Below are 144179 nucleotides of genomic sequence, written 5' to 3'. Positions count from 1 at the left end.
TGTGGGAGAATATTGATTCAGTGGTTTCTAGCCTGCCTGATTTCCTGAAGCTCTTTCGGAATATCTTTAAGGAACTAGGTCAGGATTCTTCAGCGGCCAGTGCCCTTTTACATCTTTGCCAAGAATCTTTTTCTGTGGGACAGTATGCTCTTCAGTTTTGTATACTAACAGCTGAGTTGAGCTGGAAGAATGAGGCCTTAGTTGCAACCTTTGAACATGGTCTCTCTGACCGAGCAAAGGACGAATTAGGGGGAAGAACCATCCCCGGCGGTCTCGACAATGTCATCTCCTTGTGTAACCAGATCGATATTCGCTTTCATGAGAGGTCCTTAGAAAAAATACGCCAGCACTCCCTGGTCCCTAGTCAGCCTGAGCTCCCCTTCCTTCATCCTGTGGAGCATCTTCTGCCACCTGAGGAACCTATACAGCTGGGCCGAACCAGGCTAACCTCCAAGGAACGTACTAGGTGCAGAACTCTGGGCCTGTGTCTTTATTGTGGGGGTAAGGGTAATTTTCGTGACTCCTGCTCGCTTCGTCCAGGAAACGCTCGGGTCTAATACATTTGGAAGGTGGAGTATTGGACCCAAAATATCACCTTCTTGTCTTCTTCTTTCTGTGTTCCTTCATGTAGGAGCCTCCTCTCAATCGGTCTTGGCATATCTGGATTCCAGGGCTGCTGGCAATTTTATGGCCTGGAGAACTGTATCTTCCATGAAGCTTACCCTTTCGCCCTTCACCACGCCACTGGTGGTCTTGGAAATTAATGGTGCTGTTCTTCCAGGGGGCCCTATCCGCTTCCAGACCCTGCCTGTTAAGATGCCGGTAGGGATAATCCACCAGAAGTGGATATCCTTCCTTATCCTACCTAAGATCTCAACCCCCATCGTATTGGGCCTTTCTTGACTACAGCTCCACTCTCCACGCGTGAACTGGACGTATTGGCAGATCCTGGCTTGGGGTTTCTCCCGTTTCTCGTCCTGCCTACTCAAAGTTGTCCCAAAGGTTGCAACCACATCTGTATCTTCTGCTCTTCCTGCTGCATATAGCGTTTTCCGTGATGTGTTCTTCAAAAAATCAGCTGAGGTGCTTCCTCCTCACAGGCCCTTTGACTGTGCTATTGACCTTATTCCCAGAGCAACTCTGCCCAGGGGCTGTACCTACCCTCTGTCCATCCCAGAGACCCAGGCCATATCAAAGTATGTTGCTGAGAATCTAGAGAGAGGGTTTCCTTGTCAAAAAAGCTTAAGACCCTGCATTGACTATAGAGGCTTAAATGTGATGACAATCAAAAATCGTTACGTACTTGGTATGTGCTTGCTATGTGTCCCAAGACACATTGGGTAGTCATTTTTGCTATGTACATGCTATGTTTGGAAATATATTATAAATGGACAACTTTGTGTAAATAAAATGCATTTCCATTTTTATTTCCACATTATAATAGGTAGTCAACAAGTTAGATGTGTAATGTATGCTCCTAGAGCACCTGATGGTGTTCCTGAAGGCTGTGAAAAAGTCCCACACATACTCAGAAGGAGTAGCAGAATGTACTTTGGGGTGTCATGTGTGGTATGCACATGCCATGTGCGAGAAATAGCCTATTACAATAACAATTTTGTGAGAAAAAAATCGTAATTTTGACAAATTCAAAAAACTCACCATGCCTCTTACTAAATACAAAAAACAAATGTCACTGCCTCTACCTATGACTGGTCTATACAGTAAGGAGCACTGGAAAAGGCGCGTATACATACAAGGCAGGTGACTGGAGGTAGCCCAGTCCTCCTTAAAGGGGCAGGAGCACACTAAACACCCAGCACATAGAAGCAAAGGTGCGACCACAATGACATCAATACAAAAAACAAATGTCACTGCCCCTACATATGACTGGTCTGTACAGTAAGGAGCAATGGATAACATACAAAAACAACATAGAATATCCAAGCTCAAACGTACCGACCAATCAGCAACGAACCAAATTCACCTGTTTAACAGTATGCGTTAAAAACAGAGGTTTAATTGCACACATTTGCAAATGCAAATGCCTCTTACTAAATACATTGGAATGTGTACTTTCCAAAAATAGGTCATTTGGGGGATATTTGTACTTTTCTGGCTTGTTAGGGTCTCAGGAGAGGAGATGGCTGCCAGTACATCAGGTGTGATACATTTTTTATGATTTGCACCATAGCTTGTAGACTCTATGGCCCGGATTCACAAAGCACTTGCGCCGACGTATCTCGAGATACGACGCATAAGTGCAAATATGCGCCGTCGTATCTGTGCGCCGTGCCCACAAAACTAGATACGCCTGAAAATAGGCTTAATCCGACCGACGTAACTTGCCTACGCCGGCGTATCGTTGTCAGGGAAGCATGAATCAGACGTACAACAACAGATAAATGAAATAGGAAGGCTTTATTAAAAACCAAACAGCAAGGTTAAAGTCCAAACGGATGATCAAACAGTCAGCAGAGTCTTCCACCGGAGCCAGGGTCGATAGCCAGGAATGGGAGTCAGTCAAGCCAGAGTCCGTAGTCAGAGAGAGGTGGTGAAACGAAGCCGGGGATCAGGAGCCAGAAGGATAGTCCGAACGAAGCCGGGGATCAGGAGCCAGAAGGATAGTCCGTGGAAGCCGGGTTGGTAACCAAGAGCAAGCAGCACAATCACAGGAGAGTGTAGACGAGAGGCCCAAGCAAGGGAATGCTGCAGCAGCCCTCATATATATATGCTGAGCATCCAGCTCCTCCCAGTGGGAAGGAGGAGCCGCAGGGTGTGGTAAGTTATAAGAACCCCAAGAAGCAAGATGGCTGCCAGCACATGTCAGTGATAAGAAGCCTGCAAGGAGGTAAGACCATGACAGTACCTCCCCCTCAAGGGCCCCTCCTCCGCGGCGCAAAAAACGGTTTCTGGGGGAAGCGCGCGTGGAGGGCTCGGAGCAAGACAGGAGCATGGACATCTGCGGAGGGAACCCAGGAACGCTCCTCTGGACCATAACCACGCCAGTGGACCAAAAACTGCACCCGACCGCGGACCAAGCGTGAGTCCAGGATATCGCTCACCTCATATTCTTCATGATCGCCCACCTGGACCGGACGAAGCCGAGGAACCGAGGAGGTGAAGCGATTGCACACCAGTGGTTTCAACAGGGAAACGTGAAACACATTGGAGACCCGCATGCCAGGTGGGAGCGCAAGGGCATAGGCAACCGGGTTTACCCTGCGGAGCACTCGGAAGGGACCAACAAAGCGAGGAGCCAGCTTAGGAGTGGGCACTCGAAGGTTGAGGTTGCGAGTGGACAACCATACACGGTCTCCGACCTGGTAGGAAGGAGCAGGCGCCCGTCTGCAATCAGCCTGGAGTTTCTGGCGCTGCGCAGAGACCTCGAGGGACCTCTGGATCTGTACCTAAGAAGCACGTAGAGCGGAAAGGTGATCCTCCACAGCCGGAATATCTTGGGGAGAGAATGACTCCGGTAACACGGCAGGTTGGAACCCATAATTGGCCATGAAGGGAGACGTCCCAGAGGAAGAGTTAACCGCCGTGTTCCTGGCAAACTCAGCCCATGGCAGAAGGTCGACCCAATTGTCCTGATGATCGGAGACATAGCAACAAAGAAACTGCTCCAGGGCCTGATTGGATCGTTCTGCGGCCCCATTGGACTGAGGGTGGTAAGCCGAGGAGAAGGAGAGTTGAATCCCCAACTGGGAGCAAAAGGCGCGCCAGAACCTGGACACAAACTGACTTCTCGATCTGACACTATCTCTTTGGGCAAACCGTGCAACCGGAAAACCTCCCTGGCAAAAACCGTGGCCAACTCTTGTGCAGAAGGTAATTTTTTGAGTGGAACACAGTGGCACATTTTGGAAAACCGATCCACAATCATGAGAATGACCGTATGGCCTCGGGACGCAGGAAGGTCCACAATGAAGTCCATCCCAAGGTGTGACCATGGGCGCTCCCCAGTGGTAATGGGTTGTAGAAGGTCCATCGGAAGGTGCCGAGGGGACTTATTCTGGGCACAAACAGAGCATGCCGCTACATATGCGGCAATGTCAGAACGTAGAGAAGGCCACCAGTACAAACGTGAAACAGCCCAGGATAGCTGGTTTTTTCCAGGATGCCCCGCGGTTTTGGAGTTATGGTAGGTTCGCAACAACTGAGTGCGCAACTCCTCAGGCACGAAACATCTGCCGTTAGGTCTCCCAGAGGGAGCGCCAGATTGGGCCGCCAAAATCTGCTCTCCAAGGGGAGAGGTCAGGCTGGTGCGAATGGCGGCCAGGATCTGATTTGGAGGTATGACCGAAGTCGGTAACGATTCCTCCCTGGACAGCTCGGAGTATTGACGTGATAAGACATCCGCCCTGTAGTTCTTGGAACCGGGTTAATAGGAGACCACATAATTAAAACGTGACAGGAACAGAGCCCATCTGGCCTGACAGGGTGTCAATCTCTTAGCCTCCGAAAGGTAAGTCAGATTCTTGTGGTCCGTCAGGATGAGAACCGGAACCACCGAACCCTCGAGCAAGTGCCTCCACTCTTTGAGAGCCTGCACGATGGCCAACAACTCTCTGTCACCAATCTGGTAGTTGCACTCCGCGGAAGACAGTTTCCTGGAGTAAAACCCACAGGGAAGCAGAGGACCCTCTGGTGTCCGACGCTGAGACAGAAGGGCGCCTACTCCCGTCTCAGACGCGTCCACCTCGAGAACAAACTGGCATCACTGCATTTCCTCGCCAGTGGATCTTTCCAACGTACAAGTGGAGTCGTGTCTGGGATGTCACAATCCACCATGAGCAGATGCGTGCACCAGGTTGTCCCCGCAATCCCCACACGCATGTCCCACCACATCATTAAACCCACCCATGAGCATCTGCGACAGAAGGCAATGCAGGATTTCTACAGAATTGCCGTATTCCCACGCACTGTGGGGGCCATTGATTGCACACATGTGGCACTATGGCTCCCCCGTGCCACAGAGCACATATACCGCAATCGTAAGCAGTGGCATTCCATCAACGTACAGGTGATAGTCGATGCCCAATGCCTCATATGGCACGTCCGTGCCAAACACCCAGGGGCCAGCCACGACAGCTACATATACCGTCAAAAAGCACCATCCCAACAGAATTCGAACAAAACGTGTACAGGGACAGCTGGCTGGTTGGTGAGTGACATGGGTGTCAGGCATGACTGTCCGACCCCATGATGCAGACATCACGAGGGGCACATGCACGACTTACATCCTCCTGTCTTTTCCCTTACAGGTGACTCTGCATATGCACTTGGGCCCCATCTCATGACTCCATACCGGAATCCCCAAACCGGAGGGGGAAAGATACAATGCTGCACACATACGCACCCGTGCAGTGGTGGAGCGCACATTTGGCATGTCCCGTTTCCGATGCCTGGTGTCTGGGGGGACCCTGTTGTATTCCCCAAACTTTGTGTGCCAGATCATTGGTGCATGTTGCGTGCTGCACAACTACGCCATGAGAAAGGGCCTGTAGATTGACATATGTGATGACATGACCCCCGAACCAGACAGTCCCCCCCTAACCGAGGCTACCCCATCTGCTGAAGGAACAGCAGTCAGGAGTTGCCTCGTGGAACACATCTTTGCACGTTAAACACACACATTCATCATGGCACACGGACAATGCACGCATGCACACCACTGTGGTCCCTAGCTCACACACACCACATCCACCTCACATTGGTTTAGCCCAAGTCCACCATGCAGGACTTGGGAGCAGCAACGCCAAGGCCCCTAATGGTGTTGCTGTCCATTCATACCACATTCACACGGTCGTGGGGATAACCTCTCCCACTGTAGCCTGCACTACTGACCGTGTGCAGTGACTACAAAAAAAAAGAAGGGATCATGCCATTGGCCGACATGGCATGCCCTTATAGGAGGACGGCACATCCTTCTGTGCACGTCTCTCCAAAAAAAAAAAAAGCTCATAGTCTGAGCAAACAAAAAAAAAAGAGCACTCATTTGCCCTGTTGTGGGCCAGGCCTGGTGCCACGGCTCCGGTTCCTTAGTTGTCTGGGGGGAGCCTTGGGTGGGGGGGTGGGGCATCAGGAGGAGGATCATCCCCTGGTCTGTCACTCCTGGTAGATGCTGGCTGCGTGCCCTCCAACGCAAGGGCAATGCGGGTGAGGACCGAGTTGGCCTTTGCCTGCATCCGCAGCTGGCGGGTGGTGGTCTGCCGCTGGTGGCGCCTGGTCTGCCTTCCCTCCACCTCGATGGCAGCAGTGTTGGCCTGTATAACCACTCCCAGGCTCTTGACCTCTGCCACGAGGCCTGCTGCTGTGGCCTGCAGCTCCCCAATGGCCAGGGTATGTCGCTCCAGGCTGGCCTGCACATTAGAGCCCAGGTCACCAGATGGTGAGGGACCCCCTGCCACTATGTGCTGCCGCATGGCCTCCAGGGTCTGGGCTTGGTCACCCATGCAGGTCACCATGGCAGCGCAATTTGCGCTCACATCCTGAAGGCTGTCAGAGATGGAACTGCTCTGCTCAGCCTGCTGCATGAGGCACTGTTGCACAGCCAATGTGCATTCAGCCTGGGTCTTGGCTGAGGAGGCCAGGCTGTCTGCCACACGGCGCAGGTCACTGGCTACAGCACCCATGTGGCGTGTCTGCCGGGCCTGCTCCCTCTGCAGCCCTTCTTGGAGGGCTCCGGGTACACCCCTGGTCTTCCGTATAGCCTTCCTGGGGGATGGAGATGCTTGTGCCCGTCCGGACGGGGTAGACCTGGAGGGGGTAGCCCGGGAGGGGGTAGACCTGGAGGGGGTAGCCCGGGAGGGGGTAGACCTGGAGGTGGTAGCCCGGGAGGGGGTTCCCCTGGATGGGGTAGCCCTGGAGGGGGTTCCCCTGGATGGGGTGGAGGTCTGTGAGGGTCCGGGGAAGGTGGAAGCCTCCTCATAATAGAGGCATTCCTCTTGGTGGATATCCACCGGCTCCTCCACAACAACCTCTAGAGGAGAGGTGTGGGCACTCCCCTCCACCAATATTACTGGGCTTCCCAGGGGGTCAGGCTGAGGCACAGGATGTTCCCGGGGATGGCGTGGGTCGGACACCGGCAGCAGACGGCCCAGCTCCCTCCAGCACATCTGTGGATGACACAAAACATTCACATGTTGGTGGACCCACACACTTGTCACATGTCCCCCTCCACCCCCTCACATGCTACACACCGGATGGGGGATAAAACACACTTACCTGTCCTCAAGCCCTGGTCACTGGAGTCAAAACCCTCCATGCCCTCCACCTGCTCCCGCTCCAAACAGCTGGCGATGACCTCCTCCTCATCAGTCAACCTCAGAGATGAGGCTGTTCCTCCTCCCGTGCCCCTGACGTGCCTCCTCATACTGGCCAGCTTATCCCGGACCCGACGTCTCATATCATTTATCTTCTTATTGATATTGTCGGGGGTCCTGGTCTCGTGCCCAAGGGCATTGACATCCAGGATGATCTTCTCCAGGATCTCCCTCTTGCGTGCCCTGCTGGACCTGGCACTGTGGGCATCATGGAGGTACACATCATTTTTGGCTATTGCAGATATCAGTATAGCCCTCTCCTCCATAGAGAAATTTCTCTTCCTCCTCTCCTTAGCAGCTGCCATGGCTCAACAAAAGTACTTTGCTCCAGGGGGAAACAAGCAAAGGGATGTACTTTTGCGCTGGACGGGCGCATGGCTGGGTGTATTTATGCGCTCGGCATAAGCCGGTGAGCCGGCGTATCCCAGGGAGTTGCGGCAGCGTAGTTGTGAGCATGCGCACAGTGGTGCGGTCATACGCCAGCGTCACTGCGCATGCGCCGTTCATGATACGCCGGGCGTAAAACACTGCTCCACGCTCGGATCATCATTTGCATGGGGTCACACCCACTTCCACCTACGCCGGCTTACGCCTTCGAAATCTAACCCACGCCGACGCAGCTTGGGGAGCACTGGCTTCCTGAATTCCATGCTTGCCTCTATGCGCTGCGTCAGCGTAGCGCAAAGGAGATACGCTGCGGCAGCATAAATATTTGCAACATTTTATCACAGGAACCAAGAATCTTTTTTTAAATTTTCAATATTTTTACATTTATAGCACAAAAAATAAAAAACCCAGAGGTGATTAAATACCACCAAAAGAAAGTTTTATATTTGTATGAAACAAAATGACAAAAAAATTATTTGGGTACAGTGTTGCATGACAGTGATTGTCATTCAAAATGTGAGAGCACTGAAAGCTGAAAACTGGTCTGGGCTAGAGAGGGGTTTACTGTAAGTGCCCAGTAAGCAAGCGGTTAAAAGGCACATTTCACGCAGAGAAACATTGTGGATTTTTTTACCTCAAAACATTTTGTTCCCGGGTGCCAAATTTCAATTGAGACATTGATAGTTTCATTAATAATAGCTAAGATCTTTACATATTTTTTGGTGAATAAACAATAATTTTTTTACTATTGTAATAGTTTGTAATAATGTGTTTTGGGTCATCAATTTATTTATTTTTCAAATTCTATGGACAGTTATGGCTTTGGAGAGTCGAAGGCCGCGTACAGACGAGCATACATGTACGATGAAACCGGTCCGCCGGACCGTTTTCACCGTACATGTCTGCCCGGGGATTTCTGTATGGTGGCTGTACTCACCATCATACAGAAATCCGCGCGTAAACAATACGCGGGGCGTGTCCGCGCCGTCGCCGCGACAATGACGCGGCGACGTGGGCGGCCCTGCCAGTTCAATGCTTCCACGCATTCGTCAAAGTCATTCCAAGCATGCGAGGGATGGCGGGCGCTCGGACATGTACGGTAGGTCCGGCGGGCAAATGTATGCTGGAATCCTGTCCGCTCGGGCCTACACACGACTGAACATGTCTGCTGAAACTGGTCCGCGGACCAGTTTCAGCAGACATGTTCGGTCGTGTGTACGGCCCATAATAGGGAACTCCATTTGTTTTTCAATTTTTTTTTTAATTTATCTTTTATTATTAGCACATACAGTATGTTTTGTATTGATTATGTTTTATTCAATTTGTGCTGGAGGTGAATGTCATTCTCTCATGGAACCACTGGAGGGAGCTGAAGGTGCCTTGGAACTAATAATCTTTTATATAGCTGCGGTGTTGGTTTCAGTTTTGTTATGCATTTTTTTTATTTTAATTTTTTTGTTTCATATGCAATATTTACAATTTGGTGGCACCAATAAGCAGATAATGTGGCAAGTATTCAGGACGAGATTGCTGAGATCTAAAGGTGTCTCCTGGTGTCAGGTACAGGTGTGATCAGAAATGTGTGGACTACCACAGAGAATACCAGACACAAGTAAAATGTAAAATAATATAATTTATTTAAAACTAAGTAAATCACATGTACCGTATTTATCGCGGTATAACGCGCTCCCGCGTATACCGCGCACCCCTAAAGTGGCCCCCAATCCTGTGGAAAAAAAGTTTTTTTGTTTTTTTGTACTTACAGTTTTGGTGTCTTGCGCGGCGTCCATCGGCGGCCTCGTCGGGTCCGGCATCCTTCTGCGGCTTCGGGTCTCCTCTTCAGCGGGTCCGGCGTCCTTCTGCGGCGGGTCCGGTGTCCTCTTCGGCGGGTCCGGTGTCCTCTTCGGCGGGTCCGGCGTCCTTCTGCGGCATCTTCGCGGCGTCCTCGCGTCCTTCCCGCCACGAGTTTGAATACTGCGCCGGCATATACCGAGCGCAGTACACTCGTGAATCTTCGGGCAGGCTCGGCAACTGTCGCGCTGACGTCCTGTACGCACAGGACGTCAGTGCGAGAGGCGCCGAGACTGCTAGAAGATTCACGAGTGTACTGCGCTCGGTATATGCCGGCGCAGTATTCAAACTTGTGGCGGGAAAGCGGGTATCGGCGTATATCGCGCACCCACGATTTTGCCCGCTAAGGCCCCTTTCTCACTGGTGGCGATGGGTACGTCGGTGGTAAAGCGCCGTTATTCTTAGCGGCACTTCAGTGTCAATTTTGCGGTGCTATTCGCCCGCTAGCATGATGCTTTTACCCTTCGCTATCGGCCGAGAAAGGGTTAAAACCGGCCGGACATGTACGGTAGGTCTGTACAGACGACCGTACATGTCGGGGGGACAGGTTTCCTGGACTGTATTAAAGCAAGTCCAGGAAACAGTTGTCCGCTGGAAACCTGTCCGATCCGCCCGAAAATGGTCCGCTCGGGCCTACACACGGCCAAACATGTCTGCTGAAACTGGTCCTCGGACCAGTTTCAGCAGACATGTTTGGTCGTGAGTACGGGGCCTTAGGCGGACCGTTTTCATCGGACATGTCCGCTGGGATCATTTGGTCTGATGGCTGTACACACCATCAGACCAAATTCCCCGCGGACAGGATACGCGGTGATGTGGCGGCGACGTTGCAGCGACGTGGCGACGATGACACGGCGACGTACGCGACCCCGGAAGTTCAATGCTTCCACACATGCGTCGAATCACTTTGCGAGGGATTTCGGCCGAGCGGACATGTCCGATGAGTCGTGCTAACCATCGGACATGTCCGACGGACATGGTTCCAGCAGACATGTTTCTTAGCATGCTAAGAAACATTTGTCCGCTGGAAACCTGTCCACTAGGCCGGGAATCCGGTCCGGTCGGCCCTACACACGACCGGTTTCAGCAGACATGTTCGGTCGTGTGTACGAGGCCTCAATCATATTTAATTTCTCCTATCTCCTGTTTCTACTTTATCTTTGAACTTATATTATTTTAACTCTATCCTTAGTTATATTCTTGTGATTTAGCTATCCTTCTAACCCTTCCACTACGTACTTCCCTCCCCCCAATAAAGAAAAAAACCGAGAGTATCGGTTTAATCTTTAGATTAGCAAACATAAAAAAAAGAGAGAGAAAAAAAAAGCAAAAACAATTCCCCCACCCCTCCCCCTCTCTCTCCGTCTCCCTTTCTTAGCTCTTCCCTTCCTGTTGGTCTCTCCCTCCACCCTCTCTCCTCTCCTCACCCCGCCTGCTCCCTGTATGCGACATATGGAGCCCATATCTGCCGATGCTTGTCCTCCTACTCTTTCATACTCATAGTAAGGTTTTCCATTAGTTGTACTTACGCTATTTTTGCCATCCATTGTGCTTTGCTTGGAGAAACATTACTTTTCCAGAGAGCTGGAATGCATGCTTTTGCCGTTGATAACAAATGTCTCAGCAATTAATTTTTATATTTTTCCGCTGATAGAGGGATATCAAAGAGCAGGAAGGCAGCTGGATTATCTCCAAGTGACACATCTATCATTTCTTCTATTGTTTCTAACACCATTTGCCAGAAATTCCTTACTTTTGAACATTCCCCAAAAATATGTATCATTGTGACCACAGTCTCTTGACACCGCCAACAGAGATTCGAGGTCTGTGGATATATCCGCTTCAGTACTTCTGGAGTTCTGTACCACCTGCTCAGAATTTTATAGATTCCTTTGTGGTACCTCATTGCTATTGACACCTTATGTGTATACCTAAATATCTTGGGGCAGATCCACAAAGAAAGTACGCCGGCGTATCTATTGATACGACGGCGTACTTTCAAAATTTCTGCGTCGTATCTTTGTTTTGAATCCTCAAAACAAGATACGACGGCATCTGGGTTAGATCCGACGGGCGTACGTCTTCGTAATCTTTCAGGATTCAAACCAAAGCCAGGTAAGTTACAGCGGCGTAGCATATCTCAGATACGCTGCGAGGGTGCAGATCTTTGTGGATCTGCCCCCTTATTTTTTTGTGCTTCTGAACAAGTGACCCCCCCATCTTTCTTTCACATGCCTGTATAAAACCAAGGTTCTGTGGGGCCTTCAACTCGATCACCATAGTATATAATGTCGATATTGCATGTCTCACTGACTCTCCTTTCAAACATAGGTTTTCAAACTTAGATGGTGTGGTTATTTCTCTAGTTCGCATAGAGATTAATCTGAGAAATGCATTTAACTGCATTCTCCTGAAAAAGTCTAAACTTTCTCCAAACTCACAGTCCAACTCTTCTTTAGACATTACTTGATTGTCTACCGTGAAATGTATAAGGCTGCATTCACACCTGAGCGTAGCGTTTTGCAGCGTTTTTTACCGCGATTTGCAGGGACAAAACGCAGCGTTTTTTTCAGCGATTTACCGCGACAAAACGCAGCGTTTTTTACCACAATTTTGTACAGGTCTAGGGTCACCAATGTAAAACGCCCAAATACGCTCAATTCGAGCGACAAAAAAGGGTCCAGAACTGGTTTGGGCTTCAGGCGTTCGGCGTTTTGTAGTGGAGATGTGAACCATCTCCATAGAGAATAATGTATTTTTTCCCCTCTAGCGTTTTGGGGCGTCACGCTTCGATTTAGAGTCATAAAACTTGTATCCTTTAGGCCCATTTCAAACTCTGGATTACCCAGGATAGGAGTCATCGGGTTCAACAGGTTAGATGTCTAAAATTTTTTAAAGCGGAGCTCCGCTGAAAAAAAAAATATTAAAAGCCAGCAGCTACAAATACTGCAGCTGCTAGCTGACTTTTAATATCGACACACTTACCTGTCCTGGAGTCCAGCGCCGTCCGCAGCAGAGGACGAGCGATCGCTCATCACTCTGCTGCCCCCCCCGCCATCCTCGGTGAGGGAACCAGGAAGTGAAGCGCTCCGGCTTCACTGCCCGGTTCCCTACGGCGCATGCGCGAGTCGCGCTACGCCTGCCGTTTGGCTCCCGCTGTGTACTGAGAGCCGAGTGTTCCCAGAACACAACGGGGACGACGACGGGAGGTGATGTCATGACCGCAGTCTGCCTGAGACTGTGTGGCCGGAAGTGGATGCAAATACTTGTCTTTAGACAGGTAACTGCACCCCCCTCCCCCTGAAACGTGTCAAATGTGACACCGGAGGGGGGGAGGGTTCCGATCAGCGGGAGTTCCACTTTAGGGTGGAGCTCCGCTTTAAGTATCCTTTTAACTACACTGAGTGTCGCTCCTACTGTCGAATGTTGCTTTGCTGCTTGCGGTATTATCGTGTTTTTTAGCCAAATTAATCCCTCCAGGGGTACCTCCACTATTGCTTGTTCCCTGTGTACCCATAGTTTTTCTTTTTGACGTGCACACCAGTCCAACACTCTTGCTAGATGTATTGCCTCATAATACCCTCTCTGGGTCCAGAAGCCCTACTCTGCCTTTTTCTTTTGGTAAGGTCAAAATATCTCTGCGTATTCTAGCGGGTTTTCCGGCCCATACAAACCTTGCCAATCTTACTCTCAACTCTCTCAAGTATCCCACCGGGATCTTAATAGGCAAGGTCTGCAATAGGTATAGCAATCTTGGCATTACATTAATTTTGATTATGTTGATTCTACCAAACCACGTAAACACCTCCTTATCCCATTTCTGTAGATCTAATTTAATCTGTCGGACCAGGGGCACAGAATTCAATTCAAATATCCTATTTAAAGCAACACTAAAGGCAATTTTTTTTTTAACCACTTAAGACCCGGACCTTTAGGCAGCTAAAGGACCCGGCCAGTTTTCACGATTCGGCACGGCGTCGCTTTAACTGACAATTGTGCGGTCGTGCGATGCGGCTCCCAAACAAAATTGGCGTCCTTTTTTTGCTACAAATAGAGCTTTCTTTTGGTGGTATTTGATCACCTCTGCGGTTTTTATTTTTTTGCGCTCTAAACAAAAATATATAAAAAAATATATTTTTCCTCAGTTTAGGCCGATACGTATTCTTCTACCTATTTTTGGTAAAAAAAAATCGCAATAAGCGTTTATCGGTTGGTTTGCGCAAAATGTATAGCATTTACAAAATAGGGGATAGTTATATTGCATTTTTATTATTTTTTTTTTTTTACTACTAATGGCGGCGATCAGCGATTTTTTTCGTGAATGCGACATTATGGCGGACACTTCGGACAATTTTGACACATTTTTGGGACCATTGTCATTTTCACAGCAAAAAATGCATTAAAAATGCATTGTTTACTGTGAAAATGACAATTGCAGTTTGGGAGTTAACCACAAGGGGGCGCTGAAGGGGCTATGTGTGACCTCATGTCTGTTTCTAACTGTAGGGGGGTGTGGCTGTAGGTGTGACGTCATCGATTGTGTTTCCCTATAAAAGGGAACACACGATCGATCACGGCGCCACAGTGAAGAATGGGGAAGCTGTGTTTACACACAGCTCTCCCCGTTCTTCAGCTCCGGGGACCGATCGGGTCCGCTGGTCCCGCGGTCACGGAGCTTTGGACCGGGTCGCGGGTGCGCGCCTACGGCTGGGTACTTAAAGAGGACGTACCTGTACGTGCTTGTGCCCAGCCGTGCCATTCTGCCAACGTAAATGTGCAGGAGGCGGTCCTAAAGTGGTTAAATAACAAACATGTTATACTTACCTCCACTGTGCAGCTCGTTTTGCACAGAGTGTCCCCAAATCTGGTCTTCTGGGGTCCCTCGGCAGCTGTCTCGGCTCCTCCTCGCAAAAGCTTTCAACCTTCATGCGAGCGAGCTTGCATGGTGGAAAGCTTTTGCGAGTGCGCTTCTGTGATACAGCGGTGGGCATAGCCGCCGACTGTATCACTCGGCCCCGCCCCCCGGTGCGCCGTGTCTTTCCGCTGTGATTGACAGCAGCGCCAGCCAATGGCTGCGCTGCTATGAATTCGTCCAGCCTAGCCAATCAACGGCCAGGCTGGGAACCGAAGAGGATCACGTAGACACGCGCGGAACTTTCGAGGGGTGAGGTAAGTAAAACGAGGGTTCGGGGGGGCGGTACCATCGGATGTTTTTTCACCTTAATGCATAGGATGCATTAAGGTGAAAAAAACATTTACCTTTACAACCCCTTTAATCTATTGGGTATTTTTGTCCCGAGGTAACTTATATGAGAGTGTTTCCATCTAAAAGCAAAAAAATGTGATAGCTGTTGTTGTAATACTGTACTCGTCTCGATGCCCATTGCTTCCGATATGTTTATGTTAACCTTAAAATTAGACAATCTTCCATACTGATCCATTTCAGCCATTAATGGCGGCAAAGATAGAGCTGGGCGGGTTATAAAAACAACAGGTCATCCGCAAATGCGGCCACTTTATGTTCCCTTCCCTTCACTCTGATGCCTCCAATGTCTGAATTGGCCCTTATTGTTCTGAGAAATGGCTCCAGTGTCAAAATAAAGATAATCGGAGACAATGGGCATCCCTGACGTGTTCCATTCTTAATAGGAAAGGGCTCTGAGAGTATTTCATTTATCTTAATTCTAGCTTTGGGAGAAGAGTATAGACTCATAACCCAGTTCTGCATCCCCCCTTTTCAGCCCTATATGTTGGAAGGACCAGTCAACTCTGTCGAATGCTTTTTCTGCATCTGTGGATACTAATACTAGTGTTTTTTGATGATATTGGGCGTAATATATGGCACTTATAACTCTTTGCGTATTCTCCCTACCTTCCCTTTCTGGCGTGAATCCTACCTGATCAGAATGTATTAAAGTAGGTATATATGGTAATAATCTGGTTGAGAGTATTTTTGCAAGGATTTTAAGTCCACATTTAGCAGTGAGATTGGACGGTAACTTGAACATCTTTCCCCTCTTTGTGTATCACTGTTATATGGGCCATCAACGTTTCTACTGGTATTATTTGCCCTTCTCGTATCGAGTTAAAAGCCTCAACAAACCTTGGTGCCAGTTTATCGGCAAAAGTTTTATAGTATAGCAGGGTGAATCCATCCGGGCCCGGGGCTTTACCAGATTTTAATGTTTTCAAGGCCTCCAGAAATTCCTCAATGGTTATTGGGCCGTCAATGTCTTCTGCTTCTTTGTCTGTCAATCTAGGCATCTCCGAGGCTTCTTTACATACCCTGCCTCCCTGATCTCGCGCATCCAATTGATATAGGCCAACATAATAATCTCGGAACGCCTTCGCAATTGCCTGAGATGAATTTACCAATGCACCTCCCTGCGTTTTTAATACGTTCTATATAATTTCGTGTCCTTGTCGCTTTTAATGCATTAGCCATCATCCTGCTAGGCTTATTCCCGAATTCATAAAAAGATCGTCTACCCCGGGTCATTGCTGCTTTTGCTTTATCTGTTAACAGCGCATTCAATTCCTCTCGCAAACTGGTTAGTTCCTTCTCTCTCTGGAGTGTCTGCGATTTCTTATGCAGAGTCTCTAACCTCTTAATATCTCCGAGCAAAGATTCTAAGTGGACCTCCTGTTGTCGTTTTCTACGTGCTCCTGCTGATATAAGTATACCTCTTATATAGCATTTATGTGTTTCCCATATACAGAAAGGTGACACTTCCCCTGATTTGTTTGTTAAAAAAAAAACAATTCTAATTCCTGTACTAGCTGTGTCTCCCATTCTGGTTCTTTCAGGAGGGTTTCGTTGATCTTCCACTGCCATTCTCGGGTAACGGGTAAATGAACCTATGGAGGTCTCCCTAATACATTGCAGCGCACTTTGAGATACAAAGACATAATCTATCCTTGAATACGTTTTGTGTTTTGCTGAGAAAAAAGTATAATCTCTATCGTGCACATGTAAAGTTCTCCAGCTGTCACTTACCTGCAACTCCTGAAGCATTCTTTTTGCTTTTCGTAGTTTTATATACGACAAGTGGGAAGTTCCCCTTGAGGCATCTACAGTTGGATCTAGTGCCATATTTAAATCTGCTCCCATCAACAAGATTCCCTCCTTATTTTGGTGTATTACATTCATATACCTCTCCAAAGCTGCTACTTGACCCTCATTGGGCAAGTAAATATTCACCAGGGTAACCTTTTGATCGTATTTTAAACCCTTTACATTCAATAACCACCCCTCCTCATCTGTAATTATCTTTATTTATTTCCATGCTAGCTGGCTTGATATCATAATTGCTACTCCTTTTGCGCTTGAGGTCTGTGATGCGCTATGATACACAATGGGATATCTATAATTTCCCAACTTTGGGAGTGCAGGGGTGGGGATAGACTTCCCCCTCTTTTCCCTCCCCCTCCCTTTCCCCCCCCCTTTCCTTCCGTTTTCCGGTTCCTACCTGTGATCACGGAAGGTATCAAAACTATATCCGTGCGTATACGTGAGATCCCTCCACTCGTGGGTCTACCCACGCAAAAAAAAAATATATAAATAAATAAAAATCAGGAAATACGCCTCCGACTTCCCTCCCTTTGGAGGAAAGGCGTATCAAATGGGGGAGTAGGTTATGCGCACATGGAGGTAGCGGTCCCGTTCTCCATACTCTTATTTCTCGCTCATGTCTCCCTTCCCCCTTGAAACCCCCCTCGAAGCACCAATTTGCTAACTCAAGTCCTAGGCTCTAATTTTACATTTAGTCTACACATTTATAACCAGATATCATTTATCACACTTAAATTGTTTAAGCATTCTCAAAAAAAAAAACATAAAGAAGAAGAAAAAATAAATAAAAAAACATCATAATATGTACGCTCCTCCTATAACGGCTTTTATATACATACTCCGTACTCTAATCCAGACATAATAATAATAATAGTATCTCATACTCCTTATATTTCTTATCCTATCATCCTTCTCCCTACTTCTGTTGGGTTCAACTTCATCTTTGGATGGGGTCTCATTACCTACTTCTTCCATGGGCTCAGGTGGGACAACTCCACTCCCCCCAAAACCATCCCTCCTCCCCCCTCTACTCCCCACCACTACCCAGATTTGCCCCCGGATACTCTGGGGTCTTCCTCTGACTGTCCTCCTGAGTCGGGTTGTTATATGGGCGTGTGGTATATTCCATCCGTTAGGTACTTTGAGGCCCCCCCCCAGAAATTTAAAGAATTCAGGAAGCTGCTCCGGTTCCCGTAGATTAAAACTTGGTCCTTCCTTTTTCACCAGCACCGCCAATCGATGTCTCCATCTATATGTACCGCCATTCACTAATATATAATCCAAGATCGGTTTCAGCATGCGTCTCCTCAATTTTGTTTGTCTACACAGATCCGGAAAATGTTTTATCCGCCCCCTCTCATATTCCAATGTTCCCACCTGCCAAGCTGATCTAAGAATGTCTTCTTTTACCCCAAAAAAATGTATCCTACAGAAAACATCTCGTGGATTACTCTGGGTCCGATTCACTGTTGTGGGTACTTTATGTACTCGGTCTATCTCAATATGAGTCTCTGGGGGATTTTTTAATAATTGATTCAAAATATCTATCACCACAGATTCTTACTTCTGGACCATCTAGATTCTCTGGAACCCCTTTAAGGCGCATATTATTTCTCCTACTCCTATTTTCACTTTCTTCTGCTTGGAGCTGTAGCGTAAGCATAATTAACTGCTGTGTTTGTCCCTGTCAGGACCATTAAGGTAAGTACTCACCGAGGCCGAGATGCTGAGGGCGGCTCACCTTTGCGACCCTGTGCAGACCACTCCCTGGAGTTAGAACAGAGGAGGGATGGCACAAGGAGGCACCGGTGCCGGGAACTGGTAGGCAGACTTGGTGCAGCTGACGAAAACAGGGCAGGTGCAGAGGACTGGAGACAGTCGTTGATCAGGCAGGAACAGGCAGGTAAGTCCAGAAGGGACCAACAGGAAACAAGGCAAATCCGGGTCACAGGCCGTGGGTCAGGAGTTGGAGAGATCAGAGGAAGTCCGTGAGAGCAAGCCAAGGTCAAGGGGCAGGAGACAACAGCAAATCCGATAAGCAGGCAGGGGTCAAGTGTAGGAGACGGCAGAGAATAGTCAAGGTCCAATCTGGGTCAAACAGGTCAGGGTATTCAGGTTTCAAGGTTCTCTCACAGGGTAAAGCTGACAACGAACCAGCAATTAGCAAAGGGGAAGGGGCTGGCTTAAATAGGCCGCACTGGCCACTGATTGGTCCACAGAAGTACAGGTTCAGAACCAGGCTCCAACGGACAGCACACAGAATAGAACTGACCAGTGGCTCAGAGACAAAGAGCCGGACCTGAAAATGGAGAGGTCCCAGGTTCGATTCTACCCAGAACCAACTGGGGAATGTGACCGTGAAAGGTCTGTGCCCTGACAGTCCCCCTGCCTGACCCCCTTTTTAATTGTCAGCTGCAGCTTTTCTGACTGCGACACTGGTGTTCCCCCTTTTTTATAGTTTTTACATTTCTGTCAGCGACAGTCAAGTGCACCAATCATCACCACTTTTCATTCAATAAAGTGCATCCAATCACACATTTCCCAGCCCCCATCATATTCGGGAGTCCAACAAGGAGAGGCAGATGTTCCCATGCCACTGTGAGGGTCTGTGTCCACAGGCAAAGGTGGACATGGTTTGTCCTCAGGCAGGGCACATTTGTCTCTGTTTAGTGATGTTGCCCGTGATATCCAGCCCAGCAGGTGGTGGACTGGCTTACTAAATCATCCTCATCCACCATCCTCTATGACCCAAGCTGACTCTAGTATCCACCACAGCTTCCAGAATGGCTTTTTCTTCCTCAAGAAGATTACTGGGTGAGGGCACCACCAACACCCAAAGACCAATTTTTCCACAACTGTGTGACAGGGGCATCAAATTTCAATTCTTTACAGCAAGGGTGCTCAACCTGCAGCTTGAAGGCCACATTTGTTTTTTGGAGCCCTTTGATGTGGCCCTTAACCCCAAACCAGGGAAGCGCACTTCTATTTTATCTTGCGGTCTTGGTGTGCTTTCTGAAAGTGCATCACACCCAGAAGATATAATAAGAGTCTATGGCAAAGCACAGCTAACTTGCAGGCATGTGTAAACTGCAACACATCAGTGTGAGAGCAGCCTTATTAGGGGCTCAGGACAGTAAGGGCTTGTTTACACTCTTGGATCGGGGGGAGATAAAACCCCATTGTTAAGACGTGTTTTTACCACACCCTCCCAACCACTGGTGTAGTGTGAGGGGTTGCATTGGTGATCCCACCACATGCTCCAGGGGGCCTATGCAGCCTCCCCGTCACACGCTGTTTTACACCTAGACAGAAGGGGACGCGTGGGCATACACAGGAACTCGCAGTCCTCTCCATTTGCATAAAGACCAGAGCACTTTTTGCGATTTGGCACTGCGTTGTTTAACTGACAATTGCGCGGTCGTGCGACCAAACAAAATTGACATCCTTTTTTTCCTTTTTTCCCCACAAATAGAGCCTTCTTTTGGTGAAATTTGATCACTTCTGCTGTTTCTATTTTTTGCGCTATAAACAAAAATAGAGCAACAATTTTGAAAAAAAAAGCAATATTTTGTACTTTTTGCTATAATAAATATCCCTGATTTTTTTAAAAAAAAAAAGCTAATTTTTGATTTAATCAGTTTAGGCCAATATGTATTATGCTACATATTTTTGGTTAAAAAAAAATCGCAATAAGCGTATCTTGATTGATTTGCCCAAAAAGGATTAAAAAAAACAAAAACATTATTATGGAGATCTTGCTTTAAAAACAAATATGAATATTCATGAGATCACAAGAAAAAATGAAGAAATCAGTTTGTCAGAACTCTGTATAAATATCAGCAGCAAAACAACTTCTTTATTCTAGCATTAGAAAGAAGAAAACAATGCGCTGCATTAACCACTATACTACCAGACGCCGTCAATTGTCGGCAGCAAGGTAGCTCAGTTATTCTGACAGGACGTCATATGACTTCCTCGTCTTTTAAAGCCGATAGGGCGCGCATGTGCGCCGCCAGCGGCGTGCGCGCGCACCCATTGCGTTACTGGGTTTCCCCTGGGCGATCAAATACCACCAAAAGAAAGCTCTATTTGTGGGAAAAAATGAAGTCTAATGCCGCGTACACACAATCATTTTTCGGGTTATAAAAAACTACGTTTTTCAGGCTCTAGAATTTTTTATTTTTTTTTTCAACTTCATCATTAAAACGGCCTTGCCTACACACGATCGTTAAAAAAAATGCTCTAGCATAGTGCGGTGACGTACAACACGTACAACTGCACTATAAAGGGGAAGTTCCATTTAGGTGACGCCACCCTTTGGGCTGCTTTAGCTGATTTCGTGTTAGTAAAAGACGATTTGCGCTTTTCTGTCTGTTACAGCCTGATGAATGTGCTTACTCCATTACGAACGGTAGTTTAACCAGAACGAGCGCTCCCGTCTCATAACTTGCTTCTGAGCATGCGCGGGTTTTTCACGTCGTTAAAACCCACACATGATCATTTTTTACAACCCGAAAAATGACATTGTTTAAAACGTTGTGAAAAAATAGAGCATGTTTGAAAAAAAATTGTCCATTTTTCAGAACCCGAAAAATGCTCTGAAGCCCACACACGATCATTTTAAATTACATTTTAAAAAAACTTTGTTTTTTACAACCCGAAAATTAACGTGTGTATGCGGCATTAGGCTTTAGGTTCAATACGTTTTTATTGTCAGTTTTTAGACAGACATAACAGTATCAACCGGGTCAAGGACCCAACAGAGGGCGACCCGATCGATAAAAGTAGAAACACAAAAATAAAGTTACAAATAAAACAGTAAACAGTTACATTGCCATGCCAAATGAGTAAAAAGGTACAAATAGATGTTGAGTAAGCACATTGGTGGTACAAACATGTATAGACAATGCAGCCCAGCATCGGGTAAAGACCGCCCGTGGCCTGGCCGCCCCTCTGGGAGCCTGCTGCGGCCAGGAACCAGGGCAGTAGCATCTATGACCTTAGTAAAGTCAGGGCTGGGATGCAGGGAGCCACTAAACAGCGTGAGGAATGCACCGTAACCCGAGGGTTCGGTAAGTGCTTCGAACCGGCAGGAAGCTGATGAAAGCACGGTATGGTCCGTTTAAATGGCCCTGGGGGAGGGCCGGGTGACAAAGGGGAAAAGGAAATAGAGATAGTTAGAGGAGTTAAGTTGAGAAAGAAGCAAAGAAGGTACAAAGGGAAAGGTAGGGGGAGGGGGGGAGTGGCGTGCTCCATTCCGAGACGGTCCTCCATAATCTAGAAGGTGGGGTGGGCCGGAATGTAATAGCGAACAGGGAATTAGGCTGGGTTCAGCCTGGATTTAAGCTTGTTCGAAGTGGAGTAATGCCTCCAAACACTCCAGGTGAAAGAGAATTTAGCATGGGTGTCAAGGGACTTGGCCTGCAGTTCCTCCATAAGCATGATGTTGTTCATCTCACATACCCATTCAGCTGGGGTCGGGGGGGTAGGGGATTTCCAATGCCTGGAGATCAGTTGTCTGCCAGCGCTCAAACAGAATTTCAAGAGGGTGTGTTTTTGAAATTTAAGGGAGCCTGGGAGAATGGAAAGGAGGGCTATGAAGGGGGAGGGAGCAAGTGGTTTGTCATAGAGGTCTGCATACATCTGAAAAATTGATTCCCAGAAAGGGCGAATTAAATCAAACTCCCACCATATATGACAGTACGTACCTGTGGCAAGGTCGCATCTCCAGCAAGAGTCAGGAGCGGATGGGAACATGACCCTGAGGGTGACTGGAACACGATACCACCTAGACAATACTTTATAATTATTTTCTTGAGCATAGCTCGAGATAGAGGACTTGTGTGTGTAAAAAAAAGGCTTTGCACCAATCCGCCTCGCTGATATCTCTACCAAGGTCCTCCGACCAAGCTGCAGTAAACCTGGGCAGGGAGTCGTGGGTGTGTTCCAAGATCAGTTTGTAAATCTGGGAGAGAGTGTGTCGCGGGGTATCCGGGAGCGAGCAGAGTTGCTCGAAGTCAGTCAGGGGTCTATGGACCTGGCCAGTGTCACGGAGTGATTTGCAGTAGGCTGACAGATGTAGCCGGGTGAGCCACGTTACCCGAGAGGTTGTGGAGGGCATGGGTGTGGCGAAGGTCCCGGAGGAAGCATGAACAAAACGGTGGGCGGTAGACCAAGAAGCTCTGTCATAATCATCTATGGTTTGGGTCAATCTACTCTCTGGGAGGGCAGGGTTGTCGAACAACAGGGTTAAAGGCCCCGGATCAGTGGAGAGAGCGCATACCTCCCTCTTTCGGTACCAAATGGTCAGAGCATCCTTAGTTAGGGGGGACAACCCCGAAAGGGACCGGTATGTCTTGGCGTATCCCCATGGGAGAGCCCGGACGCCTACAGGGGACAAATCCTGCTCTACCATGGTGGAGACTTTACGCAGTGGGCGAGGGAACCACTCCAGGATTTGAGAGAGTACCGCTGAAGTGTGATATAGCTCAAAATCAGGAAGGCCCGTTCCCCCCACTAGTGACGGGAGAGCATAGGAGTTTGTGTTTTAATCTTGGGCGGTTTCCCCGCCAGACAAACCAGATAGCCATCGAGCGAAGCAAGCTAAAAAAAGCAGATGGAAGAGCTATCGGGAGTGCCTGGAATAGATATAATGCCTTGGGTAGGATATCCATTTTCAACACGTGCATGCGCCCGAACCAAGAGATAGGAAGGTCCATACGGTCCTCCGTAAGGCGTCTGAGCTTGGTTAGTAGTGGGCCATAATTCAGCGGGTAAACCTCTGACGGCTGTGTAGGGATGGCGGTTCCCAGGTAGGAGATAGACTTCTCCCGCCATTGGAACGAAAAGTTAGATTTAAGGGTGTTAAGGGTCGGTTGCGGTAAGGATACGTTCAGGGCTTCTGTTTTAGATAAGTTTAGCTTATAATTACTGAGTCTGCCGAACCTAGCGAGTTCTAGCAGGATGGACGGGATGCTAATGTGGGGTTGGGTAACATAAAGAAGCAGGTCATCTGCATACAAGGAAAGTTTGCAGTGGGAGGAGGGTGTTTGTATTCCTCGTATGCTAGGGTTTGCTCTGAGTGCCTGGGCTAAGTGTTCTATGACAAGTGCAAAAAGGAGAGGAGATAAGGGGCAGCCCTGCCTGGTGCCGTTCTTAATCGACACCGTGCCTGACTGAACACCATTCACCAATACGGTGGCAGAGGGGGAGGTATATAAGGACATGATGCGGGAGAGCATCTTCGGTCCCAGCCCAATCTGGGTGAGGGTGGCGTGCAAAAATGGCCAACTGACCCGATCGAAGGCCTTCTCCGCGTCGCAGGAGAGAAAACAGGTCGGTATACGGTGTTTATGGGCGTAAGCTATCAGGTAGAGAGTCTTTGTGGTGTTATCCCGGGCCTCACGGCCAGGGACGAACCCCACCTGGTCCCCGTGTACAACGTTCGACAGGAGCGGGGCTAGGCGTTCTGAGAGAATTTTTGCAAATAGTTTCAGGTCGACATTCAAAAGAGATATTGGCCTGAAATTGGAACACTGGGAGTGATCCTTGCCGGGTTTGGGGATGACCACTATCTGGGCCAGCAGAAGGGAGGGGGACGGGGAGCATTGTTCATTGATGGCATTGAAAGCCTTCGCTAGAAGAGGGGCCAGTTGTGTGCCGAACGTCTTGTAGAAACGGGGGGTGAAGCCATCCGGGCCAGGGCTCTTGCCTTTTTTAAGTTTCTTAATGGCCGATAGAAAATCAAGGTCGGTCAGGGGTTCTTCTAGTTCGTCCGAGTCAGCGGTTGCAATAGATGGGAGAGCGGTTTCGGTGATATAAGAAGACACGTCGGATGGCGGGCTGTTCGGGCCAGGCGGGGATGGAGGGGTCTGGGGTGGGAGATTGTAAAGGTCCGAGTAATACTGACGGAACTCCTCTGCAATGGCAGAGTTGACCAGCAATTTACCCTTACCGGGGGAAGAGATGAAAGGGATGTGTTTCTTGGTCTGGCGCGGGTTGAGTGTGTTTGCCAATAGCCTGCCGCACTTGTTGGCCTGGGAATAGTGCGTAAACCGCCCCTTGTCCCTAGCCACCAGAGATCGTCTGTGAAAATCTGCAGGAGGTCCCGTCGGGCATTGGCCAGATCCACCATTTTAGATGCATCGGGGGAACGCTTGTGGGAATCCTCCAGGGCCGTAATAGTTGCCAAGAGGCGGTTGATGTCCACCGAGCAGGCTTTTTTGAGTCTAGAGCCGTGTTGTATGAATGTGCCTCTTAGGACACATTTGAGGGCTTCCCATTTCGTGAGGGGGTTGGTGTCGTCGTGTGCATGGTCTGTAATGAAGTTTGTGATGGCCTGAGTGACGTCGGCAGAACAAGCCAGGTCTGACAGCAGGTTGTCGTTAAGCCTCCACAAGGCTCTGGGTTTGTAGGAGGGGGCTTTTCCCAGGCACGCATGGACGGGTGCATGATCTGACCACAATGTGAGGCCAATCGAGGCACTGGGAGAGAGGTCCAGCAGTGACTGGGAAATGAGTATGTAGTCCAATCTGCTATAAGAAGAGTGTGCAGGGGAGAAATATGTGTAGTCCCTGGCAGAGGGATGGAGAACTCTCCACACGTCCACCAGGGAAAGGTCGGCAAAAAGGGTACGCAGCCTGGTCGTAGTAGCCAGAGAGAGCGAGGACTTACCAGTTGACGTGTCTAAGCGGGGTATCAGAGCAGCATTGAAGTCACCTCCGAGGATCATATTGGTCACGCTGAACTTCCTCAGGCGGGAGAGCATGGAAGTGACAAATTGCAGCTGGTCCTGGTTGGGAGAATACACGTTAATCACAGTGTAGATCACCTTCCTATATGACAGTTTTAGAAAAATAAACCTCCCAGCTGCATCTATATAAGAGTCTAATACATCGGGCGCGAACGAAGCATGGAAAGCAATGGAGACCCCCTTGGACTTTGATAAGGGATTGGTGCTATGAAACCAGGTGGGGTATTGCTTATGGAGGAGCTTGGGGACTGAAACAGATCGAAAGTGGGTCTCTTGGAGGAGAAGGATTTGGGTGCGTAGCTTATGGAAGTGGTACAAAATCTGTCTCCTCTTCTCGGGAACATTAAGGCCCCTGCAGGTCAGAGAGGATACAGTTAGGTAAGCAGGGGTAGCCATGAGAGTAGCTCAGCAGAGAGCAGATACTTACTTATCGGAAGGGAGCACGCCGACTCCGGGGGGAGGAGGGGAGGGGGAAGAGGAAAGAGTCGGGCAAGGGGCCCAGAAGGAAGGAAGAGGAGGAACAAGAAGCAGTAAAAGAAAAAGTTAGGCCGAAACGGCCACTCTAACATAGCAACATTTCAGCTATCACCCTAAGGGATCTGAGAGTCCTAAGTGGGGTGCCGCGGTCGTCGCACGGGGAGGGGGCCCGCACACACCGCAGTAACATAAAAGGAAAAAAAAACATTGCATGCAAACATAAAATAATGGTTATAGGCACAGTTTGAAACCCAGGGGAGCCATGTGGGGGGGATTTTTACAAAAAAAATATCTAAGGGGGTCCCACCACCAGGAGGGGGCGAGACCCTAGCTTTATTCTAGATCCCCATCGCTCCACGGGGTCGTATGGTAAATTACTGACACGCCTAGTCAGTGGGGGAGTGTTCCTAGGGAACCGGAGGGGGATTGCTAGGGGAGACCGCTCACGGCCAACAGGGAGATATAGTGGGTAAAACAGGGAGACCAACTAGCCCGGGACCACTGCTCTAAGGCGGGCAAGGAACGATGGATAAAGCTACCTTAACATGCAGGGAGAGCAACACCCCTCATAAAAAAGAGAAGGAGGAATAAGGAGGCACACACCACCCCACCATGTCCCATCAAGTAAAAGCCGTCTGCAGAGCGTCCCGTTCCAAGTGAAAACAAAACAAAAACAATTCAAATACGAGAGTCACGGGCTAGGGTAGAAACAATGAGGCAGAGCCTACAAAAGAAGACAGGATGCGATGCGGCAAAAAAGATAAGCCAAAAGTGGTAATTGTCCGGTCACCCTACGGAGGACTTGGATGTCTCCGCTCGGGAGCGGCGTGGCTTCTTAGCTTGTGTCTTCCAACCAGAAGGGAGCCGAAATCCAGGGGTTGCGGCCCGCAGGGGCCAGTCCGGTATGGAGATCTGTGGCAGCTCGAAGGTCCCCAGGAACTTGGGGAGGTCGCCCAAAGTGCGGAAGTTTGCCGACTTGCCCTCGTGGGAGGCAGATAATTGAAACGGGAACCCCCAGCGATACTTGATGTGTTTAGCGTAGAGAGCCTCTGTAAGGGGCTTCAAGGCCCGGCGTAGGTCTAAAGTCAGCTTTGAGACGTCGGGTAGGAGGTATATACGGGTCTCATTAAATTGGATGGATTCCTGGTTGCGTGCTGCTTGCATAATGTCGTTTTTGACGGCGTAGAAATGGACCCTGCAGATCACGTCCCTGGGGTGGTCCGGGTTCGGGTTTTTGGGACCTAGCGCCCTGTGGACTCGATCCAGTTCTATGGGAGCCTCTTTGTCTTTCTGGAGCAGATAATTAAAGATAGCAGTGATCACTGGGGCCAGGTCTTTGGTTTCAATCAACTCAGGGAGTCGACGCACGCGAATATTATTGCGTCTGGCCCTATTCTCCTGGTCATCCTGGGCTAGCATGAGCTGCTGGATCTGGATAGTGTGGTCATTCAGTATGGCTTCATGGGCCTGCAAGGTGGTCACAGTCTCTTCCACACTCTGTTCTACTTCTTCCAGCCTGTTAGTAACATCTCTGCGGAGTTCAGAGATCTCCTGCTTGTATGAGGGCTCCATTCGTTGAACACAGGCCTCAAAATCATGTCTGGTCGGCAGGGCCTTAATGTAGGCCTCTAAGTCCCAGTCAGCATGCGAGCGGTGGGGGTCTGGGGAGTGACAGGCGGAGCGGGTAGAGCCGGCATCCAAGTCAGGGGGAGAGCTGGCCCTCTGCCTGGTCTTCATACCTGATGCTGAGCGCTGCAAGGAGGATCCATGTGAGGCCTCGTGGGGACCTATGGAGCGGGCCGCGGCCATCTTGGACGAGAGGGTGCCGCGCTGCTCCGGCCTCAATCGCGGAACAAAACGGTTGATTTCACCGTCCCTGCTTGCATCAGCGGGGTGGTGAGCGTCTCCCCCTCCCTTCCGTCCCATTACCGGGGTGTATGGCGTGTCAGGGTCGTGGTATTAGCCGTTAGCAGACGGTGTGTGCGGGAGCTCCAGGAACAAGCGTCCTAGCTCTCCATGCGCCAAGCCACGCCCCCGGCATTAGGCTTTAGACCCCTTTCACACTGGGTCCTTTTGCAGGTGCTATTGCGCTAAAAATTGCGCCTGCAAACCGACTCTAAACAGTCGCTGCTGTCTCTCCAGTGTGAAATCCCCGAGGGCTTTCACACTGGAGCGGTGCGCTAACAGGATGGAAAAAAAAGTCCTGCTAGCCGCATCTTTGGAGCTGTGTGTATACCGCTCCTCCACCCCTCCTGCCCATTGAAATCAATGAGACACCACGGCTATACCGCCGGCAATGCAGGTCTGCAGAGGTGCTTTGCGGTGGTTTTTAACCCTTTCTTGGCCGCTAACAGTGGTAAAACCGCCATGCTAGCGGCCGAATAGCACTGTGAAATTGTCTGTAAAGCGCCGTTGAAAGCTGCTTTACCGCCACCCCTGCCCCTGTGTGAAAGGGGCCTTACATCATTATCACGGCCCTGAGGAATTCCACATCCAGCTTAAAAGTGCAACCCATAGCACCCAACCCTCTGATTTCTTGAATGTTGACCATTGCACAACTGTCTGTCACCAGGCTCATTAACAACTGTGTCATCACCATATAGGCTGTTATACAACCCTGCAGTAACACGCTCTCCATATTTGAAATAATTCCTGGTTACCCTACCATTCATCACATCCTACACACTCCTTCTTGCCAATATTGGATGATTTACTGCAGATTTCTGCCACACCTGTACACCCCAGTACAACCAGCTGGCCCCTCCCCCCATGGTCATACACAGGATGTCCTTATTTAATGTGAATTCCCACCTACACATACATACCTAGGCAACTATTTTGCTTGACATCCTGTATTTGTATTGCTACATGACATCCAGATGTTTCCTTGTCCTTGTGTGTTGATGTTGTCATGTTTTTTACTTATGTACCTGTAAGCAGCTGTCAGTGATAGGGCAGTCTAGTGCTGCAAGAGCAAGTGGTAAAGTAATCATATGTGTTCATATACTGCAGTCAAATTGTTATGTTTTTGTATGTATTTATGTTTAACACTTCTGCCTCTAGAGTGTCTCCAACACCATTTTGGAGGAGCCCTGTGTTCTGATAGGCCGCACGAGATCTCGAGAGTTTTGGGCGACCATCTTTGGGTGGTTTATTTTTATAGTAAAGGTCAGGCAAGTTTTTAGGCAGAACATGTGTGGATGTAGATAGGGACAGAGACCCTGCTTGTGAGGGAGAGAGAGGAGAAGTCAGGGAGAGTGTTCAGGCCTGTGAGGGATAGTTCAGGGGTCCTACGGAGTCCTGCAGTGGTAACCATGGTCGGATGAAAGACTCCCAGCTGCTACGGGTAACGTGTTTTCAGCCTCTTCCAATACGCATTGGCCCAGATTCAGGTAGATTTGCCCATTACTTACACCTGTTCAGCTCAGCTGAATTTCTCTGCGCCGGGGCAATTTGTCAAGATTGCCACCTGATTCAGGATTCCTTTTGTGTGTTAATTTGCTCCTGTGTAAGGCTAAATTGAGGGCGCAGGCCAGCGCAGGTGAAAGTGGGTGTGCCCCTATGCAAATGATGGTCTGTCTGCTCAGCAGTGGCTTGCGCCCGGCGCACGCATGCGCAGTTCGACCGCTCCCGTCTGCGCATGCGTGCAACTGCGCCTGTCCTACTTTCAGGGCAAATCCTGCCCACCTGCTTGCACTGAGCAAATAAATAGGGGCAGACCTGCGCAGGTCCTGTGCAAAATTATATCCTGCTTTTTCCTGCTAATTTTATCTCCGCTGAGATGGACATAATGCTGGCGGCACTCACGCGCCATACTGCTGTGCTCTATGGTGCAGAGCGGAAAAACACCACCGTAGCCCAAAGGAGGGCAATATATGATGCCATTACTATGGACATAAATGCCCTTGGCAATGAGGAGAGGACCTGGGAGGACATACAAAAAAAGCTTAATGATATGCGGCGAAGGGTCCGGGATAAGCTGGTGCTTATCCGGAAGCATACTAGTGGCACGGGAGGAGGACCAGCCTGTAAAATCCGTTTAAATCCAGAGGAGGAGGTGATTGCCCAAAGTTTAGCGCTGGAGCAGGTGGAGGGACTCCCAGGCTATGACTCCACTGTTGGGGACTTGGGGACTGATACGTTTTTTTTTCTCATATTTGCTGTGTATCATGGGAGGGGGTAGAAGGGAACATGTGAGTGGGTAGAAGGGAACATGTAACAAGTGTATTTTTTCTCATATTTGCTGTGTATCATGGGAGGGGGTAGAAGGGAACATGTGAGGGGGTAGAAGGGAACATGTAACAAGTGTATTTTTTCTCATATTTGCTGTGTATCATGGGAGGGGGTAGAAGGGAACATGTGAGGGGGTAGAAGGGAACATGTAACAAGTGTATTTTTTCTCATATTTGCTGTGTATCATGGGAGGGGGTAGAAGAGAACATGTGACAAGTGTGTTGCTCCAGCAACATGTGTTTTTTTGTGTCATCCACAGATGTTGATGATGAAGCTGGGCCATCGTCGGCTGCGGGGCGACCCACGCCATCCCCCCATCAGCATGGGGTCCAGTCAGGCCCCATGGAGATACTGGGCATGTTGGTGGAGGAGGAAGTGGAGGAGGAGTCCTTTATCCTCAACCTGGAGGACTCTGTCTTCCTCCAGGAGGATCCCACCATCCCTGACCTCCCCACCACCCCCCCGACCATCACGTCATCCCCCTCCAGTGTCCCTCCCTCCAGTGTCCCTCCCTCCAGTGACCCCCCCTCCAGTGTGGCCCCCTCACCTTCTTCTCCCTCAGGACATGCCCCAGCCTCTCCTCCCAGGAAGGCTCTTTACAAAACACCCTCCCTCCTCCGTGAAGGTCTGCAGGAGGAACAGGGCCGGCAGACCCGCCATCTAGGGGCCATGGTGGGAGATTTGAGGCGGGTGGCGGACAGCCTGGCATCCTCCTCCTCCTCTGTGCAGCAGGCCCTCACCCTGCATGCTGACCGGGGGAAACGAGATACCGAGAGCCTGGAGGAAGTGAGTGCAAACTGTGGTGCCATGGTCACCTGCATGGTTGAGCAGCAGGGCGCCACCACTTTGCTCACAGCGGAGGTGAGCAGGTTGGCAGGTGCGGTGGAGGCCAACACTGCTGCTGTGCGGGAGGAGGGGAGATTAACCCGGCGGCAGCAGAGGAACACTACCACCCGGCAGATGTGGATGTTGGCACAAACCAACAGCATGCTCACCCGCCTGGCCAATGCCATGGAGGGCATGCAGGCACCACCTGCCAGGAGTGAGAAAGTAGGGGTTGATGCTCCTCCCCCCCCTCCATCCCCACCCCATGCTCCATCCCTACCACAGGCTCCATCCTCAGCCCAGGCTCCATCCCCACCACAGGCTCAACCACGCCGACTGAGGAGCCAGAGCCGGGGCACCCTTGGCACAAGGATGTCCAAAAAAAAAAAATATATATTTTCCTTTTATTTTTTGTATTTTTTACATATCCCTTGGTGCTCATATAAGGAGCTTTTTGTATTTATTTTGATTATGCTTATTTTTTTGGGGGGGGATATTTTTTTTTTGCTCAGATTATGAGCTTTTCTATATTTATTTTATGCTCAAAGTTTGAGTTTTTATTTTATTTTGTAGTCCCTACACACGGTGAGGAGTGTATACTACAGTGTGACTGGTTGGTGATTGGGGGGGTGTCACTCCTGCTGGAAAAGGGGTGTCACCCTCTGCCATGTGAAAGGTGTATGAATGGACAGCAACATAATTGGAGCCTTGACGCGGCGTTGCTGCTCCCTAATACCATGGGGTATCCTTGAGTCTAATCCAATTTTGGGTGCATGTGGGGTGTGTGTGCTAGGGAACACAGTGGTGTGCACGCGTGCATTCTACTTGTGACATGATTAATGTGTGTGTTTAACGTGAAAAGATACGTTCCACGAGACCACTCCTGATTGCTCTTCCCTCAGTAGACCCGGTAGAGTTTCTTGGGGGGGGATTGTGTGGTTGGGGGGTCAGGTCATCACGTATGTCAATCTGCAGGCCCCTTCTCTCAGCAAAGTTGTGCAGAATACAACATGCACCGATGATCTGGCACACAAAGTTTGGGGAATACAACAGGGTCCCCCCGGATTTATCCAGGCATCTGAAACGGGACTTAAGGATGCCAAATGTGCGCTCCACCACTGCACAGGTACGTGCGTGTGCTTCGTTATATCTTTCCTCTCCTGGGGTTTGGGGGTTCCGGAATGGAGTCATCATATGGGGTCCCAGTGCATATGCAGAGTCACCTGGAAGGGAAAAGACAGAAGGATGTTAGTCATGCATGTGCCACTCGTGATGTCTGCATCATGGGGGGGGACAGTCATACCTGACACCCATGTCACTCACCAATCAGCCAGCTGTCCCCATACATGTTCTGCTCAAATTCGGTGGGGATGCTGCTCTGACGGTAGATGAAACTGTCATGGCTGGATCCTGGGTGTTTGGCACAGACATGCCATATGAGGCCATGGGCATCCACTATGACCTGGACATTGATGGAATGCCAGTGCTTCCTATTACAGTATATATGCTCTAGCTCACGGGGGGGGCCGTAGTGCCACATGGGTACAATCAATGGCCCCCACAGTGCGTGGGAATCTGGAAATTTGGTAGAAATCTGTGATTGCCTTCTGCCGCAGGTCCTCCTGGGTTGGTTTGATGAACTGGTGGGACATGCGTCTCAGGATTGCAGGGACAACCTGGTGCACACACCTGCTCATGGAGGATTGGGACATCCCAGCCACAATTCCACCTGTGCGTTGAAAAGATCCACTTGCCAGGAAATGCAGGGTTGCCACTACCTTGACCAGTGGCTCCACTGCATGTCCACGATGTGTCTGGCTGGTGATGTCATCATGCAGGATTGTGGCTAATTCCAGGATGACTTCAGGGCTGAATCTAAACATGCGATACACCTCCATATCACTCATGTCAAAGATGTTCCTGCGCACTCGGTATATCCTCTCCCGTGCCCTCCTACGAGTCGGTTCACTCTCTAGTATTGCTAGAACCATAGCTGCCCCTGGCATGTTGGCACACAGATGTGAGGTCCAGAAAGTGTGGGTGCTCTGCTTGTTCAGCTCGTCCGTAACGGTGCTGCTGTAGTTGCTCTCCAGCTGACCTGTGGCCATCTGTTGCTAACTTGCCCCTGCTTTTATAATGTGCAAGTTTGCCCGGGGCAAACAGCTTGCGCGCTTGGTGTGCAAACTGCGCCTCACCCGCGCAGGTTTTTGAATCAGCGTTGGTTCCTCATTTGCATATTTGCTGAGGGAAATCACTGAGAGCGCGAGTTGCACCCTGCGCAAAAATGCACATTAATTGCGCCGGGGCAGAGAAACTGCGTGCGCTGAAAAATGCCTGATTTCAGGCTTAGCTTGTTTTCTGGGTCATCCGCATATTTGCCTGGGCGCAAATCCGTACTTGCGCGGCGCATATCGCGATTGCGCCCGTGCAAGTCGTACCTGAATATGGGCCATTGTGTGCTGGGGTATATAATGTACCATTAAGTGGGAAGTGCCTGTGATACTCAGAAATCCACATCGCTTAGAACAACAGTATCTGTACTGCACATCTGTGCCTCCATGCCTGGAGAGGAACCATTTGCCGTTTGATTGTAAAGACTGTTGCTACTACCGCCTCTCGGTAATAAACATTACCTTGTTCAAAGAACTTTACGTGTGTCTCCCTCAGTGAATCGCCGCACCCCTCATCCCGCTTACATTTTGGCGTAGTCGGCAGGATGTCAGTTCCATCGTCCTCAAGCGGGGGAGCGGCTAGAGGGTCCTTCATGGCACCGTACGGAGCGGCCTTAGCACTGATTCCAAAATTCTATGGTGCAAATATTCCCCTGACAGATTGGGTGGAGAGACTGGACAGCTCGGTCCGATTGTTCGAAATACCTGCAGCACACTTTGCAGATTTGGCGGTTAATGCGCTAGAAGGAGAAGCCCGCCGGGCTGTGATGGTTCTGCCCGAGAAGGAGAGAGATAACAGAGCCGCCATTGTGGCCCGCTTTAAAAAGTTTGTATGGTGAGAATACCTCCATAGCCGAACTCCGTAAGAATTTCTACAGTCGGGAGCAGTATGATCGAGAGACTATTCCTCAATTTGCAGTGGCATTGCAGGAGATCTGGTGCCGGTTGGAGGAGAAAATGGCCCCCACAGGAACTGGAGTTGCTAACCCGATCAGCTAATACGTGACCAGTTCCTCGCTGGTGTGTGGTCCCCTTCATTAAAAAGAGCCTTGAAGGATCGAGTGAGGGCTGATGGTACAGTGAAGTTTGCAGTGATCCTACAAGAGGCCATCGAGAGGGAACAGGAAGAGTCGGACCATGAACGGGCTGGTGCCAGAAGCCAGGTTACCCGCACTCAGGGAGCTGGGTGGCCGGTGGGGCGGGATGAAGCGACTGCCCCATGCCCTGCCACAGTCTCGACGGTGGAAACGCCCTCGATGGAGAAGGTCGTACGAGACTTAGCTGAGATGGTCGCCTCCCTCAGCCAAGAGGTGGCAGCCTTGCGGAGAGGGTCAGAACAACCCGGAGCGGGGACCAACCCACTCCGGAGGGACCCAGATACTGACCGAAAATGCTGGCAGTGCGGACGGTTAGGCCACATCGCAAGGGACTGTATGAAACGGGGAGCCCAGAATGTACAAAGGCATCCTTTAAACTAGTGATTCCTGTGGTAGAGGGGCGACCCGCAGGAAATGTTCAGTCACCGCCTCAACGTGATCCTACAATGATTTCTGGTTGCCCCGTGGTGACAGTGATGTTCAACGGACAGCCGGCCAGATGTCTGGTGGACACTGGATCAGAAGTCACTACCATGGCCTATTCGTTCTATCAGCGACATTTTGGGCCGACCCCAACGCTAGACCCCTCCTGGGTGAGACTGAAAGCTGCCAACAACCTTCCTATTCCAGTAGTAGGGGTCACTTGGATGTCCATGAATGTATATGAGCAGACCCTCCCTAGGGTTGGAATCGTGGTGACTCAGAATGCCTCTTTCCCAGAGATCCCAGTAGTGTTGGGCATGAACGCCCTAAAGGACCTGGACTTAACACGCCTCCTTCGGGAGGCTTCAACACAAGCATCTAGGCAATCGGAACCACAGCTGCAGAATCTGATCAAAGCTTGTCGGGCAGTTCAGAGGCAGAGCCATAAACATACTGAGAAAGTGGGGCTCATCCACCTCCCTGCCCGACATCGGGTTATTATACCCCCATGCCAGGAGTTGGTGTGCCCCCTTCCCGTTGCGGCTAGAAGACCCGTCAGAGGGGCCACTGTGATGGTAGAACCACAACGCAATCTGGAAACCAAAGGTGAATGGCTGGTAGCCAGAACTTTGTCTGTTGTCCGTCAGGGACAGGTGTTGGTGCAACTGGTTAACTTGGGGTCCACCCCTATTCAAGTGCCCACGGACGTGACCATTGCCGAGTTATATACAGTACCCAAAAGCTGCATTACTGACCCTTGCCCTGAGGTGGAGACCGCCTGTGCTTCTCTGCAAACGGCTCTACCTGATTCAGCAGAAGCCCATCTTCCGAAATTGTTAGTACAACTGGCACTTCCGATGCCGGGAATGATTCTTGACCAACGTAACAAGCTCCAGCAATTAGTTCACAGACATATGATGGCATTCTCTCAAGGCCCTGAGGACTACGGTTGTACTAATGCTTTGGATCATTCCATCCACACCGGAGACACAGCTCCTGTTCGGGAAAGATATCGCAATATACCCCCCGCTCTTTGTCAAGAGGTCAAAGACTTGTTACACGGTATGCTGAAAGGGGGGGTGATTCGAGAGAGTTGTAGCCCCTGGGCTGCGCCCATAGTCCTGGTGCAAAAAAAAGATGGCAGCTTACGTTTTTGTGTGGACTATCGCAGATTGAATGCCTGTACCCATTGGGATGCTTACCCACTACCCCGGGTCGAAGAATCCCTAATAGCCTTGGGGCAGGCACAGTACTTCTCCATGCTCGACTTGGCCAGCAGATATTGGCAGGTCCCTGTAAAAGAGAAAGATCGTGAAAAAACTGCCTTTATCACCCCTCTGGGACTATTTGAGTTTAATCGAATGCCCTTTGGCCTGACCAATGCCCCCAGTACGTTTCAACGGTTGATGGAACGTTGCTTGGGAGACTTGAACTTTGAATCTGTCCTGATTTATTTAGATGATATTATCATCTTCTCCAGAACGTTCGAGGACCATTTGCTACATCTGGATCAAGTCCTCCAGCGGTTGACCCAGTATGGCCTTCAGCTCAAACCAGAAAAATGTCATCTCATGAGAACCAAAATCCAGTATTTGGGGCATGTGGTCGAGGCAAAAGGGGTGTCCAAAGGAAGCAACTACAATGAAGGAAAGACATAAAGTAGCCAATACAAACCCCACAGGGCCACCAACGTGTCTGACGCGTTCGTACAGGGATCACTAGACCCGGCCATGAACTCTGACACCTTGTGGTCAAGATGAGCGGCCAGGAGATCCATGCCCTGTGAGTCTCACTTCCTGCAAGGGAGCTGAAACACCTCCAAGTACAGAGACCAGTCACCTTGGTCCAGCATCTGGTGACTCCGGTAGTCTGCCTGACAGTGTACCTGATGGTAGACCGAAGCCATGACCGTGGTGTTGTCCGGCTGAATCCAGATCGGGTGACCCTTCAACCACGAGGAGAGGCATAGCCTGATCACCCAAAGTACTAGGACATTGATCGGTAGACAGGAGTCCACTAGAGCCCAGTGACCCTGGGCCGACTGGACCTGCCAGGTGCCCCCCTCAACCCATGAGGCTGGCGACCGTCGTAATCACTGTGCACTGAACGGGAAGAAACGACTTCCCGGACCGAAGAGTCAGGATCCCAGCCACCAATTCAGAGAGACTGAGTAAGTGGCTCACCAGATCTGATGATCCAGAGACAAAAGAGATTTGTACCACTTGGATAGCATCTCCCAATAGAAAACACAAGTGTGGAACTGGGCATACGGTACCGCCTCGAAGGAGGCTACCAACAGGCCTAGGACTGGCATGCAAAACGGAGAAATGACCGATTGCATGAAGCCAACACCCTCACCCCACCCGCTGCCCGCCCTCAGTACACAGCGTGTGTGAGAGGAGGAAAAACCGTGAGGTAAACTGTGAGGTAAATTGTGAGGTAAACTGTGAGGTAGACCTGTGCTGCGTGCTGTAGGGACCAGCACAAGAAGGCCGACCGCAATAGTAACCTGCGCCATAGCGCGGCTACAACAAAATGGCCACCAATGGGATTTTCAATAGTAACTGAAAATCACCCAAAAAATGGCGACAGAGCTGCAAAAATTGCGCAAAACGCAGCATTTTGAACAGTGAAAGCCCAAAGAGGCTAAACAGTGTCTAAACTCCTCTTTTAAAAAGACCCCAGCAGTAAAAAGTAATACACCGCAGTCCCCTCAGTAAGGTGCCCCCCTCAGTAATGTAATGCAGCAGAGGGAAAAGGAGCAGGGAAGGGAGGATAGGAGGACCCCCGAACCCCAGGAATGCCCAGCCATTACCAACCCACCGAAGCGGGAGGGACTGTACTTACCCATCCAAGCGAGGACTCACTGACGCATTCCTAACATGCCTACAACCGCAATGGAGGTAGCTGTCGGCCCGGTCCACTGTGAGTGAGACAACACCACAGCCCAGTCATGTGTGGACCTCAGAGCAAAGCTCACCGGCCACCCCAGAAGTCATGGGGTATGTGGTGGCAGACCCAGCCTCTTTGCAAAGGTGTGCTCATGCTCGCTGGCCGGACTGAGTAGACTACAAGGATCTAAATATCCAGCCTGTCTCTCAGCCAACAGTTGATAGAAGATTCTTTCAAGAAAAAAATTATTAAAATAAAATAAAATTTTCCTCAGATCGATGGGCCCAAAGGGAGCCATACGTCCTTCTCCTTTGCTAGGCATAACGAAACTGAGGCTGTATACTGCAGGGAGGAGGGTTATGTCTGGAAGGGACCGCCCCCTGGGCGGGGCTGTTCAACTCTGTTAAAGTAACATGTATTTAATTATCTAACATGTTTCTGCCTAGTCCTCTCCTGTAAACAGGGAACATAACCCACTTGTCAAGATTTAAGTAGCTGTGTCCGTCCATGGACGTCAGAGAAAAGGATTTTACGGTGAGTACAAAAAATCCTATTTTTTTTTTTCAATGGAGGTCATAAACACCTTGTTATACATACCTCTTTCTCTTTTGTGCTGCAGTCTGGGTTAGACTGGTTCTTACTCCACTTTTGTGGGAACTAAGTATCCCCACTATGCTATCGAGAATACTCCACAATGTGAGTGTTAAAATAGATAATTAAAAGACCTTCGGGTCGAGGCACATGAGCGAAGCTGACTGAGCAGGACATGTCTGCTTAGCGCTCCGCACCGACCGGGCCCCGACGGCCAGATATTAACACATTTTATCAGTCCTCAACTACCCCACAGTGCCTGTCACATACCTGTGACTCCCGGGCACATTCTGACAGGATGTACAGTGTGAGAAAAGCGAAACTGAAACCAAAGAAGGCTCAGGGAGCGCTGACTAAAACTGCAGCTAAAATGGCAGCCTCAGCATCCCCTCATACAGCATGCTTACATTCACAGCTGCAGCTCCGGTCTCCTTCTTCCCTGTCAAAAGGTGAGCCCCAGCCCTCTCTGACAGATATACAGAATGCTATAAATAGCTCTGACTTTTGTTGTTTAATCTCTTCTTTATTAAAAAAAAATCTTTACATATAACATTTAACATGTCTTGACACTTAAAAGGCAGCTCGATACTACCTTCCTTTGCTATATGGTGGTTTCCAGTCGTCCCCCCCCCCCCCAAAAAAAAAGGGGGAAAGGGAGAACGTAAGAGAGCGTTTGTGACTATAAAGCATGTATTAATATATATGTATTCCTAGTGTTATATACTTGTGATATTTATTATGGTTCCTCTGTGCCTTCTTATATTTATTTATCTGTGATTCAGGTTTACCTCCCTTATTGAGGGGTAAACACCCAAAAAAAAAAGTATTGTTTAAGATGTTATATTTATATGTGTATTCTTATTTATAATTGTAGTGTTCCCTTCTAAATTATATGTGTTTTTGGATCCCAACCCTACCCCCCCCCCCCCCCGAGAGAGAGAGAGAGAGACCCCCTAGGAGGATCGTTGGAAACCTTCCCATGTTCTTCTAGTGTCACATTCTCTGCTTAGACATACAGTATTAACAAGACATGCAGTACATAAAAACATACACTTTAAAAATAAAAGCTGTGGATGGGGAACCCATCTTTCTTTTTTTATAGTTCCGATCTCCTTTTATTTATTTATTTTTTCCGAGCTTCATAAGGCTTTTGATTTTATCCATCTATTTCTTGGTTATGATTTTCCCAGATTCTTTTAAATTTCTCCTGTTTATGCCTGATGTCATGTATCCATTTTTCTGCTTCCAATTTTTATAACTACTTCTCGTTTCCATTCTTGAAGGGTGGGGCATGTTGCTTGTTTCCAATACCTTGGAATTAATCTTTTGGCCGCATTTAATAAGTGCAGTACAATGCTATTTTTATACTTTTTATGGTTCTTGTGGTTCCATGGAACAGGAATTGTAACGGTGTAAACTCCATTGTTTCCTCAGACATTTTCCTGATCCATGGCGCCACTTCCTCCCAAAAGATTCTTGGGCCAGATCCTCAAAAGAGATACTCCGACTTAACTGCTGTTCAGTCTGTGTGTAACTTTGGAAACGATCCTCAAAAGGCTTTTTCCAAAGTTAGACAGAAGATCCGGCATGTGTAATTGAATTACACTGCCTAATTTTAGGATGCAGTACCGCATCCGCCGCTGGGGGCATTTCGAGTCGAAATGCCGTTGCTAGTATGCAAATTAGCACTTAAGGCGATCCACAAAGCTTTCTAGCTTCCTTTTTGCGCCGTAAGTGTTATTTTGCAAGTGTAAAATTAGGGCTCGTTTTACAAAGTGTAAAGTTAGTCACACCTTGTAAAGGCCCATTCCAGCGACGGCATTTGGTATGCTTTCCCGAGGGAGAACTCCACGTCAATTTGTAAAAAACAAAACCGGCATGGGTTCCCCCCCAGGAGCATACCAGGCCCTTAGGTCTGGTATGGGTTGTAAGGGGACCCCCCCTACGCCGAAAAATCGACGTAGGGGGTCCCCTACAATCCATACCAGACCCGTATCCAAAGCACGCTACCCGGCCAGCCAGGAAGGGAGTGGGGCCGGGCGAGCGCCCCCCCCCCCTCCTGAGCCGTGCCAGGCCGCATGCCCTCAACATGGGGGGGTTGGGTGCTCTGGGGCAGGGGGGCGCACTGCGGGCCCCCCCACCCCAGAGCACCCTGTCCCCATGTTGATGAGGACAGGACCTCTTCCCGACAACCCTTGCCATTGGTTGTCGGGGTATGCGGGCGGGGGCTTATCGGAATCTGGGAGTCCCCTTTAATAAGGGGGCCCCCAGATACCGGCCCCCCACCCTAAGTGAATGGATATGGGGTACATCGTACCCCTATCCATTCACCTGGAGGCAAAAAGTAAAAGTTAATAAACACACAACACAAGGCTTTTTAAAATATTTTATTATTCTGCTCCGGACGCCCCCCCTGTCTTCGTTATTAGCTCTTTTACCAGGGGGGGCTTCTTCTTCCACTCTCCGGGGGTCTTCCGCTCTCCGGGGGTCTTCCGCTCTCCGGGGGGGCTTCTCCGGACTCCGGGGGGGCTTCTCCGGACTCCGGGGGGCTTCTTCCATCTTCTCCCCTCTTCCGCTCTTGACTCGGCGAACCCCGGTTCTTCTGCAGCTCTCCGGTGCCTTCTTCTTCAGCGCTGGCTGCCTGCTATGTTTGTGTGTTAGCTCGATTTCAAACAGGCAGCCGGCGCGGTCTTCTGTGACGCCAGGGTCTTCTGGTCTTCCGATGTTGCCTCGTCGCCTGTTGTCGCTGTAATGATGGAAGCGCGCCTTGCATCACATTTATATAGGCATCACCGTCCCATCATGCTCCGGTAGGTACCCACGTGGTGGGTGCCTACCCACGTGCACCCACCACGTGGGTACCTACCGGAGCATGATGGGACGGTGATGCCTATATAAATGTGATGCAAGGCGCGCTTCCATCATTACAGCGACAACAGGCGACGAGGCAACATCGGAAGAACAGAAGACCAGAAGACCCTGGCGTCACAGAAGACCGCGCCGGCTGCCTGTTTGAAATCGAGCTAACACACAAACATAGCAGGCAGCCAGCGCTGAAGAAGAAGGCACCGGACAGCTGCACAAGAACCGGGGTTCGCCGAGTCAAGAGCGGAAGAGGGGAGAAGATGGAAGAAGCCCCCCGGAGTCCGGAGAAGCCCCCCCGGAGTGCGGAAGACCCCCGGAGAGCGGAAGACCCCCGGAGAGTGGAAGAAGAAGCCCCCCCTGGTAATTGAGCTAATAACGAAGACAGGGGGGGCGTCCGGAGCAGAATAATAAAATATTTTAAAAAGCCTTGTGTTGTGTGTTTATTAACTTTTACTTTTTGCCTCCAGGTGAATGGATAGGGGTACGATGTACCCCATATCCATTCACTTAGGGTGGGGGGCCGGTATCTGGGGGCCCCCTTATTAAAGGGGACTCCCAGATTCCGATAAGCCTCCGCCCGCAGACCCCGACAACCAATGGCAAGGGTTGTCGGGAAGAGGTCCTGTCCTCATCAACATGGGGACAGGGTGCTCTGGGGTGGGGGGGCCCGCAGTGCGCCCCCCTGCCCCAGAGCACCCAACCCCCCCATGTTGAGGGCACGCGGCCTGGCACGGCTCAGGAGGGGGGGGGGCGCTCGCTCGTCCCCACTCCTTTCCTGGCCGGCCGGGTAGCGTGCTTTGGATACGGGTCTGGTATGGATTGTAGGGGGACCCCCTACGTCAATTTTTCGGCGTGGGGGGGTCTCCTTACAACCCATGCCAGACCTAAGGGCCTGGTATGCTCCTGGGGGGGGAACCCATGCCGTTTTTTTTCTTTGAAAATTGGCATGGAGTTCTCCCTCAGGAATGCATGCCGCTGTCATTTTTTTTTCCCCGACGCAACTTTAAGCCGTCGCGATCCTCAAAAACTCGGCGTAACGTAACTTCGCGCATGCGCAGTACGGCCGGCGCGGGAGCGCGCCTCATTTAAATGGGACTCGCCCCATTTGAATAGGAACGCCTTGCGCCGGCGGAATTTTAGTTACACAGCCTGAAATTTCTAGATAAGTGCTTTGTGGATCAGGCACTTAGGTAGAAACTTTAAGGCAGTGTAACTTAAATTGGATTTTTTAAGTTACGTCAGGTTTTTGTGGATCTGGCCCAATATCCCTGGACATGCCCAGCAAATGTGGAGGTATGTTCCCTGTTCCCTGCACCCCCTCCAACATCGGTCATCTCTTGTTGGATATATTTGAGCTAATCGCACAGGGGTGCGGTACCATCTAACCAAGAACTTATATGCCATTTCCTGAATGGCTGAGCTTGTGGATGTGGCATGTGTAATTGTGATTATTTTTTTTAATTGTGATGGGGGGAATCTGCATCCCAGTTCTTTTTCCCATTCTTTAATAAAGTAAGGGGTTGTTTTATTCTTTTCACTACATATTATTTTATACATTTTTGACAGTAAGTGGTCCTGTTTTAATATATTTCTACATGTTCTTACTTGAGGGTCTAGTCTTCTAAAAAAAACTTTGCATCCGGCTATATCTCCACCCTGCCATTACCATATCTCCTTGTGTTGATACTAAATCTATCTGAGGCATCAGGACCCCCAGTGGTGCATACCTCAGGCACATTGTGTTACCTTCCGATTCCCATGGGCCTAATGCTCCTTTTTCCTCTCCTGGAGGGAACCATGGATAACTCCCTAGTGGTGCCAATGGGGATGTTTTTGGGGCATATTTGCCAAGTTGATTTATCTTATCCCATACTGCCAGTGTGTTTCGAGTTAATGGGGATGTCCATTCTGATAAACCTCTGGCCTTTGTTGGTATCCATGTTGCCCCCACCAAGTTCCTCCCCGCCATATTTGTCTCCATTAGTACCCAAGCTCTATTACCTTCATCATGGCACCAGTGCAGTATACGCACCAGAGCCATCGCTTTATAATAGGGTGTAATATCTGGGAGTCCAACTCCTCCTTCCTCCTTGCTTTTACATAGAATTGCATATGCTATCCTAGCATTTCCCTCCTTCCATATGAATGATATAAATGCTTTCCGTATTTTTTTTTTAAATATCTGGGGGAGTTGTATGGGACCTGTATACAGAATATACAACAGTCTGGGTACCACATTCATTTTTAGGGTATTAATTCTCCCGAACCATGTTAGTGTGTTTCCCTTCCATCTATTCAGATCTTTCATTATTTCTGTAATTATTGTTACATAGTTACGTTCATATAGTATCTTTTCATCGGCCACTATGTGCACTGCCAAATAGCACAGTGATTCTCTATTCCACAAAAACGAGTATCTATCCTGTAACGATTTAATTATAGGCAATGGTACATGGCTTGGCAATATTACTGATTTCTCTAGGATTATTTGGAAATTGGATATCTTTCCATATCGTATTACTTCCTGCATCAGCTCATGTACTGATTCTTCTGGTTTTGAGAGAAAAAACAATAAATCATCAGCATATGCTGCCACTTTATGCTCTCTTTGTCCAATTTTCACTCCCACTATTCTCCCGTTCCCTCTCACCCTACATAGAAATGGTTCCAGAGTGAGAGCGAACAAGATTGGGGATAGGGGACAGCCCTGCCTTGTACCATTGCCTATATCAAACCCCTCAGACAGTGTTCCATTGACTTTAACTTTGGCTTTAGGTCCTGCATATAATGCTGCTATCCACCCCCTCATCTGTTCCTCCATACCTAATTCTTTTAATACTTCCATCATATAAGCCCAGTTCACCCTATCGAATGCCTTTTCGGCGTCCATCGATAGGATTACTCTAGATGTTTTGTCGGGTCCCTTTTCCATCCAATGGAGTAAATTGAGTGCTCGTATTGTGTTGTCTTTTGTTACCAGAGGCGAAGGCTCCGCCTCTGGTATGACATGCACCCGGTCTGGCCAATCACCGGCCGCTTAATGCGGGCGTCAGAGAAGGAGGGGCGGGGTCAGGTGCGTCGTTAGGGGTTCGCTCAGACATGTAGTGTTCTATTACGAGCCCCGAGTGCCGAGCAGGGACCGTGGTGCAGAACAAGAAAAGCCCCCCCTCGTGCAGCTCTCTGCTCTATATGTCTTCAGAAATCACCCGGCCCCCCCTCCAGCAGGGCGCTCTGCTATGTGTACTCACTGTCCAGTGTCCACCAATCACTCTCCGTTCTCCCAAGTCCCGCCCCTCATGTGTGCTCCATCCAATCTCCCAAGTCCCAAACAGCTTGAGCTTCAGTGTGAGTGTTTCACTTCTCCTGAGTCCCGTCCCTCCTGTGTGCTCGTCGGTGAAGAAGGGGAGGTGGGCGGGAAGATTAAAAACAAACATCCACACTGACTGCTGAATGAACCAGTGAGCATGTTCACCGACCAGACCCTGCTCCCTCTCTCTGCCTGTGACCCCCCCTTTCTCTTTGACTCTCACTCTGACCCCCCCTCTCTCACTCTGACCCCCCCTCTCTCACTCTGACCCCCCCCCCCCCCTCTCAGTCTGACACCCCCTCTCTCAGTCTGACCCCCCTCTCTCACTCTGACCCCCCCCTCTCTCACTCTGACCCCCCCTCTCTCACTCTCACCCCCCGCTCTCTTACTCTGACCTCCCTCTCTTACTCTGACCTCCCTCTCTTACTATGACCCCCCCTCTCTCACTCTGACCCCCCCTCTCTCACTCTGACCCCCCCTCTCTCACTCTGACCCCCCCTCTCTCACTCTCGCCACGCCAAATCCCTGCTCCCTGCTCAGCGGCTCTCCTCTCCTTCTCTCCTCCTCGGCTGCTAAGCCTCCTGATGTGTCAGTGTATGTAGGACATTGCCACCTAGCAACGCCCCTGGACGGGGTATGCACACTACAGCATCTCCCGAAGCCTGCGCCGGCAGCCTGACATGGGGTAAGGTAAGGTACAGTCCTTCTCTTCTGCTGTGCACTAGACAGGGAGGAGGAGAAAGGTTGGGAAAAGAGAGAGAGGGGCGCTCTGCACTGTGGGGGGGGTCAGAAATTTGGGGACAGAGCTTGGTACAGGGAAGTTATAAACTGGCCTGTGATTTATGCACACCTCCATGCTGTACATAAGCAAACCTGAACCCTTCACTCTGCATGTAAGGCAATCCTGAACCACGCACTCTGTACGTAACGCACTCCTGAACCACGCACTCTGTACGTAACGCACTCCTGAACCACGCACTCTGTACGTAACGCACTCCTGAACCACGCACTCTGTACGTAACGCACTCCTGAACCACGCACTCTGTACGTAACACACTCCTGAACCACGCACTCTGTACGTAACGCACTCCTGAACAACGCACTCTGTACGTAACGCACTCCTGAACCACGCACTCTGTACGTAACGCACTCCTGAACCACGCACTCTGTACATAACGCACTCCTAAACGTAATGTCGTGAACAAAAGTGGGCTGGTCTAAGGCATTAAACTCCAGGGCTGAAAATGAGTCCCACTCCGGCCCTGGCTAACTATAACAAGTACTCGTACCAGTTGTCCAACAATGATATTTACTGCTTTTTATAAAGAAATACAATTGGTTTTATGCAGTATTGAGTTTAGCCTTTTGGCCCGGCCCTCCAAAATATTTTTAGTTTCTCATGTGGCCCCATCGAAAAAATAATTGCCCACCCCTGTACTAGATGATAGGTTCGACACAATTTCTTTAGGTGCTTAAGTGCCTTATAGGATATTGCTGTTTTCCTCGCTGTTGTGTCTAATTCGGGGTCCAAGACGATATTAAAATCCCCTCCTAAAATTGCAAAAACCCTCCCCAAATTTATTCAACCTTCTCAAGGTTTTTGTTATGAAATCCACTGTACCTGTATACCTCTGTCCATGTAATGTACCCTTAACGAATAAATATCTAAGGTTAGGGGGCAAGTTTTCCCAATAGCTATAGTAACGCCTCTTGCTCTTGCCACTGATGATAGTGCGTGAAACCATTGATTGAACGAAGACTTTGGTAATCTTGGTATGGAGTATGTCAGAAAGTGCGTCTCCTGCATAAAGAGTATGTCCGCTGCATGATATCGCACCTCCTGCCATAAACGACCCCTTTTCTGATATGAATTCAAACCCCTTACATTATATGTCATGATTTTTAATAAATTAGCCATCTCTTTTATTCATAACTAGAGTTGAGCGGACACCTGGATGTTAGGGTTCGGACCCGAACCAGAACTTTGAAAAAAAAGAAGTCAATGGGGACCCGGACTTTTGACTACTAAAATGTCTCTAAAAAACTAAGGGAAAGGGCTGGAGGGCTGCAAATGGCAGCAAAATGTCGGGAAGAGCATGGCAAGTACTCTGGAAATAAATGTGGATAGGGAAATAACTTAAAATAACATAAAAAAAATAAAAAATAAAATCATTTTGACCTAGGAGGACGAGGTCCATATGTAGTAGGAGGTTGAGGTGGATGTGGCGGTGTAGGTGGAAGCGGCGGTGGAGGAGGAGGAGGTAGCCAAGACAGCAGGTTTTGGTTTTTAATTGATTTATTTTTTAAATTAGGGTAAACCCCAAAAGAGTGAGAAAGATCTAGGGTTGCTACCTCATCCCTTTAAACCTGAACACAGAGTAATTACACAGGTTCTGGGGCTAATTTAATGTTGATAAGGCACCAAGTGAGTTTAATTAGCAGCACCTTAATCAGCCAGAGAACCTGTGTAATTAATATGTTTTTGCTTTTAAAGGGATGAGATGGCAACCCTAGAAAGATCAGAAAAAAAACAATGGCTGGGTAAGGCCGGCCCGGTGTCTATTCTGCACAAGGTACGGACAAGTCCTCTGGGATCCATGCCTGGTTCATTTTAATGAACGTGAGCTTGTCCACATTGGCTCTGGACAGGCGGCTGCGCTTGTCTGTGATTAGCCCCCTGCCGTGCTAAATACACGTTCAGACAATACACTGGCCGCAGGGCAGGCCAGCACCTCCAAGGCGTAAAGGGCAAGCTCAGGCCATGTGCCCAATTTGGAGACCCAGAAGTTTAAGGGGGCAAAGCCATCATTCAGTACATGTAGGCGTGTGCACACATACTGCTCCACCATGTTGATGAAATGCTGTGTCCTGCTACAACGTTCCATATCAGCTGGTGGTGCTGTTTGTTGTGGCGTGCTGACAAAGCTTTTCCACATTTCGCCCATGCTAACCCTGCCTTCTGAGGTGCTGGCGGTGCCCCTGCTGCATTGGCGACCTCTTCCTCCTCCTCTGCCTTCGCCTTGTGCTTCCACTGTGCCCCTGCTGCCAGGTGGGAATTGCACCAGCGGCGCATCTACCAGCTTGCGCTTGTACTCGCGCATCTTGCAATTACGCTCCAGTGAGGGAATTAAGGACGGTACATTGTCCTTGTAACGGGGATCCAGCAGCGTGGCCACTCAGTAATCAGCACCTGTTAAAATGTGCGAAACACGCCGGTCGTTGCGGAGACACTGCAGCATGTAATCGCTCATGTGTGCCAGGCTTCCCAGAGGCAACGAAAAGCTGTCCTCTGTGGGAGGTGTATCATCTGTGTCCTCTGTATCCCCCCAGCCACGCACCAGTAATGGCCATGAGCTGGTCTGGATGCCATCCTGCTGTGAACATGGTTCCTCCTCCATGTCTTCCTCCTCCTCATCATCCTCCAGAACTGTGCCCTTGCTGGACAATTGTGTACCTGGCCTTTTGTTGGTGCACGAACCCACCCTCGGAGCCACTTGTGAATGACTGCCCTGAAAGCCTTAGAAATGATCCCGATTCCTTCTCCTCCTGCAGGTGGCACTGTCACTACAGAGGTGGATGAAGAGGCCCGAGACTGATGCAGAAGAGGAAGCAGGAGGAGCCAGAGACCTTTCTTGGTTTTTGAGGTGTCTACTCCACTGCAGCTCATGCTTTGCACTTAGATGCCTGGTCATGCAGGTTGTGCTCAGGTTGAGAATGTTTATGCCTCGCTTCAGGCTCTGATTGCACAACGTGCAAACCACTCGTGTCTTGTCATCAGCACATTGTGTGAAGAACTGCCATGCTAGGGAACTCCTTGGACCTGGCTTTGGTGTGCTCGGTCCCTTGCTGCGTTGGGCAGTAGCAGGCGTACTGTCTAGGGGACGGACGCTCTGCTTTGGCACCCTGCCCCCTCTTCTGCTGTGCTGGTGGCTCTGTGCGACCACCGCCTCTTCCTCCGAACTACATGGGTCACCTGCATGAGGTTAATTCCATGTCGAGTCGAGGACCTCATCGTCCTCTACATCATCTTCCACCCAGTCTTCACCACTGCCCTCCTTGTCGGTCAGCACAATTGCAAAAGCACCAGCAATTGGCAACTGTGTTTCTTCATCATCCAAGACGTGCTGTGATGGTCCCCCCATGTACACATCTTGAAATATAAGTGGTTGGGCATCGGTGCACTCAATCTCTTCCACTTCTGGGGCTGGGCTAGGTGGATGGCCCTGGGAACACATGCTAACAGACTCATCAAAAAGAAGAAGAGACTGCTGCATGATTTGGTGCTCAGACTGCTTGGCTGATTTGCAAGGGGGTGAGATGAAAGACTGATGGTGGACATCGGCTGCAGGCGCCAACTCTGAACTTTCAACACAAGACTGGTTGGGAGACAATGTGAAGGAACTGGAGGCACTGTCAGCAACCCAATCTACTACCGCCTGTTCTGCTCCTGGCCTCAACATTCGTAGAGCTGGATTAGGCCCGACCAAATACCGCTGCAGGCTCTGTCGCCTACTCACACCTGAGAAAGGTGTTTCACTTGTGCGTGTAGCTGGCACAGATCGACCACGTCCTCTCCCTGTAACAGGATCTCCACCAGCAGCACCACGACCGCGGCCACGTCCCTTATTTGACGTTTTCCTCATATATCTCAAATGTAGGATCTTGCCCTAAATGAGTGTTTTTTAAATACAACAATAGTGTAATATGGTGTAATATGCAGAGATTTACCTATATAATTATTTCCCCATAGCAAGAAGCAGGAACCTAGCCCTAAACAATGTACTGCACAGACAGTATATCACAGGGGACAGGTGCAGTGCTGGTTAAATAGGCAGAGTCACCTATATATTGCTGTCCCTATAGCAAATAGCTGGAACCTCTCCCTAAACAATGTACTGGACACACACAGTATATCACAGGTGACAGGTGCAGTGCTGGTGAAATAGGCAGAGTCACCTATATATTGCTGTCCCTATAGCAAATAGCTGGAACCTCTCCCTAAACAATGTACTGGACACACACAGTATATCACAGGTGACAGGTGCAGTGCTGGTGAAATAGGCAGAGATTCACCTATATAATTCTTTCCCTATAGCAAGAAGCAGGAACCTAGCCCTAAACAATGTACTGCACAGACAGTATATCACAGGGGACAGGTGGAGTGCTGGTTAAATAGGCAGTCACCTATATATTGCTGTCCCTATAGCAAATAGCTGGAACCTCTCCTTAAACAATGTACTGGACAGACACAGTATATCACAGGTGACAGGTGCAGTGCTGGTGAAATAGGCAGAGTCACCTATATATTGCTGTCCCTATAGCAAATAGCTGGAACCTCTCCCTAAACAATGTACTGGACACACACAGTATATCACAGGTGACAGGTGCAGTGCTGGTGAAATAGGCAGAGATTCACCCATATAATTCTTTCCCTATAGAAAATAGCTGGAACCTCTCCCTAAACTATAAGATGCAGATCTCACAGAAATAAACAGTGCTGTTGTAGATTTGTGAAGCAGGATAATCCTATCTGACACTTTCCCTTAATCAGCAGCAAACCTGTCCCTACCCTAGCTAAAGCAGACTGGCGAGCCCTAAACGATGTAATGCACAGTCCCCAAACGGTAAGATGCAGATCTCACAGAAATAAACAGTGCTGGTGAAGATTTCTCAAGCAGGATAATCCTATCTAAACACTGTCCCTCAATCATCAGCAGCCTCTCCCTACCCTAGCTAAAGCAAAGTGACGAGCTGTGCTGTGTGCCTCTATCTGATATAGAGGCTGGTCACATGCTGGGTCACATGCTGCACTGGCCAATCACAGCCATGCCATTAGTAGGCATGGCTGTGATGGCTTCCTAGTCACACTAGTAAAACAAATGGCGATTGGCTGCCGTGCAGCGCGCCATAACATAGCCGAACTCCGAACCTGAACCCAAACTTTTTCCAGTTATTCGGGTTCGGGTACAAAAAAAAAACAAAGTCCGGACCAAACCCGAACTTTACAGTATGGGTTCGCTCAACCCTATTCATAACCAATATTTTATACCTTTTCATATGTTTGCCTTCCACTCTTTTTATTTTCTTCTCCCCTAAGGAACTTAATTTTTTCTTCCAATATCTGAACTTTCCACAGCTTAACACACAATTATTATCTTGGGTGTACCATCTATTAGGATGGACGATCCGTGTGGGCTCCTCTTGTCCACCCCAAACCTCCTCCCCTTCTGCCTAATGCAGTTTATCCCTCTTCAGGATCTTCCTAATGATTACTAGAGCAGTTTCTCTGCTCTCCCCCTATTCTTACCCCGGGCCTTCTTAACTTTTAATTTATTATACAGCCTTTTGTTTTTTCATTTTTCCCCCTTTTTCCTCTCCCCTCTCCGCCCCCCTCTCCCCAGCCTCATGTACAGACAAACAAACCAACCAAGCAAAAAAAAAGGGAGGGAGGGGGTGGGGGTTAATGAGCGCAGGGCCGGCATAGCCAGAGCGAGAAGAGACACAAAAAAAAGAGGAAAAAGATTATTATCCTCTTCCCCTCTCCTCTCCCCTGTGCTCCCCCCTACCCCCTATCACAATTTAGCTTTCGCTTCCCCAAAATCTCCCATCTATGTCTTTCTTGATATTTGGGACCAAGATTCACGTTGCTGTTTTCTTAAATTTTCACTTGTTAGTCTCCAGTCTGGGAAGTCTGTTGCCGGTAAGTCTAATATCTCTAAAAACTTTTTCAGATCATCTTTAGTTCTGAGAACTGCTGATTTCCTGTCTCGTGAAGCTAATAATTTGAAGGGAAACCCCCATCTATGTCTCACATCCTCCTGTCGCATTACTTCCAGCAGGGGATGCACCATCCTATGCTGCATCAAAGTGCGACGAGATATATCTGGATACAAAAAAATTTGGAACCCTTCAAAATCAGTTGTTGTATCCCTTGCAGCCCGCATTATAGCTTCCTTCTCAGAGAATTTATGGATTTTACATATTACGTCTCTTGGTCTTTCCCCATTCTTTCCCAAGAAGGAAGATATACGATGGACTCTATCTACTTTCACAGGCTTAGTCAAAGTTGAGCCCATAATATGCGCAAAGAGTTTTTGTACTGTTTATACCAAGTCCTTACCCTTATACTTCTCAGGTAATTCCTTTATTCGTATGTTTTGACGTCAATCCCTGTTTTCTAGGTCATCTAATAGGTCCCTGTATGTATTTATCTGCTCTTCTTGATGTTTGATAATTCATTGGGCCTCTCCAACAGCTTGTATTATTTCTTCCTGACTGTTTTCCAATGCTTCCACTCGATTTCCCACTTCTTCTACCTCTTCCTTGAGGTTTTCTATTGCACGATCATTCAACTGTAGCGATTAATTGTTGTATGTCTGATTTTGTTGGTAAGGCTCTTATAAGTTCTAGGATATCCTTGATTTTATCAAAGCTTTATTATCACCATTCCTTCTGGCTCTTGTGGTATTTAGTTCTTTTTCCCCCTCTTGCCCTGTGGGGGTGACCCCAACCAATAGGAGACCTTCCTTACTTCCGTCAGGTCTATTCCCCCTCCAACTCTCCTTTACCTCTTTAGGGTCCTGTGTGCAGCCATCCCATTCTGAATTCATTGGTTCACCTCCTTTATTAGCATTCCCATCTCTCTCTCCCGACAGCCGATTACCACGACCCCTCGCTGTGAGGTTTCTATTTTGTGGGTCCTGTCTCTGGGCGCTGCCCAATGGCATTGGTGAGCCCGTCCTGTCCTTCCATATTGTCCTCCAAGCTCTGGGCTCCCGTATCTTGCTTGGATCTGGTCTGCCATTCCTCCAATATTATCTCTTCTCATTGGTTGCTGTGACGGTGGGGTCATATATGCTTTTATCCCCCCAACCGCATCCCTGCTTTCCCCAATTGGCCTGGGTACAGCACCTGCACCTGCACGCCTGCGAGTATCCATCATTGTCTTTTTATTCTTCCACTTGCAGAAAGTCAGTGTGCAGACCCCCACAAAAATGAGTCACAAGTGATTTTATATAGATCAGAAAATATCTTATGAAATGTAACAGGCTCTGCAATAACTCCGTATTAGGTTCTTATTAGCTCGTGTTACCAGTCTGTCCCAAATGCAATCCCAGATATAATTATCAGATATCAATTTGCTTAACAGTTTAACATGGCTCTGGCTTATTTTATCAATTTTAAAGGATTCTCCATAGAGCCTTACAAAATACCTCAGATAATTTCACTGACAAGGAAGATTTGTGAGGTGGGCCGCCACACCACTATCCTTGAACAAAGGATGGATGAAGTGGATATCATTACCTCTAACCAGACAGAAGAACTAGAATCCCTCAAAGATGAATATTCTCTGCTTCAAAACCGCATTTAAGATTTTGAGAACAGGATACGTGGTATCCCCGAGGTAATTGAGGATCTTCAATCAACAGTTACAGCACTTTTTCATGAACTTGACCTATTTATTCCTATGGAACGCTTATAAATGGATAGAATACATAGATCCCTGGTCCCTCGCAAGGATTCTGGACCACCCAGAGACATAATCATAAAGTTTCATTATTTCCGTACTAAGGAGCAATTGTTGGAAACTGCTTGCAATAAAGAATCCCTTACATTCCAGGGTTATAAATACCAAATTTTCTAAGATCTGTTGCAACAAACATTCATTAAACGTAAAGCAATGAAACCACATCTACAAGTACTCCAGCATCGTCACATATCTTATAGATGGGGGTTTCCTTCTGTTGTTCGCTTTTCTTATAAACTTCATATGCGTGCAAAACAACTGATGACCTAATAAACATTATACAAGATCTTTACCTGTCAAAACCCAAAAGCTTATATTTCTTATTCAGGATACCGTTCCAACCCCTTTAATACAAAGAGAGGTACCAGGCAAGGATGCCCATTAGCCCCTCTCCTTTTTGCCCTAGCCATTGAACCCCTAGCACAACTCATTCGATCCAACCCAAACATCAAAGGATTGGAACTTGGGGGTCATCACTACAAATTATGCCTATTTGCAGATGATGTCCTGATATTTCTTCACCCCTGTTATCCAGGACCGCCTCTCATGGACATTATTTCCAAATTCAGACAATATTCAGGCCTAACAATAAACTTCCACAAATCCAGAGCCCTAAACATTTTTTTCACCTACTCTCCAAACTCCAGATTCTCTCCCGTTTGTCTGGTCGACCTCACATATATCTTATCTAGGCATAAATTTTACAGCAAACCCAGCTGACCTCTACACGGTCAACTACCCACCTATGCATACACAACTTTCTAAACTCCCAGCTAATTGGTCTTCTCTATCATTGGCATGGATGGGTAGAATAACAGTGATCAAAATGTCTATCCTCCCTATACTTTGATACCTCTTTAGAGTACCACCCATAACAATCCCTTCACATTGTCTACATAGTTTACAACTGAAAACCAATTCATTTGGAGCTCACTCAAACCTTGTTTACCCGAATTAACCTTTTATTCCCCCCATATTAGAGGCCAAATTTCACCAAATATTATTACGCCGCACAACTAGCACAATTACCCAAATATCACGCTACAAAGGAAATTCCATTATGTGTATCATTGGAGTCAATCGACTGTGACTCTCTTTCTATTGCAAATTTACTATGGTTAACTCCTACACAGCGGAAGAAAATCACAGATTGGGACAGACTGAAAACCAGATTTGGACTCATATCCAAACATATTTCCCTCCTCTCATTTTTACGTAACCCTTCCTTCTACCCAGCCTGGTCCTTCCCAAATTCTTTTTCAGCGTGGTCAAATGTAGGTTTAATTAGAGTTCATAATTTCTTTAATTCTCAAAATACCATACCATTTCCAGACATATGCAAAACATATTCCCTCCCATCCAAAGAAACCTTTCAATATCTCCAAATTAATTTTTTTTTGGAACACAACAAACCCACTGACACACAAACTCCTGACTTCACGGTCTTTGAAAATGCTTGCAAATCTGACCCCCATAAACGTGGACTTATTTTTGCCATATGTGAACAATTACTCTCTCATGTAACTGCTTCTTCTCCAACATAAACAACCAAATGGGAAACTAATCTTCATCTTTAACCGAATGAACTAGACTGGTCTCAAATTTGGCAAACCACTAAATCAGTCACACCAAATATAATGGCTTAGAAACAAATTATAAGGTGCTAACTGGATGGTATCTGGTACCATCCAGAATATCCAAATTTCCCCCCTAATATCCCTCTCACTGTTTGAGGCTGTACTACTCTGGGTCCGGAATGTCCCATAGTAAGCTCCTTTTGGTCAGAAATCTTCAAAATTCTTTCAATTATGTTTAAACCCAATCCCTCGGTAGCAAATCTGAACAGAAAACCACAGATCATAACACACTGCTAATTCAAATGACTTCTTTTTATAACCACAGCAGCTAAACAAACTGTAGCAAAAGCGTGGAAATCAAACTCTCTCTGCATAGAGTCAGTCAAACAAGGAGTCACAAAATCTATGATGCATGCTAAAACTGAAGCTATACTACTAGATAAAGTTTCTAATTTTGAATACTTATGGAGACCTTGGATCAAACACTATTTACCTTCTGGTTTGAACTGTTCACTAATTTCCCCCTGAGAGATTATAATATCCACCCAGCTACTATGATTACCTTCACCTGATTCCAGGTCCGGACTGGCCATAGGGCACACCGGGCAAATGCCCGGTGGGCCGGGGCCGACAGGCTGAACTTCAGGGCTGCGGTTCGATGCCTGTTGATGACCGGGCCGCACAGCGGGAGGTAAGCGTCGACCGCGGCCTGGAGAGGGTTAACACAGGCCGTGGTCACGGCTCACCTCCCGCTGTGCGGCCGTGCCTGTGTCTCCTCTTAAGGCACTCCTGCCCTGCCGACAATGTCATCTATCAGCAGAGCAGGGGCGGGAGGAGCCGGAGATCTGTACACTGACCAAGTGCAGGGATCCATGGTTGCTATGCAGCAGGTCGGATCCAATCAGAGCAAAGATTGCTGTCCATGCACGCGTTCTGCTGCTGTAGCTCGGCAATGGGGATGCTGCCAGGGCTTGGGCCGCTGATGTCATGGCAACGTATGTAGTGTGGAGACCCCGCCCACCAAGGGAGATTACGTCCATTCAAAAAACCAAGGGGAGTGAAGGAGGCACGTGAAATGTAAGTGCATAGAGACTTAGAAGTGAAGACATCACATTGGGAGACAAGGGAAAAGACACAAAAGGAAAACAGGTAATCAAGAAACGGCAGACCATGGAGTAATGGAGGACACAGGGAAGTGTAAATAGATAAAGCTGAATGGTGGCAAAAGGGAGATAAGAAAGGGGGAAGAAGAGGGGAAGGAGGGAAGAAGAACAGATAGAAAAAAAGGGGGATATATAAAGAGAAAAAAAGGAAAAAAGAAACAGAAAAAGGAGAGGAGAGGAGAGGAAAATAAGAGAAAATAAAAAAGGATAAAGATGATAGAGAAATGAAAATAGGAAAAAAGTAAGAAATTAGTGGGAAAAGGAGACAAATTAAGAGGATAAGGTACAACTGAGAAAAATGTATGAAAGTAAACTTAAAATAAATAAAGTGTGAAAAATGTATATAAAAATAATAAAACAAATATAAATATAAATAATAAAAAGAAAAAAAAAAAAAAGAAGAAATAAAAAATAAAGGATAAAAGAACACTAATAATAAAAAAACGAAAAAAAAACGGGAAAAAAAAAAATGGGAAATGGGAAAACCTAAAGTATTATAGGTGAAAAACGAAGAGAACAAAGCACTGTAATGGGGGCCTGTGATTGGTAGAGGCACTGTGAAATAAAGGGTACTGCACTGTAAAGGGGAACTATAATCATTACAGTTTCCTTTACAGTGCAGTCCCCTTTATATCACAGTGCCCCTACCAATCACAGCCCCCCATTACACTACAGTGCGGAGGACCGACTCCGTGATTATCCCATCACCACCCGTCCTCGCGAACCGACGGTTGCTGGAAAATTGGCTGTTCAGTCTAAATTGCCCAGGCCTATTTTTGGTACCAGTCCGGGCCTGCCTGATTCTCTAACCATTGGTCCCCCTGGACATTTCTTTCTCTCTCCCCTCTGTGACCTATCCCCTTTACTAGGTTTATTCTTGTTAATTATCTGATATACCAACTGTAATAGAAGATGCTTTGAATGGTTGGGATTTTTGACCTTCACACCAGATAAAGCCAAGACAAGATAAGGCCTGGTTTAGCCTAATTTATTCCCCCAGCTATTCTACACCACAACAACTTTATATTTCTTTATAAGTTCATTCTATTCTATTCTCTTCATAGGTGACATAATTATATTATATTATTTCAATCAGCTTAATTTCTCAATTACTTGTCATCAAATAGCTGCCATGAAGCTATGATTATGACATTTCATGTTACATAATCTTATCCTACAATACGCTAGATTATCTATTTTCATTTACATTTATAAGGGTTACTCTCCTGAATGATTATGCCTTTTTCTACTATACTATTGTACATGTTCTGTTAATGGAATATCTATTTCTATTATATTATTGTACATGCCCTGTTAATGGAATTTTGTTCATAATTATAAAATTCAACAAAATATTTGAAACAGAAAAAGACCTTCAGGTCAAAACTTTTTAAATATGAATCCCTTTGGAGAACTATATTGTTCATAAGATCAATGGGCCAAATCTTCAAAGGAGATACGCAGGCGGAACTGCTGTTCAGCCTGCGTATCTCTGTGCCTAACTTTGGAAACGATCCTCAAAAGGATTTTTCCAACGTTAGGCAGAAGATCTGACATCTGTAAGACACTTACACTGTCAGATCTTAAGATGCAGTACCGCATCCGCCGCTGGGGGCATTTCAAGTCGAAATGCCGCCTAGCGTATGCAAATGAGTACTTAAGCAGATCCACAAAGCTTTTAAGCTTTGTGTTTTCTGCGTAAGTTACGATTTGCACGCGTAAAATTAGGGCTGGTTTTACAATGTGTAAAGTTAGTACACCATGTAAAACCAGACCTTTTTTTCGATCGCCGCGATTTTTTTTTAAATTTGAATTTTTTTTCCCAGCGCGTAAAAAAATGTTTCACCCGTCGCAACTTTATTGTCCCGTCGCAATCCACAAAGCCCGGCGTAAATTACGTTTGCGCGCTGCACGTCGGGAAAAATTACGTCACACGCATGCGCAGTACGTCCGGCGTGGGAGCGTGCCTAATTTAAATGGGAATCGCCCATTTAAACTAGGAACGCCTTACGATGGACGGAGTTAAGTTGCGATGCCGCAATTTTCCGGGTAAGTGCTTTGAGGATTGGTACTTAACTTCGGAAAATTGTGGCAGTGTAACTTAACTTTGAAAAGTTAAGTTAGGCTGCATGTCTGTGGATTTGGCCCAATGTTTATGCATTTTAGTTTGGTCCTGTGGTTACACAATACTCCATTTTCGAGCACCAAGTGAACAAACCTGTTTTGTGATCAGTGATAATTGTGAAGGGTAAGCATGAGGGTGTCAGGGACTCCCTGATCAAGGTACACCAGAATCTTCAAGGCGTATAGGGGCACAAAGACGTAGTCGGATTAGTAATTGTCCAGCTGTGAAAAGACGCGTGCCAGTGCACATGCGCGTGCGCGATTTGCAGACATCGCGCATGCGTGCAGTAACCGTGCTTTGGTGCCTAGTGGCCCATAAAGATGTTTAAATTGCACTAGTTCTTTACTGTTTGATCTGCAGCTGTACCCTGTGTTTTGATCCTTTGCCTGTATTCTGATCCAGTATTGACCTGGCTTCCTGACCACGCTACTATCTCCAGTCCTGACCTTTGGCTTGCTTGACCCTGATGCTTTTTGCCTGATTTCCTTATGGGACCCGGCCTGAACTCTGACCATTCTTTGTTTGCTGTTTATGCTGATTGATCTTCTGTGTATGACCTTGCTTGTCCGACTCCGCTGCTGCCTGCTATCCTGCATCTGCTGCCCAGCATCCGCAGCACACCTGCTCCCATTGACCTGCATCCACAGCACACCTGCATCCACAGCACACCTGCATCCGCGGCACACCTGCACCTGCTGACCTGCATCCGCAGCACACCTGCATCTGCTGCCCTGCATCCGCAGCACACCTGCATCTGCTGTCCTGCATCCGCAGCATATGTGAATCCGCTGCCCTGCATCCGCAGCTCACCTGCACTGACTGTTTCTGCTTCTTGTCAGCTACTACCACTTCCAGCAGGCACTCTTACCTTACGTTGCTCTTGCGGCCACTGTCACAACTCAAGTGCTGCCTGAGCGGGGGCTGTACTAAAGGTCTTCCTCTGCATGTCAGGCTCATCTCCAAGGTACGTGACAGAGAGAGCGTTACATAGTGGATGTCTACACACATAAAACATATGAATATATATTATGTTATCTTATGATTATTATATAATTGTTTAATGGATATGTATGTTTTGATATAATTGCAAGGACATATTCGGATACTGTCTGGCAACTCTTGAGTTAACCCGTAGCAATTCCCTACTTCAACCACTGGAGGGGGATGTTATTAGTAAGATACAGAAAACAGGTAATTGAGCGCACTCCCAATGAATACCTATATTAATAATAATAATAATGAATCCTGGTAAAAGGTTGCCAGGGCTTGGGCCGCTGATGTCATGGCAACGTATGACGTGTGGAGACCCCGCCCACCAAGGGAGATTACGTCCATTCAAAAAACCAAGGGGAGTGAAGGAGACACGTGAAATGTAAGTGCATAGAGACTTAGAAGTGAAGACATTACATTACAGTGATAATTGTAAAGGGTAAGCATGAGGGTGTCAGGGACTCACTGATCAAGGTACACCAGAATCTTCAAGGCGTATAGGGGCACAAAGACGCAGTCGGATTAGTAATTGTCCAGCTGTGAAAAGACGCGTGCCAGTGCACATGCGTGTGCGCGATTTGCAGACATCGCGCATGCGTGCAGTAACCGTGCTTTGGTGCCTAGTGGCCCATAAAGATGTTTAAATTGCACTAGTTCTTTACTGTTTGATCTGCAGCTGTACCCTGTGTTTTGATCTTTTGCCTGTATTCTGATCCAGTATTGACCTGGCTTCCTGACCACGCTACTATCTCCAGTCCTTACCTTTGGCTTGCTTGACCCTGATGCTTTTTGCCTGATTTCCTTATGGGACCTGGCCTGAACTCTGACCATTCTTTGTTTGCTGTTTATGCTGATTGATCAGGTAATTGAGCGCACTCCCAATGAATACCTATATTAATAATAATAATAATAATAATAATAATAATGAATCCTGGTAAAAGGTGGGGGAGGGGAGAAATGAAGGATGATATGACCAAAGTTCACATAAGCATTAAATATATATGCTGTAGTCCATATCAATACTCCATAAACACTAGTAGTAGTACAACTTCACTTGATGGCAGCCAGCTGACAGAAGAAGCAATCTGTAGTACACCAAAAGAAACACAAAGCGGTGCCCTCTAAGCGTAGCAGTAAAGTAGTTTTAATAAAAAATGTATAAAAGTATATAAAGGACCTACTCACAAAGCAGGTATAGATACAGGCATGGGTACATGTATGTTGTCATCCGCGGGGATCCGGGTAGAGGCGATCGTTACTCGCACTGGATCACAGTATCATCCTTGCCACAGGCGGCAGCGTCGGCGGGGGCCTGAACGCTCTCGGAACTCAAGAGAAGGGTGCTTGAGGTGCTTCATCAGGCAATGGACAATGGAGGTAGGGAGGCGTCGGAAAGCCTCGGAAACGTCCAAAAAGGCCTGAGGACACTTCGGGCTGACCTCGGGAAACCTCAGAAAGACTTCCTACCCGAGATTTGCCAAGGTAAACCGTGCTGTCCTCGGGCCTTTCTGTGCATTTCCGAATGGCGTCGACCGGCTGCGATCAGCGACGTTCGGCTCTGCTCGGCTCCGGCGACCCCCACCTTGGGCTAAAAGCGGTACTGCAGACCGCTTTGGCCTGAATCATGCTCATTTTGCGAGACAACACTCGCAAACCAAGTCACAATGTTTTTAAATTCAGTGCTCGTATTGCGAAATGCTTGTTAACTGCGTTACCTGCAATTTGAGGTTCCACTGTACTTATATTGATGAGAAGCTGTATTGAAATTTCTCTAGTTGGTGATTAAGAATTGAAGTTTTCTCATTATAATCTGGGCAAAAATAGTTTAAATTTGTGTTTGAAATTAAAATGTATGTATATTAGTTTATACTCTTGTAACAAACTAAGGGCCAGATTCACGTAGAGCGGCGCAAATTTAGTTTGTCCTAACGTATGTCAGTTAAGTTAAGGCGGCTGAATTTTGTGATGTAAGTGCCGTATCCACAGAGCATTTGCGCCCAAATGTGCGCCAGCGTAATGCAAATACCGAGGCGTAAGGCGGGGTTATTGCAAGTGGGAAGGAAATGGGCGTGCTCCATTGAAATGAGCCGTGACCCCATGCAAATGAAGGGCCGGCCGTACTGCGCATGCGCGCACGAATCTGCACCTCACTGGGCATCCTCAGAACTCGGGCCGGTGCAATCAGTGAGATAAGAAAAAGGCCAAGCAGACTTAGTGAGATACGCTCTGTGTATAAATAGCCCCACACAAACGCACTTCCATTGCAAAAGTACATCCATGTTTTGTTAGATAAAAGATTTATAGAAGTAGGAGGTTGTTGTAGCTGTGTGTTTTTTCTGAGTGTTTTTTCTGTTTGTTTTTTCTGTGTTTGTTTTTGAATTTGTATTAGCTGTCTGCTTGTGTTGTTTGATTTGGGTCTCTTGTGTTTGCGGTTTGATTTTTGTGTTTGTTCTGTGTGTATTTGTGTTTGTTTGTTGTGTTTGTTTTTTGTGTGTGTTTGTTGCTGAGTGTTGGGTGAGATGGCACCAAAGAGACGCAAGTTGAACTTTTCGGTGAGAGAAAAGCAAATACTTGCCAAGGCCATCACTCGATTTTGGCGATATTTACATGGCCCTGAGAGCCGGGACACCCCCCGGCCAGGAAGAGGGCGATCATTCAGGAGATAACGGATCAGATCAATGCGGAGGGGGGGAGACGAGGACCCCCAGTGGGATCTCTAAGAAGATCAATGATCTGAGGAGCCTGGTCCGTGACAAGATGGCCAAGATAAATGCCCATGCCACGGGCAGGCTGACTGAGGAGGAGTGGGCAGTGGCCCGGTGCTTCCACAGAAAACAAGTGGTGGGCCTGCCTGGCTTTGACTCCGAGGAGGGCGTGAGGACAGGTAATATTTTTTTTTTAAATCTGGTGAGTAGCATGTGTGGGTGGGGGAAGGGAATATGTGCCAAGTGTGTGGATCCTCCAACCTGTGTATGTTTTGTGTCATCCACAGATGGCCAGGAGATTGCTGGGCCAGTCAGCACCATCCCCCGGACAACAGGCTGCTGAAGAGCCCCAAGAAAGCCAGGAGTCCTCAGGGGAGGGGAGTGGCCACACCTCACATCATGAGGAGGTTGAGGGGGAGGAGGTTGGGGATGATCGGATGGACCTTGCCAGGGAAATCCTTTTGACTTTGGAAGTGGTTCCCCATGAGGCTACCCCTGAGGCTACCCCTGTGGCTGGCAGCAGTCAGGCCTCCATCAGGGGTAGCCCCTCCCACTCCTCCCCCAACAGGGCTCCCCCACAAGGGTCTCTCTCTCCCCTCCTCCCATCCCACAAGCGACAGCTGCAGGCAGGAAGGCTACCCAGAAGACCAGGGGGGTGGCCGAGGTTCTGCCGGCCAGTCTGCGGAGGGACCAGGCCCGGCAGACCCAACATCTGGGTCAGGTCAGCCGGACTTTGGCCTAGATGCAGGACAGCCTGGGCTCAATTAAGGACTTGGTCAGTGATGTGGGCACAAACTCCTTGGCGGTCATAACATGCATTTGTGACCTGCAGACCGCCACAGCAGGCGTGTCCCTGGAGGTGAGTGCCCTGACCCAGGCTGTCCACGCAAACACCCAGGCTGTCCAGGCCAATACGGCTGCCCTCACTGTGGGTCTGACCAGGATCGCCGTGGCCTTGGAGGGCAGGCCAGCAGGAGGACAGTCACCAGTCCCCTGCTGTCAGGGATCGGATGGGAGACTGAATTGATGAGGTCGGCCTCTCTTATATCTCCTGTCCTGGCTCCGCTGAAGGTGAAACAGAGGAAGCCGAAGGACAGGAGGGACACGAGTGCCTGGAGCCGGGGGTCCCAGGAGAACAGTTTGGTGGGGTTCAGCGGCCTGGAGTAGTCCGTGATGAGTTGCGCATGAACAGGTGAAAGCCAGGCAGGTAACCGAGGGTTAACAGCGACCAGGGGCATAGACAGGAGCAAGGTCTCAGGGATAGCCAGGTTCGTCAGCAAGCGGGCAGTGAGGTACCGAATCGTAGACAGAGCCAGAGTCAGGAACGGAGCCGGGTCAGAATACTGGGAAAACATACAGGATCAAGCAGGATTACAGAAACAAGCTGAAGATCAGTCAGCAAGGGCACAAGAGCCCAGACACCCTTTAAATAGGCTGTCTGGCGCCAAACTGAATTAGGCTCGTACGTGTGCGCGCGTGCCCGTATCTGTGCGCATGCGTGCCCGTAATTGCGAGCTCTGGCGCGCATGCGCGCATCTGTGAGCCGTTCTATGGCAAAGACTATGCGCTTGCGCACGTCTATGTGCAAAGCGTCTTACGGGAATTCCCTGACATTGCCCCCCCCTTAGGGGCAGCCTCCGGATGCCCACAAAAGACCTTTTTTCAGGATGAAGCTGGAGGTAGGCCTGTATCAACCGGGGAGCATGAACATTGGAGGCTGGTTCCCAGGAATTATCCTCAGGACCATAACCTTTCCATTTGATGAGGAACTGAGTCCGACCTCCCCTCTTCCTACAGTCCAGAACAGCCTCAACCTCATATTCTTCACTTCCTTCAACCAGTAGTGGGGCAGGGGCTTCGGTGCCACGATTTGGGAAGGGGTTAGAGACCGTAGGCTTGAGCAGCGAAATGTGGAACACAGGATGGATCTTTAAACTGCTTGGCAAGGATAATTCAAAAGCCACAGAATTGATCCGTTTTTTTATTGGAAAAGGACCCAAAAATTTTGGCCCAAGTTTCTTTGAAGGGCATTTCAGTTTTAGGTTAGCTGTGGACAGAAAAACCCTGTCTCCTGGCTTCAAGTTCAGGTTCCCTCTTCTCTTCCTGTCAAAAAACTTCTTATTAGTAGCCTGTGACTTTAGGATCGTTTCTCGCAAGAGTTGATTATTGGTGGTAAAAAAGTCTAGTCTCTCTTGCACAGCTGGTACAGAAGTCTCCATGGGTACATTGGGTAGAAAGGAAGGGTGATACCCATAATTAACATAGAAGGGTGACTGTTTGATAGCAGAATGAACAGAATTATTATACGCAAATTCCGCCAAGGGGAGTAGGGACACCCAATCATCCTGAGAGAAGGATGAGAAACACCTCAAGTATTGCTCTAGGGACTGATTAGTCCTCTCAGTCTGACCATTGGTCTGCGGGTGATAAGCAGATGAAAGACATAGTTCAATCCTCAAGGCTTTACATAGGGCCCTCCAAAATTTGGAGGTGAACTGTACCCCACGATCTGAGGTTATACTTGCTGGAATGCCATGCAGTCTCACAATCTCCTTAATAAATGCAGAAGCGGTTTCAGAGGCAGAGGGGGTTCCTTTCAGAGGTACAAAATGGGCCATCTTTGAAAAACGATCCACTATAACAAAGATGGTGGTGAATCCTTCGGACGGAGGGAGTTCCACAATAAAATCCAAGGAAATCATGTTCCAAGGTTTTTCAGGTACAGGAAGGGATTCTAGCAACCCCCAGGTTTTGGCACGATCAGACTTGTTTCTGAGACATACGGAGCAGGACCTTACATAATCTCTACAATCTTTCAATAAATCAGGCCACCAAAAGGAACGGGACACTAGGTCAGAGGTTTTGTGAATTCCAAAGTGACCGGCAAGTGGATGGTCATGGCATTTCTTGAGGATGTGAACTCTAAACTGCTCAGGAATAAAAATGTGCTCCTTGTGGAAGAAGAGCCCATCCTTTGGTTGAAGGTGCAGATCCAGAGAAGGGGGATGATTAGCAAATGCCTCCTTGATTTGGGACATCACATCTGCCTGCAGGAGTAGAAAGTTTTTGGCAGGTAATATAGTGTCAGGTTCAGGAGATGAGGCCGGCTCGGAGAACATGCGCGAGAGCGCATCGGGTTTACCGTTCTTGGATCCGGGGCGGAAAGTAAGATGAAAAGTGAAGCGTGAAAAGAATAGTGCCCATCTGGCCTGTCGGGGTCTTAGGCGTTTGGCAGTTCTTAAATATTCCAAATTCTTATGATCGGTAAAAATAAGGATAGGATGCGCAGCCCCTTCCAACAGATAGCGCCATTCCTCTAGGGCGGCTTTGATGGCTAATAGTTCACGATCCCCCACGTCATAATTCTTTTCAGAAGAGTTCAGTTTCCTAGAGAAGAAGGCAATTGGATGGAGTAAAGATTTAGCCCCCTGTCTTTGGGATAGTATAGCCCCAACTGCGGTTTCAGAGGCATCTACCTCGAGCACGTAGGCCAGAGCAGGATCAGGGTGTCTTAGAATGGGGGCAGAAGTGAACAAAGTCTTTAATTTTTCAAAGGCATCCTGTGCCTCGGAAGTCCATTTGAAAGAAGTATGTTGTTTAGTCAACTGGGTGACAGGAGCAATGATACCGGAAAAGTTTTTAATAAATTTTCTATAAAAATTGGCAAAGCCTACAAAACGTTGAATGGCTTTCTTGTCTTCAGGAGCAGGCCAATCAAGCACAGCAGCAACTTTTTGCGGATCCATAGATATGCCTTCTGCAGAAATAACAAGTCCCAAGAATTGGATAGAAGGTCTTTCAAAGTCGCATTTTTCGGCTTTAGCGTAAAGATGGTGTTGTCGCAGTCTTTCAAGTACTTTCTTTACATGACACCTGTGAAGATCAAGAGAACTGGAAAATATAAGAATATCGTCCAGGTAGACGACAATGAACAAGTCTAAGTAGTCCCGGAAGATGTCATTCACCAGATGTTGGAATGTGGCAGGGGCATTGCAGAGGCCAAATGGCATGACAAGGTATTCATAGTGTCCAAAGCGTGTTCGGAATGCAGTTTTCCATTCGTCCCCGTTACGAATTCTGACTAAGTTGTATGCACCCCTCAGATCTAACTTAGAGAACACTTGTGCCCCTCGCAATCTTTGAAAGAGTTCTGGAATCAGAGGAAGTGGGTACCGATTCTTAACCGTTATCTTGTTAAGATCTCGATAATCCACACAGGGTCTGAGGGTATGATCCTTTTTTTCGACAAAAAAGATGCCTGCCCCTGCAGGGGATGTGGAATGTCGGATGAAGCCTTTCTCCAAATTTTCGTCGATGTAGTGACGGAGGGCTTCTAATTCGGGCTCAGAAAGAGGATAGATGCGGCCAAACGGAATCTCAGCTCCGGGCAACAGTTCTATGGGGCAATCATAGGCCCGGTGAGGAGGTAGAGAGTCTGCATTCTTCTTGTTGAAGACATCGAGAAATTCGTGATAGACTGCAGGAACAAGTTTTGAGGTTTCTGGATCAGGCTGGATGGCCAGGAGAGGTGTAGTGGTGCGTACTTCGTGTGAAATACAGTGTACCAGGCAGTAAGGTGAAGAGAAAAGGACCTCCCCTGTAAGCCAATTGATGCTGGGATTATGTGCCCTCAGCCAGGGCATACCCAAGATGATAGGGAATAAGGGTGACGAGATGACATCTAGACGTAGGAACTCATGATGACTGGTAGAAGAAAGGCAGAGGATGGGGACCGTTTCCTGTGTTACTGGGCCAGATTTTATATCAGAGCCATCAGCGAGGTGTACCACGAACCCTTGTTTTTTGGTATTAAGAGGGAGATTGTGTTGAGCTGCGAAACTAGAGTCCACAAAGCAGCTGCAGGCACCAGAGTCTATGATTGCAGAGACGGAAATTGTTTTCTCAGCGAGCTGTAGATGGAAAGGAACGGTTAGGTGAACCCGGTCAGGTCCGGGTGGATGCAGCGTGTGGATCCAGTTAATAGGGGATTTGTGTGGCCGTACAGGACAGCTGCGCAAATAGTGACCGGCATCACCACAGTAGAGGCAAAGGTCAGAGTGCTGGCGATGAAGGCGTTCGGCTGCGGACAGAGGGGACCTCAAAAAACTCTTCCGAGAAGGAGCTCGGGGTGAGCTAGTCGTATCACTGGAGAGACAGGTAATGGCATTCTTGGATCTGCGATGGGGAAAGTCTCTGTGGGTCTTCTCAGACTGGCGTTCCCGTAACCGTCGGTCAATCAAAATGACAAGTTTAATCAGGTCCTCCAGAACAGGGGGTACTTCCACTCTGGCAAGTTCATCCTTAATGGCATCAGATAACCCGCAGCGAAACTGGTGATGAAGGGCTGATTGGTTCCACTCTGTATCAGTACTCCAGAGGCGAAAGTCTGTTACGTAATCCTCCACAGGTCTCTGGCCCTGCTGTAGTTTGCTGAGTTCTTGTTCGGCAGTCTGCCTACAAAAGGGGTCAGCGTACAGCTGCGACATGGCGGAGAAAAAAGAGTCCATAGAGGCTAGGGCTGGATCAAGCTGCTCACGAAGCTGAAAGGCCCAGGATTGGGGCTCATCCAGAAGGAGGGAGATAACAAATCCCACCCTGACATCTTGCGTGGAGAAAGTTCTTGGGAGGAGAGAAAAATAAAGTTCGCATGCATTACGAAAATTCCGGAATTTCCTGCGATCTCCAGAAAAGCGTTCGGGGATAGGCACTCGGGGTTCAGGGATAGGGTAGGTTCCACTGAATATGTAGGCCTCCGTCTGAGTAGCAACATCTGTAGCATCAGAAGGACCTAAAAGTGGCAAAGTCTCTGCGTTAGTTGGTAACTGATTTTCCATGCGACTTAGATCTGCTTGCAACTTTTGCACGATGTGCGTTAATGCAGCGATTGATTGCAAAAAGCCCTTGGGTGGAGAGGCCTCCCTTTCAGACTCCATTATTGGCTGACTGATACTGTCAGGGATCGGATGGGAGACTGAATTGATGAGGTCGGCCTCTCTTATATCTCCTGTCCTGGCTCCGCTGAAGGTGAAACAGAGGAAGCCGAAGGACAGGAGGGACACGAGTGCCTGGAGCCGGGGGTCCCAGGAGAACAGTTTGGTGGGGTTCAGCGGCCTGGAGTAGTCCGTGATGAGTTGCGCATGAACAGGTGAAAGCCAGGCAGGTAACCGAGGGTTAACAGCGACCAGGGGCATAGACAGGAGCAAGGTCTCAGGGATAGCCAGGTTCGTCAGCAAGCGGGCAGTGAGGTACCGAATCGTAGACAGAGCCAGAGTCAGGAACGGAGCCGGGTCAGAATACTGGGAAAACATACAGGATCAAGCAGGATTACAGAAACAAGCTGAAGATCAGTCAGCAAGGGCACAAGAGCCCAGACACCCTTTAAATAGGCTGTCTGGCGCCAAACTGAATTAGGCTCGTACGTGTGCGCGCGTGCCCGTATCTGTGCGCATGCGTGCCCGTAATTGCGAGCTCTGGCGCGCATGCGCGCATCTGTGAGCCGTTCTATGGCAAAGACTATGCGCTTGCGCACGTCTATGTGCAAAGCGTCTTACGGGAATTCCCTGACACCTGCTCCCCCCCATGAGTCTCCCCTGGTTGGCCGTGGCCGTGCCCGTGGCCGGCCCAGGCGTAGCTCACACCGCCGCCATTAATTTTGGTTGTACTTTTGATTTTTGATTTTTATTATTTTTTTAATTATACTGTGATTATGATTTGGTTTATGTGTGTGAATGATGTATGAATGTGGGGGTGACATTCCTGATGAAAAAATGGTGTCACCCTCAGTTTTGGTGGAGTAGGGATCCCCAGGACCAGGGAGAAGTGATCCCAGGTCCATGTGAATGGTGTATGAATGCACAGTGACATAATTGGCGCCGTGGCATGGCGTTGCTGCTCCCTAGTACCATCGGGGGGTACTTGGGTCTAATCCAATTCGATGAGGATGTGATGTGTCTGTGCTAGGGACCACAGTGGGTGTGCATGCATGCATTCTCATTGTGCCATGATTAATGTGTGTGTTTACTGTGCAAAGATGCATTCTGCGAGGCGTCTCCTGGCTGCTGTTCCCTCAGAAGAGGGGGTACTTTCGGTTACTAAAGTCACTAGTATAGCTATGAGCATGGATGCCCCTGGCATGTTGGCATACAGATTGTTGTCCTGCAAGTGTGTGTGCTCAGCTCTTCCCTAACGGTGTTGCTTTAGCTGACATTTACACGGCTGGTGTAAAGTTAAGGCAGCTTTTATAAGGTGTAATTTTACACTGTGAAACTAGCAGATGCGCACAGGGCGTAGCCTACGCCGCACAAGCGTACTTTTGTGGATCACCCTATCTCCTTCATTTGCATATTAGCATAGAAAAACAATGGTGTGTCTAGCGTATTTTGCGCTTCAAGATGCGCCGGTGTAATCGTTTTACGTCGGACGGAAAAATCAGGTTTTCAGGCGTATTTCATTTTAAGGATCAGGCACAAAGATACGCGCGGCGCATTTTTCAATTACGCCGCGCATCTTTAGATACGTCGGCGTAAGTGCTTTGTGAATCTGGCCCTAAATGTATGTCTGTTTTGCTATTATGGAGCAACAGGAGAGCGGCAATGCTGGACAATAATTTGTAACGATCCCAGGGGATATAGACCTAGAACAGCTTATTACTTCAAGTTGCCTACAATGGCTGAGGTAAATTAGCACTAAGATTAGCGTAACTTATATATCTATGTATCGCCCACTTGTAGCCAATGGGGGGAGGATCCTGCATGGCCACTTTCCATAAATGACGTGAGGTTTAGTAAGATGGCACCGCCTCAGACAACATCAATTATGAAACCTGTAAGGCAGAGCTACGCACACACGTCACTTCCGGGATGAAAAGATTCTGGCTGGTGGAAGGCTGGTGGAGCGCATGCCGACCACGCTGACCTAGAATACTCAGTCAACTAAACTAATAGGGCCAGATTCTGATACATTTACGTTGCTCCACGGCAGCGTAACGTATCCCATTTGCGTTACACTGCGCAGGTTTACAGCGTAAGTGCCTGATTCACAAAGCTCTTACCTGTAAACTTGCGGCGGTGTAACGTAAATCCGCTCGGCGCAAGCCCGCCTAATTCAAATGGGGCGGGCACCATTTAAATTAGGCGCGTTCCCGTGCCGAACGTACTGCGCATGCTCCGTCGGGAAAATTACCCGACGTGCATTGCGCTAAATGACGTCGCACGGACGTCATTTGTTTAGACGTTAACATAAATGATCTCCAGCGCCATTCACGGACGACTTACGCAAACGAAGTGATTTTTTTAAATTTCGACGCGGGAACGACGGCCATACTTAACATGGCTTAGAACACCTAGGGCTCAGCCCTAATTTTACGCGGCGTACCTCGACGGAAACAACGTAAAGTTAGATCGAAGGGCAGCGTGGACGTTCGGGAATCGCCGTAACTAGTCATTTGCATATTCTACACCGACCGCAATGGCCTCGCCACCTAGCGGCCGGCCTAGAATTGCATCCTTAAGATCCGACAGTGTAATTCAATTACACCTGTCGGATCTTAGGGCTATCTATGCGTAACTGATTCTATGAATCAGCCGCATAGTTAGGACGGGCGGATCACAGAGATACGACGGCGTATCAGGAGATACGCCGTCGTATCTCTTTTGTGAATCTGGCCCTAAATAGTATTTTTGGGTTGGTGTATACCTTTTATTGAGCGCCTGCTCTTAAAAGGATTTTAAATAAAAGTGTTATCCTGAATCATGCTATGGGAGCCCATTTATTTTCCACATGAGGATCCATCATTGTGACTACAGAGAAGGAAACCATTGATTATGTATGATCCAGCGACCACAGGAAAGTAAAGATTGCCCCTTGAGAGTCTGGAGGCTTTGAATTTGGAGGACGAGCTACAGGAGTTATCAAGTTGGGAGTCAGCTGCACACTCACTATAGGTGAATTGCCCCTGTAGGGGTACCAGGGGTTAGTGAGTGGGGACGCAAAAGGGGGAGCACAAGATTCACTTGATTTTTTCTGAAACAACATCGAGCACAAGTCACTTTGAATTTGAATTATTGCACGAGTCAAAACACTGTGTGATTTATCTTTGGACTGCTTTTTCTCAACATTTTCCATATGAACTTTTTATATATTTGCTTATACGTTTTTTGATGAACTATTGCACAGTGCTCGACTGCTCCACTTTAGTAACTCATGAATGATTAAGGACACTTTAAGAATATTAATGTTTGATATATGTTGGCATTTGGTGTAATTATGCTAGTGGAATACTGGTGAAAGCACATGGCATCTCATTAAGGGTTAAAGTGTGCTTAGTGAGATCACAAACCACTGGGCTAAGTCACTTGTGATATAAATTAGTGCACAAACTTTTGTGAAGGGTGATCTACTAGGTCACTTTTCAGTTCATAGGTAGTGCCACTTTCCCCAATTCACATACACAAATTTCCACTTATCGGAGCCCCTCTTTTGGAGCTCCTTTGGGGAGGCTGCAGCCTAGCCTATACCTCAGCGCCAAACCCTCAATATATAACCACTGTACTTAAGTCAGACATTAGTACAGCAATCTCCCCCGCTGAGCTGTTGTGTCCTGACAGGGGGACAGCAACTGGCCATTGGCTGGGAGCGCTGATTGGTAAACTGGTCAGCTGCTGGTTTTCCAGCATGCTCGTCCATCAGAAGCCGGCTAAACAGTACACACGGGACGAATGTTGGCTGATTTTTATTGAACTGCCCGATGTCTCCTGACATTCGGCCTGTGTGTACTCAATGCCAATCCTAGGGTCACATGCGCCTGGGTGCAGAAATATTTATGGCGCCCCTACAAGGGCGTGGTCACCTTACTAACTTCTCCCCCTTTACAAATGTTTCTATGGCAACAACTCAAACACAGAGATGCTCCCCTAAGGGGGTTGAGTAAGAGAGGTGGGGCTGAGAGAGAGAGAGGTGGGCCTGAGAGAGAGGTGAGGAAGAGAGAGAGAGAGAGATGAGGCAGAGAGAGAGAGAGAGATGAGGCAGAGAGAGAGAGAGAGAGAGATGAGGCAGAGAGAGGGGTAAGGCTGAGAGAGAGAGTAGTGGACAGAGAGGGGGCTGAGAGAGAGAGGGGCTCAGAGAGAGGGTAGTGGACCGAGAGGGGGCTGAAATAGGGTAGTGGACAGAGAGGGGGGATTAGTGAGAGGGGCTCAGAGAGAAGATAGTGGACAGAGAGGGGGGCTGAGTGAGAGAGGTTGGGTTGAGAGAGAGGGAGGCTGAGAGAAAGGGTAGTGGTCAGAAGGTGGATCTGAGAGAGAGGGGGGCTGAGAGAGGTGTGGGGCTGAGAGAGAGGGTGGTGGACAGAGAGGGGGCTGAGAGAGAGAGGTGGGGCTGAGAGAGAGGGTAGTGGACAGAGTGGGGATGAGAGAGAGAGAAGGGGGCTCAGAGATGGGGTAGTGGACAGGGAGGGAGGCTGAGTGAGAGATGTTGGGCAGAGAGAGGGGGCTGAGATAGATGTGGGGCTGGGAGAAAGGGTAGTGGTCAGAAAGTGGATCTGAGAGAGATGTGGGGCTGAGGGAGATGTGGGGTTGAGAGAAAGAGGACGGCTGAGAGAGAGAGGATGGCTGAGAGAGAGAGAGAGAGGATGGCTGAGAGAGAGAGAGAGAGGATGGCTGAGAGAGAGGACAGCTGAGAGAGAGAGGACGGCTGAGAGAGAGAGAGAGGACGGTATCTGAAGATAGGTCTGTGTCCATGTAAGATGCCAAATACCTTCTTGATCCGGGAGGTGCTCTGCTGCTTCTTCCAGCAGCTCCCTGTGGCATCACATTAGTGTCACTGGTCTCTGGCTGCTTTGAAATCTCCCACCCACACCCCTTTCAAGGCACAGATTGGCTGCACAAGGGGTTGTGGGCGGGCACAGGGGGGACAAGGGGAGGAGGTGGGGTGGACCTAACTTACCTCCACTTCCCTCCTTGTACGCATACAGCGGCGTCAGCAGGAGATGTAGACACTGCTGCGGGGCATGCTGGCGGGCGGGTCAGTGGGCGGCAGAGGTCAATGAAAAAGGTCAGGGCGCTCTCGCTGACAGGCGCTCGTCAGTGCCATCTTAAGAGCATTATAGGCCCCCAGGCAATACAGTGCACTGGGGCCCTCTCTACACAATCACGCACGAGAATAAAAATGCAAATTATAAATAATGTTATTTTTATTGGTACTTCAGGCAGCTAACAAAACCCATAAATGCGGTAATAACAGCACCCATAATTGCAGTAACATCAGCACCCATAAATGCAGTAACATCAGCACCCATAAATGCAGTAACATCAGCACCCATAAATGCAGTAACAGTACATTCATTCATCACCAGTGACCGAGACCAGTAGTGGCAGTAGATTAATACATCAGAGACTGTGACCAGTAAATTCATTCATCAGTGACCAGTAAAATCATTCATCAGTGACCGTTACCAGTAAATTAATTCATCTGTGACCGTGACCAGTGAGTGAAGGGCATTAATACATCAGTTACAGGGCTGGCCCAAGACATTGTGCTGCCTGGGCCCAGGAATGAAATGCTGCCCCCCCCCAAAAAAAATCACGCCCAAAAGGCCCACACATTCATTATTTTATATCATAACAAAATTAAATTTATCAGAAAATCAGATTAAAAATGCCATAAATCGATTCCCTATTTTGTAGATGCTATAACTTTTACACAAACCAAACCAATCAATATAAGTTGTGCCCCACCAGGCCGGCTCCCCATGGACAATGTGCCTGGCTGCTGAGTTCATCGCCCTATCCCTGCACTCAGTTTGGCAGATTGGCAGCAATGATTGGCACTGACAGGCGGCACTGGCACTCATTAACACAAAGGCCCCATACACACGAGAGGATTTATCCGCGAATGCGGTCCAGCGGACCGTTTCCGCGGATAAATCCTCTCGAAGATTTGCGCGGATTTCCATGCGATGGAGTGTACTCACCATCGAATCGAAATCCGCGCCGAAATCCTCTGGCGATGACGTGTCGCGCCGTCGCCGCGATTATGACGCGGCGACGTGCGCGACGCTGTCATATAAGGAATTCCACGCATGCGTCGAATCATTACGACGCATGCGGGGGATCCCTTCGGACGGATGGATCCGGTGAGTCTGTACAGACCAGCGGATCCATCCGTTGGGATGGATTCCAGCGGATAGATTTGATAGCATGTCATCAAATATTTATCTGCTGGAAATCCATCCCAGGGGATAAATATCCGCGGAAACAGATCCGCTGGAGTGTACACACCATAGGATCTATCCGCTGAAACCCATTCACTGGGATTTTTCAGCGGATGGATTCTATCGTGTGTATGGGGCCTAACAGGTAGCACTGTTTGGCAGCATTTAGTGGCACTGATTGGCAGCACTGATAGGTGCCACTCATGGGCATTGATTAGCGGCACTGGTAGGTGGCACTGATTGGAAACACTGGCACTGATAGGTGGCATCGGTTGGCACTGATATTAGGTGGCACTGATTGGAAACACTGATTGGCACTGACAGTGGAGAGGGAGTTTCACACTGAGCTTATATTGACCCTTAGTGAAACTGTGTGTGACGCCTTCATGTAACCAGGGCTGCTGTTAGAAATAACGGGGTCCCGTACAGGCTGCCTGACACAAACAACAGAATTCCTACTAAATTTAAAAGCTAAGAAAGTGTATTGAGAATAAAGCTTTATGTGTGGATGAGGTATTGGGGCTCATTCAAAGGGGTACTGTGGCTTGTACAATGTGAATCAGTGGTTTGTTTATGTGGCTGGAGCCACCTGGAGCTGTGTGCAGGTGTAGTGTCACCGTTTGCTCCCTATCGCAGAATGCAGCCTAAGTCACGTGGCGTCGAACTGCGCATGCGCAATGCGTTCCAACGCCAAATGTGATGCGTTCCAGGGGATTCACGACACTACCGTTCAGTGAACCCATCACAATTTGTGACGGAAGTGACGAGGAAGCATACACAGAGCGGGGGGGGGGGGAGAAAGACATACAGATGTAATGAGAACCATACAAAGAGCTGGGGGATGCAGGAAAAAAGAGACATGCAGATATAATGAGAACAATACACGGAGCGGGGGGAGAGATAAAGAGACATGCAGATACAGTATGGTTCTCATTACATCTGTATGTCTCTTTCTCTGCCACGTGACTCCCGCAGCATTCTGCGATAGGGAGCAGAATATGACACTGCACAGGCAGCAAATGTTACACTATGGGTGACAGGTGTGTGAGTGTACCCCCCCCAAAGTGTGACCACTCCCCTACAATTGCACACCTGTCAAATTTGGACCTGTGGCTGTGTTCATACAACCACTGCGTCCCTAACAGGCAGCTTCAGCCTCATTCACAAGGCCAGAATACATGGATGAATGAGTCCTTAGGGCTCATTTACACACGAGTTTGGGGGTGGTAAAAACCCATGGTTGGGCAGTGTTTTTACTGCCTGCCAAACTGCTACCCCCTTTAGCAGTGGAGGCAGTGGCTAGGGGTATACACATGCCATAATATTCAATGCTGTGCTTCACAGCCATAGCAGAAATGATATCCTTGTCGAAAAAGTCAAGTGAACAGTGCTGCCCTGCAAGTGTCCAGACAGCCCGGAGCTAGGACCAAGGGGACTTGGTGGAGGGCACACATGACACAGTTAACAGGGCAAATTAACCATTGGCTCTCGGGGGGCGGGGGGGCGGAGAAAGGAGGTGATAAAAGGGTAAGTCCCCGCCCCCAGAGCAAGCAGAACGCGCAGGAAAGTTTTAGATAGAGACACCATGGCTGATCTGGCTACTATTTGGGCCCAGCTGCAGGCAGAAGCGGCGATCCACGGCCCGGATTGGCTCCAGGACCAGCTGCGGCCCATTCTGGGGGGGACAGCCACGGCAAGTACCGAGGGGGGGCGGGATCCGGGACGAGCTCATCGGTCGCGGCCCCCGGAGTGCTTCTCCCCGGATTCATCTCCCAGAGCCCAGCGTTCCACGGGGAGTCCCCATGTGTGGGCCCCTCCGGGCCCCCCCCGCGAAGCGCGCAGCAGTGACAGGCAGGGGGGGGGACCGGGAGGAATCCCATTCGAGGATGGGGCTCGGCGGGCGGCCGCTCCGCCAGCCCTGGGGCGGCCCCTAATCCCGCACGGCGCATGGAGTCGGAATCGGCGGGCTCCTCCCCCAGCGTTGCAGCGCGGGGTGCGGGGCCTCAGCGGGGGAGGCAGCGGAGCACTGCTGCTGGGCATTCATCCTCCGCTGCCGGCAGCACGGCTCATGTGGAGACGGATGTAACGATTGCGGGTGACAGCAGTGTTCGAGGCATCGGGGCTGGGGGCGCCCCCCCCCCCCTGGCCCGCGGAAAGCGTCGGAGAAATCCGTGAACGGGTCTGGCGCGCTTGTCGCCGCCAGGCTCGCGGCAGCCAGGGATCCTTCCCCTGGCGGGCTGTCCGAGGAGGGCGAAGGGCCTGCTACGGTCCGATCGGAGGGTGAGCTGAGTGACTCGGAGGAGGATCTCCCCCCCAGGAGGGGGGTGGCGGCGGTGGAGACTGTGAGATCGGCTAGTGGTCCGACCCCTAGGCAGCATGGTAAGTCAGCTTCTCCTGCTATCTTGAATGCGGGGTTGGGTATGTTGGGACAAGGGGCGGCGGGGGGTTCCCCTCCTGGCACGGGTTTAGGGGGGGGTAGACTCGGGGTTGGGGGGGTTTGCGGGGTTCTTGGCGGGCATAAAGGCACTGGTGGGTCAGTTTGAAGGCACAGGGGGGGGGGTTCCGGGGCCGGCGGCCGCTTGGGTGGATCCCGCCGGGGCGGGGCCTAGCGCGGTGGTGGCTTCTGCGGCGCCTGCGGCTCCGCCGGTGGTGGCAAGCCTGCCCCCGCCGGTGGTGGCCCCCGCTGTGGCCCCGGTAAGTGCGGCGTCAGCAGGAGTGTCCGGGGAGGGAAAGGGGGCGGGTGATGCAGCAGCGAAACAAGAGATTATACGTCTAGCAGACGCAGCTAAGTGCGAGGTTTACATATGTTACGAGGCTTCGTTAGGGACCCACCTCAAGGCGGAGGTCAGGGAAAAAATATGGAAAGGTGAGTATGTGGAAATTTTTTCTCTCCTCCCGCTAGAAAAATTTAATCTGGATAGGGTGAAGCCTGATGAGTCTAAAAAGGAGGAGGAGGAGAGGCGTCGGTATCGGTTGATACCCCGCACTTTCGCAAATTGGTTGCAGGCCTTTAGTATCTTGGCATGTGTGGTGGGTGAGAAAAAGCCGGAGTGCTGTTCGGGTTTATTCATCTACCAAAATGCAATCGGGGAAGTTTAGAGGGTCTATGGGGGATCGGCGTGGCTACGCTATGACGAACAGTTTCGTCAGAGGATGGCCGTGCGCCCGGACCTGCGCTGGAATCAAAAGGACATGAACCTGTGGTTGTGCTTGATGACGGCGGCCAGGGCCCCGGGACAGTTTTTTCAGGGAGGGGCCGGTGGTCCCTCTACCCAGGGGCAACCGGCCAGTCGGGCAAAAGGGGTGTGCTGGCAGTTCAACTCTGGCACCTGTAAGTTTGGGGGCAACTGCCGGTTCAAGCATGAATGCTCAGGTTGCGGAGGCTCCCACCCACTTTCCAAGTGCTTCAAGCAAGCCAAGGGCCGTGGAGGGGAGCCTGCAAACAAGGGGGGAGACGCCGGTGAGGGTGGAAAGGATGAGGCCGTTTCTCGGTAGGTATCCGGACAGGGGGGCAGCGACCGTTCTGGAGAGGGGGTTTTCCGTGGGGTTCCTTATTCCGTGTAAGATGGAGACGGTCCCTCCAGTGCCGCGCAATTTGAGATCGGCGTTGCTTCATCCCGAAGTGGTTTCGGAGAAACTGCGAAAGGAGGTGGCGCTGGGGCGCATGGCCGGTCCCTTTCCGGTAGCTCCATGGGGGGGGGATTTGGTAGTCTCTCCATTGGGGGTGGTGCCCAAAAAGGAGCCCAACAAGTTTCGGTTGATACACCACCTCTCGTTTCCGAAGGGGGGGGCGGTCAATGACGCCATTGATCCGGAGGCTTGCGCGGTCAGTTACACGTCATTTGATGCAGCGGTTCACTGGGTTCGCCGGTATGGGCGGGGGGCGTTGATGGCGAAATCGGATATCGAGGCAGCGTTTCGTTTGCTGCCGGTACACCCGGACAGCTTCCGTTTGTTGGGGTGTCACTTGGAGGGGCAGTTTTTTGTAGACCGGTGCCTTCCCATGGGGTGTTCCATCTCCTGTGCGTTTTTCGAGACGTTTAGCTCCTTTTTGGAGTGGGTGGTGAGGGATGTTTCGGGCCTCAATTCAGTTATCCATTATTTGGATGACTTTCTGTGTATAGGGCCGGCTTCCTCCAGAGTGGCCGCGACACTTTTGGCCACGCTGGAGCATATGGCTGACTATTTTGGGGTTCCCTTAGCCCCTGAAAAAACGTAAGGTCCGCGCACGGTGATGACGTTTTTGGGGATAATGTTGGATTCCGAGGCCATGGAATGTCGGCTGCCGGAGGACAAAGTGTTGGCGCTCAAGACAGAAGTTAGAGGCATGTTGGGGGTACGCAAGGTTCGGCTAAGGGAGCTTCAGTCCTTACTGGGCAAGCTGAACTTTGCGTGCCGCATCTTGCCGATGGGACGGGTTTTTTGCCGACTGCTGTCGGCTAGCACGTCGGGGGTGGAGTCCCCGAACCACTTTGTTACCTTACAAACAGTACACAGGGAAGACTTGCGGGTTTGGCACTCCTTCTTGGAATCCTTTAATGGTAGGGCGTTGTGGATGTCCGGCCCGGTTAGCAATTTTGACTTGGAACTCTACACCGACGCGGCAGGTTCCTCGGGCTTTGGGGCCTTCTTTAGGGGCAGGTGGTGTGCGGGCCCGTGGCCGGCGAGCTGGATGGCGGCGGGATTGACAAGGAACTTGGTGCTGCTGGAATTGTTTCCAGTAGTGCTGGCAGTGGAACTGTGGGGGGAGGATTTCAGGGACAAGAAGGTGAGGTTTCATTGCGACAATCTGGGGGTGGTGCAGGCGATTAATCGGGTATCAGCATCGTCGCCGCCGGTGGTGCGATTTCTGCAACATTTGGTACTTAGAGGCTTGCAATTGAATGTTTTTATTCATGCAGTGCATATCCCTGGGGTGGAAAATGTTATTGCTGACGCATTGTCTCGCTTTCAGTGGGACAGGTTCCGAGAGTTGGTGCCGGAATCGGAACAACACGGAGTACCTTGTCCGGAAGGGCTATGGAGGATTGCGTTGGCGTGATCTCTGGTTGGCTTAGAAAGTCGGTGAGCGAGGCCACATGGGTGGCGTACAGTAAGGTATGGCGGGACTGGGAGACCTTGGCGGACTGGGCAGCAGCGGAACCCTTTGGGTCGGAGGCGCGGGGTTTGTTGTTTTATTTTGTTTCTAGGAACATGGAAGATGGGGTGTCAGTGGCGGCGTTAAATAAAAAGCTGGCGGGGCTGGCGTTTCTATTTAAGCTAAGGGGATGTCAGGACTTTACCAAGGATTTTTGGGTGAGACAAGCGGTAAAGGGGTATAGGAAGGCGAATGTTTCTAGAGACTCGAGACGCCCGGTGTCATTTTCAGTACTACAGGGGCTGTTGGAGAAATTGCCTTCAATATGTTCTTCGGAGTACGAAGTGGGGCTATTTACGGTGGCTTTCTCGTTAGCTTTCTTCGGGGCCTTTAGGATAGGGGAGCTGGTTAGTCCGTCCAAGAAGAAACACGATGGCTTGAGAGCCCATGAGGTGAGTTGTGGTGAGGACAGGGTATCCATATGGCTGCGCAGGTCCAAGACGGACCAGGCGGGTAAGGGTAGGGAGGTGCTGGTCTTTGCGTTACCAGGTTCTCTGTTGTGCCCAGTGGGGGCGGTGCGGGCTTTCCTAAATATGCGCCCACAAGTGGGAGGTTCGTTTCTGATACATGGGGACGGGTCTCCACTGTCTAAGTACCAATTCATAGCCATCTTTAAAAAAGGGCTACGTGCGTTGGGAGTGACAGAGAAAGGTTTTTCTTCTCACTCTTTCCGCATTGGTGCGGCAACTGAAGCAGCTAGGAGTGGTTTGGGAGTGGAGGTAGTGAAACAGATTGGCAGGTGGGAATCCAGGCGATTCCAGAGCTACGTGCGCCCCCACCTCCTGGACGGTTAATTCCAGTAAGGGGGGGGGGGCAGAGGAAGAGGGTAGAGCATTCGGGGGTTTTTGAAGGTGGTGATGTGTGTGTATGTCGGTGTGAGGATGCGCAGTGTATTACCCCGTTTGTACAAATCTCTTTACAGGTGGGATTCTGGCCCTGGTGTGGATCTTGGGCCACTCCTATGTGGCGTGGGGAGCTAGACGGGCGGATGCTAGGCCGGAAGGTCGGCAGATGGGCTTCCCAAGGGAGGAAGCCTGTGTTCGCTGGCTGGGGGTCCCGGGAATGCTGTGGGGAAGGTTGGTGGGAGAGGTGCACCGCTATGCACGCCTGGACCGTGCACCCGACGTGCTGTTACTACACGTGGGGGGCAACGATCTGGGGGTCAGGTCCATGCTGGAGATCACGAGGGACATCAAATTTGATGTCATCAGATTGAGGATGGCTTTCCCGGATATGGTAATTATTTGGTCCGACATTACTGCTCGGACCGCATGGAGACTAGCGAGGTCAGTCAGTAGAATCAATCGGGCCCGAAGGAAGATCAACCGAGACGTGGGCAGGTTTATGGTTCGAAATGGGGGACTGGTAGTCCGGCATCTGGAATTGGAGGAAGAGACCTGGAGATACCTGCGGGGCGATGGGGTGCACCTTACAGATGTGGGCATCGACATGTGGGTTCTGGGATTGCAGGACGGGATTCAGAGGGCCATTAGGGTGTGGAGGGGCACCCAAGGATAAGGTTTTACCCTTGGGTGCTGTGGCTTGGTTTTGGTCTCTGCGGGTGAAGGAGGAGCCGGGTTACAATAAAGGATTGAAGACCTGTCGGTGACAGGGGATATATGATGCCCAGAAAACGGAGGTTACCTGGGGAATGAGCATGGTGCACTGCGGTCGTAAGGTCTTTGAGCCAGCATCGGCTTGAGGCCTGTCAGAAGGGCACGAGGGACCGCAGTGCAATTAGAGAGTTGGGATACATATGTTCATATGTATATATGTTTATGTATATATGTTTATATATACAATTTAGGTTTTACAGTTATAGGCTTTCGCCTGCGGAGACCAAATAGGAAGTTAGTCAGTATGACAGGTGTTTACGTTAAAATTGTTAAAAATTATTATTATTATCTTTAATAAATTAAGGCTGCTACGGCCTATTATTTACCCAACAAAATGGTGTGGTCTCCATGTTAATGGGGGGGAATTAAGTTTGGGTTGGTTTAAGGTGTTATTTATGTTGGGTAATGGTACATCTGTTATACTTGGGTCATGCAACAGCATGCAAAGCACATGATTGCAGCACGCTAGTGTGGGGTTAAAACAGGCAGTGAGGAGGCAATATCCCTCCTCACCACCTGTTAAAAGCTCTCTGAAGAGCTATCCAAATGCTGACAGCTCTTCAGATATTAAAGTACATGTGAACGGCCCTTCATTTTTTGTTAATCATGTTTTAGAATTTAAATGTTTTATTTTTTCTGAATTGTATTCTTCTGTGAACATTTTTGAAACAGCTGGAAAGCACTACCCTTGTGATCTGCTGTGGGTGCTTTACGCCACCTGTAAAGCAGATTTTAAACACACCACCAAAAAGTTTTTTTCTGTGTTCTGGTGTGAATTAAAGCCCATTTAAAATGAATGGACTCCAAAATCACACCCCATGGCAGGGCCGGAGTGGGACTCATTTTCAGCCCTGGAGTTTCATGCCTTAGACCAGCCCACTTTAGTTCACGACTATTAAAATAATGTAATTAAAACCTCAAAATATAAGTTTGCAATGGCGCACTGTTCTCTACAGCCTGTAATTCATAGTATTTTTCAAAAAATATTTCCACACTGACATAACCTACATACACTGACCTGACCTGTCCTGCATACACTGACCTGACTCACTGACCTGACCCACTGACATGACCCACTGACATGACCCACTGACCTGACCCACTGACCTGACCCACTGACCTGACCCACTGACCTGACTCAATGACCTGACCCACTGACCTGACTCACTGACCTGACCCACTGACCTGACCCACTGACCTGGCCCACTGACCTGACCCACTGACCTGACTCACTGACCTGACCCACTGACCTGACCCATTGACCTGACCCACTGACCTGACTCACTGACCTGACCTGAATATGAATTTTTCAAGAACAGACAACAGAACAGGTGATCTTTTTTTAAATATTACTTGTAAAAACTCTTCATATAGGTTCCTATATGAAGAGCTTTTACAAGTAATATCATTTAAAAAAAGATCAGTAACAGCTCCACACAGTGCACTGACCTACCTTGGCAGCCTCAGCCTTGGTGTGCGGTCACAGCAGGGCAGGCACGGGCAGGCACTGGCAGTCAGAGAGGAGCCGAGGAGAGCCACCTGAGCGGGGATGTGGTGATGCGGCCAAATTGTAATTCCCGCCGTGGAGCCTGCAGCGCCTATGAATGACGTCACACATCCCGCCATTGGCGCTGCAGGCTCCAGAAGGCAGGGCAGCATCCGATCACATTGTTAGCTCAGGCGCTGGCGGCACTTGGCCACCTTCGGCATCAGGTCCTGACTCCCAGACGCTGGGCTCGGGGCTAAAAATGTGATTGGATGGCATATTTCACCGGCCCGCAACCCGACCAGCCCATCGGGATACTTCCCGGTTCTCCCGATTGGCCAATCCGGGCCTGCCGCATGGGAACGCTGACAACAACCAAACCCCTTCCTTTCAGTACAAATCTCCCCTCCAAGGTCATATTCTACCATGAAGACCACCCCCCCCAAATCCCCCTCAGTACAGATCTCCCCCCACAATCCTAAACTCCCCTCAACACAAACCACCCTTCCAGACCCATCTCAGTACAGACCTTTTATTAGGGACAATGGTGGGCATAGGGACATAATAAAAAAAAATGGAAAATGTAGAAGGAGCTCCTGCACTTGCAGCCTTCCTTTATTAAAGCCAGCAACCATATCAGTGCACTTCCGCAGCCATACAAGGAGCTGGGCAGACCCTGTGAAGCCCCCCTTCTCCCCACCAACCTTCTGTTGTGTAATCAGATGGTCAGGAACTGCAGCCGATTAGGAGGTATGACACTGTCCTTTGATTGCTTCAGAGGCTCCCAGTCCCAGATGTTTGCAGCCTCAAGGTGTCTGATTACACAGTCACTTAAAGGGTCACTAAAGGAATTTTTTTTTTTTTTTTGCTGAAATGACTGTTTACAGGGTATAGAGACATAAAAGTTAACTGATTCCTTTTAAAAATGATTAAAAGTAGATAAAAATCAATCATATAATGTGCCTCTAGTTTCACTTTCACTTTTAAACTGGCTTCATGTTTCTGTGAACTAGAGAGACACAGAGCACAAAAACAAACAAATCCAGGGCAGTGTTTTGTTTTGGTTCTGGGAAGTTTTAGACACACAGGGCCATATTCTGAGTAAATCTCCGCTAGCTTCGCTTAGGGCACTTACACTCCGCTGTCCCAACTTACTGGAGCAGGTGTTGTATTCCCCAACCACTTGCTCCATAAGTTGGGACAGCGGAGTGTAAGTGTCCCGGCGTAGCCTGGCGGATCTCCAAGGGGGCGGCTTCTATTCAAATGAAGCGCGCCCCCGATACAAAAGAACTGGGCATGCGCCGGGCTGCAAAAAGCCCAGTGCGCATGCTCCAGTTCTCGGCGGAAAACGTCAATGACGCCGACGTGTGCGTCATTGACGTAAAGTCGTATTCAAGAACGACTTACGTAAACGACGTATCCGACGAAAAAACACGACGGGGACCCGACGCCATCCGTAACATGGCCTACGCGAGACTTGCGGAAACTTACCCCTCATATAGCAGGGGTAAGTTTCCGCTTACGCAAACGACGTTAGCGACGGTTACGCGACGCGAACTCGTTCGTGAATCGGCGTAGAAGGATCATTTGCATACGCAATGACTCCTTCACTTAAATGCCATCTAGCGGCGGCCGGCGTCATTGCATTTAAGATCCGCCAGTGTAAGTGACTTACAGATGGCGGATCTTAAGTGTATCTATGCAAAACTGATTCTGAGAATCAGGAGCATAGATACACGGGTCAAAAAAGGGAGTTACGATGGAGTATCCTGAGTTACTCCATCGTAACTTTACTCAGAATATGGCCCACAGTAATGACAGCTTAGACCACCGTGAGAAAGCTCCCAGTACTGTGGTTATAAGGAAACAGTCGAGCAGGAAGTGTGGAGATCACAGCAGAATTACAGCTACTTCAAAGCAAAAACGAACAATGAGGACATGAAACCAGGACTGCAGTAAGGTAAAGGAAGCTATTTAGCTAAAAAAATGTTTTCCTTTAGTGACCCTTTAACAAAACAGAGCACAGAGGGGGACTGCGAACTAGCAGACTGACACTGGTCTGTCTGCCCTCCTCACTACATCTCTGCCTGGATTCCACATCTAGACTGTCAGAAACACTGTAACAAGTATGTCTCCATGCTTCCTCTCAGTGTTCAAGATTGCAGCGCCCAAATGTCTGCCTGGTGTAACATGGAATTTCAGTGTCTGCAGCTCGGCATAGGCAGTGCAGAGAGAGAGATCAGCATTCAAAATTCAGCGGTGATTTGGGGTGGGCGGGACCCAGCAGCAATCGAACACCAGCCAATGATTGTCCTGCTTAAGGAAGGGGGTGGGGCCACATACACATAGCGGCCCGCCCAGACGCCATTCCATTGGCTGGTGTCTAAAAGCTGCTGCTGGGTCCCACCCACCCCGATATCTGCTGCTCTCTTCAGTTATTTTACATGTCATTTTCACGATGATCTCGGGAGATAGCCGGGATGGCTGCCGCCCCTCTTAAAATGCCGCCTGGGACCATGGGACCACTGGGTCCCATGGTAGGGCCGGCTCTGATCAGTTACTATGAAAAAACTGTATATAATATATTGTGCCAACCAAAAATAAATGTATAGGCAGCCAACACAACAATAAGACTGAATTGTGAACAAATGTAAAGTGTAGCGCTCAAAATGTGTATTAGGTGGATAACCCAACCAAAATCTGAAATATCATAAAGTGAATAAGTGTCACTGTTGAAACAGTAAAAAATATCAAGCACAGATGTGCTGAATGAATTCACATCATGTGATAAGTAATTGGGTATTCACAGGATAAATATATTTACTGAAAATATATATTAATAAGTGATGAACGGGGGCGTGTCCAAGATGGCGACGTGAGCGGTCGCATCCTCCGTGAGCTCCGCTGGCTTCTCCCTTTAGATCCGTTCCCGCGGTCTGCAGCCTTACACCTTTCCGCCCGTTACCACCTGGATGAGGCGAGGGACTCCCCGGGCGCAGTCCGGTAAAGGAAAGAGGCTTCGTTTCCCTCTGCAGACGGAGGTGTCTCAGCCTTCTCCGGCCTACCACGTGGAGCCGCGCGCCACGCGCTCCTCCCGTATGGCGTCTCACCCGCCTGCGGATCCCGTGGACCCCAGACCATCCTGGCTCCCGGAGGTGATGGCCGCCATAGCGACCTGCCAGTCCACCCTGACGGCCAAGATAGAGGAGGTGCAGCTCGATGTGGGGCTCATCCGTCAGGACATGGATAAGCTCCGCTCCCGCGTCACGGAGACGGAGCAGCGCATCGGGCTGCTTGAGGACGACTCCATCGAACACTCGGCTTTCCTCCGCACACTCCACACTAAGGTGAAGGCCTTGGAATTTAGGGCGGAAGACGCCGAAAATAGAAACCGGAGGAACAACCTCCGCATCATCGGCCTCCCGGAGGGGGTCGAGGGGAAGGATCCGACGGCCTACGTGGAGGACTTACTGCACTCCGTTCTCCCTGATGCGAGCTTCTCTCCCCACTACACCGCAGAGAGGGCACACAGGGTTCCCCCTAAGCCGGGACCTCCGGGAGCTCCCCCGAGGACATTCATCCTGCGGCTGCTGAATTTTAGGGATAGAGACGAGGTCCTCCGGGTGGCCAGGCAGCAAGGAGAAATCCGTTTTCAAAATTCCAGGCTGATGATTTTCCCTGACTACTCCGTTGAGACCCAACGGCAACGCAAGTCTTTCGACCAGGTCAAGGGAGCCCTGAGGGCCCGAAACATCAAGTACAGCGTCCTTTTCCCGGCCAGGCTCAGGGTCCAAGATGGCGAATCCCTTCGGTTCTTTAACACCCCAAGAGAGGCCTCTGACTGGCTTGACACCCTACCTCCGCATCGTTGAGCAAGTATCCGTGAGTACCTCCCTTGTTTTCTCCCCCGTCTCATTTGATGTACTGATCCCTACATCTCGGGTGAGGACTCTGACCCTCATGTTGTTGGCTTGTTGCCCCCCTTTTTCGGTTGGATGTCTCTCCCTCCGAGGCCCCCCTCCCCCGACCACTACCCTGGCTTTGGAAGGCCTGTGGGGGGGCCCTACAGTGAGATTTTCGGGGGGTCCCTGCGCCCCCTTCGGGGGTTTGTTGGCTTGAGGGCCTTACCAAAGACACATTGTTTATATCTGACGTTGCAACACAAGTTTTGGGCCCTTGAGTATCTCAGGAGAACATTAAGTGGAGCCTTCTTCATACGAAGTGCAGTCTGCACCCTCCGCCTGTTGGGTTTTTTCTATTTTTTTATTTTTTTTATTTTTTCCCCCCTTTTGTTTCTTTGAGGTGTGGCACGACTGCTGGAGGTCAGTACCCTAGCAGGGGGGCAAGGACGGCACACTGAACGTTGACTTGGGATTCCCTTTTTGATGTGCTGCCCCACCCGCTTGTTAAATTCATTTGGAGAGGCCAGGAGCGGAGAGGCGTCATGCTCAAGCGGACACCCCCCGGATCACCGGTGGGCCCCGGCTCGCCTCTTGCACATCTACCCCCTTTTGCAGCCAGCGCGCTGATGTGGGATTGGGGAATGGAAGCTCTTCCCAGTTTTGAGGGACTGAGCAGGGTGGGGGGGGGGGGGGGTTTGTTCGATCTGGGCTGGTTATACTATGTGCTTTTCTCTACTTTTTCTCATTTTGTTTTTTGTTTTTCTTCGAGTTTATGTTCAGATGTTTTATTGAGTATGCACGGTACTGTACACTGTCTAATCTTATGCTGCGGGACCCACCTCGGGCCCTGGCGCCAGTTTCCCTGGAGCTTTACTTCTATGATCAGGTCCACTACCCTCCCGGTGTTCGTCATGGCGGCACTTAACATTATGTCCTGGAACACCAGGGGCCTCAACTCTCCGGTTAAGAGGTCACTGGTGTTCCAATTTATGAGGTCCCATAACCCTCACATTTGTATTCTTCAGGAAACCCACTTGGTGGGTAGTAGAACTCTGGCCCTTAAAAAGCCCTGGGTGGCCGCCCACTATCACTCCACATACTCCACCTTTGCTAGAGGGGTGAGCATTTTAGTCAATAAATCCCTGCCCTTCAAGCTCCTGGACCTGGCGCTGGACCCAGACGGTAGATATGTGGTTATCAATGCTAGAATCCTGTCCCAGACGTGGTCTATTGTGGGTCTCTACCTGCCCCCCCCAGCCTCCTTGGTACTGTTAAACAAGATAACTGCTATTTTAGCTGACTTTGCTTCGGATCACATGATAGTGCTGGGTGACTTTAACATGGCCCCTGACCCGGGTGTGGACAGGATGGCGGGTGTGGGTCCCTCTTCCCCGGGACTGGTTTCCTGGGCCGAGGCCTACGGCTTGACTGATGTCTGGAGGTGGAAGCACCCTCAAGAGCGGGCCTACACCTGTCACTCTGCCTCATACGCCCCCTTCTCCCGCATAGACCTGGCCTTTGCGGGACAGTCGGTCCTCTCTAGGGTCAGGGAGATTAAGATACTCCCCAGGGGTATTTCAGACCATGCCCCTCTGTGGCTGAGTCTGGGTGACACGGGGACCCGGGCCGGTCTGTGGCGGCTGTCACGGTTCTGGATCTCGGACCAGGATGTTGAGTCTCAATTCACGGGGGTACTAGACAACTTTTGGGCTACTAATCCAGACACGGCCTCCCCGGCTGTGGTCTGGGATACCTTCAAAGCCTTCACCAGGGGCCAGTATCAGACCATTATAGCTCGAGTTAGGAAGGTGAGGCGTTCTGCGCTGGTTGCGGCTGAGGTTGCTGCCACAGCGCAGGAGGCATTGTATGTCCGCTCCCGTGACCCCCAACACTATATCACACTGCAGTCCCTCACTAGAGAGGTTATGTCACTCCGTACTTCCCTGCTGGCTCAATCCCACCGTATATTTGAACAGGGGGAGAGGTCGGGCAGACTCCTTGCGTGGCTCTCTAGGGAGCACTCGGGGGGCATGGCCGTCCCCCAAATTGCTGGTCCGGACGGGGGTCTTCTGTACACCCCAGAGGAGATTACCCGAACCTTTGCCAAGTACTACCAGCGTCTCTACACATCACAGGTGACCTTTGGGGACGACGAATTGGCTCTCTACTTGGACGAGGTTGACGTCCCTGTCCTGTCTGATAGATACAGAACTGCCCTTGACAGACCCATCTCCCTGGACGAAATACTTAAGGCACTTAAGGCCATGCAGCCGGGTAAGACCCCCGGACCCGACGGTCTCCCCGTAGAACTTTACAAACAGTACCCTGACGTGTTAGCTGCTAGGCTCCGGGAGGTGCTGGTGGCTGCTGACCGCCTTCACTCTCTTCCCACCTCCATGGGCGAAGCGGTGATTGTGGTTATTCCAAAGCCAGGCAAGGACCCCTCCCTTTGCCCCTCCTACAGGCCCATCTCATTACTGAACGTCGATGCTAAACTGCTAGCTAAAGTCCTGGCTATTAGGTTGAACACGGTCATCACGGCCTTGGTGCACCCCGATCAAACGGGTTTCATGCCGGTAGGGGTACTGACATTAATCTTAGGAGGCTCTATACCCATATTGCTAGGGCTGACGACGCGGGTCAAACCCTGGTGGCCTCCCTTGACGCCGAGAAGGCCTTTGACTCTGTTGAGTGGAGGTACCTCTGGGCAGTCCTTGCCAAATTTGGATTTGGTCCCCAGTTTATTTCCTGGGTCAGGCTTCTCTACGACGCCCCCCGGGCCAGGGTCTCTACTAATGCGTGTCTGTCGGATCCATTCCCGTTGCAGCGCGGCACGAGGCAGGGCTGTCCCCTCTCCCCGGGTCTGTTCGCGCTGGCCATAGAGCCCCTTGCGGCTCTTATCAGGGCGGACGGAGAGATTCGGGGGGTACGGGTTGGTCCTTTACACGAAAAAATCTCCCTCTACGCTGATGACGCCTTACTGTACTTAGCCGACTCGTCCAGATCCCTTGACAAGGCACTGGCCCAGTTCGACCGCTTTGCGGGCTTCTCTGGAGTCCGCATCAACTGGGACAAATCGGAACTCTTCTCACTCCATCCCTCCCCTACTAGCTCTAATTTTCGGTCACAGCTTAAATGGGTAGGGGAAATTAAATACCTGGGGGTCAGGGTCACTGCGGTGTTGGACGATTTCGTGGCGCGAAACCTTCAACCTCTGATGAGACAGGTCACCACTAAACTTGCGGCGTGGCGCTCGCTCCCTTTGACACCGGTGGGTAGGATTAACCTTCTGAAGATGGTACTCCTGCCCAAATTTTTGTACTTTTTTCGGAATACCCCAGTCCACCTTTCGAGGGAATTTTTCAAGAAGCTGGAGAGTCAGCTGGGGGCTTTTGTTTGGGCGGGTAAGACCCCTAGGATAGCTAAAAACACGTTGTACCTACCCCTCTCGGGAGGTGGCCTGTCGCTTCCAAACTTTCAGCTGTATTACTGGGCGGCAGTTTTGGTTACTGTCCGGTGGTGGTTTGCCCAGCCCAAGCAGAACCCGGCGGTTACGTTGGAGGCTGTTATTCTGGGCTCGTACGCCGCTCTGAGCAACCTAGCATTCCGGGGTTGCCGGGCGGCCCCGTCGGTCACGGTTCCCATGAAAACCACCATCAGGGCCTGGAAGGACACTAGGGGAATATACGCAAAACCCTCCCATGTCTCCCCTCATACGCCTCTCTGGGGTAATCCCCTCCTGCCCCACTTCCACTCTCTTCCCGACCCCTCTGTGTGGGCTGGTAAGGGGATAACAACCCTTAAACATATTGTTTCCGACGGCACTCTCATGACTTTTCAGGAGCTGAGAAACCGGTACTCGGTTCCGCCGCAGTGGACGTTCCGGTACTGGCAGCTTAGACACGCATACGGGGCCCAATTCCCGGACAGACTCACACTCCAATCAGACTCGGTCGAGCGACTCACGTACTATGGGGCGTCCGCTATCTACCCTTTATCTTTATCTGACGGTAGCGTATGACTCTGGGTCGACCCGCACACTTGAAAAATGGAAGGCTGATATACCTGACTTGGATGCCGAAAAGTGGGAGGAATGTGTCTCCATGTTCATCCCGTCACTTATAGCAGCTAGAGACAGGTTTATCCAAATTAAATTCCTACATAGGGCCTACTACACCCCTCAAAGGTTGGCTCGTATTTTTCCCCAGCGGGACCCCCTCTGCCCGCGCTGTAGGGTCCAGGAGGGCTCGTTTTGGCACATGGTATGGTCCTGCCCCAGGATTCAGCCCTACTGGGGCCGGGTGGCCGAGGTCCTGGGCGCGGTGTCTCAGTTGCGGGTCCCGCTGGAGCCCCTGGTTCTCCTCCTGAGCCATTTGGAGGAGATACAGGGGGACAGGTACTCCAAGCTGTTTCTTACTTTCTCCCTCTTCTATGCCAGGAGGGAAATCCTCCTTAAGTGGAAGGCGGCGGATCCGCCTACGGTGGACTCCTGGACCCTGTCTATCAATAAAGTACTCCCGCTGTACAGGATCACGTATGAGAGCAGACAGTGCCCGGCGAAATTTGACAAGGTGTGGTCCGGGTGGATTGATGCCAGGGGTTAGATGTGGTTTCTGGTTTGGCTGCTGAACTATTCCTGTATAATAAAAGCTGCTCCTTATTGCCTTCTCCCCCCCACCCTTCCCCCCCAGCCCCCCCCCCCTCTCTGAGCACTTTGGTCTATCACTCCCCCTTTCCTGTATGATCCTCGGAGGGGGGTGGGCATTGACATGGAATCCGGTATGCTTCCTATGGTACAAGTGGGGGTTTGGACATCCTGTTTTTCACCCTGATATTGTGTAGTGGCTAGGGACTCGGACTTGCTATAACCCCTATAAGTTCCCCCTGATATTTGTATTGTGCTGTGCTTTTGTATACATGTGACACTGTAACCCTGTTTTTTTTTGTCTCAATAAAACATCTCTGTTAAAAAAAAAAAAAAAAGTAATGAACCAAGATTTGTCTCACTTATAAACTAGTGTGTGTATGAGTTCTATCCGGCACACCTAGGATGACTAGTATGCAATGAATGGTCATAAATGGAAAACACACTTGCTGCTGATATACAGTACAGGCCAAAAGTTTGGACACCTTCTCATTCAAAGAGTTTTCTTTTTTTTCAGGACTATGAAAATTGTAGATTCACACTGAAGGAATCAAAACTATTCCACATTAGTGTTGAGCGGAATACGCCATATTCGATTTCGCGATATATCACGAATATATAGCCGAATATTCGTGAAATATTCGCTAAAATCGAATATTCGTGATATTTTATAAAAAAAAAAATTGCGAAATTTCGCTAATGCGAATTTATTGCGAACATTTTGCGATTTTTTTTTTTTTTTTTTTTTTGGTGATTGGCTCTGATGCAAAAGAAGGGCGGAGAAAGTATTCTCGAATATTCGGAAATAGAATATTCGGAATATTTTATCGAAATTTCGCAAATGCGAATGCGAAATTGATTGCGAGATTTTGACAACTCTGATTGGCTCTGATGCAAAAAAAGGGTGGAGAAAGTATTCGCGAATATTCTATTTCTGAATATTCGCGAATACTTTCTCCACCCTTCTTTTGCATCAGAGCCAATCAGAGTTCTCCTACCACAGTTGTCAAAATATTTCACAACATTTTTTTTTTTTGATAAAATATTCCGAATATTCTATTTCCGAATATTCGAGAATACTTTCTCCGCCCTTCTTTTGCATCAGAGCCAATCACCAAAAAAAAAAAAAAAAAAAAAAATCTATATACAGACAGGAAAAAGTATTCATACCCCTCTATACACAGAGACAGGAAAAAGTATTCATACCCCTCTATACACAGAGACAGGAAAAAGTATTCATACCCCTCTATATACAGACAGGAAAAAGTATTCATACCCCTCTATACACAGAGACAGGAAAAAGTATTCATACCCCTCTATACACAGAGACAGGAAAAAGTATTTATACCCCTCTATACACAGAGACAGGAAAAAGTATTCATACCCCTCTATATACAGAGACCGGAAAAAGTATTCATACCCCTCTATAGACAGAGACAGGAAAAAGTATTCATACCCCTCTATACACAGAGACAGGAAAAAGTATTCATACCCCTCTATATACAGACAGGAAAAAGTATTCATACCCCTCTATAGACAGGAAAAAGTATTCATACCCCTCTATACACAGAGACAGGAAAAAAGTATTCATACCCCTCTATAGACAGACAGGAAAAAGTATTCATACCCCTCTATACACAGAGACAGGAAAAAGTATTCATATCCCTCTATAGACAGGAAAAAGTATTCATACCCCTCTATACACAGAGACAGGAAAAAGTATTCATACCCCTCTATATACAGACAGGAAAAAGTATTCATACCCCTCTATAGACAGAGACAGGAAAAAGTATTCATACCCCTCTATACACAGAGACAGGAAAAAGTATTCATACCCCTCTATATACAGACAGGAAAAAGTATTCATACCCCTCTATACACAGAGACAGGAAAAAGTATTCATACCCCTCTATAGACAGAGACCGGAAAAAGTATTCATGCCCCTCTATACACAGAGACAGGAAAAAGTATTCGTACCCCTCTATAGACAGAGACAGGAAAAAGTATTCATACCCCTCTATAGACAGAGACCGGAAAAAGTATTCATACCCCTCTATAGACAGAGACCGGAAAAAGTATTCATACCCCTCTATAGACAGAGACCGGAAAAAGTATTCATACCCCTCTATAGACAGAGACAGGAAAAAGTATTCATACCCCTCTATACACAGAGACAGGAAAAAGTATTCATACCCCTCTATATACAGACAGGAAAAAGTATTCATACCCCTCTATAGACTGGAAAAAGTATTCATACCCCTCTATACACAGAGACAGGAAAAAAGTATTCATACCCCTCTATAGACAGACAGGAAAAAGTATTCATACCCCTCTATACACAGAGACAGGAAAAAGTATTCATATCCCTCTATAGACAGGAAAAAGTATTCATACCCCTCTATACACAGAGACAGGAAAAAGTATTCATACCCCTCTATATACAGACAGGAAAAAGTATTCATACCCCTCCATAGACAGAGACAGGAAAAAGTATTCATACCCCTCTATACACAGAGACAGGAAAAAGTATTCATACCCCTCTATATACAGACAGGAAAAAGTATTCATACCCCTCTATAGACAGAGACAGGAAAAAGTATTCATACCCCTCTATAGACAGAGACCGGAAAAATTATTCATACCCCTCTATACACAGAGACAGGAAAAAGTATTCATACCCCTCTATAGACAGAGGCAGGAAAAAGTATTCATACCCCTCTATATACAGACAGGAACAAGTATTCATACCCCTCTATAGACAGACAGGAAAAAGTATTCATACCCCTCTATAGACAGAGACAGGAAAAAGTATTCATACCCCTCTATAGACAGAGGCAGGAAAAAGTATTCATACCCCTCTATAGACAGACAGAAAAAAGTATTCATACCCCTCTATACACAGAGACAGGAAAAAGTATTCATACCCCTCTATAGACAGACAGGAAAAAGTATTCATACCCCTCTATAGACAGGAAAAAGTATTCATACCCCTCTATACACAGACAGGAAAAAGTATTCATACCCCTCTATAGACAGAGACAGGAAAAAGTATTCATACCCGGAAATCGGGTATTCGCGAATACAGTTGTCAAAATATTTCACAACATTTTTTTTTTGATAAACTTTTTCCTGTGTATAGAGGGGTATGAATACTTTTTCCTGTCTCTGTGTATAGAGGGGTATGAATACTTTTTCCTGTCTCTGTCTATAGAGGGGTATGAATACTTGTTCCTGTCTCTGTGTATAGAGGGGTATGCATACTTTTTCCTGTCTCTGTCTATAGAGGGGTATGAATACTTTTTCCTGTCTCTGTCTATAGAGGGGTAAGAATACTTTTTCCTGTCTGTATATAGAGGGGTATGAATACTTTTTCCTGTCTCTGTGTATAGAGGGGTATGAATACTTTTTCCTGTCTATAGAGGGGTATGAATACTTTTTCCTGTCTGTCTATAGAGGGGTATGAATACCTTTTCCTGTCTATAGAGGGGTATGAATACTTTTTCCTGTCTGTGTATAGAGGGGTATGAATACTTTTTCGTGCCTCTGTCTACAGAGGGGTATGAATACTTTTTCCTGCCTCTGTCTATAGAGGGGTATGAATACTTTTTCCTGTCTCTGTGTATAGAGGGGTATGAATACTTTTTCCTGTCTATAGAGGGATATGAATACTTTTTCCTGTCTCTGTGTATAGAGGGGTATGAATACTTTTTCCTGTCTGTATATAGAGGGGTATGAATACTTTTTCCTGTCTCTGTCTATAGAGGGGTATGAATACTTTTTCCTGCCTCTGTCTATAGAGGGGTATGAATACTTTTTCCTGTCTGTATATAGAGGGGTATGAATACTTTTTCCTGTCTCTGTGTATAGAGGGGTATGAATACTTTTTCCTGTGTATAGAGGGGTATGAATACTTTTTCCTGTATATCGAGGGGTATGAATACTTTTTCCTGTCTGTATATAGAGTATATAGAATTTTTTTTTTTTTTTTTGGTGATTGGCTCTGATGCAAAAAAAAGGGCGGAGAAAGTATTCTCGAATATTCGGAAATAGAATATTTCACAACATTTTTTTTTTTGATAAAATATTCTGAATATTCTATTTCCGAATATTCAAGAATACTTTCTCCGCCCTTCTTTTGCATCAGAGCCAATCACAAAAAAAAAAAGCGACATTTCGCTAATTTTTTTTTTTTTATAAAATATCACGAATATTCGGAATAGCGAATATTGGCCGCGAAATTCGAGATATTCGCGAATACTCGAATATGCCATATTCGAGCCGAATATTCGCAATACGAATATTCGTGAGCAACACTATTCCACATGTGGAATTATGCATAACAAAAAAGTGTGAAACAACTGAAAATATATTTCATATTCTAGGTTCTTCAAAGTAGCCACCTTTTGCAGCAGACACATCTCTAGAACTGTTAGGAGGAGACTGTGTGAATCAGGCCTTCATGGTAGAATATCTGCTAGGAAACCACTGCTAAAGAAAGGCAACAAGCAGAAGAGACTTGTTTGGGATAAAGAACACAAGGAATGGACATTAGACCAGTGGAAATCTGTGCTTTGGTCTGATGAGTCCAAACTTGAGATCTTTGGTTCCAACCCCCGTGTCTTTGTGCGACGCAGAAAAGGTGAACGGATGGACTCTACATGCCTGGTTCCCACCGTGAAGCATGGAGGAGGAGGTGTGATGGTGTGGGGGTGCTTTGCTGGTGACACTGTTGGTGATTTATTCAAAATTGAAGGCATACTGAACCAGCATGGCTACCACAGCATCTTGCAGCGGCATGCTATTCCATCCGGTTTGCGTTTAGTTGGACCATCATTTATTTTTCAACAGGACAATGACCCCAAACACACCTCCAGGCTGTGTAAGGGCTATTTGACAAGAAGGAGGGTGATGGGGTGCTGCGCCAGGTGACTACCTCTTGAAGCTCATCAAGAGAATGCCAAGAGTGTGCCAAGCAGTAATCAAAGCAAAAGGTGGCTACTTTGAAGAACCTAGAATATGAAATATATTTTCAGTTGTTTCACACTTTTTTGTTATGTATAATTCCACATGTGTTAATTCATAGTTTTGATGCCTTCAGTGTGAATCTACAATTTTCATAGTCATGAAAATAAAGAAAACTCTTTAAATGAGAAGGTGTGTCCAAACTTTTGGTCTGTACTGTGTGTGTATATATATATATATATATATATATATATATATATATATATATATATATATATATATCTGTGATCAAACCAACTCCACAAGTATGTGATCACTAAATATAACTTGTAATGCAAATAAAACACAGTCCAGAATATCACAGTGGTGAAAACCAGGGGCAAATAAAAATGACCAAATGCATGGTAGATATAACACCCAGGAGTGCCTTCACCTTGGAAGAGGGGAAAAGAAATGGATACTCTTGCCAGAGATTATGGATCTAACACACCATACGGCAGCGAATCAACAGGGCTTATAGCTGTGCATTTGGTCATTTTTATTTGCACCTGGTTTTGGTTTTCACCACTGTGATATTCTGGACCGTGTTTTATTTGCATCACAAGTTATATTTAGTGATCACATACTTGTGGAGTTGGTTTGATCACAGATATATATATACAAATTTGATATTCACTGCATTTATGACCTTTTATTGCATACTAGTCATCCTAGGTGTGACGGGTAGAACTGTTTTTGAATAGTGGTCAATACACACACTCATTTATGAGAGAGACAAACCTTGGTTCATAACTTAGTAATATATTTTTTTCAGTAAATATATTTCTCCTGTGAATACCCATCACATGATGTGAATTCATTCAGCACCTCTGTGCTTGATATTTTTACTGTTTCAACAGTGACACTTACAATATTAACTCATTCCAGTGCAGGACATTAACCCCCCTAGCATGCTGCATATTAAAAAAAAAATCACAGTCATAGTTAATAATCTACAGACTGCAGTCAGGTGGCTGCCTTCCGTATGGCGGCAGCCACCTGACTGCAGTCTGAAGATTATTAACTGTGATTTTATACTGTAAAGTGCTTTCTTACTTGCAAAGTTGAGATAATCTGCACGGTGCACCGACAGTCTGACACTGTGCTGCTGTCTGAACCTCTAGTTTGCAGCAGGCAGGCAGCTCTCTATGCTCCTCCCATGACCCCTCCTGCCTCTGGCCGTGAGGACGGTGCTGTAGTTGTAAACTTAGGGCCAGGGAAGTCGTGGGTGGCACGGTGGCAGTGATGATGTCTATTGGCTGGCGCCGGCCGGGTGCAGGTCAGAGCGTGATCGTTCTGTCCATGACTCCTCTAGGAAGACACATCGGGGCAGCTGCTGCGGCAAAGCACAACTGTGCTCCGGACACTATGGTGCCCCCTCCCCTCAGGCGCCTGGGTGCAGTGCACCCCGTCTCGGATCGGCCCTGTGTGTACTAAGCATTAGTATCATCTTGAATAAGGTTTTGGGGACCAATTCACAAAAAGGGGGGTTGTGGAGGTGCAACGAGTGCAGAAGTGAACAGCTATATTAATAGGGGGAGGCGGTGGGATAGTTTCATTTTTCATTTAATGTTCCCTGCATTTTTCCCCCCTTTTTGTATATATGATTATTATTGTTGTGATGTTGCCTTACATTATCTATTTTGCTATTTTCGACTGTCTGCTTTTTTTTTTTTGTCATAACAAAGTAAGATTATTGATGGGTTGTTTTCTGGGAGAAGAACAGGCCGGGAATAGTTTATTGGAACTTCTTTAATGCTCAGAAGCAAAATAAAGTCCAATTAATCCATAGAAGAACAATTTAATTTATGATCTCAATGGACTCCAAGACATTTTTCCAATGGCAAAATCTCTTGATTTTTACCTAAATTAAAACACCCATTCATCCCTAATCAGAACAAGTAACCAGAGCACAGATGGAATTACTATTTTCTTAAATGTTCCCTACTAATGTTTAGGCTGGGTTCACATATATGTGAATTGGATGCGTTTTTAACCATATCCAATTCTCATAACATGTGAATGTGACCAGCTTTCAGTGGAGCCGGATCACACAAGTCCAGGGCGCCTGCGATGCGGTTTTGAAAAGGGTCCTGTGTGTTTTTGGGTCCAGTTCACGCGCAATTGTCAGTTAAATCGACACAGTGTCAAATTGTAAAAAGTGCTCTGGTCAGGAAGGGGGTAAAATCTCTTTGGGCTGAAGTGGTTAATATTACTTTAAGAATGCACATAGATATATTTAAATTGTGTATGTAATAGTTGATTAAAATTCAGCTTTAAATAATAAGATAAAGCAGAGACATGTTATCAACTAGATTACAAACCTGACAGAGGTAATCTGATTTCTGTAGTTAGTGTAGATGCTTCACTTTAGTTCTTATTAGGGATGAGCTTTGTGTTCGATTCGAACGTATGTTCGACTCGAACATTGTCTGTTCGTACATTCGACGAATTTCGAACAAATCGGGTCGTTCGCGCCAAATTCGAGTGACGCGCAACGGCCCATAATTCACTGCGGCATTGCGCGCTGATGATTGGTCAAGCATGCACCATGACCCTGCATGCTTGGCCAATCACAGCGCGCAAAAAACGAAGAATCATAATTATGGCTCAGGGGGTTTAGTACACGCCCCACAGTATATAAGGCCGCCTGCAAGGCGGCCGCGTGTAGTGTGTTGCGGCGTTGTTAAAGAGAAGAATTCAGTCAGTCAGTTAGAGAGAGATAGAGACACAGGGGCAGATCCATGGACCTTTGCGCCGGGCACAGCGTATCTAAGATACACTACGCCGCCGTAACTTATTTTTTTCTTTGGAATCCTCAAAGAATTCGGGCCAACGTATGTTTGTGGATCGCCGTAACTAGCTAATTTGCATACTCGACACGGATTTCGACGGGAACGCCACCTATCGGCCGCCGAAAAATTGCAGCTTAGATCAGATGGCGTACTATGACGTACGCCTGTCGGATCTAGCCGAGATGCCATCGAATCTTGTTTTGTGGATACAAAACAAAGATACGACGCACAAAATTTGAAATTACGCGGCGTATCAAGAGATACGCCAGCATAATTTCTTTGTGGATCTGCCCCACAGTGTCTTTTCTACCAGATAGATAGATAGATAGATAGATAGATAGAGCAGGCAGGCTAGTCAGTTTAGTTAAATGTACAGTGTGTAGAGGATATATATACATCCTAGCGTTGTACATATATTTATACACTGTATAGCTTAGCTAGATCAGCTATTCCTATTTGTTAGGCAGTAGATTGTGCTAGCTGCAGTGCTCTAACTTGTTGTATTGCCTGCATGCTGTTTAGTTTACACCTAAACATAGTACTCAGTGTTAGTGGACGTGTGCTATTTAATTGCACATAAACGCATTAGCTGTTACTGCACGTGTGCTATTTAATTGCACATAAACGCAGTTGCTGTTACTGCATGTGGGCTATTTAATTGCACATAAACGCATTTGCTCTTACTGCACGTTTTCTGTTTTTTTGCCCATAAACGCAGTCACTCTTACTGCACGTTTGCTGTTTTTTTGCCCATAAACGCAGTCGCTCTTACTGCACGTGTGCTGTTTTTTGCCCACAAACGCAGTCGCTCTTACTGCACGTTTGCTGTTTTTTTGCCCATAAACGCAGTCGCTCTTACTGCACGTGTGCTGTTTTTTGCCCATAAACGCAGTCGCTCTTACTGCACGTGTGCTTTTTTTGCCCATAAACGCAGCCACTCTTACTGCACGTGTGCTGTTTTTTTGCCCATAAACGCAGTCGCTCTTACTGCATGTTTGCTGTTTTTTTGCCCATGAACGCAGTCGCTCTTACTGCACGTGTGCTGTTTTTTTGCCCATAAACGCAGTCGCTCTTACTGCACGTGTGCTGTTTTTTTGCCCATAAACGCATTAGCTGTTACTGCACGTGGGCTCTTTAATTGCACATAAACGCAGTTGCTGTTACTGCACGTGGGCTATTTAATTGCACATAAACACATTAGCTGTTACTGCACATGTGCTATTTATTTGCACATAAACGCAGTTGCTGTTAGTGCACTGTGTTATTTAATTGCACATAAACGCAGTCGCTCTTACTGCACGTGTGCTGTTTTTTTGCAACAGGGAGGTCAGGATCGGCACTGGGTCTTGTAATGACCTGGGGGGAGTGGTGGCGGGGAAACTCATGCTATTTTTTTCAATGATTTTTATCCATATTGCAGGGACCAAACATTACATTAAAGCCGCAAGCAGTATTAAATTACTTTTTTCTGAGAGTAATCTCATGTTGTGCAGGGACATTTCTAAACACGTGTCACTACTATAGACACCCAGCAGGTACGATATTTAAAGGAATTTTTTTTTCACTTTAAGCATCATTAAAATCGCTGCTCCAAAAAAAACTACCGTTTTTAAAACTTTTTTTTTCCATTAATACATGTTCCCTGAGGCAAGACCCAGGTTCTCAAAGACGTTTTCCAACAATAACTTGAATATTGGTCTTTAAAATGAGCACTTTTGAATTCGAACGTTCGAGTCCCATAGACTTCAATGGGGTTCTAAATGTTCGCGCGAACGATAGGTCCATTCGAAAGTTCTGGTGTGAACCGAACGCGGGTATGTTTGGTTCATTCCTAGTTCTTATACACAGAGTTGAACATGTTTGTTTATTTATTTATTTATTTATTTCATTTTGCAGTTCAGTTAGCTCTGTGGCCTAATAAAATAAACATGCTCTGCTATAAATGAACAATTTAGAAAAAAAATATTTCTTACAAGAAAACATTTTTTAAAAAACTGCTGTGATAACATTTAAATATCTAAATATAAAAGAGATAAGCAAGGCTAATTCTGTGTTTTATGCAATAAGTTTATTTCAATAAATAAAGGTAGCAGAACATCATACTAATAAATAAATAAATACAATTCTTATTTTTCAAATTTAAAAGTCAGGCTAGACATACAGTTTCTTATGTAGAACCAAAATAAAAAGTGTAATAAATACTGTTTAACAATATTTAAGGTACTAAAAATAAATAAACATGTCTTATATTATTTAAAACAAGTCTTCCTAAAAAATATATTTTGCATCCTAAAATTGAATATACACCTAGATATGGCATAAAAATTATTTTAAATAAATAAAGACAATCTCAGATTACATGTAAATGACCTGGCCATGCCTCTGTATAGGCCTCTAATAATGTCAGTTTTACACAAACATTGGACTCAGAGTGGTTAGTCATTAGGCCCAAGTGCTATCATCCAGAGCAGGAGTCTCCAAACATTTTAAACAAAGGGCCAGTTTATTGTCCTTCAGATTCTAGGAGGGCCGGACTTTGGCCAGCGGGAGTGGAAATTTCCCTGACATCAGTGGGAGTAAACATTGCCACATTTGGTATTAGGGGGAGGAATAGTGCCCAGTCGTTTTTTTCATAGAAGAAATAGGACCCCATTGTTGGTGTCAGTGGGAGAAATGATGCCCCATTGTTGGTGTCAGGTGGAGGAATAGTGCCACAAGGGCCGGAAAAAGGCAAGCAAAGGGCCACATCTGGCCCTCGGGCCGCAGTTTGGAGCCCACTTATCTAGAGACATTTTCATTCATTTTTACACATTCATATGCACACCAAGCTGCCAAGTGACTGTAACAGAGGGTGGGTCATTGTATAACACTGCCTGGGGTGCTTTAACAGTTGCAGTGACACTTTTCCTATTAATAGAACAATTTGTATCAGATAAATAAAAGAAATTGATGTAAATACCCCTAGTAGTTATAATTTGTCCCAAGCCATGTCACTTGGCTGCAATGGCAAGTACAATAAATAAATATTTTAACAAAATACTACAGGTGCATGTAATAACAGCATATCGTTAATAGAATACAAGACTTTTGTACATAGTGGTCATTTGTATCTCAACAATTCATTCCATATATTTCAAATCATGTAGGCCCCAACGCTGTATATTTGATGGTGAGAAAACTATACAAGCAGTTTGTAATGTGCTTGACCCATTTAAAATATGCATTAATATACTACATAAGAAAACTGTCAGTTTACCTACTCTTTTACACCTTGTAATGTAGCTGGTAGAAGATTCCTTCCTTATTAAAAATAAAATACATTTTCATTGATATGCAAAGTGAACATGTTTTACTCCTTTAGCAAATTAACCTCTTCTACTTCTGAACTCACACAACATTCAACATATCATTAATGGCTTGGTTATTGTTTATTACAATTTTTCCCTTTAATGGTCAAAAAGTCTGCCAAAGACTTAAGAAATGGATTTATTTTGCTTCGTTTCGTTGGACAATCCTGAAATAAAAAAAAAGATATATATTCAGTCAAAGGTCACTCACAGGATCATTGTTATTTTTTCTGTATTCAAGAGTCAGATCATCTAAGCCTACAATTTCAGTTCCTGATAACTACTGGTTGGTTGAATCATCATTGAATTGTGGCAATACAAAAAACATGTCTTAAACACACTGCCCACAGTGACAGTAGGTATTAGGTAGTAGTGACAACAAGGCAACACGTGCACATTAAATTGGTAATGCATGAGCAATAAATGCAGGTACAATTGCTGGGGCCCAGTCTGCTTCTTCCCACCCTCCTTATCTTTGCTCCATTAACTGTCAGCAAAATAAGAAACCCTGACCACACACAACCTCCAAGTAGCCAGATGGAAGTGCTGAAAGAGGAGAGAGTACAGCCCTTTTTTCTCCTAGCCCCCTCCTCGTCCATGATGTTGGCTTTTCCCTTGGTCGACAGTTGACTGGAAGTATGAACGACTCAAATCAGCCAATCAGCGGTTCAGGTTAGCAAGAACCATTGACTTACCCTGGGTTCACATTAGGACGATGCAGGCAGGGCTGGTGCAAGGATTTTTGTCACCCTAGGCGAAACCTCATGTTGCCGCCCCCTTGGTTCCACCCCTGACTCCGCCCCCTTTTCCCTGCCCATGCAAACCCCATCTATTTAATGAAGTGCCCATCAAATGCGGCCTCACCAGCGCCCATCAAATACACCCTCACCAGCGCCCATCAAATGCTATACAGTGAGCGCCCATCAAATGCCATCTCACCAGCACCCAAATGCCGCCTTACCAGCACCCATCAAATGCCATCTCACCAGCGCCCAAATGCCGCCTCACCAGCACCCATCAAATGCCATCTCACCAGCACCCAAATGCCGCCTCACCAGCGCCCATCAAATGCCATCTCACCAGCACCCAAATGCCGCCTCACCAGCACCCATCAAATGCCATCTCACCAGCACCCAAATGCCGCCTCACCAGCACCCATCAAATGCCATCTTACCAGCACCCAAATGCCGCCTCACCAGCACCCATCAAATGCCATCTCACCAGCACCCAAATGCCGCCTCACCAGCACCCATCAAATGCCATCTTACCAGCACCCAAATGCTGCCTCACCAGCGCCCATCAAATGCCATCTCACCAGCACCCAAATGCCGCCTCACCAGCGCCCATCAAATGCTATCCAGCCAGCGCCCATCAAATGCCATCTCACCAGCACCCAAATGCCGCCTCACCAGCACCCATCAAATGCCATCTCACCAGCACCCAAATGCCGCCTCACCAGCGCCCATCAAATGCCATCTCACCAGCACCCAAATGTCGCCTCACCAGGGCCCATCAAATGCTATCCAGCCAGCGCCCATCAAATGCCATCTCACCAGCGCCCATCAAATGCTGCCTGGTCAGCGCCCATCAAATGCCGCCCTACCAGCGCCCATCAAATGCCATTTGACCTGCGCCCAAATGCCATCTCACCAGCGCCCAAATGCCGCCTCACCAGCACCCATCAAATGCCACCTTACCAGCGCCCATCAAATGCCATCTCACCCAGCGCTCATCAAATGCCATCTCACCAGCGCCCATCAAATGCCATCTCACCCAGCGCCCATCAAATGCCATCTCACCAGCGCCCATCAAATGCCATCTCACCAGCGCCCAAATGCCGCCTTACCAGCGCCAATCAAATGCCATCTCACCAGCACCAATCAATGTATTCAATCCCTGGGGGGGGCATTTGGCAGATATTTTAATATACATATACACACATTTTAAAATGACATGTCATTGTCATCACATATACAGTACACAACAGTTTTCACTCACGACACCAGTGTCAGCAGGTGACAATCTTTGGCTCAGCAAACTTCCAACAATGAGAGCGATGACCCTGTGATTGCTGCCTGTTTGCTCTCATCAACAACTCTGCTACCTTTCCATCCAGGCTCCACCTGTCCCCAAGCCCGGGAGTCACCGCCAGGGGCCATGCACACAATAATTTCCCATGATGCATCCATGTCCACTCGGCTAGGAAAGGGGGGGGGGGGGGGGGGGGGTGGGGGGCTGTGCCGCTGGACACAGAGGGAGAGCAGCTTCGGTGAAAAGAACTGTAGACACATGTGACACACAGACAGTGTCAGAGAGCATCGAGGGAGGGGCTGCTGCCTCACTCTGAACACATCTCAGAGCGGAGAGCGTACAAGGAGATGCTGGACACAGTGACACATCGGAGAGCGCCCTGGGGGGTTGCAGCCTGGGCACACGATGTGACACTGATGTCAGAGCGGAGCCGCCGCGCTTTGGGGGGGGGGGGGTGTCGGCGCTGCTTGTCAAGGCACTGGTGTACGGTGCAAGCTCTGTGAAGGAAATAGGACAGTGAGGGAGCAGTGGAATAACCAGTGGCGGGGCGCTCTTAGCGGCAGTGCGCTCTAGGCGGTCGCCTAATCTGCCTAGTGGCAGCGCCGGCCCTGGATGCAGGATCCATTGCGATTCCATCGCTCCTCACTCGCAGGCAGTTCAGACTGCCTTGTGCAAACCCCTGCGGGTGAGTTAATGACACCCCATTTAGTTCACAGATCGCAGCACCCATGCGATCTGATTCCAGTGCTGGGAAAATCAAGTCCATGCATTATTTTCCAATCCAATGTGATTTCAGCCATACAAGTGTTACAGGTCCCAGACGATCGCCTGACCACTCATAGAGTGCAGCGCCACTTGCGCATGCACAGTGAGTGCCTGGCCGTGAAGTGAGGGGGGAGAGGAGCGGAGCTCCGGGTGGTGCGTCGCTGGAACGTGGAGCAAGTGAGTGTCTGTTTATTAAAAGCCAGCAGCTACATTTTTTGTAGCTGCTGACTTTTAATAAACATAAGAAACGGGTAAAAAAGCAAAACCCATACTTCTTCTTTAACCACTTCATTACTGGGCACTAAAACCCCCTTCGTGCCCAGACCTATTTTCAGCTTTCAGCGCTGACGCATTTTGAATGACAATTGCGCGGTCATACAACACTGTACCAAAATTATATTTTTATAATTTTTTTCCACAAATAGAGCATTCTTTTGGTGGTATTTGATCATCTCTGCGATTTTTATTTTTTGCGCTATATACAAAAAAAGACAGAACATTTTGAAAAAAAAACACAATATTTTTTTTTTTGTTATAAAAATATCCCAATTTTTTTTAAAAAAATAAAAATTTCCCTCGGTTTAGGCCGATACGTATTCTTCTACATATTTTTGTTAAAAAAAATTGCAATAAGCGTATATTGATTGGTTTGCGCAAAAGTTATTGTGCCTACAAAATTGGGGATAGATTTATGATTTTTTTTTTTTTTACTAGTAATGGCGGCGATCTGCGATTTTTTTGTCAGGCCTGCGATATAGCGGCGGACGTATCGGACACTTTTGACACAATTTTGGGACCATTCACATTTATACAGCGATCAGTGCTATACAAATGCACTAATTACTGTATAAATGTGACTGGCAGTGAAGGGGTTACACTAGGGGGTGAGGAAGGGGTTAAATGTGTACCCTGGGTGTGTTCTAACTGTGTGGGGGGAGGGGACTGACTGGGGAAGGTGACCGATGCTGTGTCCCTATGTCCAAAGGACACAGATTGGTCTCCTCTCTCCCTGACAGGACGTGGAGCTCTGTGTTTACACACAGAGCTCCACGTCCCTGCTGTCACCGCCGATTGCGGGTACCTGGCGGACATCGCAGCCGCCAGGCACACGCATCGGCTTCCCAGCGGTGCGCCGGGCACAGTGTTTTCCCGCTGCGCGCCCCCAGCGGCGCGCACGGGGAATGTAAACAACAGGACGTCCAAAGACGTCCACCCGGCACTTGAGAGTCGCGCTGTGGACGTCTTTCGTCTATAGCGCGGATCTCAAGTGGTTAATATTAGTTAAAGAAGTCTTATGGGGGCAGAAATCAAGAAGGAGAAATAGAGAAGGCACAGCAGACAAGGCTGAAAGAATGTAATAACCGTGTGTGACTCTATTGCTTTTTAACTTTAGATTTTAAAGTATATATATATTTCTTTTAAGGAAAAAGTACAAAAAATCTGTTCGCCCTAACAGAAAGCTGGTGAGCCTCACACTACCTGTGCTGCACTGAAATCTCAAGCAGGTTTGTTAGACAAGCCCAGTTCACTTCTGCGAACCACTAAACATCTTCCCCCATACCATGGAGGTGGAGAGGGAGACGTGTTCTGTAGCCCAAACACTCCTACTGTCCTATGGTGACAACGCTGATTCTCACTGTACTGTTTCTATGGAGAGTCAGCATTGTCACTCTAGGACAGAAAGTACAGAATGTGTCACTGAGAGAATCACTAAGTGAAAATAAAAAATAGAAATCCTAAAAAAAGAAAATTAATGCAGTTATCACATCTAAAGATGAGTAAGCTGCAATCCATAAAATGTTTGGGCCAGATTCACGTAGGGCAGCGGCGGCGTAACGTATCGTAGATACGTTACACCGCTGCAATTTTTCATCGCAAGTGCCTGATTCACCAAGCACTTGCGATGAAAACTACGCCGGCGGCCTCCGGCGCAAGGCGGGCCAATTCAAATGGGCGTGTGCCATTTAAATTAGGCGCGCTCCCGCGCCGGACCTACTGCGCATGCTCCGTTTCTTAACTCCCGCCGTGCTTTGCGCGCCGTGACATAATTTTTTCGAACGGCGATGCGCGTAGCGTAATTCCGTATTTCCCGGACGGCTTACGCAAACAACGTTATTTTTTAAATTTAGACGCGGGAATGACGGCCATACTTTAGACAGCAATACGTTTGCTGACTAAAGTTAGGGGACCTAAAACGACTACTAACTTTGCGACAGGAAACTAGACTAGCGGCGACGTATCGAACGCGAAAATCCATTGTGAATCGCCGTAACTCCTAATTTGCATACCCGACGCTGGTTTACGACGCAAACTCCCCCCAGCGGCGGCCGCGGTACTGCATCCTAAGATCCGACAGTGTAAAACAATTACACCTGTCGGATCTTATGGATATCTATGCGTAACTGATCAGGAGAAACGCCGTCGTATCTCTTTGGTGAATCTGGCCCTTTGTTCTTGGGCTTAGGTACACATAGTACTACAGTATTCAGTCATATATACTTTCACTCGTAGAAGCATTATTCACACAAAATTCATTTATTTAAGATATAATCAATAGTTAAATGAATGATATAGTGTTTCTTTCCATATTATGTTCAGATATTTATATTTATTTTTTATATCTGTCTAGCAGGCAGAGTTTAAGCTACTTTTCATCTATTTGCCAGACTAGTCTTACTTGTTTTATTTAAAAAAAATATTGTTTGCTTACAGAGATCAAAAGCACAAGCTCAAAATTTTAAGAGTCATGCCGCGACACACGATCATTTTTCGGCATGAAAAAAACATGTTTTTTTCAAAAACGTCATTTAAAATGATCGTGTGTTGGCTTCCCATCATTTTTCAGGTTCTGAAAAACTACAAAAAAAAAATTCAAACATGCTGCATTTTTTAACGTCGTTTTAAACAATGTCGTTTTTCGCGTTGTAAAAAATGATCTGTGTGGACTAAACCAACGTAAAAGAAGCAAGTTATGAGACGGGAGCGCTTCATAATGGAGTAAGCACATTCATCACGCTGTAACAGACAAAAAAGCGCGAATCGTCTTTTACTAACACAGAATCAGCTAAAGCAGCCCAAAGGCGAATGGAACTTCCCCATTATAGTGCCGTCGTACGTCATCGCGCTTTGCTAGATAATTTTTTAAAAACAATGGTGTGTGGGCAACATCGTTTTAATGATGAAGTTGGGAAAACGTCGTTTTTTCGACATGCTGAAAAACAACGGTTTTTTTTCATGCTGAAAAATGATCGTGTGTACGCGGCATCACTCTCTTTGTCCCTCTCTGTCAAGTACATCCTGCTTTTGAAGTAATTTTTTTTAAATCTGTAATGAAATGTGCAAGAGATGCCAAGGAAAGTGAAGGAGAGAGAAGATTCCAGGGGAAAAAAGTGGAAAATCATGGCGAAAAAGATAAGTAATTAAAAAATAGCAATGGTCTTCTATTATTATTTATTTTTTTATAAATCAGAGAAATCTGTCTAAAAATTGGACTTTACTGGATTATTTCAAAATAAACAATGCAGCTATCACTACAATAATCACCTTCTCCCCGAGGCTCTTTCACTTAAGGAGACCCCATCATTTTGATCTAGCATTGCTTCACTTTTGGATTTGAATGAGCATATTATGATGTAGGTCTGGACTCATTTGTGAATGCTGTAAAGAACAGTGCTCATGTGAGCACCATTATCTGCAACATAGATATCTGCCCATTGCTGCCACTGGGAGAAGAGGATTGTAACGGGAGTCACTTTAGGGGCACAGGGTGAATGAGAACCCCACTATGGTCTGTGCTAGTCACATTTAATGCGGTCAGATATTGTATATATTGTATATATATTGTGTGTTGGCTGATGTATACTAGTCAGCTTGCTGTGATGAAAGGGGTGGGGTGTGATTGCATTCCATTGTCTATTGTGGTAATTAAGTCTGCTATGTGGATTGGAGCTTGGTAGACAGTCTGCATACCTATTATGGGATGTTTAAGTGTCTTGCTGTGAGGAAAGGGGGGGGGGATCACTCCAGCAACCCCACCTGACCTGTATCACCATTGTCATTGGACAATTTAACCCACCCTGTTTCCCAAGGGTGGGAGGAATGTATTTTGAAGAGGAATGTATTACCATGTGCAGATAATAAAGATTCATTCCCTGTTTTGAACCTCAAACCGAGCTGTGTGTCTCGTTTCTGGGGGGAATTCTTATCGGTCGTGTTCGTTTGCCTGATTGTGGAGTGTCGATAAGCTGTCTTGGGTGGAATGGAATATCGTGAACGGATTTAACCCCTGTCCCATTTGGGGTTCCGTTACAATTGTTGGCAAGCAGTGAGATGATCCCACAGCCTTAAAGGACAGCTACAAGGACACAGGACAATGGAGACACAGTAGGAACGACTGAAGCTCTCTACCCTCAAGGACTTACTGGAGAACCGTGGCAGACCGGCCAGCAACCATAAGAAGATGGACGTGATCACAGAACTTGTCCAAATGGATGGAGCTGGAAGACCCAACTTAACGGAAAGGCCCAGCGTAACAGACAGGACACCCGAAGAGGCAAGTTTTGATCGGGCTGTTAAACTAAGACTGGCACACTATGGTCCTAACCCTCCACCGGAGATCATAGACCGAGTTATAGCGGCTGTGGACGCAAATTGGCTACGGCAAAGAGGATCTGCAGCAGCAGAAGTCACAGCAGCACCAACTGAAAGGAGAAAGATACATTTTGCTGCTTTTAAGAATTTCATTGAAACTAAAGGGGAGATTGATGGGTATCTTGCTGATTTTGAACGGCAATGTGCCCTACACCGGGTGCCCACAGAGGAATGGGTTACCATTTTGTCTGGGAAATTGTCCGGCCGGGCCAGTGAAGCATTCAGGGCCATCCCAGACAAGGATATTATGAACTATGGACTGGTAAAAGAAGCACTTTTGGCCAGGTATGCCGTCACACCAGAGGCATACCGGAGGCGTTTCCGAGAGACGAGCAAGCAGACTGGAGACTCATATACCGAGTGGGCATGCCGCCTACACCGCACAGCATCCCACTGGGTCGATGGATGCCAAGCAGAATCCGGGGAAGAGGTGCTGCAGGTGTTCCTGCTGGAGCACTTCTTTGACAAACTGTCACAGGAAGTCAGAGAGTGGGTCCGGGACAGAAACCCTTTCTCCTTGTCTGAAGCAGCTCGCCTGGCGGACGAATACACAGACGCCCACAAACTGGACAACTATGTGGTCAAGACCACAGCTCGGGTGGATTATCGATCAGTGGCACCCCCGCCGGCTATTGCCTACAAACCCCAGTCGGACCGTCCTACAACACCACCTCCAGCGGCCACTTATCCTCAGCAGCCCAGGTTCAACTCCCAGGGCTACTCACAACCCATCAGGTGTTTTGGGTGTAAACAGCTAGGACACAGAAAGCTAGACTGTCCATTGAATCCACGCAGGCAGTCACAGTCATGGAGACAGCTAGAAAGGGGGAACCCCCGCACACCCATGCCTGCGGCCCACTGCGTTGAGGAGGAAGAACATTGGGGCGTCCTGCACGAGGCAGATCCAATACAAGCAGCTAACCAGGACAACAGGCAGCAACACAGGCAAACTGTCTGGGTCAATGGAAAGGTAGCCAATGGCCTACGTGATACTGGAGCCACCATGACCCTGCTACAGAAGAAACTCATCCCAGAGAGCCAGCACACCGGAGATCCGGTGTACTGTAGATCCGGTGTACTGTAGATCCGGGACAATATCACAGTCTAAAATGGGAATGTGACAAGTTGGCCAGTGAGAAATCGGAGATGCAACGACACTACGTCATGTATTATGAGATGTCCCGTCGCTTGAACATTGAAATGCACAAACAGGCTGAAATTGTCAAAAGATTAAATGGGATTTGCATCCAGGTGGTGCCTTATCTCTCCCAAGAGCATCAGCAACAGGTTTTGGGAGCCATTGAGAGAGCAAAGCAAGTGACTGTTCCAGAACTGAATTCCATTATTCCCCTTCACCATCCGCTACCGACCTGGTAAGCCAAATGGCAATGCTGATGGTTTATCCCGGCAAACAGACGTCATCCAGGCCTCCTAGTTCCGGACATCCCCAAGTTGACCCGAAAAGGATCAAGCCGGGTCTCCTGGAGTGTTCCTCAAGGGGGGAGCCATGTAACGGAAGTCACTTTAGGGGCACAGGGCGAATGAGAACCCCACTATGGTCTGTGCTAGTCACATTTAATGTGGTCAGATATTGTATATATTGTATATATATTGTGTGTTGGCTGATGTATACTAGTCAGCTTGCTGTGATGAAAGGGGTGGGGTGTGATTGCATTCCATTGTCTATTGTGGTAATTAAGTCTGCTATGTGGATTGGAGCTTGGTAGACAGTCTGCATACCTATTATGGGATGTTTAAGTGTCTTGCTGTGAGGAAAGGAGGGGGGGTCACTCCAGCAACCCCCCTGCTAAGACTGTTTACTGAAGGAGAAGTTTGAACACACCTGACCTGTATCACCATTGTCATTGGACAATTTAACCCACCCTGTTTCCCAGGGGTTGGAGGAATGTATTTTGAAGAGGAATGTATTACCATGTGTAGATAATAAAGATTCATTCCCTGTTTTGAACCTCAAACCGAGCTGTGTGTCTCGTTTCTGGGGGGAATTCTTATCGGTCGTGTTCGTTTGCCTGATTGTGGAGTGTCGATAAGCTGTCTTGGGTGGAATGGAATATCGTGAACGGATTTAACCCCTGTCCCATTTGGGGTTCCGTTACAAGGACATTGGGATGTTACATGACCAGCCAGAAGGTACCAGAAAGGTGTTGAGCTACCAGACAGGAAGTAGAGATAAATTTCTTCTATTTACAGAGGTTACACACTTTGTAAACAAAGTAGATAGGATATAAGCAATATATCTATGTTCCAACCTTTTTTTGTTTTTGTTTTTGATGGAATGGGGAAGGAAAGAAGAATTCCTGTCAGCTTCCTGACACCCTCCCTATTTGTCTTTGTTATGACTAGTATCAGTGAAAGAGGAATGCTATGGTTGCCAATGGAGAAGGAGGTGAGGAAATGTTTGCCATGGAGACACCTTTTATGTTGTTAACTGTGTGAGAGTCAAACTCCCTCAAGTTAGAGTGATTTTGGACAGGAACTGAGAGGGTTGTCTCCAATGAAACAGGAAGCTAAAAAAAGATAATTTCTTTACCCAAGCAATCCAGATCAAGAAATATATTCATGTTAACTTTCACTAATTATAAGTACGGAGATATGGGACTCTATCAGTGAGGGAAACAGATGTTTACTATTTTACCTGAAATGTCCCTTATAGAAGAAATACTTAAACATGCAAAAACAAGAATTTTCCCATACACGCAAAAAACTCACCTTTTTTTTAAGCAGATGATCTATCAAAATAATTTTCAGGTGAACAATGGCTGTGGATAACTGCTGTAGATCGGTGTTATTCTTTGATAGATTTTGTAACTCAATGCTGTATTTTTCTATACAATGTTCATTCTTAAGGAAAATAGAAATATTATCATTAACATAACATTTCCATAACATTTAAATCACTCTAACTAACAGTTTATTTAGGTAACTCAGTTTTAGTATATTTAAAATAATATATATAAAACATAGTCATTCTGGGCCAGATTCATGAATAATTGCGGCCGTGTAACGTAACCCGTTTACGTTACACCGCCGCAAGTTTTCAGTGTAAGTGCCTGATCCTCAAAGCACTTACCTGGAAACTTGCGGCGGTGTAACGTAAAGTCATCCGGCGCAAGCCCGCCCAATTCAGATGGGGCGGGCACCATTTAAATTAGGCGCGCTCCTGCGCCGGACATTCTGCGCATGCTCCGTTTGCAATTTTCCCGAAGTGCTTTGCGCGAACTTACGGCGGCCCGACGTGTTTGTGAATCGCGACGTGCGTAACGTACTTACGCCGGGAAAAAAAATTCAAAAGCGAAGCGGGAACGATGGCCATACTTTAACATGGTGGAGTAATTTTACACCATGTTAATAGCACACCTAACTTTGCGACGGGAAAAAAAGACTTGCGCCGACGTAACGATGGGAAAAACCTTTGTGGATCGCCGTAAATCCTCATTTGCATACCCGACGCTGGAATACGACGCAAACTCCCCCCAGCGGCGGCCAAAGTATTGCATCCTAAGATCCGACGGTGTAAGTCAATTACACCTGTCGGATCTTAGGGCTATCTATGCGGAACTGATTCTATGAATCAGCTGCATAGATACGACAAGAGATACGATGGTGTATCAGGAGATACGCCGTCGTATCTGTTCTGTGAATCTGGCCCCCTGATTTTATTTGTATTGGACAACAGTCTTTAGGTCAAGGACACTTCTCTAACCATACTTCTGGAACCCCTGTAATTGTTTTTGTTGTCTGTGTCTCATTGAGCAAATTTTCTACTTACTTTGTTTTACTTACTTTGCTAAAAACATAGCAAGAAGTGAGAAGAAATCTCTACAAGGGGGAGGGATTTGTCACTTCCTAGCCAATTGTAACTGGAACAGGTGTCCCAACTGAAAAGTTTGTTTACCTTCATCTCTTGTTCTAATGACTAGTCTAAAATCATGGATTTGCCATTACATACTGTCTTGGTGACAATGGTCACCAGGACAAATATGGTAAATCTACCTAGTAAAGAAAGCAATAAAAAAAAAAACTTGACAGGCATTCTAATCATTTCATATTCTATGCAAAGCTAAAGAAAAAGTCTGGATTTACATATACTTTGATAAATCAGAGATTTAGAAATACGATTTTAAGAAACAGTTCGAAGGAATTTATTAACACTATAAACCATGGAATGTTTATGTTGACATAAGGTTAAAACTGTTCTGAAGAAAATTGCATTTGTGTTACTCACATAAGTTTCTTTTGCTGGCGTTTGAACAAAAGTGTATGGGAAGCCAATCTTCTGCAAGAAAAATCAATATATTTACAATAACTACCTGAATTCAAGAATACCTAGAATGTACTGGAGTATATAATACGATTGGTTAAAAAAATACATTACCATTATTGTTGCATTTGGGTGCAATATGTCTAGGGCTTCTTCAACACGTAGGCATATATCAGTCTTAGACTGGCCATAACTGTATGACAAAGCAAAAGCAACAACGCACAGTAGGGTTTTCATTATTAAAGGCTTTCAGGTGATCTGTTTCTCAGAGTGCAATGCTTTTATTTTATAGTCTTTGCATAAGGAAGCACCATATATGGCACTTGAGGAAAAAAAAAAAAAAAAGTATTGCCTGTAAATATGACACACATAACTTTTATCTTTGTGTATTTTGCTGATAAGAATAAAGGATTGCAAAAAGGAGTGAACCACTACGTGGTTTTTGACAATTGCAAATTGCTAGATTGGAGATTATGTATTTTAAATGTTATTTTCTAAATATAGTAAACTGTAACATGGATATCTGTCTGCTACTATATGCTTAATTTATTGCTTAGTTAAAATGAGAGGTCAGGCATTTATTCAACATAGTTTGTTGCTGTTTAAATGCAACAGTTTTGTATTCCATTTGATCAAAAACCGACCAATACCATTACCTTTGGGTCTAACAGAGTTGGCAATGAGCCACCTATAATAATCTGTAATCCTCTGGAATGCTCTGACTTCTTTCTCTTTTTTTTTTTTTTTTTTTTTTTTTTTAGGTTGGGGCAAATTATTTTACTCAGTCATTTTGCTTCCTCCAAACCTATGGAACACTTTTGGGGATTTGCTGTGAGCCCCCCTAGCCTTTTTCTTAGTTCCCTACTGCTTGCATGCATGACAGGTGCATCTCCCAGTCATGGCGGTTAATGAGGTCCGAGTCCTATCTATTAATACCTGGAATTAGTAGGTAAGGGGGAATGACCCTTCTGGGGCAGAGAATGCAGTCTTTTCATTAGCACTGTTTTTTTAGTAAGAGGTAGTAGATACTCATACTCGGTAGTAGCCTTTTGTCAGACCTAAGTTGTTAGATATCTGGTGGATCAGGATGCAGACAGCACACTCTGGGATGCACACAGAGATCTGTGCAGGTCCATGAAGCTGGCCATCTTTCAATGATTTGAAGAGCTTGCCTACACAAGTCTGCAGTGAACACCTTTGCATCCTGCACTGGTGACGATAGCCTCTTTGCACAGGTGTACAGATTGGTATGCACATGTGAACAAGGCCTAACTGTGATTACCTAGGGTCCCTTTCGGGTCATACCGATGGATACCTAACTGATAGAAAAAAAAACGATCATTTGTAGGCACGTCTATCGGTTAAAAATCCACGCATGCTCAGACTAAATTAGGGGACGGGAGCGCTCGTTTTGGTAAAACTAGCGTTCGTTATTGAGATAGCACATTCATCACGCTGTAACAGACAGAAAAGCATGAATCGTCTTTTACTAACACAAAATCAGCTAAAGCACCCCCAAGGGTGGCGCCATTTGATTTGAACTTCCCCTTTATAGTGCCGTCGTACGTGGATTACCTGACCGCGTTCTGACACGATAGTTTTTTTAACCGATGGTGTGTAGGCACGACTGACCATCAGTCAGCTCCATCGGGTAACTGATGGAAAAATCCATCAGACCGTTCTCATCGGATTGACCGAACGTGTGTACAGGGCATTAGAGTCAATTCCTCAATCCATGGGGCAATTGCCTCCCAGAATGGTTCAATCACGGGGTACATCCACCACAAATGGAGGAATGTGACTCTCTCTGCCCGCAATCTCTCAAGCACGAGGTATCTACTACTGGGTACATCTGTGATAATTTAGCTGGGGTCCTATACCATCTTGTCATAAATTTGTATGCCATTTCCTGCACGTGCAAACTTATAGATGTAGAGTAGGTTGATTTAATAATTTTTTTTATTCGGTTGTCAATACCTGATTTAATTCCCTTTCCCATTCTCTAACTAAATAAGGAACTGTTGCGTCTTGCCCACTAAGGATCAATCTATACATGTGTGACAGCAGATGTCTAGCATCTGACAGATGTATACACTGCTTTTCGAATGTAGTAAGTAAATTTAAGGATCTTAATAGGGGTTTTGTTTTATTAACTGCCTAAGGACCGCCGCATGAACTTATACTGTATGTCAACAGAATGGCACGGCTGGGCAAATGGGCATACAGGTACGCCCCCTTTAATTTGCCGCCGTGTGGTCGCGCTTGCCACCGCTGGCACGCTCGTGACCCTGTCGCAAGCTCCGTGCCCTTCAGAATCGATGTCTGTCGATGTCCCCCGATCGGATCACAGAGCTGAAGAACGGGGAGTTGTCAGTGTAAACACAACATCTCCCAGTTCTTCCTAGTGACATGTCACTGATCGAATGCTCCCTCTCTGATGTGTCACTTGTAGCCATGCCCACTAAAAGTTAGAATCACTCTCTAGGCCACACTTAACCCCTTCAGCACCCCCTACAGGTTAACCTTGTCACTGCCAGTGTAATTTTTACAGTAATCAGTGTATAGCACTGATCGCTGTATCAACGACAATGGTCCCAAAATGGTGTCAAAAGTGTCCGCCATAATGTTTGCAGTCCCGCCATTACTAGTTAAAAAAAAAAAATTTATTAAATCGGCAAAAAACTATCCCCTATTTTGTAGACGCTATAACTTTTGCGCAAACCAATCAATAAACGCTTATTGCAATTTTTTTTCTCAAAAATATGTAGAAGAATGTGTATCGGCCTAAACTGAGAAACAAATAGCTTTTATATATATATATATTTTTGGGGGGATATTTATTATAGCAAAAAGCTATAACTATAGCGCAAAAAATAAAAACTGCAAAGGTGATCAAATACCACCAAAAGAAAGCTCTATTGTCAGTTAAAGCGACGCAGTGCCAAATCGCAAAAAGTGGAATATCCAAGATGGATGATCAATAGGGCTTGGATGATTGCCAAGAACAAAAACAGAATAGACCTTATCAGTAGAAAAAAGATGCACGCTCAAAATCAACATCAAAACAGAATTAATTATTCTACTCTAAAGAGATAAAAGAGATTGTGAATAGGCATCTTCCCATTCTGTATGTAGATGAGACTTGTGCGAGTATTCTGCTGGGAGCAATTAATGTTGTACCACGCAGAGCTTCCACTCTGGGTCAATCACTGTCCCCCAGATTCTTCAAAAGAAAAACTATTAAATCTGTAACATGGCTGCTTTTAAAGGAAAACTTTATGTGTGGCACAAATGGGTGTCCTTGCTGCAGCCATGTAGTTAGTGGAAATCAGTTTTGTTCAACAGTCAAAAGAACTATGAAATAACACATTTCTACAACTGCAACACCAATTATGTCATATACCTACTGACATGCAACATTTGTCACATTCAATATGTGGGTAGAACAACCAGGCATCTTCGTGATCATTTCAATGAACATCTACAGTATATAGTGTGACAAAAAATGTGAACACAAATGTAGCTAAGCATTTTAATTCATGCCACAATGGCAACACTTCAGCTATGTGTATACAAGTAATTGATAAGATCAGGGGGGGGTGATGTGTTCCAGTTGATGTGCGGAGAGAAGTTTTCTGGATTTTTCACCTCCAGACTCGCTCCCCACATGGGTTCAATTTTGAGTGGGATGTTACTCATTTTTATGACTAGCTAAATAGCAGCTTATTACCAGCCCTGTATCACCTTTGTGTCTTTTGCCATATCCATCTCAAGCTATATACTACTACTGTATATACTCGAGTATAAGCCGAGTTTTTCAGCACATTTTTTTGTGCTGAAAATGCCCCCTTCGGCTTATACTCGAGTCACCTTTTTGCCCCTGATGTCCCGGACTTTTGGGACCCGGTACCTGCCAGCCGTAGGTCCCATGGACCCCAAACTTGGCACACATGTAGCCCCACTCTTCCTCTACAAGCAAAGTTTGTTGTCCGGGGGACCCACAGCCGGGGAGCACCGATTTTTCAAAGCCAGGCACCCCTTCCATAGACCCCCATGTTAAACGGTAATTTCTCTGGTGACTTTGGGGACCCAGTACCGGCCGGTCATAGGTCCCCTGGAACCGGAAATTGGCACACATGTAGCCCCATTTCTACAAGTGTGCAAAGTTTGTTGTCTGGGGGACCTATGGCTGGGGAGCACCTATTTTTCAAAGCCGGGCATCCCTTCCTTAGACTCCCATGTTAAACGTCAGTCTAGTCATGGGCATAGTGAGACATGGGCACAGTGAGGCATTGACACAGTGAGGCATTGACATAGTGAGGCATGGGCAAAGTGAGGCATGGGCACAGTGAGGCATAGACACAGTGAGGAATGGACACAGTGAGGCAAAGTGAGGCACAGTGAGACATTCGGACACCCTAGGCTTATACTCGAGTCAATAAGTTTTCCCATTTTTTTTGTGGTAAAATTAGGTGCCTCGGCTTATATTCGGGTCGGCTTATACTCAAGTATATACGGTACTATTTTTTGGCTTGTGATGTGTCTGTCTATTGGTATGGTCCTTTTTTATCTAGTGTTTCTCTAAACCTCAGTGCAAATATGACATTTTAATAATGATATTTTTGTTCTTAGTACTATGCACGCCCAAGATAGTTGGTCATCATTTATTGAGGGGGCAATCTAAAATTTGGGCCATGTTTTTACCACCTATATTGTCCCATATGGTACTATGCACGCCCAGGATAGCTGGTCATTTAATTTATTTAATACAAGTCCCTCCTATAGATTGCAGAAGGCATAGGGATAATTGAAAATTTGGGCTGTGTTTTTACCGCCCATATTGTTCCATATGGTATTATGCACGCCCAGGATAGCTGGTCATTTAATTTATTTAATACGAGTCCCTCCTATAGATTGCAGAAGGCATAGGGATAATCTAAAATTTGGGCCGTGTTTTTACCGCCCATATTGTTCCATATATATACAAATTTGTACACTGTACATGAATTTATTTATTTAGTTAGGACCGATCATGGTACTGAGGTCATATAGAACAGATAATCAATAGACATATTGGTTCTGTATAAACCGTATACGACTGATCTTTTTTGGTCATGTTTGTCTCGTCCTATACTCCTCCCTTTTTCTATCTTCATACCCTGATAGCTTCCCCATGTTTTTTGATTAATGTTTTAACCATTGGGGTATAAAGAGGTTATAAGTTTTTTAAATTTGGATATTTTTTCTTTTCTACATACACATGTATTTTTTATATACACTTCATATGCACGTCTTGTTTTCTCATAGCACATGAAATTTATATATTGGTATATCCTCATTATTATTATTAATTTTATATATAAATGGATACCCAAACATGTACAAGTTTATGGCCCGGATTCAGATAGAATTTACGTTGGCGTATCGATTGATACGCCGCGTAAGTTCTAGGAAGCGCCGGCGTATCTTCTTTCTGTATTAAGATACGCCAGAATTTTACTAAGATACGGCCGGCGTAAGTCTCTTACACCGTCGTATCTTAGTTGCATACTTACGCTGGCCGCTAGGTGGCGCTTCCGTAGATTTATGCGTAGAATATGCAAATTGGTTAGATACGTCGATTCACGAACGTAGTTGCGCCCGGCGTATCTATATGCGTCGTTTACGTAAGGCGTTGGACTGGCGTAAAGTTACCCCTGCTATATGAGGCGTACGCAATGTTAAGTATGGACGTCGGGACAGCGTCGAATTTTCCGTTGTTTACGTCGTTTGCGTAAATCGTTCGTGAATATGGCTTTGCGTAAGTTACGTTGACGTCGAAAGCATTGACTATTTGCGACGTGATTTGGAGCATGCGCACTGGGATACATCCACAAATGGCGCATGCGCCGTTCGTAAAGAGCGTCAATTACGTGGGGTCATGATAGATTAACATACAACACGCCCACTTCCAGCCAAATTTGAATTAGGCGGGCTTACACCGACACATTTACACTACACCGCCATAACATAGGGCGCAAGTTCTTTCTGAATACGGAACTTACGCCCTAAGTTACGGCGGCGTAGTGTATCTCAGATACGCTACGCCCGCCTACAACTTAGACTATTCTTTCTGAATCCGGGCCAGTATGTTTATGTCTTTCTCTTTCTCATCAATGTTTATGTAAATCACATGTGGCTTGAAAGAAGTCTGCAATTTAATGATCTATATCACCTGTTGCTATATTGGATAGGTTTATATAAGGAGAATAATGCTGACTTATCTTTGTAATGAATAAGGACATCTTTGTGTGAAACGCGTCTACTGTACCAATTGAACTGTTTGTAACACTCAGGCCCCATACACACGATAGAATCCATGCGCTTGAATTTATCCACGGATCGGTTTCAGCGGATCGGCGGATTTATCTGTTGGTCCGCCGGCACGTACACACTAGCGTATAAAAATCCCCGCGAACCAGAACGTATGCAACGTAAACCACGTAAGACGTCACTATAAAGGGCAAGACGAAAGTCAACGGCGCCGCCCTCTGTTCCGCTTTTCTAGTTCCGTGTTACAGCGTTCTAGTGAAGGTTTGGTTAGAGCCGATTCGTGCTTTTCAGTCTCCGCGTTTTGACAGGTGGTATTCTTGGTTTCAGTGCGTGTGCTTGCGGGTTTGCAGTTGGCATTCGGGCACAGGCTTTCAGCACGTTTCCGCGTACTGTGCGCTCGTATCTGTGTGTCGTGCGGGCTTAGCAGGTTGTGCTGGATTTGGGGGTGCTTTCTGTTGGAGTGTGTTCTTGACTGACCAGCCGGCCGGTTTGAATCCATGATGGAGCAGCATCGTCGATTCTCGCGAATTGGTGGAGTTTATGGATTTGCTTATGGACAGGCTCAGCGAATCAGTTGTTTGGGCAGGAACACTGGGAGGAGGCGTTTCTGGACCAAGAATTGGTTGCGCCAGCGTGACCATTTTTCTCATATGCCTCTGCTTAGGGAACTCCAGGAGAATAATCCTGATGATTTTCGGAATTTTCTCCGCATGACGGACCCCGTATTCAACCGTCTGCTGGAACTTCTGTCCCCCTATATCACGAGGCAGGACACTGTGAAGCCATCAAGGCCGAGCAGAGGCTTATTGCCACGTTGCGGTACCTGGCGACTGGGAGGAGCCTGCAGGACCTCAAGTTCTCGACAGGCATCTCTCCCCAGGCGCTTGGGGTCATCATACCGGAGACGTGTACTGCCATCATACATGTTCTGCAGGAGGAGTATATTAAGGTAAGTTCCCTAATTTTAACATCACAATGTTTTTTTTTTAAATGTGTGAGAAAGTCTAATATTTTTTTCTTCCCTAATAACCATGAGATTGTAATCTGCTGTGTGTGGGATGTTCCCTTTTCTCCCCATGCATGTTGTTAACCTTTACCCTTTTTTTTTTGGGGCCTACCTGCATATTTTGTCCTTAACCACCATAAATCTGTCCAGCATGCTTTGCTAGGCCCAAACCCACCTAGCCAATTTTAGAATTTTGGCTAATCAATTGTAGCTCTGCCCCCCCCCCCCCTCCTCTCCCCCGAAATGAGTTTATTGCTCTATCATCAGAGGGATGTTGAGTCTGATAATTAAGTGTGCCTATATTGTTTTAACTAAATACTCACTTCACAATGATTGTATGAAATTAGAATCCTGTTGTTGAAGTTGCACAATGATGGTTTTTGTATTGTGATTGCAATGTTTATCTGATAAATTACTAATATTTTTTATTTTGTTTGTCCCCACAGCTACCCTCCACACCACAGGAATGGCAGTCTGTGTCTTCCCAATTTGCCCAGCGTTGTGATTTTCCGAACTGCGGTGGAGCAATAGATGGGAAGCACGTCCGCATTGTGCCCCCACCCCACTCGGGGTCCTACTATTTTAACTACAAGGGTTTTCATAGTATCGTGTTGATGGCGGTGGTGTCGGCACAGTATGAGTTTCTCTATGTGGACGTGGGGAAGAACGGCCGGCTGTCAGATGGGGGAGTGTTCTCACGGACTGAATTCTACGATCGTCTCCAAACTGGTGATCTGGCATTGCCACCAGATGAAGATAATGTAGAAGGACTTCCGTTTGTGTTCCTAGCGGACGAAGCTTTCGGGCTTGGACCTCACCTAATGCGGCCTTTTCCCCATAGGACTCTCACCTACGAGAGGAGGGTGTTCAATTATCGGTTGTCCAGAGCTCGGAGGGTAGTCGAGAATGCCTTTGGGATTCTCACCAACCGGTTCCGCCTGTTCCTGACAGCTATACATCTGGCGGAATATAAATTGAACACCGTTGTATTTGCCTGCTGCATTTTGCACAACTTTTTACGCAGGCATTCCCAGACGTACCTACCCGACAGCATTTCTGAGGCAAGACTACTCTCAGATCCTCTCCCTGGGCTGGACACTGGTCGCGCTGGCATTGGCACCCCATCTGCTCGTGAGGTACGCGACAAATATGTTGAGTACTTCATGGGTCGGGGGGCCATTGCTATGCCAGATGATATTACTTTCTAATTCGGCCCCCAAAAGAAAGGAATATTCACAGAACTAATAAATAATTAGACCATTGGACTTTATACAGTTGTTTTTCATTACTGCTTTTTTGCTTTTTATCTGTCTTCCTGGTTTGCACCAAAAATAGTGCAGTTCTAGTGCCAAATGTAGGGTTCAGGTTTTAGTAAATAAACACAATTGCACATTATTCACTCATCTACAAACTGGGTATCCAGCATATAAAAGAAGAAAGCCACTCATTGTTTGGTTTTTGGAAAAGCTTTTTTTATTTTGAGCTTTTTCATTTTCCTTGCTTACTTAAATTTTTACTAACAAACGTGTCAACTTTGAGTTTTTGCAAGGATTTTATTTTTTATATTTTTTATTTTTTGAATTCTCGTTTTTTTTACAATCATTATTCTCCTACATTTTTCAAGTTCACCAACAATGTATTACAATTTTACATTTTTCACACAAATAGAATATTTCACAAATGTAAACTTAACAGAATTTTTGTGTGTGAATTTTTGAAACCAATATTTTATATATTTTTTTTTTTTTTAGAAATTTTTTTTTTTTTTTGGTATTATTGCTCAAATCTTGGTCCAATTTTTTGGACATATTTCTCACCCAACTTTTTTATTGAAACTTAGAATATTTTGAAAGGTTTATTCTAAAAAATCTTCTATTTTACCATTTTTTTTGTTATAATTTATTTAATATTTTTTCTAAGTTTAGAAAATTTTGTAAATTTTTTTTTAATATTTTCTTTTTTTAATTTTTAAGTTAATTTTAATAATTTTTTTTTTTTTTTTTTGTATTTTTCTGGCTTTTTGATTGAAGCCTTTTTTTTTTAGAAAACATATAAAATGTGTAAAAAATATAAAAGACAAATGTGTCACTTTTACATTCCAGTCATGGTGTGAGTTCACACCTGAACACGCCAAAATTTGAAGATGCACACACAAATCGCCAAATGTCAGTTCAACAACATATAAACACTGACAAAGGGCGACATGTGCTATCTGCCATCATGAGTGATCAATGTCTGTGTTATGTGGGAGCAAACCCTTCCTCAAAAACTACTTGAGAATCGAGGAGGGGGTTGTACCCACAAAGCACAGATAATCAAGATTCTGTGATGGCAGATAGCACATGTTGCCACACTGTGTGTGCATCTTCAAATTTTGGCGTATTGCTGATTCACAAAATAAAACTGGTTGGGGGATGGGCGGGTGGGGGGGTGTTCAGTCTTTGACCCGGCCCATCATGTCAATGATGTTTTTATAGTTCTGTTCTATCCCGATCATTTTTTGGCGCATAGTTTCCAGCTCGGTGCAGCACTCTAAAAAGTATGTTTTTACATTCTGTTCCATGAGGAGCAGTCTTTGGCGCATGTTGTCCATCTCACTGCTGCACTCCATCACTTGCTGTATTATTATTCCAGCACTGGCGGCAGAAAAATGATGACCAACATCTTCATCCCCTACAAAATGAAGGCAAAAAAATACTATGTGAGAAAAAGCCTGTCTAGATCTATATAGGGTTGCCACCTCATCCCTTTAAACCAGAACACATATTAATTTAACAGGTTCTGTGGCTGATTAAGGTGGTAATTAAACTCATCTGGTGCCATATCAGCATTACACTAGCCACAGAACATGTGTAATCCATATGTGTTTGGGAATAAAGGGATGAGGTGGCAAGCCTATCTACATCTGTTTTTCCATATCAAGCTGGTGTGACACTGACCTGATGGTGTGCTCCTTCCAACCTCCACATCTTCGACATCTTGAATCACTCCTCCTTCTTGCACCACTTCCCCATCATCCTCCACGACTCCTCCTTCCATCAATCCACCATCTTCTAAATTGCAAAAATCCTCCTCATCAAATTCCCCTTCCTCATCCACAAGTACCAGATCCAAGATGACTCCATCTTCCTCTCTTCCTTGCATATCCTCCTCCTCCTCCACATCCTCCTCTCTTCCTTGCACATCCTCCTCCTCCTCCACATCTTCCTCTCTTCCTTGCACATCCTCCTCCTCCTCCTCCTCCACATCCTCCTCTCTTCCTTCCACATCCTCCTCCTCCTCCACATGGCGAGATGTTTGATGTTGGCCTTGTCTGGCCCTCTCAGCCTCCTCAAACTGCAGGCGTCTTCTTTCCCCTAAATAAACAAAGAAAAAAAGGTATACTCATCAACACACAGATATTGTAGAGCAGAAATCGCATACATTGCTTTATTAAGGAAGAGGCTTTTTTTTGGGGCTAAATTGGGTCTTCTCCCCCCCACTCCAAAATTGGGGATGACTTCTATGGCAAGCTCTGATTCGGGCCCTTTTTAGCGAAGTGACACACATGGATGTCCCCCCCTTAAATTTTAACACGGAGACCATACAAATTACAATCTTAATATTTAGGTGGAGACACAGGTGCTCTGGATTACAGATATGAAAACACCAGCTTAGTAGCACTGTTGGCATTACACAGTCTTGGATTTGCATTTTCCACAACTCTATTTGTACACAATGTTTACAAACCATGTTTTTGGCCAGAGAGGCATGTCCAGGTGTTTTGTTCCTGGGCCAACATCGTATTTGGGAGAAATAAGCTGATGTCAACGATGTTTACTATTAACAGTCGTTGCCCAAGCAAAATGTTTGTGAAAAACACCTTCTATTTCAACATGAGCTCAGAAGTACAACCAGGCCAAGGAGACAGATGTAGAAATTTACCTGACCAAGCTAAAAATCTAAAAAGGTCCCCCCCCCCAAATAATAAATTTAACTTACTTTTCTTTAAGATTTTTTTGATCCTCTTGTACTGATGTGGCTCCCTCAGTTTCAAATCAGACCACCGCTTCCGTAGCTGCTCCTTGGACCTGGTGATCCCAAACATTCTCTTCATTCTTCTTGCCACCTTCTCCATTATTTTCCCCTTTCTGCGGTTGGGGGTCTTGTATGGCCCATATTGGCCATCATAGTCCTTCCTCCGCATTATATCCACAAGCTCTATCATTTCCTCAAAAGCCATATTAGTGGCCTTATACCGTTTTGGACGGGATCGGGACGTTCCTGCCTCTGTCCCCTCACTTCTGGCCTGAGAGCTCCGTGCATGCTCGCCTGTCATCGCCATCTTTCATCCCCACAGAGATTAGGGGCGTGGAAACCAGGAAATGTCCCGTCATGGGCGTGTACGAGGGCGGCGGTTCATGCATACGCGGAGTGTAGAGAATGAATAAGACGTAATTACGTAGGTTACGCGGAGATTATTCGCTCGTTTCACAGAAGTTACATAGTTCACGCCATATTTTTTGAGTTAACATTGATTAGGGGGCATGGCAAAGGTGACGAAGGCGGGGTGTCACGCACATGCGGAATGTCTAGAAGGGAAGCCACGTGGTTACGTACGTTACGCGGAGATGATTATAACATTTGACCGAAGTTACACACTTAACGCCATATTTTGTGAGTTAACATTGATTAGGGGGCATGGCAAAGGTGACCAAGGCGGGGTGTCACGCATAAGCGGAGTGTATAAAAGGGAACCTACGTGGTTACGTACGTTACGCGGAGATTATTTCAAGGTGCTTCACGAGGAGCTAGAGATAATAAGGTAAGAAAATTGGAACATGGGATCAGCAGAGGCCTAAAAAATATAGAGCCATGGGATTGGGGTTTGGTCTGTTGTTTGCACCCTTTTAACGCTACTTATGTTTCTTGTGTCCCCAAAACGGTAATTCCTTCTCACAATGCTTCCACACATCACTTTAATCTAGATGTGAAGAATGCTCTACGTATTTGTAGTTTTTGCCAGGTGTATTGTGATCATGCAAGTATTGTTCTGTGTTGGTTGGCCAGAGGTTAGTATGTGAAGTGTATTTCTATGTCAGGAATGATGAGGGGCATGCTAGGTACACATGAAATAGTGCCTTGAGGAATGGTCAAAATATCAAAAATGGAGGATGGTTAGAGATGACACGTATTTAGCAAACTTGATTCCAAAATGGTCTGCATGTGAAATAATTGTTGGTCACAACAATGGGGCAGAGCTGGCCAGCATTTTAGCTGCAGGAGACACTGTGTTTGCATAGTACTTTATAAATCTGGGGCCACATATTATTACAATGTGAATGCTGTGCATTTTTTAATGATTATTTATTTTTGTTTTAACAGTGTGTTAATTTTGAGTCTGGAAAAAAAAACCTCAAAAAATACAATGGACCAGATTGTGGGCCAAGAGGCTATAAGTCGCCTTATTGCGAAGTATCGGGAGACGCCCCTACTTTGGGATAGCAGACACCCCCTCTATAAAAGTCGGGCGCGCTGAAGGACAGCACTTGCTGAGATTGCAACATATATGCAGACATGGGTTCCCGACTGCACAGGCCACATAGTCAAGAACAAAATGAACAACCTGAGGGCCGCATTCCGCACAAAAAGAAAACAACTACGGGAGCAACGATCAGGAGCAGCAGCAAGCGAGTCCACGGAGCCAAGTCTGTGGTACTACCAGGAGCTTGAGTTTTTGGGGGATCAAATGGATGGCCGGCGATCAATGTCAAGCCTTCCTCCCAGACAACAGGGCAGCAGACCTTCCACGGATCACCGTAGACAGGAGGAGAACAGTGAGGGGCTGGCTGGCATGCATCCAGATCTTCGACTGAGCACTTCTTCTGATGAGGTAGAGTATTTTACACCAAATTTTTGTGCTGCCAATTATGGTTTAATTCTTGAGTTGATATTGTAAGCACAAAAGAAAAAATGGCCTAGAAAATTCGTGGTCAGAAAAATAGGGGTCCTGGATGACAAGTGCAGGGATCAGAAGGAGAGTAGATTAAAGATTAAAGTAAGATAAAACAAACCAGTCTAGAGCATGAAAATGTGTGTGATTTGCTGGTGTCAAATTGTAAAAAATGTCCCTTTTTTGACACAGGAAGAAGTGACCAGCCTGGATTTGACGGCTACTGAGCCCGAGATGCATGCCAGCCAGGAGGAAGGGGTCATTGGCAGCCAGGAGGAGGAGGCCGGGCCAAGCACTAGTCAGGAGGGCCCCAGGCCCAGGGCTAGCACAAGCACGCATGTCCCTCCCCCCCAGGTCAGGCAAGCAGGCCTAATGAGGCGCAGGAGGGAAGTTGAGGATAGGAGCCTCGAGATGATCAGGGAGGCGAGCGCCATAATGAGGGCCCCCCTGACCCGCACTGAGGCCTACAGTGCCTATGTGGCAAACGAACTATCAACAGGGGGGAGGAAGATCAGAGGCGTGCCAGGAACCTGTTTAATAAGGTCATTTTATGGATGCAGAGGGGCTGGCTGACCGATGACACCGAGCTCAGTGACCCGGCCCATCCTGCACAACATCTGTTACCTCCTCCTGCTGCCACATCCTCCCCATCTGCAAGAGGCCGTTTCCGGATCCGTGGAAGATCTGCTGCAAGGAGGGTTACAAGGAACAGGAGAAGATGATTCCCGGCCTTCCATTTGATCCCCCAAAACCTTTTTGCTTTTTGGACTACCACAGCCTGGGCTCCATTGGCTCACTTGCTGCTGCTCCTGGTTTTTGTTTTTTGTGGTTGTTCTCTTTAGTTGTCGGTATGCGGTCCTCAAGGTTTGCCATTTTGTCCTTGACTATGTTGCCTGTGCAGTCTGGAACACAAGTCTGCATGTATGTTGCTATCTCAGCAAGTGCTGCCCTTCTAGTTATTTTTGTGGTGAATTATGTTTAAAATAAATGGTGATTTTATTTTCAGAAATACCTTGTCTATTGTGTTTTTACACTGTGTTGATTAGGCATTAAACATTTTTGGTAATATGTGTCATTTAGAAAGGACACCAACTCCTTGGGGGGGGGGGGGGACATTTGGTGTACCAACTTGGTGAAACCAAAAAGGAAAAACACACGCATAACAAAAATGGTCACATAACCTCACCCAAAAAAAAATATGGGCAACAAAAAACAATGGTGCCATAAATTGCACAAAGAAAAAAAAATAACTAAAAAAATGTGCAAGAAAAAACAATGGTGCCATAAATTGCACAGCAAAAAAAAAATGTGCAAGAAAAAACAATGGTGCCATAAATTGCACAAAGAAAAAAAAATAACTAAAAAAATGTGCAAGAAAAAACAATGGTGCCATAAATTGCACAGCAAAAAAAAAAAAAGAAAAAAATGTGCAAGAAAAAACAATGGTGCCATAAATTGCACAAAGAAAAAAAAATAAATAAACACCAAAAAAAACACATTGCATTTAAAAATAAACCAAAAAACATAGACATGTGGAGGACTAAAATAAAGTTCCAACATCTGGATAGATAGCATCAGCAAGAGAACGGGTTTATTCTAGCAAGAGAACGCAGAAAAAAAAAGAGGCAAGAAACGACACAATAGAGCTTTAAAAGGACGAATGTGCCATATCACAAACAAACGAGAGTTTTACCTGAACGAGTGCTCCCATCCCCTTATTTCGTCTGAGCATGCGCGGGATTTTTATCCGCGGATATTGTGTACTAACCAACGGATATATCCGTCGGATAGCTTCACAGCGGATATATTTGTTAAGCATGTCAGCAAATATTTGATCTGCTGAAAAGCGATTCGACGGAAAAATATCCGCGGATAATTATCCGCTGGAGTGTACACACCATAGAATCTATCCGCTGAAACCCATTTGCACGGATTTATCCGCGGATGGATTCTATCGTGTGTATGGGGCCTCAGCGTCAGATTCGGCTTGGGTAGATGAAGGAGTTAGGGAGATTCCCCTCTGCAGGATCTTGGGGATCTAGGATGTTCCATTGCTGAAGTAGACTTATTCCTTCCTTAACTGACGTGACCACATAATTTGCCTCATCCTTTGTTATGAGCCGTTTGGCGGTAGGTGATGCAATGGTTGTTCAGAGGTTTTGTGATAGTAGCTGTCTGAGTTGCTGTAACGTAAAGGCAGAGAGGTCGGCAAAGAAAGACAGATCTTCTATACTATGTGGTAACTTATCTTGGTTTCTTGTGGCCCTCATTATTCAATCCTTTGTGTGGAAGAAATCAATTATTGTGATCGTATCTCTCGGTAGGTGAGACTAAATATGTTTAGGCCTTGGAAGTCAGTGTATATGATTAATAATTGAGTCCTCCAGTGGTTTCGCTGGGAGAGCAGTTTTAAATACATTGGTGAAGTAATTGTCCACCAAATCTCATCATCCCTCTCATTATGGGCGTCCACCAGGTCATTAAATGTGGAGGTGAATTCTCCCATCTTTGATTCAATATGGGTTACTCTGTTATTACCTTCTGCTACCTCAGATTTAAACTGCTGTGCCAGAGCTAGTATATTTGTATGCAGAGTTGCTCTCAGTATCAAGGACTGGCATGTCAGTTGTGGGGAAATGTGAGATGGAGTCTTGCAGTTGCCTGGTGTCATCTAGGGATCAGTTAAGCTGGCTTACCTCTGGATCTGCAGCTAAGTGATCATTCATCTTTTGCTTGCTCTTTGCAGAGCTGGATGATAATGATGATGATGATGATGATGGAGGGAGAGATTGGGTGTTTTTCCCTTGCTTCAAGCCTTTGTTGTTGGCTGAGTGCTGTTGGGACCCTATGCTGTGCCCTTGTGAGGCTCCTTGTGGAGTACTGACAGGGCCTCCGGCGCCATTCTGGTTTGTGAAGAGTCGTGGCTCGGAGAAGAAATTGATCATTCTCCCCGGTTTGGCCCAGTTTCTTCTCTTTCTGGAAGACATCAGGGGATGTGCCCGCAGCTCTGTGTCCCTGTGGTGGTGCAAAACGAGGCTTCCTGTCATTCTAGGACACTCCGGCAACCCGCTGTGGAAAAGAGCTGATTTAGTGTGCATCCATTTGCTCCGTCGGCTTGCCACGCCCCCCCTTTTCTCAGACTTTGATTACCAATATCTATAGTCCTCAAGGTGCCCCAACAGGTCATGTTTTCAGGATTTCCCTCAGTTGAAATGGCTGTGATAATTTCTAAGACAGTGAAACTGATCAAATCACCTGTGCAAAATAATGGAAAACCTGAAAATGTGACCTGTTGGGGAACCTTGGGAACTGGAGTTGAGAAACACTCATCTAGAAAGTGTGCTCAGATACATAATGGTGAGGTGGATCAAAAGTACAAAGTACAAAAGTGCAAAGTACAACAGAACCTTAAAGCGGGATTCCACCCGCAATTCTTTTTTTTTAAAGTCAGCAGCTACTAACAGTGTAGCTGCTGACGTTTAATAAGGACACTTACCTGTCCTACTTGCCCGCGCTGATGGCCCCCCCGATGCCGATCCCACGATCGATGCAGGTCCCGCGCCGCCATTCACACTAGGGGAAACAGGCAGTAAAGCCTTACGGCTTCACTGCCCATTTCCTACTGCGCATGCGCGAGTCTCGCGCCGACTTGTGAATGGGCGGCTGCTCTCTGAGAACACACACAGTTCCCAGAAAGCAGCGCGCTCCATTCACTAGGAGAAGATGAAGAAGAAGACGGACCGCGGCTACGGAAGAGGCAGATTACGAACTTCCGCATAGCAACAGGTATTTCGGGTGAGTATAAATTTTTATTTTTCACATTTAAAAAAAAAAAAAATTTATGATTTTTGAGCAAATGTTTTTTGGAACTCCACTTTAAATATAAATAATTTGCATTTCCCTGTCCACTGTCCTAAAATGAGGAATAAACACCTTGTTTTTTTGGTATGTGATAGAAATAAGAAATATAGATATCGTGGGCCAGATTCACATAGAGCGGCACATATTTAGTTTGTCGTAACGCATGTCATTTACGTTACGGCGGCTTAATTTTGTGACGTAAGTGCCGTATGCACAGAGTATTTGCGCCCAAATTTGCGCCAGCGTAACGTAAATTCCGAGGCGTAAGGCGGGGTAATTGAAAGTGGGAAGGAAGTGGGCGTGCTCCATTGAAATGAGCCGTGACCCCATGCAAATGAAGAACTGGCCGTACTGCGCATGCGCGCATGAATATGCACCTCACTGGGCATGCTCAGAACTCGGCCCAGCGCAATCAGTGAGATAGGAAATAGGCCAAGCATACTTAGTGAGATACGCCCTGTGTATAAATAGCCCCAGACAAACGCCCTTCCATTGCAAAAGTATATCCCTGTGTTCCCCTTCCTGAAAGCGAGGTGCTTTTGTTCTGTTGTCTGTGGCTGTTTGTTGGTTAGTGTAGTAGTGTTATGCCTCGTACACACGGGCAAACATGTACGATGAAAATGGTCCGCCGGACCGTTTTCAGCGGACATGCCCGCCCGGAGATTTCTGTATGATGGCTTTACACACCATCATACAGAAATGAGAGTCAATCCGCGTGGACAGACAGCGCGGTGACATGTTCGCGCCGTCGCCGCGACGATGACGCGGCGACGTGCGCGACACTGAAAGGTCAATGCTTCCACGCATGCGTCAAAGTCATTCGACGCATGCGAGGGATGGCGGCCGCTCGGACATGTACGGTAAGTCTGTACAGACGACCGAACATGTCTGACGGACAGGATTCCAGCGGGCATGTTTCTAAGCAAGTTTAGAAACATTTGCCCGCTCGAAAACGGTCTGGCGGGCAAATGTACGCTGGAATCCTGTCCGATCGGCCGTACACACGACCGAACATGTCTGCTGAAACTGGTCCGCGGACCAGTTTCAGCAGACATGTTCGGTCGTGTGTACGGGGCCTAAGAGTAAAGATTTATTGAAGTAGGAGATTGTAGTAGGTGTTTTTTTTTCTGAGTGTTTTTTGTGTCTGTTTTTTCTGTGTGTTTTTTTTAATTTGTATTAGCTGTCTGTTTGTGCAGTTTGATTTTGGTGTCTGGTTTTTGCTGTTTGATTTGTGTGTTTGTTTGTTCTGTGTCTTTTTGTGTTTGTTTGTTCTGTGTCTTTTTGTGTTTGTTTGTTCTGTGTCTTTTTGTGTTTGTTTGTTCTGTGTCTTTTTGTGTCTGTTTGTTCTGTCTGATTTTTGTGTTTGTTTGGTGCTGAGTGCTGTGTGGTGAGATGGCACCAAAGAGGAGAAAGCTCAACTTCTCGGTGCAGGAAAAGAAAATCCTTGCTAGGGCGATCACCCGATATGGGCGATATTTGCATGGCCCTGAGAGCCGGGACATCCCCCGGCCAGGAAGAGGGTGATCCTTCAGCAGGTTACTGATGAGATCAATGCGGGGGGGGGGTGAGAAGAGGACCACCAGTGGGATCGCAAAGAAGATCAATGATCTGAGGAGCCTGGTCCGTGACAAGCTGGCCAAGATAAATGCCCATGCCAGGGGCACTGGCGGGGGCCCACCTCGCACCATCAGGTGGACTGAGGAGGAGCGTGCGGTGGCCCAGTGCTTCCACAGCCAGCAAGTGGTGGGCCTGCCTGGCTTTGACTCCGATGAGGCCGTGAGGACGGGTACGTTTTTTTTTTTTATATCTGGCGAGTAGCATGTGTGGGGGGGGGGGGGAAGGGAATATGTGCCAAGTGTGTGGATCCTCCAACCTGTGTATGTTTTGTGTCATCCACAGATGGCCAGGAGGTTGCTGGGCCATCAGGCCAGTCTGCTCCATCCCCCAGGCAACAGGCTGCTGAAGAGCCCAAAGAAAGGCAGGAGTCCCCAGGGCAGGGGAGTGGCCACAACTCACCTCATGAGGAGGTTGAGGGGGAGGAGGATGAGGGGGGAGGTTGAGGATGATCGGATGGACCTTGCCAGGGAAATCCTTGGCGTTTTGGATGTGGCTCCCCTTGTGGCTGACAGCAGTCAGGCTTCCATCAGGGGTAGCCCCTCCCACTCCTCCCCCAACAGGGCTCCCCCCCCAAGGGTCTCTCTCTCCCCTCCTGCCAGGCCACAAGCCTCATCTGCAGGCAGGAAGGCCACCCAGAAGACCAGGGGGGTGGCCGAGTTTCTGCCAGCAAATCTGCGGAGGGACCAGGCCCGTCAGACCCAACATCTGGGTCAGGTCACCCGGACTTTGGCCCAGATGGAGGACAGCCTGGGCTCCATAAAAGAGTCCCTGAATGATGTGGCCACAAATTCGTTGGCGGTCATAACTTGTTGTGACCTGCAGACCGCCACAGCAGGCGTGGCCCTGGAGGTGAGTGCCCTGACCCAGGCTGTCCACGCCAATACCCAGGCTGTCCAGGCCAATACGGCAGCCCTCACTGTGGGCCTGAACAGGATAGCCGTGGCCTTGGAGGGCAGGCCAGCAGGTGGATAGCCACCAGGGGAGGCTCCTCCTTCCCCTGCTTCCCCCCCATGAGTCTCCCCTGAGGGGCCGTGGCCATGGCGGGCCCAGGCGTAGCTCAAGCCGACTTTAATTTTGGGTGTACTTTTGATTTATTTTTATTTTTTTATTCTACTGTGATTAATATTTGTTATATTTGTGTGAGTGATGTATGAATGTGGGGGTGACATTCCTGCTGAAAAAAGGGTGTCACCCTCATTTTTGGTGGAGTAGGGATCCCCAGGACCAGGGAGAAGTGATCCCAGGTCCATGTGAATGGTGTATGAATGCACAGTGACATAATTGGAGCCTTGGCGGGGCGTTGCTGCTCCCTAGTACCATGCGGGGTACTTCGGTCTAATCCAATTCGATGAGGATGTGGGGTGTGTGTGCTAGGGACCACAGTGGTGTGCATGCATGCATTCTCATTGTGCCATGTTTAATGTGTGTGTTTACTGTGCAAAGATGCCTTCTGCGAGGCGTCTCCAGGCTGCTGTTCCCTCAGTAGACCGGGTAGAGTAGAGTTGGTCAGGGGGGGATTGTCTGGTTGGGGGGTCAGGTCATCACGTATGTCAATCTCCAGGCCCCTTCTTACTGCGAAGTTGTGCAGAATGCAACATGCACCGGTGATCTGGCACACAAAGTTTGGGGAATACAACAGGGTCCCCCCAGACTTATCCAGGCATCGGAAACGGGACTTCAGGAGGGCAAAGGTGCATTCCACCACTGCACGGGTACGTATGTGTGCAGCATTGTAGTTTTTCTCTCCTGGGGTTTGGGGGTTCCAGAATGGAGTCATGAGATGGGGTCCAAGTGCATATGCAGAGTCACCTGGAAGGGAAAAGACAGGAGGATGTTAGTCATGCATGTGCCCCTCGTGATGTCTGCATCATGGGGGGGGACAGTCATACCTGACACCCATGTCACTCACCAACCAGCCAGCTGTCCCCATACACGTTCTGTTCAAATTCTCTTGGGATGTTGCTTTGACGGTATATGAAGCTGTGATGGCTGGATCCTGGGTGTTTGGCACGGACGTGCCATATGAGGTATTGGGCATCGACTATCACCTGTACATTGATTGAATGCCAATGCTTCCGATTGCGGCACATGTGCTCTGTCTCATGGGGGGGCTGTAGTGCCACATGTGTGCAATCAATGGCCCCCACAGTGCGTGGGAATCTGGCAATTTTGTAGAAATCTGTCATTGTCTTCATCCGCAGGTCCTCCTGGGTGGGTTTGATGATTTGGTTGGCCGTGCGTCTGAGGATTGCAGGGACAACCTGGTGCACACATCTGCTAATGAAGGATTGTGACATCCCAGCCAACAATCCACTTGTGCGCTGAAAAGAGCCAGTGGCAAGGAAATGGAGTGTTGCCACGACCTTGACCAGTGGCTCCAGTACATGTGAGCGATGTGTTGGGCTGGTGATGTCATCTTCCAGGGTTCTGGTTAATTCCATGATGGCTTCAGGGGGGAATCTGAAGTTGCGATACACCTCAGAAACAGCCATGCCAAACACATCTAGGCGTGTGCGGTATATCCTCTCCTGTGCCCTCCTCCTCCTCCTCCCCCGTTCCCTCCTCCTTCTGCGTTCCTCTAAAGTCACTAGTATAGCTATGAGCATGGATGCCCCTGGCATGTTGGCATACAGATTGTTGTCCTGCAAGTGTGTGTGCTCAGCTCTTCCCTAACGGTGTTGCTTTAGCTGACCTTTACACGGCTGGTGCAAAGTTAAGGCACCTTTTATAAGGTGTAATTTTCCGCCGGGAAACTAGCAGATGCGCACAGGGCGTAGCCTACGCCGCACAAGCGTACTTTTGTGGATCGCCGTATCTCCCTCATTTGCATATTTAACTAGCAAATCGATGGTGTGTCTAGCGTATTTTGCGCTCTAAGATGCGCCGGTGTAATCGTTTTACGTTGGACGGAAAAAAAATGGTTTTCAGGCGTATATCGTTTTGAGGATACGGCGCATTTTTGAATTACGCCGCGCATCTCTAGATACGTCGGCGTAAGTGCTTTGTGAATCTGGCCCCCTATGTTTAAAGAAGGCTGTATTGTTCTTGGTACCAATGGCTGTAATATTTTTTTAATTTACTATTCTTATTTATTCTTTTAAATATCCAATTGAAAATATAGGTTCATCTTTGCAAATGGCAATATGAATGGGAAGAACAATATGAAAAGAAAATGATAGTATTTTCACCTTTTACTTATGTAAATACAGATGAACTTGGGTGTCTACAAACCCATCTCTGGCTGAAATCTAAACTTGTGCTCTTGTTTTACTCTAATGAGCTGAGGGACGGGTTATTCCCTCCCTAAAGCTCGCATAAATAAAGATTTAGGCTACAGGGCAGGAATGTAGCTCATTGAAGTGAAACATTCATTTCAGGAAAATTGTCACTAATCATAATAACTTTATACATCTATTTCTATGGCACAAAATTACAACTGCTAAGCTAACTTAAAGGGTAATACATTCTGGAATTGTAAATTAAGTGACAAAGAAGCAAGAAGGCTATACAAAACAGTTATCAAAAATCATTTTATTGGTCTTCGCACTAGTTTTAAATTTTAATATGGGAAGATATGCATTTTTTTAGAACCTCTTGTTACTTACAGTTGTTTTTATTTTTTTACCTTGTTCATATGAGATTCATAGTACTGCTCATAGTATTTTTTAAAGAAGTTTCTATTATCACAAGGTTGACTATCACAAGGTTTATTTCAAAGAAGTGTATCAGCAAGTTATGCTAATATAATAATCCTTATTACCGTAACTGTAATATTACTACTACAACCCACATTTGCATTTAGAGTGGGTAATAGGGAGGAGTTAAAAATTATTCAGTAGGAACTAAGGATAAAGAATAGAGTCTAAGAAAAAGTATAGGAAAAAGCTGGAGTGGAAACAAAGGGAGAAGGGTCTGGAGTGGCATGAGAATTATTACAGGTCCTAAGCCAGTTGGTGGAGAGACTTGGGGAGATGTGGATAGGGCAAATTAACTGAACATTTTGTTTTTAATAGTTTTGATTTGGAGGCCCTGGCTTTGACTTCCTCAGATTTAAAAGAAAGATGTAAGAAAGCAGACTTGAGGAAAGTACCCTCCACTCCTCATACTAAATGTCCTTCCTCCTTTAGTGTGTGTTCTAATTCTCCCCTAGATGGTCGCCAACGTGACATGGGTCTCCTTATTAAAAAGGTTCTCTCAAGAGTTCAGTGTCCAATTAAACCTCTTCTCGTCTCCAGGCTCTGTATGGGATCTCTACTTTTTATGAGACTGTAAAAAAAATGGCACAAAGCCTAACTGCACCTGCCTACAAGCAAAGAAGAAATTCATGAAGCCTACCTCCCTTCAAAATCAAGAGACCTGTCAGGAACCACTGGAAACCTTGTACAGCCAAGTCCAAAAAAGGTGTCTGGTTGGTCAAAGAGTTTTTCTTCAGCATGTCTATGATCCCAAACAGTCTGGAATCTATCTGTAGTGTAAAGAGGACCAATTATTGTTTAACAGATGACACAGCACTACAGGGCCCTGATCTCATCATTGACAATCCAGACTGGGATTATTTGCAGTGGCAATTTCTCTAGGATGCTTGGAACCAACTGACCCGCTAATAACTTTCAGACACTGCATGCAAATGTACCTACAAGGATTGCTGCTGTGCTAAAGGGGGGTTACACCAAATATTAATTTCATTTGTTTGTTTCAGTTTACTGATCCTTCTAGGTTTACTGAATTAATGAATTAATTGTAGGGCTGTGACTGATTAAAATTTTTGTGTTCGATTAATCGTTTTGTTTTTTAATCGATTAATCGACTAATTTCGATTAATTAACGCACATACAGATACAACTACTTTTAGCTGATCTCCTTGCATGGCAACTCTGCATTAGCCAGTGGTAAATGTGGTGGGGGCAGCATGGGGGCAGATGTGTATATTCTTGCAGTATGGGGGCAGATGTGTATATTACAGCATCTGCCCCCATGCTTTAATATACACATCTGCCCCCATGCTGTAATATACACATCTGCCCCCATGATGTCATATACACATCTGCCCCCATACTGCAAGAATATGCACACTTGCCCCCATACTACAAGAATATACACATTCGCCCCCATGCTTTAATATACACATCTGCCCCCATGCTGCAAGAATATACACATTTGCCCCCATGTGTACATTACAGCATGGGGGCAGATGTGTATATTCTTGCAGTATGAGGGCAGATGTGTATATTAAAGCAAGGGGGCAGATGTGTATATTACAGCATGGGGGCAGATGTGTATATTACAGCACGGGGGCAGATGTATATATTACAGCATGGGGGCAGATGTGTATATTACAGCATGGGGGCAGATTTGTATATTACAGCATCTGCCCCCATGCTTTTATATACACATTTGCCCCCATGCTGTAATATACACATCTGCCCCTATGCTGTAATATACACATCGGCCCAATGCTTTTATAGACACATTTTCCCCCATGCTTTAATAGACACATCTGCCCCCATGCTTTTATAGACACATCTGCCCCCATGCTTTTATAGACACATTTTCCCCCATGCTTTAATAGACACATCTGCCCCCATGCTTTAATAGACACATCTGCCCCCATGCTTTAATAGACACATCTGCCCCATGCTTTAATAGACACATCTGCCCCCATGCATTTATAGACACATCTGCCCCATGTTTTTATAGACACATCTGCCCCCATGCATTTATAGACACATCTGCCCCCATGCTTTTATAGACACATCTGCCCCCATGCTTTTATAGACACACCTGCCCCCATGCTTTTATAGACATGCCTGCCCCCATGCTTTAATATGGATGGTTGTCCTCTCTTACCTACATCAGGCGGCAGACCCGTCCGCAGAGTAGCTGTCACGTGCGAAAGGGAAGATGATACGAGCAGGTGGGCGGGTGAGGATGACATCAGCGCGCCGCTACTCGGCTGATCCCGGGTGGACCAAGATGGCCGCGGCTTCCGGAGCTAGGCCGAAGCCGCGGTCTGTCCTATGGGCGAGACCACGGAGCTCACTCCGCGGATCGTGGTCGATCAAAATAATTTTAGTCAATCAAAGAAATTAACGATTAATTGAACAATTAATCTTTAATTTCCACAGCCCTAATTAATTGCATTATTTTTTTTAAATGTCTGCTTTTCACAGCTCATAAAACTTTGGTATATTACTGTACATGAGTTTTGGGCAATTACACTTTATGCTATTTTAATTATAAAACTGTTCCTAGAAGTAGATAACTGTCACCAATCACTGAAAGAGATTACGTCTTCCTCACTCATAATAACGTATGATATATGCTCAGCTAATGTTTGATCCCATCATAAAATTACCCAAGAACAGAAAGTTTGACCAAATGAAGTAAGCTAAAAGGTTACTGAGACATAAAGAGAAAGTATATTGCTTGTAATATGCACCACATATGTGTATGGGAAATTGAGATCCTCTTTTCTAAAGGTCACTATTGATTCATTTTCCATTTTGTACATGCAGTTACTTCTGGCAACAGCAACTTACCTGTGTGCAGGCAAACTACTTTTTAGGCATTTTTTTATCTGGAAAAGCAAAAATTATGTTCATTTTTTGTACCTCACTATTTTTACACAATGCTAATTTAACGTGTTCCTAAAAGAAAGAGAAAATATATCAAGACTTTTAAATACAAAAGGGTATAATATCAAATATCAAACCCATTGAAACAAGTATTAATGCATATGTTACTTATAAATATTCTCTAAAAAATATAAATAGAATGATAATTTGAAACGTTGATTAAAAACTTCTAACAGAAATATAAAACCTTTAACAATCATTACGGAATCAGCATCTATTTATAATGATAATATTTTAAACATATATCAAACCTCCAATATACTGTACATGGTTATGTAGGCAATGGGGATGTTTACTAAAGAGGTAGCGACTGTTTGTTTAGCCAAGGGAATGCTCAGTTGTGAAAAAAGGTGAAACTGTGTTCACTTCAATCAACCAATTATGTTCCAGCAAAAATCATTTATTTTTATTTCACTTACACACAATTGGGTACTCAAAGTACATAAAAAACCCTGCATAATGCCCTGGAAGAAGTCCTTGTAGTGAAAAAAACAGGCTGAGGTATCCCTTCCTGTCATCACACCCAGAGAGCACATGGACGTTTCTGTGCCTATACACCCACACGCTGTTTTTTATCTGCTGGCATGTAAGTGCATTACTTTTAAATAAAAGCCCTTTTATTGAGATTTTACACTATTGTGGTGTTTTATCTCTTGTTGGGAAATGCCATTTGGTGCGTCCACTTGGAACAAGAGGACCTGTGATTTTCTTATTGGCTGCCTGAAATGATCTTCTCCATCTTCTGTATGTTGACCTACAAATGGCGATGGAGCATTTGAGATACTAATGCCGCGTACACACGATCAGTCCATCCGATGAGAACGGACCGATGGACCGTTTTCATCGGTTAACCGATGAAGCTGACTGATGGTCCGTTGCGCCTACACACCATCGTGTCAGAACATGGTGACGTAAAACACAACGACATGCTGAAAAAAACGAATTTCAATGCTTCCAAGCATGCGTCGACTTGATTCTGAGCATGCATGGATTTTTAACCAATGGTTGTGCCTACTAACGATCGTTTTTTCCCCATCGGTTAGGAATCTATCGGTTAAATTTAAAGCAAGTTGGCTTTTTTTTAACCGATGGTTAAATAACCTATGGGGCCCACACACGATCGGTTTTGACCGATGAAAGCGGTCCATCAGACCGTTGTCCTCTGTTTAACCTATCGTGTGTATGAGGCCTAAGCCTTCTTTGGGGGTCAATGCTCTCTTACCATCCTTTATTGGTGGTGGTTTATCACAAGGTGGAAGATTTCAGTTGGTGTATCAACAATCAAGACACTCGGATATTTGTGTCACCTGTGTGACTCATAGACTTTGCTTTTTTGTTACACTTAGAGCAACATTATTTTGTTTGTTTGTATAAAAAACATAGACAAGAACATAGGCTCACCATATTTACAAATATTTACACAGAGTGAACATAAACTTTGCTCCCTAATAAATCAACTCTAATCCCAATGAATGCAATTGCCCATAATAATACATCTGCATAGATATTTTACTCTAATAGAAGAGCAACCAAACTGATAAGAGGCATGGAAGAGCTCAGCTATGAGGAAAGATTCAAGGAACTGAATCTATTCCTTCTTGAGAAGAGGAGATTAACCACTTGCCTGTTTTTCAGACTCAGGCCTCGTACACACGACCGTTTTCCTCGACAAAATCCATCAAGAAACAGGAAAACGGTCGTGTGTATGTTTTTCGTCGAGAAGTGGATCTCGACGAGAAAAAAAGTTCTCTTTTTTCTCATCGGGAGTCTTAATTTCCTCATCGTGTTTCTCGTCGGGCTGGTTTATGACGAGAAACACGTTTGTGTGTATGCTTAGAAACCCGCGCAAGCTCAGAATAAAGTATGAGACGGGAGCGCACCTTCGGTAAAAGTAGCGTTCGTAATGGAGATAGCACATTCGTCACGCTGTAACAGACTGAAGAGCTCGAATCGTCTCTCACCAAACTTTTACTTAACACTCAGTAACATGAGATTAGTAAAAGCAGCCCCAAGGGTGGCGCCAGTGGAATCAAACTTCCCCTTCATAGTGCCGTTGTATGTGTTGTACGTCATCACGCTTGAGAATGACGAGATTTTGTCTTGACAGTGTGTATGCAAAGAAAGCTTGACAAGATACTCGACAAGCCTGACAAGAAACTCGTCGAGGAAAACAATGTTTCTTTTACGACGAGTTTCTCGGTCGTGTGTACGAGGCCTCACTGTTTACAAGATTAAAACAGTTTTTTTTTTGCTAGAAAATTACTTAGAACCCCCAAACATTATATATTTTTTTCTAACACCCTAGAGAATAAAATGGCAGTCATTGCAATACTTTTTGTCACACCGTATTTGCGCAGTGGTCTTACAAGCGCACTTTTTTTGAAAACTTTTTTTGGGCTAACTTTTCAAAAGTTAGCCCAATTTTTTTTTATATTGTGAAAGATAATGTTACGCCGAGTAAAATGATACCCAACATGTCACGCTTCAAAATTGCAACCGCTCGTGGAATGGCGTCAAACATTTATCCTTAAAAATCTCCATGGGCGACGTTTAAAAAATTCTATAGGTTGCATCTTTTGAGTTACAGAGGAGGTCTATGGCTAGAATTATTGCTCTCGCTCTAACAATCATGGAGATACCTCACTTGTGCGGTTTGAAAACTGTTTTCATATGCGGGCGCTACTCACGTATGCGTTCATTTCTGCACACAAGTTCGTCGGGTCGGGGCGCTTTTAAAAAAAAAACAATGTTGTTTTCTTATTTATTTTAATTTATTTTATTCATTTGTACACTGTTTGTTTTTTTTAAAAATGGGTCAGTTTTATTCCTATTACAAGGAATGTAAACATCCCTTGTAATAGAAAAAAGCATGACAGGTCCTCTTAAATATGAGATCTGGGGTCAAAAAGACCTCAGATCTCATATTAAGACTAAAATGCATTAAAAAAAAAAATTGTCATTTGAAAAAATGACAACAGGGAAATGTGTCTTTAAGAAGCATGGGCGGAAGTGACGTTTTGACGTCGCTTCCACCCTGCTATGCTATGGAGACAGGTGGGGGCCATCTTGCCATCACTCGCATCCACGACAAGCATGAGACAGGACCCAGTCGCCTCCGCCGCTGCCAACGGCCCCGGTAAGCGGCAGAGGGAGCGGGAGAGCGGCGGGAGGAGGATTGTGTATATGGGATTGTATTTTTATTTTATTTTTTGAACTTGATGGATTTGTGTTTTTTTTCAACCTGACTAACTATGTAATAGCTGTATCATTATCCTTTGTAGTGTACAAACAGTACAGCTTACATACTCAACATTATATTGAAAAAATAGTTTTAACATACTTAAAGGGTTAGTTCACCTTTAGCATCATTGCTGCTCCATTTTGCTGGAGGAATCTTTACCCAATGTCTGTGCACTGTGTTGCAGCCTTGGTGACTTTGCCCCCCCCCTTTCCCTTGTGGGTTTTATGATTTACTTTGGTCGGCCTGCACCCTCTCACATTTCTCAGCCAGACAGTGTGAACCAGTTGGCATATCTTAACCACACTTACTTCATATTAGGACCAATGTCAAGTTTTTGTTTTGTTTACATTAATAGACCCACATCTATGAGTTCTTGTCTGTCCTGATAAAGTGAGCGTTGACTCGCAAAACATGAGATTTGTGCAAGAGCCTGTTTGCTATAAATTATTTGTGATGTGGAAATGTGATGTAACAGTCTATATGTACATGTATGTTTATCTATGATTAACTTTTATACTTCATTGCAAATTTTTAAGATGTCTGTTTTGAATAAAATGTGTTTTTCTATCTTTAAATGTGTCTCATAAAGTCTCTATGAAAATGTGGCTGTTATTGTATTGTTAGCACACCTTTAACCTATTTTACCACTGCAGTCCATTAATACTATTCCATAGTTTTAGAGGAATCCGATCTTAAAAATATCTATTTATGCTCCTTCCCTACCTGTAGGCCATTTGTGAATGGCCTACAGTACATATTATTATTTTTCGCAATTTTGGAATTTGTTTTGTATTTTTAGCATTGTTTATTCAGAATAGCATTTAAAAAAAATAATAATTGTGTGGGGTCTAAAGCCCTGTACACACGGTAGGACTTTTGGCCAACCAACTTCAAAATCTGCAACTTTTCAAATTTGTCCGACCGTGTGTACGCTCCATCAGACCAACTTTTTCTGGTTTCATCCAACAAAAAGTTGGGTCTGCGAACGGACCAACTTTTCGGCAACAAAAGTCTGATGGTGCTTTGTGTGACCGTGTGTACAGCAATCCAACCAACTTTTGGACAAAGTGCAAATACGAATGCTCAAAACCAATGTTAAAAGCAAAAAACAATAGCAGAAGTTAACCAAAGGGTGGCGGTAAAGAGCAGAAAAGAGCAAAAAAAAAACACATGATGTTAGGAAACTTTTAGAAAAGTTTGCAGAAAAGTCTGACTGTGTGTATGCTATGGGTGTGGCAGGACAAATCAATTAGGACAAAAATCCAAGGGAAATTTTGTTGGATGTCCTACCGTGTGTATGAGCCTTTAGGCCTTAGGTCTGGTATGGAATTTAAGGTGGAACCTCATGCCAAAAAAAAAGTTAAATACGCTGTGGGGTCCCCCCTATGGTTCATACCAGACCCTCTCCTTAACCATAGGAGGCCACATGCCCTCAACACGGGGGGTGCTTTGGGGCACAGGGGCTCTACCTCCATGGCTCACTGGTTGTGGTAGTCTGTGAGCAGGGAGCTTATCAGAATCTGGAAGCCCCCTTTAACAAGGGGTGCCCCAGATCCTGGTCCCCCACAGTCAATGAGTATGGGCTACATAACCCTACTCATTCACCATATAAACGTAAGAGTTTTTGACAATTACTTTATTAAAAAACAAAAGAAGCATCTTTGAGACCAGAATTATTTTTATTTCAGGACATTGTTTGCAGTGGGCATTGTGATTAATATTGGATCTACTTTGTGGGACATTTATTTTTTGTTTTTTTATTTGTTTTTATAAAGGATTGTCAAAAACTGTCTGCGTATTTAATTACTTTTTACACTTTTTTGGTGAATAAGTAGGGGAACTATGTACCCCTACTCAGGGCCGCTGATAGAAATCGTGGGGCCCTGTACAGATTTCCTGACAGCACAACAAAATTATTAGCAAACACAAATATAACATAGACAAAAACAAAAGCAGAGAAGTGCCTCTAATGCCACCTACACACAATCGGTTCATCTGATGAAAACGGAACGGTTGGATTTTTTCATCAGATATCCGATGAAGCTGACTTTCATCAGTCTTGCCTACACACCATCAGTTAAAAATCCGTTCGTGTCAGAACCCGGTCAAAACAAAAAAGATTCGCCCCGGGACCAGTGGCGGCCCGTCCATAGGGGCGCCCGGGCGCCGCCCCCCATCCCCCAGTCAGTAAAAAAAAAAATGTTAATCTGTCCCTTTAAGAAAAAAAAAATGCCAAAAAAGGGCCTTATGTGCACTGTGTCCGCGCCGGACGCCGGGCACAGTGCTGTAGGAGTAGCGCCACGTCTGTCACGGAATTGCAGACGCGGCGCTACATTGGCACAAAAAATATGCCTT

Source organism: Rana temporaria, chromosome 3 (assembly GCF_905171775.1).
Source record: "Rana temporaria chromosome 3, aRanTem1.1, whole genome shotgun sequence".
NCBI lineage: Eukaryota > Metazoa > Chordata > Amphibia > Anura > Ranidae > Rana > Rana temporaria.
Note: the sequence above shows the minus strand (reverse complement) of the source record.